Source organism: Phyllobates terribilis, unplaced genomic scaffold (genome assembly GCF_046119375.1).
Source record: "Phyllobates terribilis strain yellow unplaced genomic scaffold, ASM4611937v1 Scaffold_11__3_contigs__length_659146591, whole genome shotgun sequence".
In the NCBI taxonomy this organism is placed as follows: Eukaryota; Metazoa; Chordata; class Amphibia; order Anura; family Dendrobatidae; genus Phyllobates; species Phyllobates terribilis.
In genome coordinates this window covers 403,950,793-404,094,971 of record NW_027362771.1, presented here as the reverse complement: position 1 = coordinate 404,094,971, position 144,179 = coordinate 403,950,793, and positions in this window count along the sequence as shown.

Genomic DNA, 144,179 nt, shown 5'->3' with positions numbered 1-144,179 from the left:
CAAACTGAATATATTTTTTTCTGCATCTACCTCTGGAAAAATATTGGGCTTCTAGCTGTGTGTGGGACTTGTTCTATTAATCCATCTATACAGACCTCCATCAGGTTGCAAACTGAATATATTTTTTCTGCATCTACCTCTGAAAAAATAATGGGCTTCTAGCTGTGTGTGGGACTTGTTGTATTAGTCCATCTATACTGACCTCCATCAGGTTGCAAACTGAATATATTTTTTTCTGCATCTACCTCTGAAAAAATATTGGGCTTCTAGCTGTGTGTGGGACTTGTTGTATTAGTCCATCTATACTGACCTCCATCAGGTTGCAAACTGAATATATTTTTTTCTGCATCTACCTCTGAAAAAATATTGGGCTGCTAGCTGTGTGTGGGACTTGTTCTATTAATCCATCTATACAGACCTCCATCAGGTTGCAAACTGAATATATTTTTTTCTGCATCTACCTCTGAAAAAATATTGGGCTTCTAGATGTGTGTGGGACTTGTTCTATTAATCCATCTATACAGACCTCCATCAGGTTGCAAACTGAATATATTTTTTTCTGCATCTACCTCTGAAAAAATATTGGGCTTCTAGCTGTGTGTGGGACTTGTTCTATTAATCCATCTATACAGACCTCCATCAGGTTGCAAACTGAATATATTTTTTTCTGCATCTACCTCTGGAAAAATATTGGGCTTCTAGCTGTGTGTGGGACTTGTTCTATTAATCCATCTATACAGACCTCCATCAGGTTGCAAACTGAATATATTTTTTTCTGCATCTACCTCTGAAAAAATATTGGGCTTCTAGCTGTGTGTGGGACTTGTTGTATTAGTCCATCTATACTGACCTCCATCAGGTTGCAAACTGAATATATTTTTTTCTGCATCTACCTCTGAAAAAATATTGGGCTTCTAGCTGTGTGTGGGACTTGTTCTATTAATCCATCTATACAGACCTCCATCAGGTTGCAAACTGAATATATTTTTTTCTGCATCTACCTCTGAAAAAATATTGGGCTTCTAGATGTGTGTGGGACTTGTTCTATTAATCCATCTATACAGACCTCCATCAGGTTGCAAACTGAATATATTTTTTCTGCATCTACCTCTGAAAAAATAATGGGCTTCTAGCTGTGTGTGGGACTTGTTGTATTAGTCCATCTATACTGACCTCCATCAGGTTGCAAACTGAATATATTTTTTTCTGCATCTACCTCTGAAAAAATATTGGACTTCTAGCTGTGTGTGGGACTTGTTGTATTAGTCCATCTATACTGATCTCCATCAGGTTGCAAACTGAATATATTTTTTTCTGCATCTACCTCTGAAAAAATATTGGGCTTCTAGCTGTGTGTGGGACTTGTTCTATTAATCCATCTATACAGACCTCCATCAGGTTGCAAACTGAATATATTTTTTTCTGCATCTACCTCTGGAAAAATATTGGGCTTCTAGCTGTGTGTGGGACTTGTTGTATTAGTCCATCTATACTGACCTCCATCAGGTTGCAAACTGAATATATTTTTTTCTGCATCTACCTCTGAAAAAATATTGGGCTTCTAGCTGTGTGTGGGACTTGTTGTATTAGTCCATCTATACTGACCTCCATCAGGTTGCAAACTGAATATATTTTTTTCTGCATCTACCTCTGAAAAAATATTGGGCTTCTAGCTGTGTGTGGGACTTGTTCTATTAATCCATCTATACAGACCTCCATCAGGTTGCAAACTGAATATATTTTTTTCTACATCTACCTCTGAAAAAATATTGGGCTTCTAGCTGTGTGTGGGACTTGTTCTATTAATCCATCTATACAGATCTCCATCAGGTTGCAAACTGAATATATTTTTTTCTGCATCTACCTCTGAAAAATATTGGGCTTCTAGCTGTGTGTGGGACTTGTTCTATTAATCCATCTATACAGACCTCCATCAGGTTGCAAACTGAATATATTTTTTTCTGCATCTACCTCTGAAAAAATATTGGGCTTCTAGCTGTGTGTGGGACTTGTTCTATTAATCCATCTATACAGACCTCCATCAGGTTGCAAACTGAACATATTTTTTTCTGCATCTACCTCTGAAAAAATATTGGGCTTCTAGATGTGTGTGGGACTTGTTCTATTAATCCATCTATACAGACCTCCATCAGGTTGCAAACTGAATATATTTTTTTCTGCATCTACCTCTGAAAAAATATTGGGCTTCTAGCTGTGTGTGGGACTTGTTCTATTAATCCATCTATACAGACCTCCATCAGGTTGCAAACTGAATATATTTTTTTCTGCATCTACCTCTGAAAAAATATTGGGCTTCTAGCTGTGTGTGGAACTTGTTGTATTAGTCCATCTATACTGACCTCCATCAGGTTGCAAACTGAATATATTTTTTTCTGCATCTACCTCTGAAAAAATATTGGGCTTCTAGCTGTGTGTGGGACTTGTTGTATTAGTCCATCTATACTGACCTCCATCAGGTTGCAAACTGAATATATTTTTTTCTGCATCTACCTCTGAAAAAATATTGGGCTGCTAGCTGTGTGTGGGACTTGTTCTATTAATCCATCTATACAGACCTCCATCAGGTTGCAAACTGAATATATTTTTTTCTGCATCTACCTCTGAAAAAATATTGGGCTTCTAGATGTGTGTGGGACTTGTTCTATTAATCCATCTATACAGACCTCCATCAGGTTGCAAACTGAATATATTTTTTTCTGCATCTACCTCTGAAAAAATATTGGGCTTCTAGCTGTGTGTGGGACTTGTTCTATTAATCCATCTATACAGACCTCCATCAGGTTGCAAACTGAATATATTTTTTTCTGCATCTACCTCTGGAAAAATATTGGGCTTCTAGCTGTGTGTGGGACTTGTTCTATTAATCCATCTATACAGACCTCCATCAGGTTGCAAACTGAATATATTTTTTCTGCATCTACCTCTGAAAAAATAATGGGCTTCTAGCTGTGTGTGGGACTTGTTGTATTAGTCCATCTATACTGACCTCCATCAGGTTGCAAACTGAATATATTTTTTTCTGCATCTACCTCTGAAAAAATATTGGGCTTCTAGCTGTGTGTGGGACTTGTTGTATTAGTCCATCTATACTGACCTCCATCAGGTTGCAAACTGAATATATTTTTTTCTGCATCTACCTCTGAAAAAATATTGGGCTGCTAGCTGTGTGTGGGACTTGTTCTATTAATCCATCTATACAGACCTCCATCAGGTTGCAAACTGAATATATTTTTTTCTGCATCTACCTCTGAAAAAATATTGGGCTTCTAGATGTGTGTGGGACTTGTTCTATTAATCCATCTATACAGACCTCCATCAGGTTGCAAACTGAATATATTTTTTTCTGCATCTACCTCTGAAAAAATATTGGGCTTCTAGCTGTGTGTGGGACTTGTTCTATTAATCCATCTATACAGACCTCCATCAGGTTGCAAACTGAATATATTTTTTTCTGCATCTACCTCTGGAAAAATATTGGGCTTCTAGCTGTGTGTGGGACTTGTTCTATTAATCCATCTATACAGACCTCCATCAGGTTGCAAACTGAATATATTTTTTTCTGCATCTACCTCTGAAAAAATATTGGGCTTCTAGCTGTGTGTGGGACTTGTTGTATTAGTCCATCTATACTGACCTCCATCAGGTTGCAAACTGAATATATTTTTTTCTGCATCTACCTCTGAAAAAATATTGGGCTTCTAGCTGTGTGTGGGACTTGTTGTATTAGTCCATCTATACTGACCTCCATCAGGTTGCAAACTGAATATATTTTTTTCTGCATCTACCTCTGAAAAAATATTGGGCTTCTAGCTGTGTGTGGGACTTGTTCTATTAATCCATCTATTAATCCATCTATACAGACCTCCATCAGGTTGCAAACTGAATATATTTTTTTCTGCATCTACCTCTGAAAAAATATTGGGCTTCTAGCTGTGTGTGGGACTTGTTGTATTAGTCCATCTATACTGACCTCCATCAGGTTGCAAACTGAATATATTTTTTTCTGCATCTACCTCTGAAAAAATATTGGGCTTCTAGCTGTGTGTGGGACTTGTTGTATTAGTCCATCTATACTGACCTCCATCAGGTTGCAAACTGAATATATTTTTTTCTGCATCTACCTCTGAAAAAATATTGGGCTTCTAGCTGTGTGTGGGACTTGTTCTATTAATCCATCTATTAATCCATCTATACAGACCTCCATCAGGTTGCAAACTGAATATATTTTTTTCTGCATCTACCTCTGAAAAAATATTGGGCTTCTAGCTGTGTGTGGGACTTGTTGTATTAGTCCATCTATACTGACCTCCATCAGGTTGCAAACTGAATATATTTTTTTCTGCATCTACCTCTGAAAAAATATTGGGCTTCTAGCTGTGTGTGGGACTTGTTGTATTAGTCCATCTATACTGACCTCCATCAGGTTGCAAACTGAATATATTTTTTTCTGCATCTACCTCTGAAAAAATATTGGGCTTCTAGCTGTGTGTGGGACTTGTTCTATTAATCCATCTATACAGACCTCCATCAGGTTGCAAACTGAATATATTTTTTTCTGCATCTACCTCTGAAAAAATATTGGGCTTCTAGCTGTGTGTGGAACTTGTTGTATTAGTCCATCTATATAAAGAGCCCTGACACACATCACCATCAATGAGTTTAACTGACAAACAAACAAATTCTTCCCTTATCACTCCTAAACACTTTTTGCATAATAATTTGGAACGCAGTGTACATGTGCTTTTCCACAAAACACCAGTGGTTCACGTAGTGAATCTTACAGTTCTAACTTGCCAACCGTGGTCTGTATGGAGTTGTTCAATAAAGGGCCCAAAATTAAGATAACATAGATGGGAGAGGTCTCTATGAATAGGAATTCCTAAGTATTTGATACCCTGTGAGGGCCAGGCAAAGGGAAAGTTGGACTGGATGGAATCCTATATGGATTTGGGGAGGGAGACATCGAGGGCCTCAGACTTCGCTGCATTGATTTTAAAATTTGACCATGTAACAAAGTGATCTATTTCAGCCATAACAGCATGGATGGATATATGTGATTGAGTGATATATACTAGGACATCATCAGCAAATAGAGAGCACTTGTACTCGGTGCCTCCCACCTCAATCCACCTAATATTGGGGTTATGGCGAATTGATGAGAGCAGGTGCTCCGTCACTAGGATGTATAAGAGAGGGGACAGAGGACATCCCTGCCTTGTCCCATTGGTGATTGTGAAAGGTGATGAAAATGTTCTGATGCACCCCCTGGGCCTTGGGACACCCGGAGCCGGACCCTTTTTGGTGGATGCTGGTGGTTGTAGTCTTCGTGGCGGCGACCCGGTTCCGTGGCTCAGGGTGGTCAAACCAGTGGCGGAACTATTTATGTGGTTTTGATGTTTAAATGTCTGACTACGCCACCCGTGGATTGCGGTCAGAGTGAACCGCCGCTGCAGGGCAGACCGCTGAGGCTGGTGTTGTGGGTGCAGCAGAGCGTAGCATAACTCCCCACGGGAGGAGTATAGCCTCAGGGCAGTGTATGCGGAGGATGGGGGTGATGGTGCAGGGCAGCAGCAGTAGCGACACAGAGTCAGTGATGCAGTCCAGGGCCTTTACTCACAGTTCTTAATATCCAGACCACGTCTGCAGGTAACGGCTGCCCACGTCGTACTGTGCTCACCAGGTGAGGGGCTCAGACAACTCCCAGATAACTTTGGAGCGCTTCACAGGACCCCCTTTGTGTGTCCTTTGTCTGGCCTTTCTTACCAACCCTTCTGTCCGGCTGCCTCGGGCCTACTCTTGGTAAACTTGGCGCCAGTTTCCCTGACCCTATGTGGTGCCTTCCTAGCGGGTGTAGCGAGGGGCTGCGCCACATAAAATGTCACAGCCTCCGGTTTCTAGCTGAAGGTCGTTTCCTGCCTCCACTAGTTTCGGGGACCGGTCTCCCCCTTTGGCCTGACCCCTCCACGCAGGTGGATTCGGGCGTGCGGTGGCGACTCGCCCGTCCGCACCCCTGGGATCCCTTCATTCCTCGTTCCTGGAGCCTTCTCCGCTCCTCTTCCTTCCTTCTCCCTCTTCCAGGCCTGGGCCTCTGTTACTAGGCCCGCCTCCGGAGCAGAGCTCATGCAGAGCCCCTGCTCCCTGCCACTTCTGCTCAGACTTCTCTGCACTGAACTAAGATGGTGCCCACCTTTTATACTCCCTTCTCAATGCACCCAGGAACTGCTTCCTCCCTGCTCCTGCACTACAGGGTTCCCCTTCCTCAGTGTTCCCTCCCCCCACTCCAGCCAGGGACAGGGACTGTCGTGCCCATCTCAGAGGCATATTGGTCGCCCTGCCCCACGGCAATGTGGTGTAATGCATGCAGGTGTCGGGTCCTGATCCACACTCCATCCTTACCTGAGAGTGAGATATCACACCTCTGGGTGAGGTGCAATACCTGTGTAGCAACCGAGCCCTCAGGGTGCTACAGTTCCATTTATCTTCAGCCTAGGTGACGTATTGTGATACAGGGCCGTGATTTTGGCTATAAAAGGGTCCCCTAGACCCCTACCCCAAGCTTTTTAAGAGAATCATATATGGCGTGCCAGGAGACTCTATGGAATGCTTTCTCAGCATCCAACGAGAGTATCTAATTACAAATTTTAACTGCATCTAGCCCAGGAAATACTTTGTGCCTAGTAGCAGTGTCTGCTAGTCAGCGGATTATCCCGGCTGTTAAGCAAGCTACACCACCTGTAGTTTAGACACTTAATTTTTTCAAAGGAAATGCTTCGGGACCATGGGATACTCAGTGAAGAGCATCAGGAGGCACCCCAAGGCATAGGGGCTGGAACTGGCAGTAGGATGCCTTGCGGTGGACAGCCGAGCTCGATCCTTATAAAAGCTTTTTAACTGCAGCAGCTTTAGTGGATTCTACTGGAGCTGGAATTACGCGGCTGCTGGCATGAGACTTGCCCTCCAATAGATCCTTGTAAATGGATTTAAAGTGTATTCATTCAAATTAGAGAGACAATTTAAATTAAAAAGCTTAGAGCTGCCTCCACCACAGGGGGGCTCGCTCGACCCACCAGCGGACAGGCACCAGTATTGGGAGAGGGGGGCTGGCCATCAGGGTTCACCGCGGCTCTGGCACAAACCCGGCGACACGGAGGTGGCACGGGCAGGAGCGGACTGGCCGTCTCGGCTTCTCACTTTTTGGATTTTAGAAGGGCATGACATGCCTATATCTTTGTCTCCCCCTCCTTTTACTCCTCCACCTATTTTATTTTCGCATGACTATATGTACTTGTCAATTTTCCATGTGTTAGTTATGTCTTCTGAGCAGTTTGTCAGCTTTTGGACACCTTTGAAGGTGTTTTCTATGTGTTTCTATGTGTTTTTGTTTGCCTGCCATTGGTTTTAACGGTGTTCGAAGGTGTTCGACGAACAGTTCGGCGAACACACGGGTGTTCGACGAACCGAACCGAACTCGAACACTACGGGGGTGGCTCAACACTAGTGCTGAACACTCGACGGTCCCACGGTTGGCAAGTTGGAACTGTGAGATTCACTATGTGCACCACTAGTGTTTTGTGGAAAAGCACATGTAAGATTCTGCAACAGTCTCTGCTGTTACTCCTGCATGCGTTCATCTCTTTCTATGGCAGGAATAATTTCTGCAAATTTATTTTTGTACCAGGCATCTAAGAGTGTGGCAACCCAGTAGTCAGGATTATTTCTAATTCTCACAATTGGAGGGTCATGTTGCAGGTAGTGCAGCAAGAAGGCACTCATGTGTGTTGCGCATCCAGGAGCACCAAGTCCCTGTTGTGTTGGTGGCGAGGTATCAATCATGCTTCCTTCCTCTGCCCTCTCCCCCCAACCTCGCACAACAGAAATGTGATCAAGGTCTCCTTCATCTGATGAGTCTTCCATCAATTCGTCCTCCACTTCTTCCTGGGCTCCTGCATATTCCTCACTAGTTTGGCTGCTAATATGCGCCCTGGTAAAACCATCTCCCCCACCCTCACATGCCTGCCGCCTTGGTGCTGCTGACCGTCTGGACCTTGCAGATGTTAGCCCTTCCGCATACAACTCCTCCTCCTCCTCTACTTCCTCCACCTCCTCTTGTGCCACCACCTGACTCCGAATTCTGTTTAACATGTGCTCCAGCATGTAAATCACCGGAATAGTCATGCTGATAATGGCATCGTCAGCACTAAACATCTTTGTCGCCATTTCAAAACTGTGCAGAAGGGTGCATCTGTCCCTGATCTGAGACCACTCCTCCAGCGTGATTTGCCCCACCTCTGGATCTCGTTGGCCCAGGCTATACGTCAGAACATATTGCACCAGGGCTTGTCGGTGCTGCCACAGTGGCTGCAACATGTGCAGAGTTGAATTCCACCGGGAAGGCACATCGCATTTTAGCCGGTGAAGTGGCAGGCCCAACGACTTCTGCAGAGATGTAAGTCACTGAGCTGCGGGATGCCAACGGTGGAAGTGAGCACACAGCGATCGTGCCCTCTGCAGAAGGCCATCTAGTCCGGGATAGTGGGCTAAAAATTGCTGGACAACCAGGTTCAACACGTGAGCCATACAAATTACGTGTGTGACATTACCCCGGCGAAGGGCCGCACCCAGGTTTGCAGCATTGTCGCACACGGCCTTCCCTGGTTTCAGGTCCAGTGGAGACAACCATTCATGAAATTGGTTCTCCAGAGCTGACCACAACTCCTCAGCTGTGTGACTCACATTTCCCAGACATTTCAAAGTAAAAACCGCCTGATGACGCTGAGCCCTGCTGCCAGCATAGTAAGGAGGTGTGCAGGATCCCTTCTGCGCAGTTAGAAAGCTTGTGGCATGACCAGACAGGCTTTGGGTGCAGGTGGAGGAATGAGAGGAGGTTGAGGAGGCAGAAGCAGTGGTGGAACTTCGAGATAAAGAGAATTGACGCACATCTCGTGGGGACGCAAGACTTGGACAGCAGCCCCTTGTCCTGCTGTCACCATAGTTACCCAGTGCCCAGTCAGCGACATGTAACGCCCCTGTCCATGCCTGCTCGTCCAAGTGTCTGTGGTGAAATGCACCCTGTCACACACAGAGTTTCTCAAAGAAGCCGTGATGTTGTGTGCGACATGCTGGTGGAGCGCAGGCACACCTTTCTTTGACTGGGCATCTGGTACTGGGGTACTGCGACGGACATAAGGTCTCGAAAATCCTCTGTGTCCACCAGGCGAAAAGGAAGCATTTCTGTAGCCAAGAGCTTGCAGATGGTGAAATTAAACCTCTTAGCTTTCTCATGGCTAGGAGGAAATGGTCTTTTACTTGTCCACATCTGAGGGACCGAGGGCTGGCTGTAGTGCTTGGACGGGGTTGAGAAGGGTGTCCCCGGCAAACTGCCGGTCTGTGAGGAAGATGCAGGCGGACATGTTAGGTTGCCTTGCTCCAAAGGTGGTGCTATTGATGTTGGACAGCGCTGAACACCAGCTGGTGTTTCCACCTCCAAAGAAAATGATGACCTGCCAATCACGCTGGCTGTTGCAGGTAAAGAGGTGGCAGGTCTGCGTCCCAAAACAGGTGAGACTGCTGTCCCCCCAGTCACAGAGGATGAAGAGGCCGCGGATGCACAAGATGTGGCAGACGGTGGTTGGTCCGGCCAGCTAGGCCGCATTGTAGCACAGTGAGTTTCCCACTGCAACTTATGCTTCATATCCTTGTGCCGTTCATGCATGAACTACTCAAACTATGTATTTTTTGGCCTCTACTTAGCTTTTGTTGACAAATGTTACAGATAACACAAGTTGGGTCATCTTTATCGATCTGAAAAAATGCCCAGGCTATGCAAGGCTTAGCACCCATGCGACCTGAAGAGCCACCACGACTTGTGGTCAGAGGCAGAGTTGTGTTTGAGGATGCAGTTGTTGACGTGCTTCCAGTACTACGTCTCTGTCCAGGAAGGCGCAACCTGATCTCGTCGTCTCTAGCATCCTCCTCCACCTCCTCTGCTGACCTCATCGACTGGCTGACTGTGGGTTGACAGTAAGTGGGATCTCCAACCTCGTCATCATCACCCTGTGTGTTATCACACCCGTCGTCCTCAGAGCCAACCTCTTCCTGCCCTGACAAAAAACTAAAGTTGTCGCTCCAATCAGGTATTTGAGTCGCATCATCGTCTTCCTCATTGTCTCCACCAACAGGAGTTACAGTGTGGGAACGAGGGTCTACATTTATGGTCAGAACCTTCTGCGTCTGGTCCTGGATCTGACTCAAAAATTCTGGGCATCAGTGCAGATCATTTCCTCGTCTGGATTCACAGAAGCTCTGCAGCCGACCTCTGATTCCCAGGCTATAGTATGAGTAAACAGCTCTGCAGACTCAACCATCTGTTCTACCCCATACTCAGACAGGCAGCAGGAGACTTGGGAGCAGTGAGGAAGCAAGTGCGATTGGGGTGACACCTCTGAGGACTGGAGTATTTGTGATGTTGAAGTTGATGTGGAGGAGAGCCCACTTAAAGGAGCACTTGATATCCGTTGAAGCACCTGCTGTTTTTGTGCCTCATCTGGAATTTGTAGCGATTGGCGTGGCCGTAAGAAAGGGATCTTATCACATTGTACGCTAAAAGAAGTAGACATCTTAGTTTGGCTGGAAGATGGTCTTTCTTCTGCAGATGTTACTGTTGCTTTAACACCTACCCCATGGACACAACCTTTTTTTCCCTTCCCAACACGCCTATTCCCCTTTCCACCAGCAGCAGGCCTTTTTCCACTCATTTTGGTGGTTAACTAATTCACAACTCTTGAGTTGTTTGCACAAAAAACAATGGATGGGAACCGAGCAGAGCTGAGTGGCCAAACTGTGGTATTAGCCCAAAAGTATTGGCTGGGTTAGATGCAGATAAAAATTATAATGAATTTGCAACCTGGTGGAGGTTAGTATAGATGGACTAATAGAACAAGTCCCACACACTGCTACAAGCTGAAATATTTTTTCAGAGCTAGATGCAGATAAAAATTATTTTTAATTTGCAACCTGGTGGAGGTTAGTATAGATGGACTAATAGAATGATGCTATTGTATTCTATACACAGGTGGTGTAGCTTGCAACACAGATAGGCTACTCCACTGACTAACACACACTGCAAGAGGCCAAAAAGGATTTGCTTTGCTAGATTTAGCCAAATGCTGTGAAAAAACTTGCACAGCGCTAAAACAGACCTGCCTGGCAAAAAGTGATAGGAACTGATGTAACCTAGCCCTCAAAAGGACTGCAATTACAATTAATCTTTACTCCCAACCTATCTATTTAAGAGCACAGACCTGCCTGATAAAAGTGATTGGAAATTATGTAACCTAGTCCTTAAAAGGACTGCAATCACAACTATTCCCTACTCCCAAGATATCTGTAGATTTGTGCGAAAATTGGCTTGAAATTAACTAAGTATAGCGCACACAGCAACAGCGGTGCCGTCTAACAAGCAGCTGCAGCAGTGAGAAAATGGTGTCGACGGGGAAAATGACTGGGTCTTATAGGGCAAAGACATGTGACATACACTGCCAATGACACATGCCCTTGCTTGTGTGAAAAAAAGCAGTTCGCTCCATGTGTGCGCTGCTGATAGGCTGACAGATTGCACCTCCCCACTGTAAATGTGGGAAAGAGAAAAAAAAATGGAGATCTTTATTATTTCTGCAGAGATCCATCCCATGCCCCTCCCCCCGCCCCGCTGTACACTTAAACTGCGTATTAACATTAATTTTCAGCATTACTGAGAAAAAATCCAGTTATGATTTTGGTGCACGAACAGTTATCGAACATAACCTCGAACAGCCAAATTTTTTTCAAATTTTTCTTGTTCGCCGAATGGCTCGAACACCGCCCAAAACAGCTCGAATTTGAGATTGGCGAACAGTTCGAGTCGAACACCGCTCATCTCTACTTACAAATACTGAGAAAAAATACTATCCAAATACTGATAGTGTGACCATAGCCTAATAGAAAACACACAGCAGTCCTGAAAATCATTTCTTTGGACTGCTAATGAAAATGAAATGACCGATTCCAATTACTATTTCCCAGACTTCTAGAAACCGATACAGTTCAAGAAAAATTATTTCTTTGGAGTACTAATGGCAATAAGTTGGCAAATGCAAATTATTTATTTCTCAGACTACTTGAAAACACACAACACTCCAGAAATATTCTTTTTTGGGCCTTAAAATGGCAATAAGATGGAAGATGCCAATTTTTTTTACAGACTAATAAAAAACACACACCACTCCAGAAGTACACTGCTAAAAAAAATAAAGGGAGCACTTAAACAACAGAATATAACTCTAAGTAAATCAAACTTCTGTGAAATTAAATTGTCCACTTAGGAAGCAACACTGATTGACAATCAATTTCACATGCTGTTGTGCAAATGGAATAGACAATAGATGGAAATTATTGGCAATTATCAAGACACACTCAATAAAGGAGTGATTCTGCAGGTGGGGAACACAGACCACATCTCAGTACCAATGCTTTTTGGCTGATGTTTTGGTCACTTTTGAATGTTGGTTGTGCTTTCACACTCGTGGTAGCATGAGACAGACTCTACAACCCACAGACGTTGCTCAGGTAGTGCAGCTCATCCAGGATGGCATATCAATGCGAGCTGTAGCAAGAAGGTTTGCTGTGTCTGTCAGTGTAGTGTCCAGAGGCTGGAGGTGCTACAAGGAGACAGGCCAGTACACCAGGAAACATGGAGGGGGCCATAGGAGGGCAACAACCCAGCAGCAGGACCGCTACCTCCGCCTTTGTGCAAGGAGGAACAGGAGGAGCACTGCCAGAGCCCTGCAAAATGACCTCCAGCAGGCCACAAATGTGCATGTGTCTGCACAAACGGTTAAAAACCAACTCCATGAGGGTGGTATGAGGCCCCGATGTCCACAGATGGGGGTTGTGCTCACAGCCCAACACCATGCAGGATGCTTGGCATTTGCCACTGAACACAAGGATTGGCAAAGTCGCCACTGTGCCCAGGTTCACAATGAACACCTGTGACAGACGTGACAGAGTCTGGAGATGCCGTGGAGAACGATCTACTGCCTGCAACATCCTTCAGCATGACCGGTTTGGCAGTGGGTCAGTAATGGTGTGAGGTGGCATTTCTTTGGAGGGCCGCCATGTGCTCGCCAGAGGTAGCCTGACTGCCATTAGGTACCGAGATGAGATCCTCAGACCCTTTGTGAGACCATATGCTGATGCGGTTGGCCCTGGGTTCCTCCTAATGCAGGATAATGCCAGACCTCATGTGGCTGGAGTCTGTCAGCAGTTCCTGCAAGATGAAGGCATTGAAGCTATGGACTGGCCTGTTCCCCAGACCTGAATACAATTGAGCACATCTAGGACATCATGTCTCGCTCCATTCACCAACGTCACGTTCCACCACAGACTGTGCAGGAGTTGGCGGATGCTTTAGTCCAGGTCTGGGAGGAGTTCCACAGGAGACCATCCGCAACCTCATCACGAGCATGCCCAGGCATTGTAGGGAGGTCATACAGGCACGTGGAGGCCACACACAATACTGAGCCTCATTTTGACTTGTTTTAAGGATATTAAATCAAAGTTGGATCAGCCTGTAGTGTGTTTTTCCACTTTAATTTTGGGTTGACTCCAAATCCAGGCCTCCGTTGGTTAATAAATTTGATTTCCATTGATAATTTTTGTGTGATTTTGTTGTCAGCACATTCAACTTTGTATAGAACAAAGTATTCAATGAGAATATTTCATTCATTCAGATCTAGGATGTGTTATTTGAGTGTTCCCTTTATTTTTTTGAGCAGTGTATTTTTTTTGGGCCCTAGCAATGAGACAGATGATGCCAATTATTTATTTCCTTCACTAAAATGCTCAGGTACTTGTTGCTCGGGTCCAGCAAATTGGAATGCTTGAGTCCTCGATCTAAGTAACGAGCCCAATGTAAGTCTATGGGAAACTTGAGCATTTTTCTTGCGGCCCCCCTCGGCGGTCTGCAAAGGGCCTAAAAATTGCCCAATTCAATGGGAACAGTGCTCAAACCACATGGGAACAGCATGGGGACGACCCCTGGAAGCATTTCTGACTCCCAGGTCACTGCTGTCAACAATGTTGTCAGAGGTATTATGTTACTTTTACAGACTTACAATAAAACATACAAAAACTAAACCAAAATGGATTTTCCTGGGAAATATATTAAGGAACATCCTTTCCAGGGTAATGACTTGTATATAAGGTAAAATAAATAACCAAATACACAAAAGGTCTTCCACATCTTCGGCTATGTTCACACGTAGCGTTTTTGATGCGTTTTTGCACTTTTGCATTGCTTTCAACTGTGAAAAATGCATTCACCAAGAAATGTAATTTTAACATTTTACTACCTTATCTGGTCATGTGGTGTGTGATATGGGAACAGAATGGGGAAGACCCCTGGAAACATCTCTGACTCCCACGGCACTGCCTAAAGCTGTGGTCATCTTATCAGACGTGATCCTATATTACTGTGGTAATAATACAGACATTTTTGGCAACGTTACAAATATTAAACTCCATTTAAAATGGGCAAGCTGTGTTTCAAGGGATAGGGAATTGGACATTATGGTGATGGTAATAGTGCATGCAGAGGCCGTGGGCAATATGAAACTGTGCCTGCTGAGGGAGCACAACAAACACCCACGTCATGTCGAACTTCCTGTCCTTATTTCTAGGGGACTGTGGAACAACGCTATTGAAGCCAGAGCAGTGTGAAAAGGTTGTTGGTTGAATAGCAGATAAAGTTTCCAGTCAGTTTGCCACCACCACCACTCTGTGTTCCACATGGTCCAGTCTCAGTAGATGTGAGTCTGGATCACATTATAATTATTAGTTTATCGCCATTCATTCCATGGCGCTTTACATGTGAAAAAGGGGTATACAATGCAAAAACAATTGCAATAATCTTGAACAAAAATGTGACAGTGACTGCTACAGAAAAGGAGAGGAGAGGACCCTGCCCGTGAGGGCTCACAGTCTACAATGGATGGGTGAGGATACAGTAGGTGAGGAGAGAGCTGGTCGTGCAACGGTATGGTGGAGCGAGGGATACTACAGGGTGTACGCATGTCGCAAGAGGTGGGTCTTCAGGTGCTTTTTGAAGGTTTCAACAGTAGGCGAGTGTCAGAAATGGTGGGTTAGAGAGTTCCAGAGAAGGTAGGATCCACGGGAGAAATCTTGTATGCGATTGTGGGAAGAGGAGATAAGAGGGGAGTAGAAAAGAAGATCTTCTGAGGATCGGAGGTTGCGTGCAGATAAGTACTGGGAGACTAGGTCACAGATGTATGGAGGAGACAGGTTGTGGATGGCTTTGCATGCCAAGGTTAGGGTTTTGAATCAGAGTCTCTGGGCTATGGGGAGCCAGTGAAGGGATTGACAGAGAGGAGAGGCCAGGGAATAGCAAGGGGACAAGTGGATTAATCGGGCAACAGAGTTTAGGATAGATTGGAGGAATGCGACAGTATTAGAAGGGAGGCCACAGAGCAGGAGGTTGCAGTTGTCGAGAAGGTAGATGATGAGTGCGTGCACTAGTATTTTTGTAGATTCATGGTTGAAGAATGTGCGGATCCGGGAGATTTTTTTGCTTGGAGTCAGCATCTTCCTCACTCTGATCCTCCTTCTTCCCATCATTCCGAGTGCCCTGAGACAACTGATCCCATACTTGGCACTCCGAAGAGCTGTTTTGTTCATCTTTCCATTTATAGATTCTGGCCTCTCGCTCAAGTCCTCTCAGAATTGGAAAGAGCTTGGATATGTGATTTGAAGGAGAGATTAGAGTCCAGGATACCCCAAGAGCTGTTCACTTTTCCATCGATAAATGTGGGCCTCTCGACCAGCCAGCTTTGAGCAGGGCAACAGAAGATCGCATGTAGTGATTTGAGCAGCCATGGTCACCCAAACATGACGGTGGGAAAGTGTAATTACTGTCACAAGAGGTGGATAATGATGAGATACAATGTACAGAAAGTCAGGAGGAGGACCAGGGTGCGGAGGTGGAAAACGAAGCGGTGGACAATGAAGTCACTAACCCAACCTGGCAAGGGGACATGGAGAGTGAGGACAGCAGCACACAGGGGTAGGAAGGCATAGCACCACAACAGGCAGGAACAAATAGTGTAGTGGCCACAGACACAAGGGGGACAACCATTCCCCGGAACACCAACACGACAGAAGTTGCCAGTGCAACTGTTAGGTCTTCCCGAGTCTGGTTCTTTTTTAAAGACTGTTTAGATAAACCCAAAAAGGCAATTTGCAACATTTGCCAGGACAGCATCAGCAAGAGCACCAAAACTACCAGCTTGACCACCACCAGCAAGCTCAGGCACATGACAGCAAAGCACCCAACTAGCTGGGCCGAACACCAATGTCCAAAAACAGTGTCTGCGGGTGACACCACTGCCTCTTCCGCTGTTGTACGTGCACGCCAATCCCCTGTCCATGGCGCATGCCAAGATGTCTCCCGCCCTGCACCTGTCATTGCAGATTTGCAATCATCACTGTCCATGTCGTTGTCCTTTTGCAGCACTCAGTTGTCCCTTCCACAGTCCTTGGAATGCAAGCATAAGTATGCAGCCAGCCACCAACCCACAGGCCGCAATGCTAAACTGCCACATTTCTGGACTGCTTACACTTGAAATGTTGCTTTTTAGGCTCGTGGAGGCAGAAGATTTCCACAACCTCATGGCGGCGGCCAGGTGTCCATTCTCGGTCCCCAGCCACCACTCTCGGTATCATCTCCACCTTTCACAAGTGCGGGTCCCAAAACATTTCCAGTGACCTCCCCATTGCACTTACTGGAAAGGACTGCCTAACACAAACAAGTGGACAGGTGAATGTGGCTCTTATGATCTGCAACAAGTACTAAGGAAAGATAGGGGAAAGCTGTCCCTACAGTAAGACTCAGCTGAATCCCTACGATGTAGCAGGCTGACTGTTCCTAGCGAACAGACCCACCTTAGTCCTTGGCTAGTCTGAACCAAAACCTATAGCATAAGGGGAGGGGTCCCTAAAAGAACTAAGGTCTGGAGCAAAAATGGGACACGTCCTAAACAGAGAAGTTATTGCAGAACACAAAAAGACAAACTGACAAAATGGTTCTAGAGGTCCCAGAAGGACCAAGCAAACTGACAGAGAAAGGCACAGAAGCACCTGGCTAGAGAAACAGTCAAACACTGAAGTCCAGCACAGACAAAAGGGTGGAGCTGGAATATAAAGGCAGATGGTCACGTGACAGCAAAACACAAGATGGAAAAAGGAGGGTTCTAACAGTAGCCAGGAAAGGTACGGATCCAGTCCACAGTAAAAAAAAAACAGCCATAGAGTGTCCGGGAACCTTCCCACACACTTTTCTTAGCCAGGGCTTCTTCTTGTCAGGATTGGACTGGCCCACCAGAGGACCGGATAATCCTCCGGTGGGCCCTGGCTTATCCGTCAGTAGAGTTCATAGAGCAAACCTTTCAGATTGTGATGGTGATGAGGCCACCATCTCTTTAGTTTTCTGTTACTTGGAATGCAAGCGCAAGTATGCAGCCAGACACCCACCCACCCACAGGCCGCAATACTAAATTGCCAGATTTCTGGGCAGCTGCTTGCACTTGAAATGTGGCCTATTAGGCTTGTAGAGGCAGAATATTTCCACAACCTCATGACGGCGGCGGACGGATGTCCATATTCGATCCCCATCCGCCATTATTTCTCCTGGTATCGTCTCCTCCTTCCAGAAGAGTGGGTCCCAGAACATTACCCGTGCCCTCCGCAGTGCACTTACTGCGAAGGACCGCTTAACCACAAACACGTGGACAAGTGAATGTGGCCAGGGACGGTTCATCTCGCTGACGCATTGAACTGGTTTAATATTGTGAAAGCTGGGGCCCAGTGGGACCCTGGGGCGGAACACATCCTCCCGATGCAGAGGATTGCGGACCCCGGGTCAATCAGGGTTGCCCCTACATTCTACAGGTCCTGCACCACCTCCTCCTCCTCCTCTTAAGCTTCCATCTCCATGACTTGTTTCATTTTTTCAGGACATATTCCAGATTAATTACTTAAACTTTGTGTGTGCCAATAACAATAAGCAGGACTGTATGCTTAGGCGACAAACTGAACACCGTTGCATAGTTGTTGAAAGTTGAATCAGAGAACCTGGTGGCTAGTGTTGAGCCACCCCCGTAGTGTTCGAGTTCGGTTCGGTTCGTCGAACACCCGTGTGTTCGCCGAACTGTTCGTCGAACTGTTCGTCGAACACCTTCGAACACCGTTAAAACCAATGGCAGGCAAACAAAAACACATAGAAACACATAGGAAACACCTTCAAAGGTGTCCAAAAGCTGACAAACTGCTCTGAAGACACAATTAACACATGGAAAAGTGACAAGTACATATAGTCATGCGAAAAGAAAAGAGGTGGAGGAGTAAAAGGAGGGGGAGACACAGATATAATCATGTCATGCCCTTCTAAAATCCAAAAAGTGAGAAGCCGACACGTTCAGTCCGCTCCTGCCCGTGCCACCTCCGTGTCGCCGGGTTTGTGCCAGAGCCGCGGTGAACCCTGACGGCCAGCCCCCCTCTCCCAATACTGGTGCCTGTCCGCTGGTGGGTCGAGCGAGCCCCCCTGTGGTGGAGGCAGCTCTAAGCTTTTTAATTTAATTTGTCTCTCTAATTTGAATGAATACACTTTAAATCCATTTCCAAGGATCTATTGGAGGGCAAGTCTCATGCCAGCAGCCGCGTAATTCCAGCTCCAGTAGCGTCCACTAAAGCTGCTGCAGTTAAAAAGCTTTTATAAGGATCGAGCTCGGCTGTCCACCGCAAGGCATCCTACTGCCAGTCCCAGCCCTTATGCCTTGGGGTGCCTCCTGATGCTCTTCACTGAGTATCCCGTGGTCCCGAAGCATTTCCTTTGAAAAAATTAAGTGTCAAAACTACAGGTGGTGTAGCTTGCTTAACAGCCGGGATAATGCGCTGACTAGCAGACACTGCTACTAGGCACAAAGTATTTCCTGGGCTAGATGCAGTTAAAAATTTGTAATTAGATACTCTCGTTGGATGCTGAGAAAGCATTCCATAGAGTCTCCTGGCACGCCATATATGATTCTCTTAAAAAGCTTGGGGTAGGGGTCTAGGGGACCCTTTTATAGCCAAAATCACGGCCCTGTATCGCAATACGTCACCTAGGCTGAAGATAAATGGAACTGTATTACCCTGAGGGCTCGGTTGCTACAGAGGTATTGCACCTCACCCAGAGGTGTGATATCTCACTCTCAGGTAAGGATGGAGTGTGGATCAGGACCCGACACCTGCATGCATTACACCACATTGCCGTGGGGCAGGGCGACCAATATGCCCCTGAGATGGGCACGACAGTCCCTGTCCCTGGCTGGAGTGGGGGGAGGGAACACTGAGGAAGGGGAACCCTGTAGTGCAGGAGCAGGGAGGAAGCAGTTCCTGGGTGCATTGAGAAGGGAGTATAAAAGGTGGGCACCATCTTAGTTCAGTGCAGAGAAGTCTGAGCAGAAGTGGCAGGGAGCAGGGGCTCTGCATGAGCTCTGCTCCGGAGGCGGGCCTAGTAACAGAGGCCCAGGCCTGGAAGAGGGAGAAGGAAGGAAGAGGAGCGGAGAAGGCTCCAGGAACGAGGAACGAAGGGATCCCAGGGGTGCGGACGGGCGAGTCGCCATCGCACGCCCGAATCCACCTGCGTGGAGGGGTCAGGCCAAAGGGGGAGACCGGTCCCCGAAACTAGTGGAGGCAGGAAACGACCCTCAGCTAGAAACAGGAGGCTGTGACATTTTATGTGGCGCAGCCCCTCGCTACAACCGCTAGGAAGGCACCACATAGGGTCAGGGAAACTGGCGCCAAGTTTACCAAGAGGAGGCCCGAGGCAGCCGGACAGAAGGGTTGGTAAGAAAGGCCAGACAAAGGACACACAAAGGGGGTCCTGTGAAGCGCTCCAAAGTTATCTGGGAGTTGTCTGAGCCCCTCACCTGGTGAGCACAGTACGACGTGGGCAGCCGTTACCTGCAGACGTGGTCTGGATAATAAGAACTGTGAGTAAAGGCCCTGGACTGCATCACTGACTCCGTGTCGTTACTGCTGCTGCCCTGCACCATCACCCCCATCCTCCGCATACACTGCCCTGAGGCTATACTCCTCCCGTGGGGAGTTATGCTACGCTCTGCTGCACCTACAACACCAGCCTCAGCGGTCTGCCCTGGAGCAGCGGTTCACTCTGACCGCAATCCACGGGTGGCGTAGTCGGACATTTAAACATCAAAACCACATAAATAGTTCCGCCACTGGTTTGACCGCCCTGAGCCACGGAACCGGGTCGCCGCCACGGGGACTACAACCAAAAGTATCCACCAAAAAGGGTCCGGCTCCGGGTGTCCCAAGGCCCAGGGGGCGCGTCAGAACATTTTCATCACCTTTCACAATCACCAATGGGACAAGGCAGGGATGTTCTCTGTCCCCTTTCTTATACATCCTAGTGACAGAGCACCTGCTCTCATCAATTCGCCATAACCCCAATATTAGGTGGATTGAGGTGGGAGGCACCGAGTACAAGTGCTCTCTATTTGCTGATGATGTCCTAGTATATATCACTCAATCACATATATCCATCCATGCTGTTATGGCTGAAATAGATCACTTTGTTACATGGTCAAATTTTAAAATCAATGCAGCGAAGTCTGAGGCCCTCGATGTCTCCCTCCCCAAATCCATATAGGATTCCATCCAGTCCAACTTTCCCTTTGCCTGGCCCTCACAGGGTATCAAATACTTAGGAATTCCTATTCATAGAGACCTCTCCCATCTATGTTATCTTAATTTTGGGCCCTTTATTGAACAACTCCATACAGACCACGGTTGGCAAGTTAGAACTTTAAGATTCACTATGTGAACCACTGGTGTTTTATGGAAAAGCACATGTACACTGTGTTCCAAATTATTATGCAAAAAGTGTTTAGGAGTGATAAGCGAAGAATTTGTTTGTTTGTCAGTTAAACTCATTGATGGTGATGTGTGTCAGGGCTCTTTATATCACTGTAAGCAATTGCAGACACCTGTGCTAATTAGTTTGGCAGGTGTGTCCAATGAAAGGCAAGACTACTTAAGAAGGCTGTCTCACATTATTAAGCAGCCTACATTTTCTGCCAAAATGGGAAAGAAAAAGGATGTGTCGGCTGCTGAGAAGCAACAAATTGTGGAGTGTTTAGGTCAAGGCATGACTACAATCAACATTGTGCGATGATCAGGATGAAGTGTCTTGGCAATCAAGAAGTATGTAGCTGATTCACAGTACACACGTGTGCGTGCTGATAAGGGCAAATTGAGGACTCTTTCCTACAGGCAATTACGTCAGGTTAAAAGAGCAGTGTTAAAAAAGCTTTGTCATAGCAGCAGACAAGTTTTTGAAGCTGCTGGTGCCTCCAACGTCCCCCGAACAACAAGATGCAGGGTCCTTCAGAGGTTTGCAGCTGTGCATACGCCATCCTGTCGACCTCCTCTATCCACTTCAGACAAGCAGAAATGGCTCCAGTGGGCCAAACATTACATGAAGACTGATTTCAAAACTGTTTTGTTCACGGATGAGTGCCGTGTAGCGCTCGATGGTCCAGATGGATGGAGTGGAGGATGGCTGGTTGATGGACACCCCACGCAAACATGGCTACAGCGCCAACAAGGAGGAGGTGGAGTAATGTTTTGGGCTGGAATCATGGGGAGAGAGATTGTCGGCCCCTTTAGGATCCCTGAAGGCGCTAAAGATGAACTCCATAATGTATGTGGATTTTCTCAAACAGCACTTCCTGCCATGGTTCAAGAAGAAGAACCGTGTATTTCACAGCAAGATCATTTTTTTGCATGATAATGCACCATCTCATGCTGCACATAAAACATCTGCATCTCTGGCTGATATGGGCATAAAAGGGGACAAACTTATGGTGTGACCCCCATGCTCCCCTGACCTCTACCCCATTCAGAACCTCTGGAGCATCATCAAAAGGAGTGTCTATGATGGCGGGAGGCAGTTCACATCTAAGCAACAGCTCTGGGAGGGTATTCTGTCCTCATGCAAAACAATTGAAGCAGAAACCATCCAAAACCTGACAAATTCAATGGACGAGAGAGTTCAGAAGCTCCTTTCGAACAAGGGGTCCTATGTGAAAATGTAACATCACCTAGAATAAAGTTTTGAGTTGAAAACTGTTTGATTTCAGTTTCTAATAACCTGCTAATGCTTATAATTTCAAAAATGACCATTTTTTTGGTCTTTATTAAAATGAAAAGGTTGATCAAAAAGTTTGGGGGATCTAAGAGTGTGGCAACCCAGTAGTCATGATTACTTCGAATTCTGACAATATGAGGGTCATGTTGCAGGTATTGCAGCAAGAAGGCACTTATGTGTCTTGCGCATCTCGGAGCCCCAAAATTATTTTCCGGGCTAGATGCAGCTAAAAATTATTATTAATTTTAAATCTGGTGGAGCTTAGTATAGATGGCCTAATAGGATCAGTGCTGCACACTGCTACAAAGCCCAAATTATTTTCCAGCCAAGATACAGATAAACATGATTAGTAATTTTAAATCTGGTGGAGCTTATTATAGATGGCCTAATAGAATCAGTGCTGCACACTGCTACAAAGCCCAAATTATTTTCCAGCCAAGATACAGATAAACATGATTAGTAATTTGAAAGCTTAAAACGGTTGGTAGGGTGATTTTAACCAATCATCCATCTTTTACTCTCCCCAGGATGACACAGGGGTAGAAAAGTCGTTTCAGATCCATGATTTGTTCATCTTTATGAACGTGAGTCTATCTACATTATCAGTGGAGAGCAGCGTGCGCTTATCTGTCAGCACACCACCAGCAGCGCTGAACACACGTTCAGACAGAACGCTGGCTGCAGGGCATGACAAGATCTCCAAGGCGTAAGTGGCTAGCTCCGGCCATTTATCCAGATTGTAAGCCCAAAAAGAGCAAGGGTCCAGTGACACAGTCATGGCTTCAATGTTTACTTGGAGATACTCCTGTACCATCGTCTCTAGGCGTTGACTATGTGTCAGACTTCTTGTCTCCTGTGGCCTTGTAAAGGATGGGCTAAAAAAGTGGTGAAATGATTGCGCAAAATTGATGTTACCAGCAGATACTGTGGTTCTGTTATGGTTTGAGTGCTGAACACTTGACGGTCCCACGGTTGGCAAGTTGGAACTGTGAGATTCACTACGTGCACCACTGGTGTTTTGTGGAAAAGCACATGTAAGATTCTGCAACAGTCTCTGCTGATACTCCTGCATGCGTGCATCCCTTTCTATGGCAGGAATAATTTCTGCAAATTTACTTTTGTACCGGGGATCTAACAGTGTGGCAACCCAGTGGTCAGGATTATTTCTAATTCTCACAATTCGAGGGTCATGTTGCAGGTAGTGCAGCAAGAAGGCACTCATGTGTGTTGCGCATCCAGGAGCACCAAGTCCCTGTTGTGTTGGTGGCGAGGTAACAATCATGCTTCCTTCCTCTGTCCTCTCCCCCCAACCTCGCACAACAGAAATGTGATCAAGGTCTCCCTCATCTGATGAGTCTTCCATCAGTTCGTCCTCCACTTATTCCTGGGCTCCTGCACCTTCCTCACTAGTTTGGCTGCTACCATGCGCCCTAGTAAAACCATCTCCCCCATCCTCACATGCCTGCCGCCTTGGTGCTGCCGATCGTCTGGACCTTGCAGATGTTAGCCCTTCCGCATACAACTCCTCCTTCTCTACTTCCTCCACCTCCTCTTGTGCCACCACCTGACTCCGAATTCTGTTTAACATGTGCTCCAGCATGTAAATCACCGGAATAGTCATGCTGATAATGGCATCGTCAGCACTAAACATCTTCGTCGCCATTTCAAAACTGTGCAGAAGGGTGCATAGGTCCCTGATCTGAGACCACTCCTCCAGCGTGATTTGCCCCACGTCTGGATCTCGTTGGCCCAGGCTATACGTCAGAACGTATTGCACCAGGGCTTGTCGGTGCTGCCACAGTCGCTGCAACATGTGCAGAGTTGAATTCCACCGGGTAGGCACATCGCATTTTAGCCGGTGAAGTGGCAGGCCCAACGATTTCTGTAGAGATGTAAGTCGCTGAGCTGCGGGATGCGAACGGCGGAAGTGAGCACACAGCGACCGTGCCCTCTGCAGAAGGCCATCTAGTCTGGGATAGTGGGCTAAAAATTGCTGGACAACCAGGTTCAACACGTGAGCCATACAAGGCACGTGTGTGACATTGCCCCGGCGAAGGGCCGCACCCAGGTTTGCAGCATTGTCGCACACGGCCTTCCCTGGTTTCAGGTCCAGTGGAGACAACCATTCATGAAATTGGTTCTCCAGAGCTGACCACAACTCCTCAGCTGTGTGACTCACATTTCCCAGACATTTCAAAGTAAAAACCGCCTGATGACGTTGAGCCCTACTGCCAGCATAGTAAGGAGGTGTGCAGGATCCCTTCTGCGTAGTTAGAAAGCTTGTGGCATGACCAGACAGGCTTTGGGTGCAGGTGGAAGACCGAGAGGAGGTTGAGGAGGCAGAAGCAGTGGAGGAACTTTGACATAAAGAGGATTGACGCACAACTCGTGGGGACGGCAAGACTTGGACAGCAGCCCCTTGTCCTCCTGTCACCATAGTTACCCAGTGCCCAGTCAGCGACATGTAACGCCACTGTCCATGCCTACTCGTCCAAGTGTCTGTGGTGAAATGCACCCGGTCACACACAGAGTTTCTCAAAGAAGCGGTGATGTTGTGTGCGACATGCTGGTGGAGCGCAGGCACACCTTTCTTTGAGAAGTAGTGCCGACTGGGCATCTGGTACTGGGGCACTGCGACGGACATAAGGTCTCGAGAATCCTCTGTGTCCACCAGGTGGAAAGGCAGCATTTCTGTAGCCAAGAGCTTGCAGATGGTGAAATTCAACCTCTTAGCTTTCTCATGGCTAGGAGGAAATGGTCTTTTACTTGTCCACATCTGAGGGACCGAGGGCTGGCTATTGTGCTTAGACGGGGTTGATAAGGGTGTCCCCGGCAAACTGCCGGTCTGTGAGGAAGATGCAGGCGGACATTTTGGGTTGCCTTGATCCAAAGGTGGTGCTATCGATGTTGGACAGCGCTCAACACCAGCTGGTGTTACCACCTCCAAAGAAAATGATGACCTGCCAATCACGCTGGCTGTTGCGGGTAAAGAGGTGGCAGGTCTGCGCCCCAAAACAGGTGTGACTGCTGTCCCCCCAGTCACAGAGGATGAAGAGGCCGCGGATGCACAAGATATGGCAGACGGTGGTTGGCCCGGCCGGCTAGGCCGCATTGTAGCACACTGAGCTTCCCACTGCAACTTATGCTTCATGTCCATGTGCCGGTTCATGCATGAAGTACTCAAACTATGTATTTTTTGGCCTCTACTTAGCTTTTGCTGACAAATGTTACAGATAACACGAGTTGGGTCATCTTTATCGATCTGAAAAAATGCCCAGGCTATGCAAGGCTTAGCACCCATGCGACCTGAAGAGCCACCACGACTTGTGGTGAGAGGCAGAGTTGTGTTTGAGGATGCAGTTGTTGACATACTTCCAGTACTACGTCTCTGTCCAGGAAGGCGCAACCTGACCTCGTCGTCACTAGCATCTTCCTCCACCTCCTCTGCTGACCTCATCTCTTGGCTGACTGTGGGTTGACAGTAAGTGGGATCTCCAACCTCATCATCATCACCCTGTGCGTTATCACACCCGTCGTCCTCAGAGCCAACCTCTTCCTGCCCTGACAAAAAACTAAAGTTGTCGCTCCAATCAGGTATTTGAGTCTCATCATCGTCTTCCTCATTGTCTCCACCAACAGGAGTTAGAGTTTGGGAATGAGGGTCTACATTATGGTCAGAACCTTCTGCGTCTGGTCCTGGATCCGACTCATAAAGATTCTGGGCATCAGTGCAGATCATTTCCTCGTCTGGATTCACAGAAGCGCTGGAGTCGACCTCTGATTCCCAGGCTATAGTATGAGTAAACAACTCTGCAGACTCAACCATCTGTTCTACCTCATACTCAGACGGGCAGCTGGAGATTTGGGAGCTGTGAGGAAGCAAGTGCGATTGGGGTGACACCTTTGAGGACTGGAGTATTTGTGATGTTGAAGTTGATGTGGAGGAGAGCCCACTTAAAGGAGCACTTGATATCCGTTGAAGCACCTGCTGTTTTTGTGCCTCATCTGGAATTTGTAGCGATTGGCGTGGCCGTAAGAAAGGGATCTTATCACATTGTCCGCTAAAAGAAGTAGACATTTTAGTTTGGCTGGAAGATGGTCTTTCTTCTGCAGATGTTACTGTTGCTTTAACACCTACCCCACGGACACAACCTTTTTTCCCCTTCCCAACACGCCTATTCCCCTTTCCACCAGCAGCAGGCCTTTTTCTACTCATTTTGGTGGTTAACTAATTCACAACTCTGGAGTTGTTTGCACAAAAAAACAATGGATGGAAACCGAGCAGAGCTGAGTGGCCAAACTGTGGTATTAGGCCAAAACTATTGGCTGGGTTAGATGCAGAAAAAAATTATATTCAATTTGCAACCTGATGGAGGTCAGTATAGATGGACTAATAGAACAAGTCCCACACACAGCTAGAAGCCCAAATATTTTTTCAGAGGTAGATGCAGAAAAAAATATATTCAGTTTGCAACCTGATGGAAGTCAGTATAGATGGACTAATAGAGAAAGTCCCACACACTGATAGAAGGCCAAATATTTTTTCAGAGCTAGATGCAGACAAAAAATTATTTTGAATTTGCAACCTGATGGAGGTCAGTATAGGTGGACTAATAGAACAAGTCCCACACACTGCTAGAAGGCCAAATATTTTTTCAGAGCTAGATGCAGAAAAAAATTATATTCAGTTTGCAACCTGATGGAGGTCAGTATAGATGGACTAATAGAGAAAGTCCCACACACTGCTAGAAGGCCAAATATTTTTTCAGAGGTAGATGAAGAAAAAAATTATATTCAGTTTGCAACCTGATGGAGGTCTGTATAGATGGATTAATAGAACAAGTCCCACACACAGCTAGAAGCCCAATATTTTTCAGAGGTAGATGCAGAAAAAAATTTATTCAGTTTGCAACCTGATGGAGGTCAGTATAGATGGACTAATACAACAAGTCCCACACACAGCTAGAAGCCCAATATTTTTTCAGAGCTAGATGCAGAAAAAAATTATATTCAATTTGCAACCTGATGGAGGTCAGTATAGATGGAGTAATAGAACAAGTCCCACACACAGCTAGAAGCCCAAATATTTTTTCAGAGGTAGATGCAGAAAAAAATTATATTCAGTTGGCAACCTGATGGAGGTTTGTATAGATGGATTAATAGAACAAGTCCCACACACAGCTACAAGCCCAATATTTTTTCAGAGGTAGATGCAGAAAAAAATATATTCAGTTTGCAACCTGATGGAGGTCAGTATAGATGGACTAATAGAGAAAGTCCCACACACTGCTAGAAGGCCAAATATTTTTTCAGAGCTAGAAGCAGAAAAAAATTATATTCAATTTGCAACCTGATGGAGGTCAGTATAGCTGGACTAATAGAATGATGCTATGCCCAAAAGATTTTACTTCACTAGGTGCAGTAAAAAAATTGGTATTCTTTACACAGGTGGTATATCTTGCAACACAGATAGGCTACTCCACTGACTAACACACTCTGCAATAGGCCAAAAAGGATTAGCTTTGCTAGATTCAGCCAAATGCTGTGAAAAAAACTTGCACAGCACTGGCACAGACCTGCCTGGCAAAAACTGATAGGAACTGATGTAACCTAGTCCTGAAAAGGACTCCAATTACAATTAGTCTTTACTCCCACAACCTATCTATTTAAGAGCACAGACCTGCCTGATAAAAGTCGTACGAAATGCTGTAACCTAGTCCTTAAAAGGACTGCAATCACAACTATTCCCTACTCCCAAGCTATCTGTAGATTTGTGCGAAAATTGGCTTGAAATTAACAAGGTATAGCGCACACAGCAACAGCGGTGCCGTCTAACACGCAGCTGCAGCAGTGAGAAAATGGTGGCGACGGGGAAAATGGCTTGGTCTTATAGGGCAAGGACATGTGACATACACTGCCAATGACACATGCCCTTGCTTGTGTGAAAAAAAGCACTTCGCTCCGTGTGTGCGCTGCTGATAGGCTGACAGATTGCACCTCCCCACTGTAAATGCGGGAAAGAGAAAAAAAAATGGAGATCTTCATTATTCCTGCAGAGATCCATCCCCTGCCCCTCCCCCCACCCCGCTGTACATTCAAACTGCGTATTAACATTAATTTTCATCATTACTGAGAAAAAATCCAGTTATGATTTTGGTGCACGAACAGTTATCGAACATAACCTCGAACAGCCGAATTTTTCTCAAATCGTTCGTGTTCGCCAACGGCTCGAACACCGCTCAAAACAGCTCGAATTTGAGATTGGCGAACAGTTCGATTAGAACAACGCTCATCTCTACTGGTGGCGGCTCTGAAGCTAGTCAAGCTCGCACATGTACCCTGCCTGGCCCATGTGCTTAACGTAGTGGTTCTGCAGTTTCTCAAAATCTACACGGATCTACCAGAGCAGCTTGTGAAAGTACGCCACATGTGTGCCCATTTCAGAAAGTCAGCTACAGCTTCCGCCACCCTGGCAGGTCTTTAGCAGCGTTTTTAGCTTCCAGATCACCGACTGGTGTGCGATGTGACTACGCGTTGGAAATCAACATTGCGATGTTTGGAATGATTTTAAGCAGCAGAGAGCAGTTGTTCAGTACCAGCTTCAACACGTCCGTCGGCATAAAGGTCAGCCTTCGTACATAAGAGCTGATCAGTGGGCATGGATGTCTGACATCAGTGCCCTCCTCCTAAACTTTGAGGACTCCACCAAGATGGTGAGAGGCAATGATGCCACAATTAGCGTCACCCTCCCGCTTCTCTGTCTACTGAAGCCCTTGATGTTCACAATAAAAGAGGAGGTATTGCAGATGGAGCAAGGAACTATACATGGTACCCAGCGAAGCCTCATCTCATCTCAATGCAGATTGTGTGATAATGAGGAGGCAGAAGAGGAAGAGAACATAGACAGTCATACTCTTGGTGAGAACAGGGTCTTCATTGCTGTTGGCAGTCTGGTGTGGCACCCAGGGGTCTGGTTTCCACAGTAACAGCAATGTTATGTCTGAGAGCAGGTGGGAGGTCTCTTGGTCAGGAATCCTATGCATGCCACACCTCCTGCCCAGTCCTGGAAGGGGAAGAACTTCCCCTATATAAACCTGGGGCTGAGGCAGGGTTAGAGAGTTCAGGGGGAGAGTTCAGCCAGGAGGGCTGACAGGGAGCTGTGGCTCCGGCTGGGCCCAGCTCCTGGGCCATGCCAGAAGTAGAGACAGAGAAGAGAAGCAGCTATGGGAAGAAACAACAGGAGCTCTGTGGGAGCAGTGTTACAAGGAGTCAGGGGCTGGCAGCTGCAGAGCTCGCCCTGACTGAGAAGATTTCTTACCGGACCCGGAGTCCGAGGCTGTGGGGACTAACTCCTACCCAGCAGCAGAATCCGTCAGGCAGGGGATTCCAGGTCCTCTGGCCAAGAAACCTGAAGGCACGGTCACACGCATGGGACCAGCACCGCCGTCGTGGAGCGGAAGCTACTAGAAGGCCCCGAGTCACCGGCCATACGGGTGAGCACCACACGGTACACTCAGGGACGTGGGCTACTTATACCCGCTTCTAGCAAGGTAGCCAGAAGAGTACAGTCAGTTTGGGAGGCCTACAACTCCGCATGGCCAGGGGAGATCCCATCTGCTCAAGGACTGACCAGGCCCCAATCGCTAGCCAGTACTCCGGCAGGGTCTATCGTTGTCACCAGTAAAGACCCTGAACTACACCGTACCGTCTCCGAGTGGTTCCTGCTACCCCATCATCCACGTCGGCTGCCCTGAGGCCATACCCCTCCCGTTGGGGGTTATACTATCACGCTGCACAATCCTACCACCGGCCTCAGCGGTCTGCCCTGCAGCAGCAGCTCCTTAGCTGTACTCAACGGGTGGCGTAGTCGTCCAACATCTACCGCTGATACAGCGCCACTTAGTCTGACTCCCTGGGCACGGACCGGATCACCGCCACGAGACTACAACCCTCAACAAATCCGGCTCCGGGTAAGCTCCCGCGTGCGCAACGCTGCGCGACACAGGCCCAGGGGCGCGTCACTGGCACACAAGGCCGACTTTATATTCCACTGCCTTTACCATGACCATCGCGTTGTACGCATTTTGGGTATTGCAGAAAACTGGCACAGCACAAAAGAATTCTTGGAGATGGAGGTGTGAGGTTCTGATTCAGAAGGATGTCAGTCTTAGATCAGTTGCAGAACGGAGGGCACAGGAGGGGTGATACACAGAAATGAGGGAAGAAATATAGGCCGGTGCAGAACTGTGGACCGCGTGGTGGGTGAGAGAGATGAGTTGGTTTTGTATTCTGTAGTGATTGTTTAACCTAACCAGTGCAATGACTGGCACAGGGTAGAGGCATCGTTGAAGCGGCTTGATAGAAAAACGACCCTGGCTGCTGCATTCAGAAGGGATTGAAGAGGAGGTAGTTTGTTTAGAGGGAGACCGATTAGAAGAGAGTTGCACTAGTAAATAAGAGCAACAGTAAGAGTTTTTTCAGTATCAAAGGTGAGAAAATATAGACTTCTGGAGAAGTTTTTACGGTGCAGGTAACATTAGCGAGTGAGTGATTTTCCACGTTGAATAAAGAAAGTTGTGTGTCAAATATGACTCCAAGATATCAGGCGTGCAGAGTGGGTGTTATGGAGGCAGCACCTAAAGGAAATTGCAAAGTCAGGTATAGGTAGGTTAGTAGAGGGATGAAACCGAAGGAGTTCAGCTTTGGAGATATTAAGTTCAGGCTCTTGTTGAAGAATTATAACAGAAAAAAAAATTCCCATCTTACAACGCTGGTGACAGAGGTCACAGTCAGACAGTTCATTGGATAACCAAGAGTACAAGCGAGGGAGACACAAACCATATGGGGCAGAGGCAGGAGAAAGCTGTCAAAGGTCTGGGACAGTTTTCTCAGACCCTCCCAGCACCCAGGCCCTGATACACGGGGTACTCTGAAAAGGAGGGAAACATTTTGGAAGATGCAAGCTGGACACATGGCATGAACTGTCTTTCTATGCCTTGGAGGTCCTGGCCACTAGCGTTTTGTCAGAGATGGTTTTTAGTGCAACCGGGGGCATTATAACTGATAAAACTGATAGGCACATCCGCCTCTCAACTGAAAATGCTGACAGGCTGACTCTTATAAAAATGAACAAGGGCTGGATTGGGCCAGACTTCTCAACACCACCAGATGGTGGTGATTTGAACATAAACTCAAATCCAGTGGTTATTTTTTTGCACCCCTTCTTACCCAGACATGGGTATACCCTTCAGGAATTGTTCTATTTTATGTTGTTCTCCTCGTTCTCCTCATCCTCCACCACCATATCACCAGGGAGACCGTGATGCAAGACCCACATAAGTTTTTTAAGGGTGTTTCTGATTAGGGACTAGTGAATATTTCAATATTCGTTTAGGATTACAATCGCAGTTTTTGCAATATTCAACAATGTAATTGTCGAATATTCGCTGAACATTGCCGAACGCCATTGGATTCAATTGATGCTAAAACTAAACATATACACAACACTTTCAAACGGGACCAAAAGCTGCCAAAACATATCAATTTAGGGGCAGTCATCAGGAAAATGTCATCAATTGACCCAGAGTACAAGTATTATTATTATTATTTATTATTATAGTGCCATTTATTCCTTTGCGCTTTACATGTGAAAATAGGTCACTGACTAGTAGAAGAGCAGAGAGGACCCTGCCCATGAGGGCGCACAAACAGTCTATAAGGGATGGGGGAGGATACAGTAGGTGAGGGTACAGCTTATCGTGCAGTAGTATGGTGGAGCGAGGGTTACTGCAGGTTGTAGGCTTGGTTGTAGTGCCGAGGTGAGGTTGTGATGATGATAGAGGCCACCATCTCCTTAGTTTTCTGCTGGTACTTTTCTATGGGAATCAGCTGGCTCCAACCAGCCTGGAATATTTCCAGTGAACTATGGCATGACGCCATGGTATTAGCAGTGCCCCCAGTACCCCAGTACCATTAGCAAAGCCATCCACAATTTCCTTCTCAGAAATTTTAATTGGTAGATTGAGTGGCTGCCCAAGGTGCAAGTTTATCCAGCATGTTAGATATTGGATGGAGAACAGAGAGGGCAGCACAATGGCTCAGTTGTTAGCACTGAAGCCTTGCAGCACTTGAGTCCTGGGTTCAAATCCCACCAAGGACAACATCTGCAAGGATTTTGTATGTTCTCCCCGTGTTTGCATGGGTTTCCCCCTCAGTAAAAAAGCAGCCATAGAGTGTACGGGAACCTTCCCACTGACTTTTAATATCCAGGGCTGCTTCTCGGCAGGGTTGGACAGGCCCATCAGAGAATCCCCGGGTGGGCCCTGGCTTCTCCATCAGGAGAGTTCATGACAGCGCAAACTTTGCAGCTGCTATGGGCTCTTGAGTGGGGGAGAAAGGTAGGCTCTCAGAATCAAATTCTCTGGTGGGCCAATGTTTTTCAGTCTGACTCTGCTTCTTGGTGAGAGTTGCGTTTCACCACAGCCATATTCTTTAGCTCGGTGAAAGGACTGGCATAGAGGGAATCTGTATCTACTCCAGCTGTCATTTCTCTGCCAACAGATCTGCCCATTGTCTCTCATGACCATGCCTGGCTGTATGTTCAGCAGTGAGAGACACAGATCAGGCTGCTGTGTTACAGCTTTCATCAACTCAGCAGCGGTTGGCGGTTTGTCACCAAAGCATTAAGCATATTATCTTCAGAACAGCCTGTTGCCGCTTGGCCAAGGCAGTGCTGCAGTGCTTCCGGCTTGTGACTGATGTGATCATTTCGGAGATGGAGGCCAAACTGGAGAAGGAGGAGGTGCAGAAGCTGAACAATGTGATTACATTGAGGTTACATTGGCGAGTTTGGTTTTTATGCTAAAAAAAATCCAACTGCGTTTTTATTTTTTTATTTTATTTTGTTTACGTCTCTTCAAATGTGTATTGGAGTTCATCCTAATTATTGGCAGCCCTTGAAATTGTTGCATATGCAATAACAGAATAGGAGACACACTCCTTAATAATGGGAATAACAATTTAAATAGATTCTATATTCTAGAATATTAACTGTCTTATCTGAAATTCTTTTATTGGTGAGGTATCACAGTATGGATAACGTATTACAACGAACCAGCCAGATATTATTACCTTATACTGCATGCTGCTGATGCCCAAAAAAAAATTAAAATCTATTTCATATCGATAACACTGTTAGATGAATTTACAATAGGGACAGGTGCTGCTAGATGGTATCATCACCACCTACAGATGAGTGTTCATTCTGGTTGCATAAATGTCTTCCACAGTTCATAACTTTATTTTTCTTATTTCTTTTGCCTTATATACAAGTCATTACCCTGGAAAGAATGTTTCTTAACATTTTTTCCATTTTAGGCTATGTGCCCACGATGCAAAAATGCTCAGGATTTTTTCCTGAGCGTTTCTGCATCTCCAAGGCAGAAAAAACGCATGCGGATTGTACATGCGTTTTTCCTGCCAGGGACAAGCGGATGTGATGCGTTCTTCACATGCATTTCCGCATGCAGGTTGACAAGCGCTTTCCAAGCAATTTTAGCATCACTTGGAAAGTGCTTGTCAACTTGGTCGCACTATATAAATCCATGCAAACGGCATGGATTTATATACTGTGACCTTAAAGAATGTTTAAAAATAAAAAAATACATCTATACTTACCTTCCAATGGCCCCCGGAGTCTTTATTCGCTCTGTCCTGGCTTGCCGGCAGCTCGGGGTACACTACACTGAATGACCTGCCGTCACATGACTATGACGTCAGCGCAGGTCCTTCAGTCCACCGTGAGCTGCCGGCAAGAGAAGACAAGGAGACCGGGGCCATCAGAAAGTAAATATAATATTCATTTTTTATTATATTCTTTTTTTTTACACGTTCTATGGTACCCGGGTCAGGAGGAGAGTCTCCTGTCCTCCAGACCCGGGTACCATCCGCACATTGAAACATTTGGATTCCGCATGTACAGATCCAGTGATGCGGAATCCAAGCGTTCCAATGAAAGTCAATGGCGGTGAAAACGCAGCGCTTCCGCAAAATAATTGGTAGTGATGAGTTTTTTTTCCGCAATGATAACCCGCAGCGGAAATTTCCGCAGCATGTGCACAGCACATACGGATTATCATTGGGGAACATGGCAGGCCTTCTTCCATGCATTTTTTAAGCGTTTCTGCAGCATTTTTGCCGCTCTGGAAATGCTTAAAAAACAGATTGTGGGTGTTAGGGGGAGCGGTTGCAGACAACTTTATTTAATGGAACGCAACCGACCCCGGGGTCCGCGATGCAGCCTAGAGGACTGCTGCCGAACACTTCCCGGGTGGAAAGGCAAACGACAACTAAAAGATAAACCCTTCCGTGTTAACTACATACCGGACAGGGTATAGCGGTACGCTCTATCTCTGTTTACTGCACGGAGGAGAGAGCAACCGGCGACGCACCTAACAAATATCTTAGCCCTTAGTGTTAACGCACACGGAAGGGAAAGACGGTACGCACAATCTCCAAAAACCGCAGGGAGACGTGTGTCCGTGGGAACAGCAGTAGCCCTGTCTTTGATACAGGCGCTACGCTAAAGCGGTTCACACAATCTCCAAGAACCGCAGGGAGACGTGTGACCGGACTATGAGCAGTAGCCCTGTCTTCGGTACAGGTGCTACGCTATAGTAGACAACGTGATTCCCGCCGGGTAATCGAGCACTCAGCCGGCGTGCTACCGGACTGAGCAAACCCGCTCTATTTAGCTCACAGGCGGCTCGGGGTGTAAGGCGAACCCCCTGGTTAGAGCCAGTCAGTGAGGCGAAGCTACCTGCCTACTAAAGCTATGGCTCTTTGAGCCCGGCCTGCCTAACTAAAACTATGGCTCTTTGAGCCCAGAGTAAGTGTGCACACCAAACAGCTAGCTCAAATGATCTGAGCGCACCGCCATGTTTGTGGGCGGACCTTTTAAAGACTAAGCCCTGCCCAGCGACGTGTTATTGGTGACGTTACCCGTGAACCAATCAGGGAGTGCCAGGTCACCGAGTCAGGTGGGTGCCAACCCACCAATCATGATCCGTCATGTCACGGACATGCTCAGTGCGGCGAATCCTGGACTTAGACTCCACGAGCCAAGTCTCTCTCTGCAGCCTATGCTTAACACTGCTGGGCAGAAACGCTTGGGAGACAATCTGCAGGGCTCGTGGAACAGCTAGGCGTTGGGAGTGATAACAATGCTGAGCAGTATCAGCCCTGGCTGGCCTGGAATGAGAGACCATAGAAGATCCTGGACCCATTTCTAATCCAGCCCCAGACCGACATCTAACAGTGGGCACACAGCCTTAGCTTGTTTTTTGCATGGTTTTTTTAATGTCAGTCTGCAAAAGTGGCGTAATACTCTGACAACATTGTTCACAGATATGTTATTTGCCAGCGGCCAACTGTGAATAGGTTTGAACCCACAACTGCAATACTTTAAATGGAGTGTAATATTTGACACAATAATTGCTGGACTATTAGGGCAGTCATATGGGATAACGTTTGATGGCCACGGTTTCAGGCAGTCGCCTGATAGTATGGTATTTGTCAGCTACCATGTGTCAATTGGTTCAACAAAACACAGGTGACTGACTTTAAATGGAGTGGAATATTTGCCACGCTCCATAAAATTTCTGTATTATTAGGTTGAGTTCACAGCTGCGTAAATGCCGCGGAAACGCATTTAAAACGCATGGTAGAAGGGCAGCAATGTTCCCCAATTGAAATCCGCATGTGCTGTGCCCATGATGCGGATTTTTCGCAGCGCTCAAAAATCCGCAGCATGTCAATTAATTTTGCGTAAACGCGGTGTTTTGGCCGCCATTGACTTGCATTAGAACGCGCCAATTCCGCAAGACTGCATCTGTACTTGCGGAATTGGCGCGTTCTAATGTGCGGATGGTACCTGGGTGTAGATGAGAGGAGAGTCTCCTCCACACCCAGGTACCATTAAAAAATCTGTAAAAAAAGAATAAAATAAAAAATAAATGTATATTTACCTTCTGTCGGCCCGCGCAGCGCTCCTGCTTGGTTCCCGGCACTTTGCGGTGAGTTGAAGGACCTGCGCTGACGTCAGAGTCATGTGACGGGTCACGTGACGCTGACGTCGGCAGGTCTTTCAATTCAAAGTTGACGGCGAGGGAGAACGTAGTGAGCAGGACAGCGCGGGCCATCAGAGGGTAAAGTATACATTCTTTTTTATTTTTACCACTCTCTCGGGTCACACTATATAAATCCATGCCGGTTGCATGGATTTATATAGTGTGACCTAGTTGTCAAGCACTTTCCAGGTGATGCTAAAATCGCCTGGAAAGCGCTTGTCAATCCACATGCGGAAACGCATGTGAATCCGCATGTATTCCGCAGGAAAAACCCATGCACAATCTGCATGCGTTTTTTCTGCCAGGGAGATGCAGAAATGATGCAGAAATTTTCTGCTTCATTTCTGCATCGTGTGCACATACCCTTAAGGCAGTCATATGGATCACGTGCGTCTTATCATTGAAAAAAGTTCCTTTGCTTCCACAATACAGTAATATGAATAAAACTAAAAAAAATCTGACTGTATTCTGCAAGAGACGTAGAGGTCAGATGGTCTCCTGAAAACAATGTTCCCATTATTAGGAAGTGTGTCTCCCATACTGTTTGCCTATGCAGTGAAGCAACAGCTGGTAAAAATTTGGAGGAACTCCAATGCCCCTTGCATGAGACGTAGAGGTCGGAAGGCCTCCTGAAAACAATGTTCCCAATATTAGGAAGTGTGTCTCCCATACTGTTTGCCTATGCAGTGAAGCAACGGCTGCAAAAAATTTGGAGGAACTACAATGCCCCTAGCAAGAGACGTAGAGGTCGGAGGGCCTCCTGAAAACAATGTTCCCATTATTAGGAAGTGTGTCTCCCATACTGTTTGCCTATGCACTGAAGCAATGGCTGCCAAAAGTTTGGAGGAAATCCAATGCCCTTTGCAAGAGACGTAGAGGTCGGAGTGCCTCCTAAAAACAATGTTCCCATTATTAGGAAGTGTGTTTCTTATACAGTTTGCCTTTACAGTGAAGCAATGGCTGCCAAAATTTTGGAGGCACTCCAATGTCCCTTACAAGAGACGTAGAGGTCGGAGGGCCTCCTGAAAACAATGTACCCATTATTAAGAAGTGTGTCTTCCATACTGTTTGCCTATGCAGTGAAGCAACGGCTGCCAAAAATTTGGAGGAACTCCAATGCCCCTTGCAAGGGACGGAGAGGTCCAAGGACCTCCTGAAAACAATATCCCCATTAATAGGAAGTGGGCTCCTATACTGTTTGCCTATGCAGTAAAGCAACGGCTGCCAAAAATTTGGAAGAACTCCAATGTCCCTTGCAAGAGACGTAGATATGGTGAATTGGTACATATGATGGTGTTTTAGTGATGAGGATGAGAATGTGGAGAAGGACGAGGACAAGAGCAAATAGACAAAATCAGGAAACGTATACCCATGTCTGGGTGTAAAGACAGAGGTGCATGGGAAAAGAATTAGACCTCCCAAAAAAAGACACTGTATTTGAATTTGTTACGCTACTATTATTCGGTGATTTTGAGAAGTATGGCCCAATCCAAACCTTGCTCATTTTTAAAAGAGTCAGCCTTTCAGCATTTTCAGCTGACAGGCGGATGCGCCTATCGGTTATAATTCAACTGGCGGCACTAAAAACCCGCTCCGACAAAACGCTAGTGGCAGGGAAGGCCAGGACCTCCAAGGCGTAGAGAGCCAATTCATGCCACATGTCCAGCTTGGATACCCAACAATTATAAGGCACAGAGGAATCACGGATGACGTTGATATGGTCGGCAAGGTACTCCCTCAGCATCTTCCACAACTTTTCCCTCCTTGGGAGAGTACCTCCTTGGGAGAATTTTGACAGTGTTCCCCTGCCTCTGCTGGATTAAAGTTGTGCCTCTCTGCGCTTGCATTCCAAGGACTGGGGTAGGGACATCTGAATGCTGCGCTGGGACAAGGATGTGGATGTGCTTGCTGATGGTGCTACTTGAGAGTGTTAAATGACAGGTGCAGGGTGGGAGGCATCTTGGCATGCGTCGTGGACAGGAGATTGGCGTGCACGCACAACAGCGGAACAAGCAGTGGTGTCACTCGCAGACACTGTTGCTGCACCCTGGGGTACAGCCTGACTTTCTGGCAATTGTGTCTCATCATCATCATCCATCTCTTGCGACAGTAATTGCACTTTCCCACCGTCGCCTTCGTGTGACCATGGCTGCTCCAATATTTGGGCATCGCTACACGCATAATTCTCTTGACTTGCTTGAAGCTGGCCGGGCATGAGGCCCGAATCTACAAATGGAAAAGTGAACAGCTTTTCTGAGTGTTCAAGGGTGGGATCAGTTGTCTCTGGGCACTTGGCATGGTGGGAGGAAGGAGGATCAGGGTGAGGAATATGCGGTTCAGACTCATGGCTACTGAGACTTGATCGTGCGGAAGACAGGGTGCTGGTGGTGATGGCAAAGTGACTGGAAGCATTATCTGCTATCCCACCAACAACCTTTTGACACTGCTCTGTGTTCAATAGTGGTGTTCTGCCGTTCCCTAGTAATTGAGACAGGAAGGTCGAGCGACAAGATGTAGGTGTTTGTTTTGCCACAATTTCAGCATGCCCACGGCCACGTCCTCGGCCTCTTCATGCACCATCACCATCACGTCCCTTGCATCGCACCTTGCCTATTTTTAATGGAGGACAATATTTTCCACGTTTACGAGAAATCGACAATTTTGAAACAAAATGAAAATGGAAGAAATGTATGATTTTGGAACAATCTTATAGGTGATATGTGTGACAGAGAACCACGGTTTTAAATAGCAGGCCTGTAATTTACTAATATTATTCTACACAAAGACCTAGTGTGAATAGCTTCACCGACACACTGCAACAAAATGAAAATGGAAGAAATGTCTGATTTTGGAACACTCTTATAGGTGTTATGTCTCACAGAGAATCACGGTTTTAAATAGCAGGCCTGTAATATACTAATACTATTCTTCACAGTCACCTAGTGTGAATAGCTTGACCGACACACTGCAAAAGAATGGAAAGGTAGGCCAATATTTTCCAAGTTCAGTTTAAATTCCTGGATTTTTATCGCTTAAAAATGGAACAGATCTGGCTTTATTCTGCAGTGAGAACAAGCCAATGGAGCAGAAAAAATGGTGTACTCTGGATTGCTTTTTTTAGCAAATAACCAGGATTAAGATAAAAATAAATTCCTGGCCCCTGATATCTGGGGTTATGTCTAAAAGTATCTGTAATTATTACAGCAGCAGACAGGACGTTGTTCAATGGACCCTCTTGTGCTGTATGATACACTGCAGTCTGCCACATACACTGCCTGCCTAGCACTCATTATATGCAGCTGGATTAGTCTTTATAAGGACTGTTAGGCTAATGGCCCACGATGCAGAAATGCTCCGGATTTTTCCTGAGCGTTTCTGCATCTCTCTGGCAGAAAAATCGGATGCAGATTTTACATGCATTTTTTCAGCCAGGGACAAGCGTTTGTCAACGTATTTTTTTTATTTTAAATTCTTTTTTTTACAGGTACTATGGTACCCGGGTTTGGATGAGAGTCTCCTCTTCTCCAGACCCGGGTACCATCTGCACAGTGAATCACTTAATATCCACATGTGCACATGTAGTCATGCAGATATTAAGCGATTCAATGCAAGTCAATGGCGGTGAAAATGCTGCGATTACGCAAAATTAATGGCAGTGCTGCGGATTTTTCCACAATGATAATCCACAGCGGCAATTTCCGCATCTTGTGCACAGCACATGCGGATTATCAATGGAGAACGCTCTACCAAGCGTTTTTTAAGTGTTTTCGAGGCGGAATTGCCGCTGCGGAAACACTTAAAAAACGCATAGTGGGCACGCAGTCTTAGTTCAGATGGATATATATATATACAGTATATATATATGTTGTGGAATACCTATACTAACAGAACGTTCAATGGACCCTCTTATGCAGTATCATGCACTGCAGCCTGCCACACACACTGCCTGCCTGCCTTACTCCTAACTCCAATTATTGATTTCTCAGACTAATAGAAAACACAAAGAGCCTTAAATTAACAGTACTCCCGCAGGAGGAGGGGGAAGAGTATATAGAGGCTCAAAGGACAGTACTCCCACAGGTGGAGGGGGTAGACTACACACAGAGGCTCAAAGGAACAGTATTCCCACAGGCAGAGTACACTCAGCAGCTTTTACTACACAAATAGCACATATAGGGGTTGCAGAGTACACACAGTGTTGTGTTTGCAGAGTGCAACGTCAGAATCTGTCCCTCACTTCAGCTGCATCCTTTCCCTACACTAACGACAGCATAATGGCGGTGGCATTCGTGATCCGTCCTTTATGCAAGCCTGGTCACGTGCTGCACTGGTCAATCACAGCTATGCCAATATTTGGCATTGCTGTGGTGGCTCCAGAAGTGCCCACAGTCTAAAAGCTTGTTGCTTGCTTACGCTGCAGCCTTTCAACAAGCTTTATTAGACTGGAGAAACCCGAACAGGAAACCGGACATACAGTCAAATGTCCATGTTATGGGTTCAGTACCAGACACTAGGTGCCCAATACGAACCCCGAACTTTTCGGTTCGTGTTCACTCATCCATACTACCCGGCCCTTAGTCTAGGACCACATTTTGAATATAAAGCTCAGTTTTTGATTCCAAATTGTTAAGGAGATCTAGGAGAGTTAGAAAGGAATCAAAGGGGATTTTGAGGCAAGATTACCAAATGGAATTGAAGTTCTTCCTTTCCTACAATGGGGAACACAAAATATTAGAATTGTTTTACTTGGAAAAAAGATGTCTCTTTGATGACCTTATCAATATGTAGGAAAAATGTTTAGTCAATACCTTTAACTAAGTAAAATATCAGTAACATTCCGTAAATATAGAAGAAATATATTGCAGACTTCAATATAGAAAAGGGTCCTTTATAGCCATTTACCATTTAGTTTAACCCTTTAAAGTCCCATGTATTTTGCACCTTTGAAATGCAGCTGTATGACAGCTTGGTTTTTGCAGACAAGTTGATGTTTTTATAGGTATCATTCTTGACTGCGTACTTTTTTTTAAAGCCTTTTATTCCATTCTTTATGAGATCGGGTAAGTAGAAATTTTGCCATTGTGTTTTGTTTTTTTTTTAATGGAGTTCATTTTGCAAGTTAAATAGTACAACTAGTTTATTGCTTATATCATTTCAGACACAGCAATACCAATTATAAGTCTTTTTTTTACTTACTATTTTTTACGTAGCAAAGCAATTTATATAGGGGAAAATTTCTGGGGAAGCTGCTTCAGGAAAAATACAAAAAGACAGCAGGTGCTTTCCTTAACTGGCTTCACCTAGTAAAACTCAGTGTCTCTGCCACTGTAAAGAAGATGTCATATGCACATACCCAAGCTACTTCTTCTGCATAATCCAGAGGCAGCAATGGTTACAAGTGGCAGTACATTACTTCCATTATATGTTACATAAGTCCGGCAAACCATTACGTGAAGCTCCATCTTCCATTGTGGGTACTGATCAGATCGAGGTGTGTCACTGCGGCCCCTCACAGCTAGTCTCAATGGCAATTTGATTTATGAGGACTTCACTGGCTGAGCGACGTTGGTACGGCTCCTCATTACTACTCTGCTACTACTCTCCGAGTTAAATTGATGAGAGCCACATGATTCTTGCTGTGTCACTGCAAATTCAATTGTCCATAGGAGAATTTGTGGGCTAACTCGGCCATCTTCTCCTAGATGGGCCTCAGGCTTAGCTACACTCTTGATTCTTATCTAGTATAGATAATTGTTTGCTTAAGACCCTCTTGCCTGGGATAAGGAATCCTTCCTTCAGCTTAGTCCTTTTCTTAGTCCTCCTGGTCTGAGATGAGGAACTGGTCCTCTTCTTAGACCTTGCTAGGCTCCCTTGCCTGAGATCTGGAATCCATGTGCGATGTAACCCTTGCTTTCCTTCAGAACATGCTATCCGACACAGTCTACCTTCTTGGCACACAGCTGTTTCCATGCAGGTCTTCAAGCAGCAAAATGATAGGTCAATTTGTAACACGGGTACTTTAGATGCAGTGACACAGAAGCACAGAGCAGCCAATACAGGGTTAATAAACAGGGAAAGTTTATGGTAACAACATGTATCTCCACACAGGGAGTAACAGGGGAAATTATGGGGAAATAGCAGGTATTAGTCTGTAACTGACAGTTTACAGTTTAGCTAGATGTAGCAGAGTCAAACCGGTAACAAACGACAGTTTTTTCACTTAGCTGACTTGAATCCTATACAAGGCAGTTGCCAGCTGGTGCTGGTTATGCTGTCTTCAGGATTCCCCGCCCAAACAATGCTCCGTCTTCTGGCGGCAGCGGGCGGTCTCCGGTTTTACCCGCTGAGCCCCTAGTCCATAACACGGCACCTCACGTGCTCAGCTCCACGGACCCTGCGTCTCTTCTCCCTACAGACAGCTTGACTCCTCCGGTCCACCGCAGTCGGATCCCTTGCTCCAAGTCCTGTAGCCATGACCCTGGACCCTCTCACACTGCTCTGCTCTGCAGGACTCAGCTCCCCTTTCCTGCACAAAAGTCCTCGTCTCTCCCTCTCTCTCGTCACACCAGGAGTCCCTCTGTCACCTGACCTCCCAGCTCTCTCTCTCGACACACCCCCTGCTTCCCTGTCACATGACTCCTCTGCTTGCAGTCTGTCTTCCCCCTGCAACAAGAGGTATGGCCCCGGCAGTTCCGGGTCCCTTGCTCTGAAAGTACTTACACCCCGGTCTTCCCCCTTACACTCCCACTCTCCTTTAACTCGCCATTCCACGGGCGAGAGTTCCTTCATCAAACGTTCACATTCTTGGACTTCCTGGACGATACGGTATCATATGAATTGATCTTGTTCGTAACGGTGAGGAGGCGCTCCTGCTGTTGTCCGTTCTGACCGGCGTAACTCAGTTTGACCGATGGGGGGTGCAGGGTCACTCTGATTTCCAATCTCCGCCTGCCCGGTGGCTTCAACCGATGTTGTTACCTCGCTGCATGCACTGGGGACTGCAGGAAAACGAGTATTGGTGCTCGGAGGTAGAATCAACAGCTCTTCTTCGTCCACATCGTGGCTTTGGGCAACTGTGACAGGTCCCTCTCTAGAAGCAGGTGATTCTTCTCCACCCTCGTTATCTTTAGACAGACAGGGTCGCAGCATACTACGATGAACCACTCTGGTAGGCGCTCCTTCGGCCCCCTCGGGTTGAACTTCATACACAGGTCCTTCAGTGCCAATCCTGTGCTTTACTCGATGCGGGGTCCGTTCCCACCACCTACTCAACTTGTCCCGGGGCCGCCTGTCCCGATCCAACACCCGCTCCATGGGCCACAGAGCTGTCCCGCGAAGAGGCAATGTCTCATGATGTTTGAGCTCCTCAAACTTTTGTTGTACCAACCGTCGGAAGTTCTGCAGTCGATGCCGATGTTCTCGGACCCAGGACAACACCACCGACCGTGGGTAGTCCTCCTCGGGGTCCAGCTCTAAATCGGTGATCTCTCGCCCCTTTCATCCGAACAGCAAGGTATAAGGAGTGAACCCCGTCGTACTATTCACTCGGTTGTTGTAGACCCACACCAGCTCGGCCACAACCTCAGGCCATCGTACCTTCCGATCTTCCTCCAACCTGCCGAGCATTATGATCAGTGTCTGATTAAAGCGATCACAGGCCCACTTCCTTGAGGGTGGTAATGAGTATTCCGTGACTTCTCAATCTTGTACAACCGGTGCAGCTCTTCCATCACCTGGCCTTGGAAGCAGGCGCCTTGATCGGAATGAATCCTCTTTGGGCAGCTGTACACCAGAATGAAGTCTCGGCAGATGGCCTGCGCAGCAGACTCAGCGGTCTGGTCTTTGGTCGGGGTCACTACCGCAAACTTGATGTCATTACCAGGCAATGTTCATACATGAGATGCGCCGGTCCAACAGTCAAATAGTCGATCATCAGCACCTCAAAGGGGGCAGAAGTCACAATAGTTTGTATGGGTACCCGCTGCTCCGGGGGCTTTACCAGCTCACAGCTTCGACATCTTCTACTAGTGTCTTCTATTGTTGCTTGCAGTCGGGGATGATACACCAGCCTCTGCAACCACTGAAACGTCTTCTCTGGTCCGAAGTGAGCCCCTCGTTCGTGAGCCTCCTTAGCCACTACTCCGACCAACTTCTCTGTGATCACCACTTGTCAGGTGGTCCCGAACTCTCGCAGTAGCTGCACCCGTCGGTACAGCAGCCAGTCTTGCAAACACAGTCTCTCCCATTGTCCCAGCATTTTCAGTGCTCCCGAGGACAGGGTACTCCTCTCTTCTCGACTGGGGACTTTCCGCAAAGTAACCCATTGACGTAATTGAGCAACTTCTCTGTCAGTCTGTTGAAGTCGGATCCAGTCATCTGTTGGCCGTCCTAGCACTTGTTCTTCCAACGTCTCTCCGATCTGTCCCTGCGCCGCAGCCAGCGGTCCCACGAAACTTTGGAAGCTAGGGGTCTCATCCGCCTCCAAATCTTCATCGCGGTAATGATCAGGCCGTTCATATGTCACTCTGTGTTATGGGTCCGGGAGTAGTGTTGAGCCACCCCCGTAGTGTTCGAGTTCGGTTCGGTTCATCGAACACCCTTATGTTCGCCGAACTGTTCGTCGAACACCTTCGAACACCATTAAAACCAATGGCAGGCAAACAAAAACACATAGAAACACATAGAAAACACCTTCAAAGGTGTCCAAAAGCTGACAAACTGCTCAGAAGACACAACAAACACATGGAAAAGTGACAAGTACATATAGTCATGCGAAAAGAAAAGAGGTGGAGGAGTAAAAGGAGGGGGAGACACAGATATAGGCATGTCATGCCCTTCTAAAACCAAAAAAGTGCGAAGCCAACACGGCCAGTCCGCTCCTGGCCGTGCGACCTCCGTGTCGCCGGGTTTGTGCCAGAGCTGCGGTGGACCCTGACAGCCAGCCCCCCTCTCCCAATACTGGTGCCTTTCAGCTGGTGGGTCGAGCAAGCCCTCCTGCGGTGGAGGCAGGTCTAATCTTTTTAATTTAAGTTGTCTCTCTATTTTGAATGAGTACACTTTAAATCCTTTTACAAGGATCTATTGGAGGGCAAGTCTCATGCCAGCAGCCACGGTAATTCAAGCTCCAGTTGCGTCCACTAAAGCTGCTGCACTTAAAAAGCTTTTATAAAGATCGAGCTTGGCGGTCCACCGCAAGGCGTCATACCGCCAGTCCCAGACCCTGTGCCTTGGGGTGCCTCCCCGATGCTCTTCACTGAGTGTCCCGGGGGCCCGAACCATTTCCTTTGAAAAAATTAAGTGTCCAAACTACAGGTGGTGTAGCTTGCTTAACAACTGGGATAATCCGCTGACTAGCAGACACTGCTACTAGGCACAAAGTATTTCCTGGGCTAGATGCAGTTAAAAATTTGTAATTAGATACTCTCGTTGGATGCTGAGAAAGCATTCCATAGAGTCTCCTGGCACGCCATATATGATTCTCTTAAAAAGCTTGGGGTAGGGGTCTAGGGGATCCTTTTATAGGCAAAATCAAGGCCCTGTATCGCAATACGTCACCTAGGCTGAAGATAAATGGAACATTTTCATCACCTTTCATAATCACCAATGGGACAAGGCTGGGATGTCCTCTGTCCCCTCTCTTATACATCCTAGTGATGGAGCACCTGCTCTCATCGATTCGCCATAACCCAAAAATTAGGTGGATTGAGGTGGGAGGCACCGAGTACAAGTTCTCTGCATTTGCTGATGATGTCCTAGTATATATCACTCAATCACATATATCCATCCATGCTGTTATGGCTGAAATAGATCACTTTGTTACATGGTCAAATTGTAAAATCAATGCAGCGAAGTCTGAGGCCCTCGATGTCTCCCTTCCCAAATCCATACAGGATTCCATCCAGTCCAACTTTCCCTTTGCCTGGCCCTCACAGGGTATCAAATACTTAGGAATTCGTATTCAAAGAGACCTCTCCAGTCTATTTTATCTTAATTTTGGGCCCTTTGTTGAACAACTCCATAAAGACCACGGTTGGCAAGTTAGAACTGTAAGATTCACTACGTGAACCACTGGTGTTTTGTGGAAAAGCACATGTACACTGTGTTCCAAATTATTATGCAAAAAGTGTTTAGGAGTGATAAGGTAAGAATTTTTTTGTTTGTCAGTTAAACTCATTGATGGTGATGTGTGTCAGGGCTCTTTATATCACTGTAAGCAATTGCAGACACCTGTGCTAATTAGTTTTGCAGGTGTGTCCAATGAAAGGCAAGACTACTGAAGAAGGCTGCCCCACATTATTAAGCAGCCTACATTTTCTGCCAAAATGGGAAAGAAAAAGGATGTGTCGGCTGCTGAGAAGCAACAAATTGTGGAGTGTTTAGGTCAAGGCATGACTACAATCAACATTGCCAAGACACTTCATCCTGATCATCGCACAATCAAGAAGTATGTAGCTGATTCACAGTACACACGTGTGCGTGCTGATAAGGGAAAATTGAGGACTCTTTCCTACAGGCAATTACGTCAGGTTAAAAGAGCAGCGGCAAAAAAGCCTTGTCATAGCAGCAGACAAGTTTTTGAAGCTGCTGGTGCCTCCAACGTCCCCCGAACAACAAGATGCAGGGTCCTTCAGAGGTTTGCAGCTGTGCGTAAGCCATCCTGTAGATCTCCACTATCCACTGTACACAAGCAGAAACGGCTCCAGTGGGCCAAACAATACATGAAGACTGACTTCAAAACTGTTTTGTTCACCGATGAGTGCCATGCAACGCTCGATGGTCCAGATGGATGGAGTGGAGGATGGCTGTTTGATGGACACCCCATGCAAACACGGCTACAGCGCCAACAAGGAGGAGGTGGAGTAATGTTTTTGGCTGGAATCATGGGGAGAGAGATTGTTGGCCCCTTTAGGATCCCTGAAGGGGTAAAGATTAACTCCATAATGTATGTGGAGTTTCTCAAACAGCTCTTCCTGCCATGGTTCAAGAAGAGGAACCGCAGCAAGATCATTTTCATGCATGATAATGCACCGTCTCATGCTGCACATAACACATCTGCATCTCTGGCTGATATGGGCATAAAAGGGGACAAACTTATGGTGTGACCCCCATGCTCCCCTGACCTCAACCCCATTGAGAACCTCTGGAGCATCATCAAAAGGAGTGTCTATGATGGCGAGGGGCAGTTCACATCTAAGCAACACCTCTGGGAGGGTATTCTGTCCTCATGCAAAACAATTGAAGCAGAAACCATCCAAAACCTGACAAATTCAATGGACGAGAGAGTTCAGAAGCTCCTTTTGAACCAGGGGTGCTATGTGCAAATGTAACATCACCTAGAATATAGTTTTGAGTTGAAAACTGTTTCATTTCAGTTTCTAATAACCTGCTAATGCTTATAATTTCAAAAATGACCATTTTTTTGTTCTTTATTAAAATGAAAAGGTTGATCGAAGAGTGTGGGGGATCTAAGAGTGTGGCAACCCAGCAGTCAGGATTATTTTGAATTCCGACAATCTGAGGGTCATGTTGCAGGTAGTGCAGCAAGAAGGCACTCATGTGTCTTGCGCATCTAGGAGCCCCAAAATTATTTTACGGGCTAGATGCAGCTAAAAATTATTATTGATTTGAAAGCTGGTGGAGATTAGTATAGATGGCCTAATAGAATCAGTACTGCAAACTGGTACAAGGCCCAAATTATTTTCCAGCCAAGATACAGATAAACATGATTAGTAACTTTAAATCTGGTGGAGTTTAGTATAGATGGCCTAATAGAATCAGTACTGCAAACTGCTACAAAGCCCAAATTATTTTCCAGCCAAGATACAGATAAACATGATTAGTAATTTTAAATCTGGTGGAGTTTAGTAAAGATGGCCTAATAGAATCAGTACTGCACACTGCTACAAGGCCCAAATTATTTTCCAGCCAAGATACAGATAAATATGATTAGTAATTTTAAATCTGGTGGAGTTTAGTAAAGATGGCCTAATAGAATCAGTACTGCACACTGCTACAAGGCCCAAATTATTTTCCAGCCAAGATACAGATAAACATGATTAGTAATTGAAAGCTTAAAACGGTTGGTGAGGTGATTTTAACAAATCATCAAGCTTTTACTCTCCCCAGGATGACACAGGGGTAGAAAAGTCGTTTTGGATACATGATTTGTTCATCTTTATGAACGTGAGTCTGTCTACATTATCAGTGGATAGCCGCGTGCGCTTATCTGTCAGCACACCACCAGCAGCGCTGAACACACGTTCAGACAGAACGCTGGCTGCGGGGCATGACAAGATCTCCAAAGCGTAAATGGCGAGCTCCAACCATTTATCCAGGTTGGAAGCCCAAAAAGAGCAAGGGTCCAGTAACACAGTCATGGCTTCAATGTTTACTTGGAGATACTCCTGTACCATCGTCTCTAGGCGTTGACTATGTGTCATACTTCTTGTCTCCTGTGGCCTTGCAAAGGATGGGCTAAAAAAGTGGTGAAATGATTCCGCAAAATTGATGTTACCAGCAGATAGTATGTTTCTGTTACGTTTTGAGTGCTGAACACTCGACGGTCCCACGGTTGGCAAGTTGGAACTGTGAGATTCACTATGTGCACCATTAGTGTTTTGTGGAGAAGCACATGTAAGATTCTGCAACAGTCTATGCTGATACTCCTGCATGCGTGCATCTCTTTCTATTGCAGGAATAATTTCTGCAAATTTACTTTTGTACCGTGGATCTAAGAGTGTGGCAACCCAGTAGGCAGGATTATTTCTAATTCTCACAATTCGAGGGTCATGTTGCAGGTAGTGCAGCAAGAAGGCTCTCATGTGTCTTGCGCAACCAGGAGCACCAAGTCCCTGTTGTGTTGGTGGCGAGGTAACAATCATGATTCCTTCCTCTGCCCTCTCCCCCCAACCTCGCACAACAGAAATGTGATCAAGGTCTACCTCATCTGATGAGTCTTCCATCAGTTCGTCCTCCACTTCTTCCTGGGCTCCTGCACCTTCCTCACTAGTTTGGCTGCTACCATGCGCCCTGGTAAAACCATCTCCCAGACCCTTACATGCCTGCCGCCTTGGTGCTGCCGATCGTATGGACCTTGCAGATTTTAGCCCTTCCGCATACAACTCCTCCTCCTCTACTTCCTCCACCTCCTCTTGTGCCACCACCTGACTCCGAATTCTGTTTAACATGTGCTCCAGCATGTAAATCACCGGAATAGTCATGCTGATAATGGCATCGTCAGCACTAAACATCTTCGTCGCCATTTCAAAACTGTGCAGAAGGGTGCATAGGTCTCTGATCTGAGACCACTCCTCCAGCGTGATTTGCCCCACCTCTGGATCTCGTTGGCCCAGGCTATACGTCAGAACGTATTGCACCAGGGCTTTTCGGTGCTGCCACAGTCGCTGCAACATGTGCAGAGTTGAATTCCACCGGGTAGGCACATCGCATTTTAGCCGGTGAAGTGGCAGGCCCAACGACTTCTATAGAGATGTAAGTCGCTGAACTGCGGGATGCTAACAGCGGAAGTGAGCACACAGCGACCGTGCCCTCTGCAGAAGGCCATCTAGTCCGGGAGAGTGGGCTAAAAATTGCTGGACAACCAGGTTCAACACGTGAGCCATACAAGGCACATGTGTGACATTGCCCCGGCGAAGGGCCTCACCCAGGTTTGCAGCATTGTCGCACACGGCCTTCCCTGGTTTCAGGTCCAGTGGAGACAACCATTCATGAATCTTTTTCTCCAGAGCTGACCACAACTCCTCAGCTGTGTGACTCACATTTCCCAGACATTTCAAAGTAAAAACCGCCTGATGACGTTGAGCCCTGCTGCCAGCATAGTAAGGAGGTGTGCAGGATCCCTTCTGCGCAGTTAGACAGCTTGTGGCATGACCAGACAGGCTTTGGGTGCAGGTGGAGGACCGAAAGGAGGTTGAGGAGGCAGAAGCAGTGGAGGAACTTCGAGATAAAGAGGACTGACGCACAACTCGTGGGGACGGCAATACTTGGACAGCAGCCCCTTGTCCTGCTGTCACCATAGTTACCCAGTGCCCAGTCAGCGACATGTAACGCCCCTGTCCATGCCTACTCGTCCAAGTGTCTGTGGTGAAATGCACCCTGTCACACACAGAGTTTCTCAAAGAAGCGGTGATGTTGTGTGCGACACGCTGGTGGAGCGCAGGCACACCTTTCTTTGAGAAGTAGTGCTGACTGGGCATCTGGTACTGGGGCACTGCGACGGACATAAGATCTCGAAAATCCTCTGTCTCCACCAGGCGGAAAGGCAGCATTTCTGTAGCCAAGAACTTGCAGATGGTGAAATTCAACCTCTTAGCTTTCTCATGGCTAGGAGGAATTGGTCTTTTACTTGTCCACATCTGAGGGACCGAGGGCTTACTGTTGTGCTTAGACGGGGTTGAGAAGGGTGTCCCCAGCAAACTGCCGATCTGTGAGGAAGATGCAGGCGGACATGTTAGGTTGCCTTGATCCAAAGGTGGTGCTATCGACGTTGGACAGCGCTGAACACCAGCTGGTGTTTCCACCTCCAAAGAAAATGATGACCTGCCAATCACGCTGGCTGTTGCGGGTAAAGAGGTGGCAGGTCTGCATCCCAAAACAGGTGTGACTGCTGTCACAGAGGATGAAGAGGCCGCGGATGCACAAGATGTGGCAAACGGTGGTTGGCCCGGCCGGCTAGGCCGCATTGTAGCACAGTGAGCTTCCAACTGCAACTTATGCTTCATATCCATGTGCCGGTTCATGCATGAAGTACTCAAACTATGTATTTTTTGTCCTCTACTTAGCTTTTGTTGACAAATGTTACCGATTACACGAGTTGGGTCATCCTTATCGATCTGAAAAAATGCCCAGGCTATGCAAGGCTTAACAGCCATGCGACCTGAAGAGCCACCACGACTTGTGGTCAGAGGCAGAGTTGTGTTTGAGGATGCAGTTGTAGACGTGCTTCCAGTACAAAGTCTCTGTCCAGGATGGCGCAACCTGACCTCGTCGTCACTAGCATCCTCCTCCACCGCCTTTGCTGACCTCATCGACTGGCTGACTGTGGGTTGACAGTAAGTGGGATCTCCAACCTCGTCATCATCACCCTGTGTGTTATTGCACCCGTCGTCCTCAGAGCCAACCTCTTCCTGCCCTGACAAAAAACTAAAGTTGTCGCTCCAATCAGGTATTTGAGTCTCATCATCGTCTTCCTCATTGTCTCCACCAACAGGAGTTACAATTTGAGAACGAGGGTCTACTTTATGGTCAGAACCTTCTGTGTCTGGTCCTGGATCCGACTCATAAAGATTCTGGGCATCAGTGCAGATCATTTCCTCGTCTGGATTCACAGAAGCTCTGGAGCCGACCTCTGATTCCCAGGCTATAGTATGAGTAAATAGCTCTGCAGACTCAACCATCTGTTCTACCCCATACTCAGACGAGCAGCTGGAGACTTGGGAGCTGTGAGGAAGCAAGTGCGATTGGGGTGACACCTTGGAGGACTGGAGAATTTGTGATGTTGAAGTTGAGGGGGAGGAGAGCCCACTTAAAGGAGCACTTGATATCTGTTGAAGCACCTGCTGTTTTTGTGCCTCATCTGGAATTTGTAGCGATTGGCGTGGCCGTAAGAAAGGGATCTTATCACATTGTCCGCTAAAAGAGGTAGACATCTTAGTTTGGCTGGAAGATGGTCTATCTTCTGCAGATGTTAATGTTACTTTAACACCTACCCCACGGACACAACCATTTTTTCCCTTCCCAACACGCCTATTCCCCTTTCCACCAGCAGCAGGCCTTTTTCCACTCATTTTGGTGGTTAACTAATTGAAAACTCTGGAGTTGTTTGCACAAAAAACAATGGATGGGAACAGAGCAGAGCTGAGTGGCCAAACTGTGGTATTATCCCAAAAGTATTGGCTGGGCTAGATGCAGATAAAAATAATTTTGAATTTGCAACCTGGTGGAGGTTAGTATAGATGGACTAATAGAACAAGTCCCACACATTGCTACAAGCCGAAGCCAAAATATTTTTTCAGAGCTAGATGCAGATAAAAATTATTTTGATTTTCCAACCTGGTGGAAATTAGTATAGATTGACTAATAGAACAAGTCCCACACACTGCTACAAGCCAAAGCCAAAATATTTTTTCAGAGCTGGATGCAGATAAAAATTATTTTGAATTTGCAACCTGGTGGAGGTTAGTATAGATGGACTAATAGAACAAGTCCCACACACTGCTACAAGCCGAAGCCAAAATATTTTTTCAGAGCTAGATGCAGATAAAAATTATTTTGAATTTGCAACCTGGTGGAGGTTAGTATAGATGTACTAATAGAACAAGTCCAACACACTGCTACAAGCCAAAGCCAAAATATTTTTTCAGAGTTAGATGCAGATAAAAATTATTCTGAATTTGCAACCTGGTGGAGGTTAGTATAGATGGACTAATAGAACGAGTCCCACACACTGCTATAAGCCAAAGCCAAAATATTTTTTCAGAGCTAGATACAGATAAAAATTATTTTGAATTTCCAACCTGGTGGTTGTTAGTATAGATGAACTAATAGAACAAGTCCCACACACTGCTACAAGCCGAAGCCAAAATATTTTTTCAGAGCTAGATGCAGATAAAAATTATTTTGAATTTGCAACCTGGTGGAGGTTAGTATAGATGGACTAATAGATCAAGTCCCACACACTGCTAAAAGCCCAAGCCCAAATATTTTTTCAGAGCTAGATGCAGATAAAAATTATTTTGAATTTGCAACCTGGTGGAGGTTAGTATAGATGGACTAATAGAACAAGTCACACACACTGCTACAAGCCCAAGCCCAAATATTTTTTCAGAGCTAGATGCAGATAAAAATTATATTGAATTTGCAACCTGGTGGAGGTTAGTATAGATGGACTAATAGAACAAGTCCTACACACTGCTACAAGCCGAAGCCAAAATATTTTTTCAGAGCTAGATGCAGATAAAAATTATTTTGAATTTGCAACCTGGTGGAGGTTAGTATAGATGGACTAATAGAACAAGTCCCACACACTGCTACAAGCCGAAGCCAAAATATTTTTTCAGAGCTTGATGCAGATAAAAATTATTTTGAATTTGCAACCCGGTGGAGGTTAGTATAGATGGACTAATAGAATGATGCTATGCCCAAAAGGTTTTACTTCACTAGGTGCAGTAAAAAAAATTGTATTCTATACACAGGTGGTGTAGCTTGCAACACAGATAGGCTACTCCACTGACTAACACAGACTGCAAGAGGCCAAAAAGGATTTGCTTTGCTAGATTTAGCCAAATGCTGTGAAAAAAACTTGCACAGCACTGGCACAGACCTGCCTGGCAAAAAGTGATAGGAACTGATGTAACCTAGCCCTCAAAAGGACTGCAATGACAATTAGTCTTTACTCCCAACCTATCTATTTAAGAGCACAGACCTGCCTGACAAAAGTCGTAGGAAATGATGTAACCTAGTCATCAAAAGGACTGCAATCACAACTATTCCCTACTCCCAAGCTATCTGGAGATTTGTGCGAAAATTGGCTTGAAATTAAAACTGAAAGCATAGCGCACACATCAACAGCGGTGCCGTCAAACACGCAGCTGCAGCAGTGAGAAAATGGTGGCGACGGGGAAAATGGCTGGGTCTTATAGGGCAAGGACATGTGACATACACTGCCAATGACACATGCCCTTGCTTGTGTGAAAAAATCACTTTGCTCCGTGTGTGCGCTGCTGATAGGCTCACAGACTGCACCTCCCCACTGTAAATGCGGGAAAGAGAAAAAAAAATGGAGATCTTCATGATTTATGCAGAGATCCATCCCCTGCCCCTCCCCCCGCCCCGCTGTACACTCAAACTGCGTATTAACATTAATTTTCAGCATTACTGGGAAAAAATCCAGTTATGATTTTGGTGCACGAACAGTTATCGAACATAACCTCGAACAGCTGAATTTTTTTCAAATTGTTCGTGTTCGCCGAACGGCTCGAACACCGCCCAAAACAGCTAGAATTTGAGATTGGCGAACAGTTCGAGTCGAACACCGCTCATCTCTATCCGGGAGGTGGAACTCTATGCTACGGTGCAAGGAGGGACCTAGAGGGGCGTAACTAAGTATCAACTCGGACTGACCCTGGTCGTACGGCGGCTAACGAGGGGACCAAGCAGAGGGACCATGTGCTACTCTGGGGACGACCTTGTAAGGGAGCAGGTGACTCCCATGGTACTGATGGCCGGGACTGAACGGAATAGCAGGTAGGCACAGCAGGCAGGCTGGCGAGCAGAAGCCTCCAGGTAGGCTATCAGGTAGACACGGCAAGTGACGGCAGGAGTCTCTAGGTGGGCTGGCAGTTGGTCACGGCAAGTGACGGCAGGAGTCTCTAGGTGGGCTGGCAGGTGGTCACGGCAAGTGACGGCAGGAGCCTCCGGGTAGGCACGGCAGGTAACAAGCGGGTAACAGGCAGGTCACAGGCGAGTGCTCCCAGGTGAGCGGGCTGGCAGGCACGGCAGGTAACAGGCAGACAACAGGTAAGTGCTCCCAGGTGAGCGGGCTGGCAGGCACGGCAGGTAACAGGCAGGCAACAGGCAAGTGCTCCCAGGTGAGCGGGTTGGCAGGCACGGCAGGTAACAGGCAGGTAACAGGCTGGTGGGCAGGACTGGTAGTCAGGCTAGCAGCGGGACCTGAGGGCTGAAGCAGAGGTAAGAAACACTGTGCAACAACTTTTGCTCGGGCACCTCCATTTTGGAGGAGGTGCCTTATATATGGAAGGACCCTCGGCTATTGGCCGGGGACTCCTTAGGACGGCGCGCTCGGCCCCTTTAAGAGGGAGGGAGCGCGCACCCTAAGCACAGTGCCCGGGGAGCTGCGCACGCCGGCAGCAGGAAGAGGAGCGCTGGAGAACGCAGAGCGGGGAGCGAGGAGGTGAGCGGGACGGCGTCTCTGCCCGGCAGGAGGCAGAGACGCCGATGCTACAGTACCCCCCTCTTTACGCCCCCTCTTTTTTAGGCCAGAAAGGAATTTTTCAAGCAGAAGCGGGGCATGAATGTTCTCCCTGGGTGCCCAAGTTCTCTCCTCTGGGCCAAGCCCCTTCCAATCCACCAGAAAAAAGGTTTTTCCTCTTACCCTCTTAGTGGCCAGAATGTTCTCTACCTCAAAAATGTCCTCAGCTGAAACTGGAGCAGGGGGAGTACCTGGATTGTTGGAAAAAGAGTTAAACACAACTGGTTTGAGGAGAGATACATGGAAGGAGTTGGGAATCCGTAAGGTGGCCGGGAGTTTTAACTTGTAGGCCACTGGGTTGATTTGTTTGAGAACTTCAAATGGACCAATGAACCGAGGACCCAACTTATAGGAGGGTATTTTGAGTCGGACATGTTTGGAAGAGAGCCAGACTTTATCTCCCGGGCAGAATTGAGGCGGATCCAGACATCTCTTGTCAGCATGTTTCTTAATCCGCTCGGAGGACTGAAGAAGTGCGGACCCAGTATTCTCCTAAATGGTGGAGAATTCGCAGACAAGAGCCTCCGCGGCAGGGTTGTCCACCGAGGCGGAGATGAGAAACGGAATCCGAGGAAGTTGACCGTAGACCACAGAGAACGGGGATTTAGAAGTAGATTCGCTCTCATGGTTGTTGTAGGAGAATTCGGCCCATGGTAGGAGCTCCACCCAATCGGTATGGTGAGCGTTAACAAAGTGCCGGAGGTAGCTGGTAAGGATTTGGTTGATACGCTCCACTTGGCCATTGGACTGTGGATGATAAGCAGAGGAGAATTCCAGGGTGACATCCAGTAGCTTACAGGTAGCTCTCCAGAAACGTCAGGAGAACTGAACCCCTCGATCCGACACAATGTGGAGGGGTAGGCCATGGAGACGGAAGATACGACGGAAGAAATCCTTGGCCAGCTCCGATGCAGACGGGAGACCAGGCAGAGGGATAAAATGGGCCATCTTAGAGAAGCTGTCGGCGACCACCCAAATGACTGAACAACCGGCAGAAACAGGGAGATCAGTAATAAAGTCCATGGCAATGTGCTGCCACGGGGCAGCAGGTACGGGAAGAGGAAGGAGGCGACTGGCTGGAAGATGTCTGGGAACTTTGTTGCGGGCACAGGACGAACAGGCCGAGACAAAGTCTACCACATCCTTGCGCAGGGTAGGCCACCAGTAATGCCGGGTAATGAGTAGGAAGGTCTTCTTTTGGCCAGCATGGCCGGCTAATTTAGATGAATGACCCCAGTGAAGAACCTTCTAATGATCTGGTACCGCTACAAACATCTTACCGGGTGGAAGACGAGTCAGATCCAAGGGGGCCACATTCATCACTTTGGAGGGGTCGATGATGTGTATATGCTCCTCCTCTTGACCGGAGGACAGGAAGGATCGGGACAAGGCATCGGCTTTGACATTCTTGTCCACCGGGCGGAAATGTAGGACGAAGTCGAAGCGGGTGAAGAATAAAGACCACCGGGCCTGACGTGGATTGAGTCTTTGGGCAATCTGGAGATATGTCAGGTTTTTGTGATCCGTATAGATGATCACCGGGTATAGAGCCACTTCAAGCAGGTAACGCCACTCCTCCAGCGCCAATTTAACGGCTAACAGTTCTCGGTTTCCTATAGAGTAGTTGTGCTCAGACGAGGAGAAGAGTTTGGAGAAGAAGCCGCAGGTTACCATTCTCCCGGATGAAGACTTTTGGGTGAGCACCGCTCCGGCTCCGGAGAAGGAAGCATCAACCTCCAGGTAGAACTGTTTGTTGCAGTCTGTATGGTGCAGCACTGGGGCAGAGGAGAAGGCTTGCTTTAAGGAAAGGAAGGCCTCCTCAGCTTCGGGCGACCATTCCTTGGGATTTGCTCCCTTACGGGTGAGCGCAGATATGGGAGCAGTCCGGGAAGAGAAGTGCAGGATGAAGAGACGATAGTAGTTGGCGAAGCCCAGGAATCGCTAAATTGCCTTCAACCCCTCCGGACGGGGCCACTTTAGGACAGCAGAGAGCTTCTCGGGATCCATTCGTAGGCCTGTCTGGCAGATAACATAGCCCAGGAATGGAGGAGAGGTCTGCTTAAAGAGGCACTTCTCGAATTTTGCATAGAGGTGATTCTGCCTGAGCCTAAGCAGGACCTGATGAACATCCCTCCGGTGTGTGGGAAGATCCGGAGAGAAGACCAAGATATCGTCCAGGTACACCACCACACAAGAGTAAAGAAAATCACGGAAGATGTCGTTGACCAATTCTTGGAAGACGGCAGGAGCATTGCAGAGGCCAAAGGGCATCACACGGTATTCATAGTGACCGTCCCGGGTATTGAATGCCGTCTTCCACTCGTCTCCTTGATGGATCCGGACCAGGTTATATGCCCCGCGTAGATCTAGCTTGGTAAAGATCCTAGCTCTCTTAAGATGGTCAAACAACTCGGAGATGAGCGGCAGGGGGTATTTGTTTTTTATCGTGATTTGGTTGAGTCTTCTATAATCAATACAGGGGTGTAATGAACCATCTTTCTTCTTGACGAAGAAGAATACGGCTCCAGCCGGGGAGGTAGATTTCCAGATGAATCCCCTGGCCAGATTCTCCTCGATGTACTCCGATATGGCCCGGGTTTCGGCCGACGACAACGGGTAAATACGCCCACAGAGTGAAGTGGCGCCGGGTACCAGGTCGATCGGGCAATCATATGGCCAATGTGGTGGCACTGTCTCTGCTTTCTTTTTACCAAAGACATCTGCATAGGACCAGCAAGGTGCCGGTAGACCAGGTAAATTAGCCGGGGTAGGTGGAGGACGAGCCGGGCGAACCGGAGCAAGGCAGGTCCTATGGCAATCCTGCTCCCACCGGAGTACTTCACCGAATTGCCAGTTCAGCACGGGTTCATGTGTCTGGAGCCAGGGTAGACCTAGCAATAGGGAGTGAGAGAGTCCGGACAGCACATAGAAGGAGATCTTCTCAGAGTGCAGCATTCCTACCAACAGGGTTATGGGTTCAGTGACGAGTAGGATGGTCACCGGAAGGAGTCTTCCATCCACGGAGGCGACTGACAATGGTTCAGCCAGAGGTTTGGTGGGAATCCGGTATCTCTCTACCAGGGACTGAGAAATGAGGTTTCCAGCAGCTCCAGAATCCAGGTGAGCAATTTCAAAGTGACGGTTCTCTCCCCAGGAGATAGAGACAGACAAAGTCAGGAACGGAGAGGGCTTACTTTTGCCTAGGACGACCTCTCCGAGCGGTCCTAGACACTGGCGTTTCCCGGCTTCTCTGGGCAAGAAGTGCTCCTTACTGCCACAATAGAAACAGCTCCCCTTGGCTCGGCATGACTCTTGGTAAGATTTGACCATCGTGGTCTGGTCGATCTGCATAGGTTCGGCGAGTGCGCCTGGGCAGTGACTTGTTGAGAGGCAGGTCTCTGGAAAGTAGGAGCAAGGTGAGGAAACTTTTTCTCCCGGGTAGTCTCTTTGGTACGTTCTTGGAAACGGATGTCAATCTGGGTAGCTAGTGACACGAAGTCATCCAGGGTGGTAGGAATGTCCCGACCGGCTAACTCGTCCTTAATCCGACCGGAAAGACCCTCCCAGAAGACGGACACCAAAGCCTCGTTGTCCCAGGCAAGCTCAGAAGCGAGGGTATGGAACCGTATGGCATATTGGCCCATGGTGAGACTCTCTTGGCGGAGACGTAGCAGAGAGGAGGCTGAAGAAGATTTTCATCCTGGTTCATCGAAGACTTTTCGGAAAGCAGCGAGGAAAGATGATAGGTCGGACACCAGGGAATCCCCTCTCTCCCACAGGGGATTTAGCCATGCCAGTGCTTCCCCAGTGAGATGGGACATGATGAATGCCACCTTGGCCCGGTCGGAGATGAACTGATGTGCCAAGAGTTCAAAGTGCAGGGTGCACTGGTTTATGAAACCTCGAGCTAAGGCGGGGTTGCCAGCAAAACATGGAGGTGCCGAGAGCCGGACGCCATAATAGGACTAGGTTGTGGTGCCGCGGAAGCAGGCGCTGCTTGACCTAAGCACAGTGCCCGGGGAGCTGCGCACGCCGGCAGCAGGAAGAGGAGCGCTGGAGAACTCAGAGCGGGGATCTCGGGGAGCGAGGAGGTGAGTGGGACGGCGTCTCTGCCTAGCAGTGGGCAGAGACTCCGATGCTACTCTCTGGAGAGGGCGTCGGCGTGAGTATTCTCTGCCTTAGGCCGGTAGGCGATCTTATACCGGTACCTGGCCATGCGGGCCACCCAACGCTGCTCCAGGGCCCCCAATTTCGCATTCTCCAGGTTGGCCAGTGGGTTGTTATCTGTCCTCACCAGTACTTTGGACCCGGACAAATACTCCGCAAACTTCTCGTTCATTGCCCAAACCAGAGCCAGCAACTCTAATTTGAAAGAGCTATAATTATCTGGGTTCCTCTCGGAGTCGTGAAGGGAGCGGCTGGCATACGCAATCACGCGCTCTTTCCCCTCCTGTACTTGGGATAACATGGCTCCCAGACCATGTAGGCTCCCATCAGTGTGGAGTATGAAGGGTTGGGAGAAATCCTCATAGGCAAGTATTAGGGCCTCGGTCAGGGCCATTTTTAGGGCATGGAAGGCCTCTTCCTGGCTGCTTCCCCACCGAATCGCCTGATTCAAGGAGCCCGCCGGCACTCCCTTAAGTAGCTCCAGCAATGGGTTGGCTATGCGGGTGAAGTTCTTCACGAATCTTCGGTAGTACCCGGCAAGTCCCAGGAAGGCCCGAACGTCCTTCACTGTCTTCGGGGTAGGCCACTCCTGTACGGCGGCCACCTTTTCCTGGGTGGGCCTGACTCCTTCACCATACACAGTATGACCGAGATATTCGATCTTTCTTCCGGACCGGGACAATCGGGGCTGCCCACGGACTCTGACTCTCCCATATCACACCATTCTGTAACATATGGGCTAGCATCTCCTTAACCTCTTTATACATCTGGGGAGGTATCTGCCGGTATCTCTCCCGCACTGAGGCAGCGCTCCCAGTAGGAATCTCGTGGGTAATGGCTTCGGTGCAACCAAAATCATCCTCATGGCGAGCAAAGACTTCCTGGTACCGCTCCAGCACATCCTCAACCTGCTGCACCTGTCGAGGTGTAAGTCCCGTCAATTCAGCCCGCATTCGTTCTAGGATTCTTCATCCACCCTTCGCACTAGCCCGGTGGGGTTCCGGCGGCACGGTGACCACCAGAGTCCAGGGGGTCTCCTCGTACAGCGGACAGCTGTACCACATCAGGTCGCGCCAACTTCTCTGGCATTCCCAGAATCTGGGCTATCTCCGCCCTGGGAGGGAGTGTGAGATCATCTTCGCCCAGATTAACTCACCGCACTATAATATTGCCACCCTGGACGGTGGCCAGTGTCTGATCCACCAAGAGTCCAGGGGGTACTTTGTCCATCAATGTTGGTTCTATCTGAACTTCGACCCCCTCAAGAGCTGTGCAGGCCAGTGCGGGTAATGTGAGTACAGTTTGTCCGGGCGGTAAGGTGAGCGCTGTAGCTGCTGGCACTATTATTTTCCCCAGGATCCTCCCCTCACTCGACGTCTCCTGAGCCCAGGCAGCTCGGATTAGTTGTTGAAAGACCCTCCTTTGGGGAGTTCGCGGGTCCCACTGGTCTAGAGGAATCTCCTTTGGCTCACTAAGCAGGATTTGCCCGATCTCTTTCAGCACATTCATTCCGAGGGTCACCGGGGGTCCACTTCCTGTTCCCCTTGCGACCAGGACGACTCCTTTTTTTCCCACATCTTTTCCGCACACTCGTATCTTCATCCACACCACCCCTGCGACCAGGTTGGGTAATTGATTAGCTACCGTGAGTCTAATTACTGGTCCCCATTCAGGCCGCGCTATCTCTGGAAATTGCTGTTGGATGTAGGCTTCTGTCATCGTAGTCACCTGGGATCCCGGGTCAACCAGGCAGTGAACAGCCCGACCGCTTATTTTGGCCTAGACAGTTGGGTTGCTGGAAACTAGGTCCTTGGGACTTCCTTTTTTTCTATCCCCTTCCTCAGGCTTCGTGCTGTGTCCCCCGAACATGAAGCCTGCTAGTTTAACGGCTGTCGCGACAGGGGCCGCCCTCGGCTAGCACAGCCCATGGCGTAATGTCCTGCGCCTCCACACTTCCAGCAGGTCGAGTCTCTGTCTGTGTAGGGCTGCCTCCCTCCTCTATAGAACTCTCCTGCAGGGGGTGTCCTGAATTCAATTCTTTCCATAACTGGGGCAATCGATGTGGGTATCTCTGGTGTCGGGGCAGGGGTCTTCTTGAGACTGGACCATTAATCTCGCATCTCCTGTATCTCCTTCCGCATCTCTTGAGCCCATTCCAGTTCAGCTGCTGGCGGGGTGGATACCTCATTACTCCGGACCATCCCTGCAAGGGCTGTCACCCCCATCTCCTGCTCTCTCACACGTGCCTCCGCCCCCACTTCTAGAAAAGTCATACGTGGGTTGGCGCGCAGGCGCTCCTGCAAGGCCTGCTTCATCTGCACATCCCTGAGGCCTGCCACAAACTGGTCCCTTAAGATCTCATCAGGGGGGCCCATTCCAAAATTCCCCATGTTGTATTTTCTAGTGATATAGGCATGCACCCTCTGTAAGGCATTAACATACTGCGTCACAGTCTCCCCCTCCTGCTGCACTTGGTGAACCAGTCGTATCCTCAGCTCTCCTACATTGGTGGGATCCCCTTGCATTTCCTCCAGAATCCGCATCACTTTTTCTACAGTATCCCGGTCACGGGGAGGGCGGTACATCACGGACAGTCGGGCCTCGCTGTCCAGGGCCAGTAAGGCTTTTTCGGCTTGCATAGCTGGGGTCATCGGGTGCATATGTAACATACTCCTAACTCTCTCAATCCAGTCCCACAGCATCATATTGTCCCCGGTGAACTTTGGGAGATTGCTGAGCATGGCCCCCAGCGGCAAGCTAGATTTAGGGGCTCCCAGGATGGACTGCTCTGCAGTGTCTGTGTCTAACGACTGCATCCTGCCGACTATGTAACACAGGTACTTTAGATGCAGTGACACAGAAGCACAGAGCAGCCAATACAGGGTTAATAAACAGGGAAAGTTTATGGTAACAAGATGAATCTCCACGCAGGGAGTAACAGTGGAAAATATGGGGAAATAGCAGGTATTAGTCTGTAACTGACAGTTTACAGTTTAGCTAGATGTAGCAGAGTCAAACCGGTAACAAACGACAGTTTTTTCACTTAGCTGACTTGAATCCTATACAAGGCAGTTGCCAGCTGGTGCTGGTGACGCTGTCTTCAGGCTTCCCCGCCCAAACAATGCTCCGTCTTCTGGCGGCAGCGGGCGGTCTCTGGTTTTACCTGCTGAGCCCCTAGTCCATAACACAGCACCTCACGTGCTCAGCTCCACGGACCCTGCGTCTCTTCTCCCTACAGTCAGCTTGATTCCTCTGGTCCACTGCACTCGGATCCCTGCTCCAATTCCTGTAGCCAGGAGCCTGGACCCTCTCACACTGCTCTGCGCCGCAGGACTCAGCTCCACTTTCCTGCGCAAACGTCCTCATCTCTCCCTCTCTCTCATCACACCAGGAGTCCCTCTGTCACCAGACCCCCCAGCTCTCTCTCTCAACACACCCCCTGCTTTTCTGTCACATGACTCCTGTGCTTGCAGTCTGTCTTCCCCCTGCAACAAGAGGTACGGCCACGGCAGTTCCGTGTGCCTTGCTCTGAAAGTACTTACACCCTGGTCTTCCCCCTTACAAATTCGCTTCTCAATACTTTCCCAAAATATGTAATAACAGGAAGACTGCATTCTCTTGTGATCACTTAGCTCCTTCCATCCTGGGCTTGTCCCAATAGTTAACCCTGACCAGCAGCACACGAACCAGATAAAACAACTTTCAAATCATTATAATTAGTGTTGAGCGAGCATGCTCGACACTGTTCGGTACTTGCCCGAGCATCTCACTACTCGGGATGTTCGGCGAGCACCGAGCATTTCTGGGTTACTCGGGCGGGAGCTCGGGTCTCCGCCCTGCACGTTTGGCGCTCGTTACAGAGCCAATGAACATGCAGGGATTGCCAGCCAGTCACTGTAATGCCGCAGCCATGTTGTTTGTGGGCATTACACTGATTGGCTGGCCCACAGCGTCACCTCGAGTATTTAAAACCGGGCGCCGCCATCTTGGACACAGTCGCTCCGGATCAGCCAGAGTAGGGTGAGTGCTGCTGAGCTAGGGGGAGATTTATACTCCGAAATAGTTAGTGTAGGGTCTCTAAAGCCTGCCAAATCAAACAAACATTTCTTCTCAGGACCAATATCCATCCCAGATATCAGGCAGGCAGGCAGGCAGGCTGTATAGGAGACGCAGTGGTTATACCAGCAAATGCTGCATTACAGTCCTGTCTGCTCTAGTGTTGAGCCACCCCCGTAGTGTTCGAGTTCGGTTCGGTTCGTCGAACACCCGTGTGTTCGCCGAACTGTTCGTCGAACTGTTCGTCGAACACCTTCGAACACCGTTAAAACCAATGGCAGGCAAACAAAAACACATAGAAACACATAGAAAACACCTTCAAAGGTGTCCAAAAGCTGACAAACTGCTCAGAAGACACAACTAACACATGGAAAAGTGACAAGTACATATAGTCATGCGAAAAGAAAAGAGGTGGAGGAGTAAAAGGAGGGGGAGACACAGATATAGGCATGTCATGCCCTTCTAAAATCCAAAAAGTGAGAAGCCGAGACGGCCAGTCCGCTCCTGCCCGTGCCACCTCCGTGTCGCCGGGTTTGTGCCAGAGCCGCGGTGAACCCTGACGGCCAGCCCCCCTCTCCCAATACTGGTGCCGGTCCGCTGGTGGGTCGAGAGAGCCCCCCTGTGGTGGAGGCAGCTCTAAGCTTTTTAATTTAAATTGTCCCTCTAATTTGAATGAATTCACTTTAAATCCATTTACAAGGATCTATTGGAGGGCAAGTCTCATGCCAGCAGCCGCGTAATTCCAGCTCCAGTAGCGTCCACTAAAGCTGCTGCAGTTAAAAAGCTTTTATAAGGATCGAGCTCGGCTGTCCACCGCAAGGCATCCTAGTGCCAGTCCCAGCCCCTATGCCTTGAGGTGCCTCCTGATGCTCTTCACTAAGTATCCCGTGGTCCCGAAGCATTTCCTTTGAAAAAATTAAGTGTCCAAACTACAGGTGGTGTAGCTTGCTTAACAGCCGGGATAATCCGCTGACTAGCAGACACTGCTACTAGGCACAAAGTATTTCCTGGGCTAGATGCAGTTAAAAATTTGTAAGTAGATACTCTCGTTGGATGCTGAGAAAGCATTCCATAGAGTCTCCTGGCACGCCATATATGATTCTCTTAAAAAGCTTGGGGTAGGGGTCTAGGGGACCCTTTTATAGCCAAAATCACGGCCCTGTATCACAATACGTCACCTAGGCTGAAGATAAATGGAACTGTAGCACCGAGGGCTCGGTTGCTACAGACGTATTGCACCTCACCCAGAGGTGTGATATCTCACTCTCAGATAAGGATGGAGTGTGGATCAGGACCCGACACCTGCATGCATTACACCACATTGCCGTGGGGCAGGGCGACCAATATGCCCCTGAGATGGGCACGACAGTCCCTATCCCTGGCTGGAGTGGGGGGAGGGAACACTGAGGAAGGGGAACCCTGCAGTGCAGGAGCAGGGAGGAAGCAGTTCCTGGGTGCATTGAGAAGGGAGTATAAAAGGTGGGCACCATCTTAGTTCAGTGCAGAGAAGTCTGAGCAGAAGTGGCAGGGAGCAGGGGCTCTGCATGAGCTCTGCTCCGGAGGCGGGCCTAGTAACAGAGGCCCAGGCCTGCAAGAGGGAGAAGGAAGGAAGAGGAGCGGAGAAGGCTCCAGGAACGAGGAATGAAGGGATCCCAGGGGTGCGGACGGGCGAGTCGCCACCGCACGCCCGAATCCACCTGCGTGGAGGGGTCAGGCCAAAGGGGGAGACCGGTCCCCGAACTAGTGGAGGCAGGAAACGACCCTCAGCTAGAAACCGGAGGCTCTGACATTTTATGTGGCGCAGCCCCTTGCTCCACCCGCTAGGAAGGCACCACATAGGGTCAGGGAAACTGGCGCCAAGTTTACCAAGAGGAGGCCCGAGGCAGCCGGACAGAAGTGTTGGTAAGAAAGGCCAGACAAAGGACACACAAAGGGGGTCCTGTGAAGCGCTCCAAAGTTATCTGGGAGTTGTCTGAGCCCCTCACCTGGTGAGCACAGTACGACGTGGGCAGCCGTTACCTGCAGACGTGGTCTGGATAATAAGAACTGTGAGTAAAGGCCCTGAACTGCATCACTGACTCCGTGTCGTTACTGCTGCTGCCCTGCACCATCACCCCCATCCTCCTCATACACTGCCCTGAGGCTATACTCCTCCCGTGGGGAGTTATGCTGCGCTCTGCTGCACCCACAACACCAGCCTTAGCGGTCTGCCCTGTAGCGGCGGTTCACTCTGACCGCAATCCACGGGTGGCGTAGTCGGACATTTAAACATCAAAACCACATAAATAGTTCCGCCACTGGTTTGACCGCCCTGAGCCACGGAACCGGATCGCCGCCACGAAGACTACAACCACCAGCATCCACCAAAAAGGGTCCGGCTCCGGGTGTCCCAAGGCCCAGGGGGTGCGTCAGAACATTTTCATCACCTTTCACAATCACCAATGGGACAAGGCAGGGATGTCCTCTGTCCCCTCTCTTATACATCCTAGTGACTTATACATCACCTGCTCTCATCAATTCGCCATAACCCCAATATTAGGTGGATTGAGGTGGGAGGCACCGAGTACAAGTGCTCTCTATTTGCTGATGATGTCCTATTATATATCACTCAATCACATATATCCATCCCTGCTGTTATGGCTGAAATAGATCACTTTGTTACATGGTAAAATTTTAAAATCAATGCAGCGAAGTCTGAGGCCCTCGATGTCTCCCTCCCTAAATCCATATAGGATTCCATCCAGTCCAACTTTCCCTTTGCCTGGCCCTCACAGGGTATCAAATACTTAGGAATTTCTATTCATAGAGACCTCTCCCATCTATGTTATCTTAATTTTGGGCCCTTTATAGAACAATTCCATACAGACCACGGTTGGCAAGTTAGAACTGTAAGATTCACTACGTGAACCACTGGTGTTTTGTGGAAAAGCACATGTACACCGCGTTCCAAATTATTATGCAAAAAGTGTTTAGGAGTGATAAGGGAAGAATTTGTTTGTTTGTCAGTTAAACTCATTGATGGTGATGTGTGTCAGGGCTCTTTATATCACTGTAAGCAATTGCAGACACCTGTGCTAATTAGTTTGGCAGGTGTGTCCAATGAAAGGCAAGACTACTTAAGAAGGCTCTCTCACATTATTAAGCAGCCTACATTTTCTGCCAAAATGGGAACGAAAAAGGATGTGTCGGCTGCTGAGAAGCAACAAATTGTGGAGTGTTTAGGTCAAGGCATGACTACAATCAACATTGTGCGATGATCAGGATGAAGTGTCTTGGCAATCAAGAAGTATGTAGCTGATTCACAGTACACACGTGTGCGTGCTGATAAGGGCAAATTGAGGACTCTTTCCTACAGGAAATTACGTCAGGTTGAAAGAGCAGTGGCAAAAAAGCCTTGTCATAGCAGCAGACAAGTTTTTGAAGCTGCTTGTGCCTCCAACGTCCCCCGAACAACAAGATGCAGTGTCCTTCAGAGGTTTGCAGCTGTGCATACGCCATCCTGTCGACCTCCTCTATCCACTTCACACAAGCAGAAACGGCTCCAGTGGGCCAAACATTACATGAAGACTGATTTCAAAACTGTTTTGTTCACGGATGAGTGCCGTGCAGCGCTCGATGGTCCAGATGAATGGAGTGGAGGATGGCTGGTTGATGGACACCCCACGCAAACACGGCTACAGCGCCAACAAGGAGGAGGTGGAGTAATGTTTTGGGCTGGAATCATGGGGAGAGAGATTGTCGGCCCCTTTAGGATCCCTGAAGGCGCTAAAGATGAACTCCATAATGTATGTGGATTTTCTCAAACAGCACTTCCTGCCATGGTTCAAGAAGAAGAACCGTGTATTTCACAGCAAGATCATTTTTCTGCATGATAATGCACCATCTCATGCTGCACATAAAACATCTGCATCTCTGGCTGATATGGGCATAAAAGGGGACAAACTTATGGTGTGACCCCCATGCTCCCCTGACCTCTACCCCATTCAGAACCTTTGGAGCATCATTAAAAGGAGTGTCTATGATGGCGGGAGGCAGTTCACATCTAAGCAACAGCTCTGGGAGGGTATTCTGTCCTCATGCAAAACAATTGAAGCAGAAACCATCCAAAACCTGACAAATTCAATGGACGAGAGAGTTCAGAAGCTCCTTTCGAACAAGGGGTCCTATGTGAAAATGTAACATCACCTAGAATAAAGTTTTGAGTTGAAAACTGTTTGATTTCAGTTTCTAACAACCTGCTAATGCTTATAATTTCAAAAATGACCATTTTTTTGGTCTTTATTAAAATGAAAAGGTTGATCGAAAAGTTTGGGGGATCTAAGAGTGTGGCAACCCAGTAGTCATGATTACTTCGAATTCTGACAATATGAGGGTCATGCTGCAGGTATTGCAGCAAGAAGGCACTTATGTGTCTTGCGCATCTCGGAGCCCCAAAATTATTTTCCGGGCTAGATGCAGCTAAAAATTATTTTTAATTTTAAATCTGGTGAAGCTTATTATAGATGGCCTAATAGGATCAGTGCTGCACACTGCTACAAAGCCCAAATTATTTTCCAGTCAAGATACAGATAAACATGATTAGTAATTTGAAAGCTTAAAACAGTTGGTAGGGTGATTTTAACCAATCATCAAGCTTTTACTCTCCCCAGGATGACACAGGGGTAGAAAAGTCGTTTCGGATCCATGATTTGTTCATCTTTATGAACGTGAGTCTGTCTACATTATCAGTGGAGAGCCGCGTGCGCTTATCTGTCAGCACACCACCAGCAGCGCTGAACACACGTTCAGACAGAACGCTGGCTGCGGGGCATGACAAGATCTCCAAGGCGTAAGTGGCTAGCTCCGGCCATTTATCCAGATTGGAAGCCCAAAAAGAGCAAGGGTCCAGTGACACAGTCGTGGCTTCAATGTTTACTTGGAGATACTCCTGTACCATCGTCTCTAGGCGTTGACTATGTGTCAGACTTCTTGTCTCCTGTGGCCTTGCAAAGGATGGGCTAAAAAAGTGGTGAAATGATTCCGCAAAATTGATGTTACCAGCAGATACTGTGGTTCTGTTACGGTTTGAGTGCTGAACACTTGACGGTCCCACGGTTGGCAAGTTGGAACTGTGAGATTCACTACGTGCACCACTGGTATTTTGTGGAAAAGCACATGTAAGATTCTGCAACAGTCTCTGCTGATACTCCTGCATGCGTGCATCCCTTTCTATGGCAGGAATAATTTCTGCAAATTTACTTTTGTACCGGGAATCTAACAGTGTGGCAACCCAGTAGTCAGGATTATTTCTAATTCTCACAATTCGAGGGTCATGTTGCAGGTAGTGCAGCAAGAAGGCACTCATGTGTGTTGCGCATCCAGGAGCACCAAGTCCCTGTTGTGTTGGTGGCGAGGTAACAATCATGCTTCCTTCCTCTGTCCTCTCCCCCCAACCTCGCACAACAGAAATGTGATCAAGGTCTCCCTCATCTGATGAGTCTTCCATCAGTTCGTCCTCCACTTCTTCCTGGGCTCCTGCACCTTCCTCACTAGTTTGGCTGCTACCATGCGCCCTGGTTAAACCATCTCCCCCACCCTCACATGCCTGCCGCCTTGGTGCTGCCGACCGTCTGGACCTTGCAGATGTTAGCCCTTCCGCATACAACTCCTCCTCCTCTACTTCCTCCACCTCCTCTTGTGCCACCACCTGACTCCGAATTCTGTTTAACATGTGCTCCAGCATGTAAATCACCGGAATAGTCATGCTGATAATGGCATCGTCAGCACTAAACATCTTCGTCGCCATTTCAAAACTGTGCAGAAGGGTGCATAGGTCCCTGATCTGAGACCACTCCTCCAGCGTGATTTGCCCCACCTCTGAATCTCGTTGGCCCAGGCTATACGTCAGAACGTATTGCACCAGGGCTTGTCGGTGCTGCCACAGTCGCTGCAACATTTGCAGAGTTGAATTCCACCGGGTAGGCACATCGCATTTTAGCCGGTGAAGTGGCAGGCCCAACGACTTCTGTAGAGATGTAAGTCGCTGAGCTGCGGGATGCGAACGGCGGAAGTGAGCACACAGCGACCGTGCCCTCTGCAGAAGGCCATCTAGTCTGGGATAGTGGGCTAAAAATTGCTGGACAACCAGGTTCAACACGTGAGCCATACAAGGCACGTGTGTGACATTGCCCCGGCGAAGGGCCGCACCCAGGTTTGCAGCATTGTCGCACACGGCCTTCCCTGGTTTCAGGTCCAGTGGAGACAACCATTCATGAAATTGGTTCTCCAGAGCTGACCACAACTCCTCAGCTGTGTGACTCACATTTCCCAGACATTTCAATGTAAAAACCGCCTGATGACGTTGAGCCCTACTGCCAGCATAATAAGGAGGTGTGCAGGATCCCTTCTGCGCAGTTAGAAAGCTTGTGGCATGACCAGACAGGCTTTGGGTGCAGGTGGAAGACCGAAAGGAGGTTGAGGAGGCAGAAGCAGTGGAGGAAAAATGACATAAAGAGGATTGACGCACAACTCGTGGGGACGGCAAGACTTGGACAGCAGCCCCTTGTCCTGCTGTCCCCATAGTTACCCAGTGCCCAGTCAGCGACATGTAACGCCCCTGTCCATGCCTACTCGTCCAAGTGTCTGTGGTGAAATGCACCCTGTCACACACAGAGTTTCTCAAAGAAGCGGTGATGTTCTGTGCGACATGCTGGTGGAGCGCAGGCACACCTTTCTTTGAGAAGTAGTGCCGACTGGGCATCTGGTACTGGGGCACTGCGACGGACATAAGGTCTCGAAAATCCTCTGTGTCCACCAGGCGGAAAGGCAGCATTTCTGTAGCCAAGAGCTTGCAGATGGTGAAATTCAACCTCTTAGCTTTCTCATGGCTAGGAGGAAATGGTCTTTTACTTGTCCACATCTGAGGGACCGAGGGCTGGCTATTGTGCTTAGACGGGGTTGATAAGGGTGTCCCCGGCAAACTGCCGGTCTGTGAGGAAGATGCAGGCGGACATGTTAGGTTGCCTTGATCCAAAGGTGGTGCTATCGATGTCGGACAGCGCTCAAGACCAGCTGGTGTTACCACCTCCAAAGAAAATGATGACCTGCCAATCACGCTGGCTGTTGCGGGTAAAGAGGTGGCAGGTCTGCGCCCCAAAACAGGTGTGACTGCTGTCCCCCCAGTCACAGAGGATGAAGAGGCCGCGGATGCACAAGATATGGCAGACGGTGGTTGGCCCGGCCGGCTAGACCGCATTGTAGCACACTGAGCTTCCCACTGCAACTTATGCTTCATGTCCATGTGCCGGTTCATGCATGAAGTACTCAAACTATGTATTTTTTGGCCTCTACTTAGCTTTTGCTGACAAATGTTACAGATAACACGAGTTGGGTCATCTTTATCGATCTGAAAAAATGCCCAGGCTATGCAAGGCTTAGCACCCATGCGACCTGAAGAGCCACCACGACTTGTGGTGAGAGGCAGAGTTGTGTTTGAGGATGCAGTTGTTGACGTGCTTCCAGTACTACGTCTCTGTCCAGGAAGGCGCAACCTGACCTCGTCGTCTCTAGCATCTTCCTCCACCTCCTCTGCTGACCTCATCTCTTGGCTGACTGTGGGTTGACAGTAAGTGGGATCTCCGACCTCATCATCATCACCCTGTGCGTTATCACACCCGTCGTCCTCAGAGCCAACCTGTTCCTGCCCTGACAAAAAACTAAAGTTGTCGCTCCAATCAGGAATTTGAGTCTTATCATCGTCTTCCTCATTGTCTCCACCAACAGGAGTTACAGTTTGGGAATGAGGGTCTACATTATGGTCAGAACCTTCTGCGTCTGGTCCTGGATCCGACTCATAAAGATTCTGGGCATCAGTGCAGATCATTTCCTCGTCTGGATTCACAGAAGCGCTGGAGTCGACCTCTGATTCCCAGGCTATAGTATGAGTAAACAGCTCTGCAGACTCAACCATCTGTTCTACCTCATACTCAGACGGGCAGCTGGAGATTTGGGAGCTGTGAGGAAGCAAGTGCGATTTGGGTGACACCTTTGAGGACTGGAGTATTTGTGATGTTGAAGTTGATGTGGAGGAGAGCCCACTTAAAGGAGCACTTGATATCCGTTGAAGCACCTGCTTGCTGTTTTTGTGCCTCATCTGGAATTTGTAGCGATTGGCGTGGCCGTAAGAAAGGGATCTTATCACATTGTCCGCTAAAAGAAGTAGACATTTTAGTTTGGCTGGAAGATGGTCTTTCTTCTGCACCTACCCCACGGACACAACCTTTTTTCCCCTTCCCAACACGCCTATTCCCCTTTCCACCAGCAGCAGGCCTTTTTCCACTCATTTTGGTGGTTAACTAATTCACAACTCTGGAGTTGTTTGCACAAAAAAACAATGGATGGTAACCGAGCAGAGCTGAGTGGCCAAACTGTGGTATTAGGCCAAAACTATTGGCTGGGTTAGATGCAGAAAAAAATTATTTTTAATTTGCAACCTGATGGAGGTCAGTATAGATGGACTAATAGACCAAGTCCCACACACTGCTAGAAGCCCAAATATTTTTTCAGAGCTAGATGCAGAAAAAAATTATTTTTAATTTGCAACCTGATGGAGGTCAGTATAGATGGACTAATAGACCAAGTCCCACACACCGCTAGAAGCCCAAATATTTTTTCAGAGCTAGATGCAGAAAATTTTTTTATTCAATTTGCAACCTGATGGAGGTCAGTATAGATGGACTAATAGACCAAGTCCCACACACTGCTAGAAGCCCAAATATTTTTTCAGAGCTAGATGCAGAAAAAAATTATTTTTAATTTGCAACCTGATGGAGGTCAGTATAGATGGACTAATAGACCAAGTCCCACACACTGCTAGAAGCCCAAATATTTTTTCAGAGCTAGATGCAGAAAAAAATTATTTTTAATTTGCAACCTGATGGAGGTCAGTATAGATGGACTAATAGACCAAGTCCCACACACCGCTAGAAGCCCAAATATTTTTTCAGAGCTAGATGCAGAAAAAAATTATATTCAATTTGCAACCTGCTGGACGTCAGTATAGAAGGACTAATAGAACAAGTCCCACACACTGCTAGAAGCCCAAATATTTTTTCAGAGCTAAATGAAGAAAAAAATTATTTTTAATTTGCAACCTGATGGAGGTCAGTATAGATGGACTAATAGACCAAGTCCCACACACTGCTAGAAGCCCAAATATTTTTTCAGAGCTAGATGCAGAAAAAAATTATTTTTAATTTGCAACCTGATGGAGGTCAGTATAGATGGACTAATAGACCAAGTCCCACACACCGCTAGAAGCCCAAATATTTTTTCAGAGCTAGATGCAGAAAATTTTTTTATTCAATTTGCAACCTGATGGAGGTCAGTATAGATGGACTAATAGACCAAGTCCCACACACTGCTAGAAGCCCAAATATTTTTTCAGAGCTAGATGCAGAAAAAAATTATTTTTAATTTGCAACCTGATGGAGGTCAGTATAGATGGACTAATAGACCAAGTCCCACACACTGCTAGAAGCCCAAATATTTTTTCAGAGCTAGATGCAGAAAAAAATTATTTTTAATTTGCAACCTGATGGAGGTCAGTATAGATGGACTAATAGACCAAGTCCCACACACTGCTAGAAGCCCAAATATTTTTTCAGAGCTAGATGCAGAAAAAAATTATTTTTAATTTGCAACCTGATGGAGGTCAGTATAGATGGACTAATAGACCAAGTCCCACACACTGCTAGAAGCCCAAATATTTTTTCAGAGCTAGATGCAGAAAAAAATTATTTTTAATTTGCAACCTGATGGAGGTCAGTATAGATGGACTAATAGAACAAGTCCCACACGCTGCTAGAAGCCCAAATATTTTTTCAGAGATAAATGAAGAAAAAAATTATTTTTAATTTGCAACCTGATGGAGGTCAGTATAGATGGACTAATAGACCAAGTCCCACACACTGCTAGAAGCCCAAATATTTTTTCAGAGCTAGATGCAGAAAAAAAATATTTTTAATTTGCAACCTGATGGAGGTCAGTATAGATGGACTAATAGACCAAGTCCCACACACCGCTAGAAGCCCAAATATTTTTTCAGAGCTAGATGCAGAAAAAAATTATATTCAGTTTGCAACCTGATGGAGGTCAGTATAGATGGACTAATAGAATGATGCTATGCCCAAAAGATTTTACTTCACTAGGTGCAGTAAAAAAATTGGTATTCTATACACAGGTGGTATATCTTGCAACACAGATAGGCTACTCCACTGACTAACACACTCTGCAATAGGCCAAAAAGGATTAGCTTTGCTAGATTCAGCCAAATGCTGTGAAAAAAACTTGCACAGCACTGGCACAGACCTGCCTGGCAAAAACTGATAGGAACTGATGTAACCTAGTCCTGAAAAGGACTCCAATTACAATTAGTCTTTACTCCCACAATCTATCTATTTAAGAGCACAGACCTGCCTGATAAAAGTCGTAGGAAATGCTGTAACCTAGTCCTTAAAAGGACTGCAATCACAACTATTCCCTACTCCCAAGCTATCTGTATATTTGTGCGAAAATTGGCTTGAAATTAACAAGGTATAGCGCACACAGCAACAGCGGTGCCGTCTAACACGCAGCTGCAGCAGTGAGAAAATGGTGGCGACGGGGAAAATGGCTTGGTCTTATAGGGCAAGGACATGTGACATACACTGCCAATCACACATGCACTTGCTTGTGTGAAAAAAAGCACTTCGCTCCGTGTGTGCGCTGCTGATAGGCTGACAGATTGCACCTCCCCACTGCAAATGCGGGAAAGAGAAAAAAAAATGGAGATCTTCATTGTTCCTGCAGAGATCCACCCCCTGCCCCTCCCCCCGCCCCGCTGTACACTCAAACTGCGTATTAACATTAATTTTCATCATTACTGAGAAAAAATCCAGTTATGATTTTGGTGCACGAACAGTTATCGAACATAACCTCGAACAGCCGAATTTTTCTCAAATTGTTTGTGTTCGCCGACCGGCTCGAACACCGCCCAAAACAGCTCGAATTTGAGATTGGCGAACAGTTCGAGTAGAACAACGCTCATCTCTAGTCTGCTCCTGCTGGTCAATTTGCTAGACTTATTATCCGGTCTCAGGGGCCAGGAAAAATCCTTTTTTTTTTCATCTAAATCCTGTATTTTTTTTTTCCTTAGTCAGACTGTACAAATATGCATCTTAATAACCTTTTGGTATTCCCCCCCCCCCCAAAAAAAAAATGAGTGTGTCTGTGACTGTTCAGACACCAATATATCTGTTTAAAAGAGTCTGGTGTAGGCCAGATAACTAGAACTGTGGTTTTGCAGTTCCACGGTTCAAATCTCTGTGTTATACTGCTTTTGGCATTTTTTCCGTAAAAAAAAACAGTAATAGTGTCTCCCTGATTGTTCAGACACAAATATTTCTGTTTAAAAGAGTCTGGTGTAGGCCAGAGAAATAGAACTGTGGTTTTCCTCTTCCACGGTTCAAATCTCTGTATTATCCTTCTTTTGGCATTTTTTCTGTAAAAAAAAACAGTAAGAGTGTCTCCCTGACTGTTCAGACACAAATATATTTGTTTAAAAGAGTCTGGTGTAGGCCAGAGAAATAGAACTGTGGTTTTCCTCTTCCACGGTTCAAATCTCTGTATTATCCTGCTTTTGGCATTTTTCCTGTAAAAAAAAAACAATAATAGTGTCTCCCTGACTATTCAGACACAAATATATCTGTTTAAAAGAGTCTGGTGAAGGCCAGAGAAATACAACTGTGGTTTTGCAGTTCCACGGTTCAAATCTCTGTATTATCCTGCTTTTGGCATTTTTTCCGTAAAAAAACAGTAATAGTGCCTCACTGACTGTTCAGTCACAAATATATCTGTTTAAAAGAGTCTGGTGTAGGCCAGAGAAATAGAACTTTGATTTTGCAGTTCCACGGTTCAAATCTCTGTATTATCCTGCTTTTGGCATTTTTTCCATAAAAAAACAGTAATAGTGTCTCCCTGACTGTTCAGACACAAAAATATCTGTTTAAAAGAATCTGGTGTAGGCCAGAGAATTAGAACTGTGGTTTTCCTCTTCCACGGTTGCATTACAGTCCTGTCTGCTCCAGCTGGTCAATTTGCTAGACTTATTCCCCGGTCTCAGGGGCCAGGAAAAATCCTTTTTTTTTCCATCTAAATCCTGTTTTTTTTTCCCTCAGTCAGACTGTACAAATATGCGTCTTATTAACCTTTTGGTATTTCACCCCCTCCCAAAAAAAATTGAGTGTGTCATGACTGTTCAGACACCAATATATCTGTTTAAAAGAGTCTGGTGTAGGCCAGAGAAATAGAACTGTGGTTTTGCAGTTCCACGGTTCAAATCTCTGTATTATCCTGCTTTTGGCATTTTTTCCGTAAAAAAAACAGTAATAGTGTCTCCCTGACTGTTCAGTCACAAATATATCTGTTTAAAAGAGTCTTGTGTAGGCCAGAGAAATAGAACTGTGGTTTTGCAGTTCCGCGGTTCAAATCTCTGTATTATCCTGCTTTTGGCATTTTTTTCCTTAAAAAAAAACAGTAATAGTGTCTCCCTGACTGTTCAGATGCAAATAAATCTGTTTAAAAGCGTCTGGTGTAGGCCAGAGAACTAGAACTGTGGTTTTCCTCTTCCACGGTTCAAATGTCTGTATTATCCTGCTTTTGGCATTTTTTCCGTAAAAAAAAAACAGTAATAATGTCTCCCTGACTGTTCAGACACAAATATATTTGTTTAAAAGAGTCTGGTGTAGGCCAGAGAGCTAGTACTGTGGTTTTCCTCTTCCACGGTTCAAATCTCTGTATTATCCTGCTTTTGGCATTTTTTCCTTAAAAAAACAGTAATAGTGTCTCCCTGACTGTTCAGACACAAATATTTCTGTTTAAAAGAGTCTGGTGTAGGCTAGAGAAATAGAACTTTGGTTTTGCAGTTCCACGGTTCAAATCTCTGTATTATCCTGCTTTTGGCATTTTTTCCATAAAAAAACAGTAATAGTGTCTCCCTAACTGTTCAGACACAAATATATCTGTTTAAAAGAATCTGGTGTAGGCCAGAGAATTAGAACTGTGGTTTTCCTATTCCACGGTTGCATTACAGTCCTGTCTGCTCCAGCTGGTCAATTTGCTAGACTTATTCCCCGGTCTCAGGGGCCAGGAAAAATCCTTTTTTTTTCCATCTAAATCCTGTATTTTTTTTCCCTCAGTCAGACTGTACAAATATGCGTCTTATTAACCTTTTGGTATTTCCCCCCCTCCCAAAAAAAAATTAAGTGTGTCATGACTGTTCAGACACCAAAATATCTGTTTAAAAGAGTCTGGTGTAGGCCAGAGAAATAGAACTGTGGTTTTGCAGTTCCACGGTTCAAATCTCTGTATTATCCTGCTTTTGGCATTTTTTCCGTAAAAAAACAGTAATAGTGTCTCCCTGACTGTTCAGTCACAAATATATCTGTTTAAAAGAGTCTGGTGTAGGCCAGAGAAATAGAACTGTGGTTTTGCAGTTCCGCGTTTCAAATCTCTGTATTATCCTGCTTTTGGCATTTTTTTCCTTAAAAAAAAATAGTAATAGTGTCTCCCTGACTGTTCAGATGCAAATATATCTGTTTAAAAGAGTCTGGTGTAGGCCAGAGAACTAGAACTGTGGTTTTCCTCTTCCACGGTTCAAATGTCTGTATTATCCTGCTTTTGGCATTTTTTCCGTAAAAAAAAACAGTAATAATGTCTCCCTGACAGTTCAGACACAAATATATTTGTTTAAAAGAGTCTGGTGTAGGCCAGAGAGCTAGTACTGTGGTTTTCCTCTTCCACGGTTCAAATCTCTTTATTTTTGGCATTTTTTCCTTAAAAAAACAGTAATAGTGTCTCCCTGACTGTTCAGACACAAATATATCTGTTTAAAAGAATCTTGTGTAGGCCAGAGAATTAGAACTGTTGTTTTCCTCTTCCAGGGTTCTAATCTCCTTTTTATTACCCTTTTTCCATTGGTAGTGTGAGTGTAAGCTATTTTACTTCATTTAGGCGCGTGGCAAGGGACGTGGAACTGGACGTTCTGGTGATGGTGCGTGCAGAGGACGAGGCCATGGCCAAGGTGAAAATTTGCCACAACCAACAGCCACATCTTCTCGCTCCCACTTCTTGACCAAATTACTAGGGAACCACACTACAACACCATTTTTGCGAACTGATCAGTGTGAACACGTTATTAATTGGATAGCAGATAATACTTCCAGTTACCTCGGCACCACCACCTCCAGTCTGTCTTCCACATGGTCAAGTTTTAGTAGCCGTGAGTCTCGACCGCATACTCCTCCTCACTCTGATGCTCCTTCCTCCCACCATGCCGAGTGTCGTCAGACAGCAACTGATCCCTCACTTGGACACTCTGAAGAGCTGTTCACTGGTCCATTTCCATATTTCTGCCCCTCGCCTGCTCCGCTTGAAGTGGTGGAAGAGGAGATCACATGTAGCGATGCCCAAATACTTAAACAGCCACGGCCAGAGGAAGTCTACGCTGGCAAATTGTCACAAGAGGTGGACGATGACGAGACACAACTGCCACGAAGTGAGGAGGAGGATTGTTGTGCCCAAGTGGAAGAGGAGGAGGTGGTGGATGATCTATTAACTGACCCAACGTGGCAGGAGGACACGCAGAGCGAGGCCAGTAGCACACAGGGGGAGGGAGGCAGAGTACCCCAACAGGCAGGAAGAAGCAGTGTGGTGGCTGCACACAGAAGGCGGGCAACAGTTCCCTGTAACACCAACACAAAGGACGTTGCTAGTACAACCGGTAGGTCTTCCAGGGTCTGGAATTTTTTTAAAGACTCTGCTGATAACCCCAAAAAGGCCATTTTTACCACCTGCAATGCCAGCATCAGCAGGGGTGACAAAACTACCAGCCTGACCACCACCAGCATGATCAGGCACATGTCAGCAAAGCACCCGACTTTGTGGGGCGAACCCCAGGATCCACGACCAGTGTCAGCGGGTGTCACCACTGCTTCTTCTGCTGTTGTGCGTGTAAGAGAACCCCCTGTTGTGCGTGCAAGGCAATCCCCTGTCCATACTGCTGCATGTAAAGATGCCCCCTCCTCTCAGTGTTCACTTGTTCTGGCAGTTTCTCAAGAAACAGCATCAACGTCCACGTCCATGTCCCACCGCAGCATTCAATTGTCCATATCCCAGACCTTTGAACGAAAGCGCAAATTTGCAGCCAACGCCCCACAGGACACAGTCCAAATTCGCACATTTCACGACTGCTTGCGTTGGAAATGCTGCCTTTTAGGCTGGTGGAGACGGAATCCTTCCGCAACCTTATGGCGGTGGCCGTCCCTTGGTACTCAGTCCCCAGCCGACACTATTTTGCCCAGTGTGCGATCCCCGCACTACACAAGCACATGTCCAAAAACATCTGCCGTGCGCTCAACAACGCACTTATTGGGAGAGTCAACCTGACAACGGACACGTGGACAAGTGTTTGTGGCCAGGGACGGTACATCTCCCTGACGGCACACTGGGTAAACATAGTGGAAGCCGGGACCCAGTCGGACCTTGGGACGGAACACATCCTCCCCACACCAAGGATTGCGGGCCCTAAGTCAGTCAGAGTTGCCCCCACAGTGTACAGCTCCTGCGCATCCTCCTCCTCCTCCTACTCATGTTCAGCCTCCATCTTAGATATCACCACATCACTTACAAGCTGGAAGCACTGCAGTACAGCCTCAGCCAAGCGGCAACAGGCTGTGCTGAAACTCATAAGCTTAGGTGATAAACCTCACACTGTTTGTGAGTTGTGGAGAGCTGTGAAAGAGCATGCAGATCTGTGGCTGAGACCGCTGAACCTACATCCAGGCATGGTAGTGTGTGACAATGGCCGTTACCTGGTGGCGGCTCTGAGGCAAGGCGAGATCACACACGTACCATGCCTGGGTCATGTTCTTAACCTCGTGGAACAGTGGTTTCTTAAATCGTACCCCGAGTTGCCAGATCTGCTCGTCAAAGTACGCCGCCTGTCAGACTCCACACATAAGACCTCAGGAGTGGACCTAGATGTCTGATATATGTACCATAATGACAAACTTTAACTAGACCACCAAGATGATGTCTTTTGCAACGCTCTCTGCAGAGAATTAAAGAGGAGGCATAGCAGCCAGAGTATGATGAGATGGATCAGGAAGCCGTAACGGGCGAATACACACAGCCCAGCTTCATCTCATCCCAACGTGCATTGGGGGACAATGAGGGAGAGGAGGAGGAGGAGGAGGAAGAACAGGAGCTGGCATCATGCACTGTAGACGGTAGTACCTGTACAACTGTCATACCGTCGGTTCAGCGTGGGTGGTCTGAGGAGAGCTGGAAGGAGGAGGAGGAGAGCATGGTCAGTCGTCATCTTGGTGAGGACACGGAAGTCTTACCCGTTACCAGTCTGGCACGCATGGCTGACTTTATGTTACGCTGCCTTAACCGTGACCCTCGAGTTGTCAAAATGTTGGGTGACAGTCATTACTGGTTGGTGACATTTTTAGACCCCCGCTACAAGGAGAACTTTCACTCTCTTATTACTGAGGTGGAGAGGTCTACAAAAATGGGCCAGTACCAGAAGGCCCTTGCTGCAGAACTGTTAAAAAAATTCCCATCTGAACACGCTAGCGGCTGAGGTCACAGTTCGTTGCCCAACCAAGGCGTACAGGTGAGAGAGACGCAACTCCAATCCAGCAGAGTCAGGGGAGCACTGTCAACGTTCTGGGACAGTTTTCTGAGACCCGCCCAGCTTACAGGCCCTGAGGCGCGGGGTACTCTCACAAGGAGTGGAAAGTTTCAAAAGATGGTGAGGGAGTACCTTGCCGACCGTACCAGCGTCCTCCGTGATCCTCCGTGCCTTTTAATTATTGGGTATCCAAGCTGGACACTTGGAATGAATTCACTCTATACGCCTTGGAGGTCCTGGCCTGCCCTGCCGCAAGCGTGTCATCGAAGCGTGTTTTTAGTGCCACTGGGGGAATTATAACTGATAACCGCACTCGCCTGTCAACTGACAATGCTGACAAGCTGACCCTTATCAAAATGAACAAGGGCTGGATTGGGCAAGACTTCTCATCACCACCAAATGACAGCAGAGTAACATAAAGTCAAATCCACTGTGTTATTTTGGGAGGTGTATTCCCACCACTTCACACCCACACATGGGTATACGCTTCCTCATTTCGGCTGTATTTTGCTCTTCTCCTTATCCTCAGCCTCCACCACCACTATACCACCAGGGTGACTGTGGTCCGTGTTGCCAGCATTGCAAGTTCCTCCATCTTAAATTTTGGCAGCTTTTGTTTGGAAGGCATAGGCAAAGACTAAGGGAAACCCACTCCCCAATAATGGGAATAATGTTTTGAATATGCTGTACTGCATGGCTCTTGTTTGCTAGCATTGCAAGCTCCTCCATCCTAATTTTTGGCAGCTTTTGCTTGGAAGGCATAGGCAAAGACTATGGGAGACCCACTCCCCAATAATGGGAATAATGTTTTGAATATGCAGTACTGCATGCCTCTTGTTTGCCACCATTGCAAGTTCCTCCGTCCTAATTTTTGGCAGCTTTTGCTTGGAAGGCATTGGCAAAGACTATGAGAGACCCACTCCCCAATAATGGGAATAATGTTTTGAATATGCTGTACTGCATGGCTCTTGTTTGCCAGCATTGCAAGTTCCTCGGTCCTAATTTTTGGCAACTTTTGCTTGGAAGGCATTGGCAAAGACTATGGGAGACCCACTCCTCAATAATGGGAATAATGTTTTGAATATGCTGTACTGCATTGCTCTTGTAAGGGGCATTAAAATAGTCTTGTTAAGCTACTGTGACCTCCACCACTCTTCCAAGGGGCATTGATATTGTCTTTTTAATCCACTGTGACCTCCACGTCTCTTCCAAGGGGCTTTAAAACCGTCTTGATAAGCTACTGTGACCTCCACCACTCTTCCAAGGGGCATTAAAAGCATCTCATTAAACCACTCTGACTTCCATGTCTCTTCCAAGGGGTATTAAAACCATCCTGTTAAACCACTCTGACATCCAGGTCTCTTCCAAGGGGCATTAAAACCGTCTTGTTAAGCTACTGCGACCTGCACCACTCCTCCAAGGGGCATTGATATTGTCTTTTTATTCCACTGTGACCTCCAAGTTTCTTCCAGGGGGCTTTAAAACTGTTTTGTTAAGCTAAAGTGAACTCCACCACTCTTCCAAGGGGCATTAAAAGCGTCTTGTTAAACCAGTCTATACTCCACGACTTTTTCAAGGGGCATTAAAACTGTCTTGTTAAACCACTCTGACCTCCATGTCTCTTCCAAGGGGCATTAAAACCGTCTTGTTAAACGACTCTGAATTCCACGTCTCTTTCAAGGGGCATTAAAACCGTCTTGTTATAATACTCTGACCTTCACGTCTCTTCCAATGGGCATTAATACCGTCTTGTTAAACCACTCTGAACTCCACGTCTCTTCCAAGGGGCATTAAAACCGTCTTGATAAGCTACTGCGACCTCCACCACTCTTCCAAGGGGCATTAAAACCGTCTTGTTAAACCTCTCTGAACTCCACGTCTCTTCCAAGGGGCATTAAAACTGTCTTTTTAAACCACTCTGACATCCACGTCTCTTCCAAGGGGCATTAAAACCGTCTTGTTAAACCACTCTGGACTCCACGTCTCTTCCAAGGGGCATTAAAACCGTCTTGTTAAACCACTCTGACCTCCACGTCTCTTCCAAGGGGCATTAAAACCATCTTGTTAAACCACTCTGACCTCCACGTCTCTTCCAAGGGGCATTAAAACCGTCTTGTTAAACCACTCCGAACTCCACATATCTTCCAAGGGGCATTAAAACTGTCTTTTTAAGCTACTGTGACCTCCACGTCTCTTCCAAGGGGCATCAAAATTGTCTTGTTAAACCACTCTGAACTCCAAGTCTCTTCCAAGGGGCATTAAAACCGTCTTGCTAAACCACTCTGACCTCAACGTCTCTTCCAAGGGGCATTAAAAACGTCTTGTCAAACCACTCTGAACTCGACGTCTCTACCAAGGGGCATTAAAACCGTCTTGTTAAGCTACTGCGACCTGCACCACTCTTCCAAGGGGCATTGATATTGTTTTTTTAATCCACTGTGACCTCCACATCTCTTACAAGGGGCTTTAAAACTGTCTTGTTAAGCTACTGTGACCTCCACCACTCTTATTAAACCACTCTGAACTCCACGTCTCTTCCAAGGGGCATTAATACCGTCTTGATAAACCACTCTGACCTCCACGTCTCTTCCAAGGGGCATTAAAACCGTCTTGTTAAGCTACTGCAAGCTCCACTACTCTTCCAAGGGGCATTGATATTGTCTTTTTATTCCTCTGTGACCTCCACGTCTCTTCCAAGGGGCATTAAAAGCGTCTTGTTAAACCACTCTGAACTCCACGTCTCTTCCATGGGGCAATAAAACCGTCTTGTTAAACCACTCTGACCTCCAAGTCTCTTCCAAGGGGCATTAAAACCATCTTGTTAAACCACTCTGAACTCCACGTCTCTTGCAAGGAACATTAAAACCGTCTTGTTAAGCTACTGTGATCTCCACCACTCTTCCAATGGACATTAAATGCGTCTTGTTAAACCACTCTAAACTCCACGTCTCTTCTAAGGGGCATTAAAACCATCTTGTTAAACCACTCTGACCTTCCCGTCTCTTCCAAGGAGCATTAAAACAATCTTGTTATGCTACTGTGACCTACACCACTCTTCCAAGGGGCATTAAAACTGTCTTGTTAAGCTACTGTGACGTCCACCACTCTTCTAAGTGGCATTAAAACAGTCTTGTTAAGCTACTGCGACCTCAACCACTTTTCCAAGGGGCATTAAAACCATCTTGTTAAGCTACTGCGACCTCCACCACTCTTCCAAGGGGAATTGTTATTTTCTTTTTATTCCACTGTGACCTCCACGTCTCTTCCAAGGGGCTTAAAACCGTCTTGTTAAGCTACTGTGACCTCCACCACTATGCCAAGGGGCATTAAAAGCGTCTAGTTAGACTACTCTGAACTCCACGTCTCTTCCAAGGGGCAATAAAACCGTCTTGTTAAACCACTCTGACCTCCACGTCTCTTCTAAGGGGCATTAAAAGCGTCTTGTTAAACCACTCTGAACTCCACGTCTCTTCCTAGGGACATTAAAACTGTCTTGTTAAGCTACTGCGACCTCCACCACTCTTCCAAGGGGCATTAAAACCGTCTTGTTAAGCTACTGCGACCTCCACCACTCTTCCAAGGTGCATTGATATTGTCAATTTATTCCACTGTGACCTCCACATCTCTTCCAAGGGGCTTTAAAACCATCTTGTTAAGCTACTGTGATCTCCACCACTCTTCCAAGGGACATTAAATGAGTCTTGTTAAACCACTCTGAACTCCACGACTCTTCCAGCGGGCATTGCATTTCCTCCTAATTTTAGTCAGCTTTTGCTTTTCAATGCATAGGCGAACACTAAGGGAGACCCACTCCCCAATAATGGGTAGAAGGTTTTTAGTACGCTGTAATCCACGTCTGTTTCAAGGGGCATTGCAGTTCCTCTTAATTTTTGGAAAGCCTTCCATTCACTGCTTAGGCCAACAGTGTACAGGAGACCTAGTTGCTATAAATGGAAAAAACGGTTTAGTTAAGGCCCTTTGACCTCCATGTCACTTCCAAGGGGCATTGAAGTGCCTTGAAATTTTTGGTAGGCATTGCACTCACTGTATGCCCTATAACTGTGTAGCCGAACCGCTCCTTTTGGTACAGAAACATATCCTACAAGACATGTGTGGTTGACTGGCCTGATATTGATGTGAATGGTTCCTGTTCCTCCTGCTCTTTCTCATTTTCCACCACCTCATCCATCATTCATCACCTGAAGCTTTGTTTTAATGGAAGTCATGGAACTGGGATAGTAGCAGGAAAACATCCAGCCATCCTCGGAGGAGGTAGGATATGCGCCAAAACGCTGACCATCTCAGGCCTAGCCGCTACTACATACAAGCGCTTGCATTCCAAGGAACAAAAAGCTAAGGAGATGGATGGCCTCATGATCATGAATAATTTACTCGTTGTGTAGGAGGCCGACCACTGCTGCTGTCTACCTTCTGAACTTTGTGTGGAAGCCTGATTGACTCAGGAACCGCAATTGTCTATGTCTGGAGGACGCGTTGCATCCCAGTGTCCAACTGTATCCCGGCTTCCACAATATTAACCTAGTGTGACGGTGTCAGTCAGATGGACAATCCCTGGCCACATTCACTTGTCCACGTGTTTCTGGTTAGGCTGTCCTTCAAATAGGGGCGGCTGGGGACCGTTTATGGACACCCAGCTGCCCCCAGGCTGCTGGGGACCGTGTAAGGGCACCCGGCCAGGGGGCAGCTGGGGACCAAGCGTGGACACCCGGCTGCCGGGCGTCTGGGGACTGAGTATGGATATCAGGCATGGTGGCTGTCGTCTGCCTCCACATGTCTAAACGGCCCAATTTCAAGTGCAAGCAATCTAGCAGTATGGTATTGCAGCCTGGGGGTGGGTGGCAGGTTGCACACTTACGCTTGCATTCCATGAAAACAAAGCAGATGCTAACTTCTATCATCATCATCATGCTCCTCACCTTGGCACTCTCAACTCCCCTGATGGAGAAGCCATTGCCCACCGGAGGAGTCTTGTTCTCTGGTGGGCTCGTCCAATGCTGCCCTTAAGGAGGCCAGGCTACGAAAAGTGTGGGGGAAGTTCCCAGGAGAAATAGGGGCGACTGGGGACCGGTTATTGACACCCGGCCGCCCCCAGGCTGCTGGGGACAATGTGTGGGCATCCGGCGGCCGGGCGGCTGGGGACTGAGTATGGATACCAGGCCGCCGAAGCAGCCATGACATGGTAGCCGGCGTCTGCCTCCACATGTCTAAAAGGCCCAATTTCAAGTGCAAGCAAGCTAGCAGTATGGTATTGCATCCTGGGGGTGGGTGGGTGGCAGCCTGCATACTTGCGCTTGCATTGTAAGGAATGGGGAGGTACAATTGAACACTGCCCTGGGACAAGGACTTGCACGGGGATAGTTGCAAGTCTGCATCTTCTGATGCAGCAAGGATCACTTCTGATGGCCATACTTTTAGGCAGTGACCTGGGTGTCAGATATGCTTCCAGGGGTCTTCTCCATGCTGTTCCCATGTCTTTTCAGCACTGTATGCAAGTGTCACACAGCACATGGCCAGATAAGATTGTAAAATGTTAAAATGACATTTCCCGGTGAATGCATTTGTCGATACAAAAGTGCAAAAACGCATAAAAAATGCTACTTGTGAACATAGCCCAAGGTGTGGAGGAGTATTTTTGTTTTGGTTATTTATTTTACCTTATACACAAGTCATTACCCTGGAAAGGATGTTCCTTAACATATTTCACAGGAAAACCATTTCAGTTTTGTTTTTGAACGTTTTATTGTGAGCCCGGAAAAGTGGCTTAATACCTCTGACCACCTTGTTGACAGCAGTGACCTGGGGGTCAGAAATGCTTCCTGGGGCAATGCCCATGCTGTCCCCATGTCTTTTGAGCACTGTCACTATAGTTTTGGGCACTTGTTAGGCTTTCTACAGACTGCCGGGGGTGCCGCCGCAAATATGCTCTGGTCTCCCATAGACTAACATTGGGCTCATTGCTCGGGTCGAGCACCCGAGTATCACGGTGAGCTCAGCCCGAGCACCCGAGTATCACGGTGAGCTCAGCCCGAGCTTCGAGCACCCGAGCATTTTAGTGCTCGCTCAACACTAATTATAATGCATTATATAATGCATATAACCAAGACGTTCTTCAAAAGGTGTGTGGACTGCATCTCCACTGCTTTACACTGGAAGTTTGTGTTTTTTTGTACATAGCAGTATATCAGATGTACGCCAAAAAATCAAGGTGTGAATGGAACTTTACAACATACATGTTCACTGCTGTAATTGTGTTTTTTAAAAAGCAAAAAACCTGTCCCATTTTTGCATCGATTTTCAAAATATCTTCAAAAATCTCCTTGGGGTTTAACTAGAAAGTAAAAAAAATCCATATCGAAACAAGCAGAAATAAGTTAATGGCTGCATAATATTCATTTATGAATCTGGTGCTACAATTAAATCTAATCACAGGTATTTTATATTTCTAATAACAATAATATCAGATTTACAGCTTAATATTTGATGCTTACCATGCAGCAGGTTATGTAGAAAAATAAAATATGATTAAATTACATGTGCCTGCTAGAAAATAGAGTGAGTTGCCGTACGTGATGCAAGTAAAATAAAATATGAAGAAGGATCTATTCATCGGTCCTGTGGAGACTCCATTCATTGATGCTATCTGCAGCTGTTTAGATGGTATTCTCTCAGGAGTACATGCATAGAAAACTAACAGAAAGCACAAATTTGCTGGCCTGCATATAATTAGTAGAAACAATATTATGTTGACAAGGAAGTTACAGTTGTAAAAATATGAACTGATCCTGCTTTGCTTTATATACTTAGTCAGCGCTTAAATTATAGCAAGTATTCAGACTTGTCAAATGTCCCTTTATTAGTGTTGTATAATGTATCATTTTACTTTATGCAACATTTAGCTCAAAAAATAACACATGCCCTTTTGTATTAGTGTTCATTTCATTTCGTTCTGCTGTGTTGGAATGTATATGAAGCACTCTTATTACAATTTTCAGTAAATAGAGGCAATTATGAAGGTTGCTAGTAGCTATGAAATAATTTATTATACATTAACTATCCTGTTTAAAGGGGTATTCTCTACTTTTGTATTTAACATCTCACAATTCGGTAGTCTTCTTATTTCCAGGTTTATTGGGGATAGATAATCCTCCTTCAGGCTGTGTGCCCACTATGTGTTTTTTAAGCGTTTCTGCAGCTGCAATTCCGCTTCAGAAGCGCTTAAAAAATGCTTGGTAGAAGGTCTGCCATGTTCCCCAATGATAATCCGCATCTGCTGTACACATGCTGCAGAAAAATACGCAGCGCTAACAATTATTTTGCGGTATCGCAGCGTTTTCGCCGCCATTGACTTGCATTGAATCTCATAATATCCACATGACTACTTGTGCACATGCGGATATTAAGCGATTCAATGTGCAGATGGTACCCGGGTTTGGAGAAGAGGAGACTCTCCTCTAGACCCAGGTACCATAGTACCTGTAAAAAAAAAGAATTAAAATAAAAAAAATACATTATACTTACCTTCTGATGGCCCCCGGTATCCTCAGCGATCCGTCCTGGCTTCCCGGCAGCTCACGATGGTCTAAAAGGACCTGCCATGACATCATTTAGTCATGTGATGGATAACTCGACCGCTGATGTCGGCGGTCGCGTGACCTGTCACATGACTAAATGACGTCATGGCAGGTCCTTTTACACAACCGCGAGACACCGGGGAGACCGGACGCATCGGATAAGGACACCGGGGCCCATCAGAAGGTAAGTATAATATTTACTTTTTATTTTCTACCATTCTTTTACGGTCACACTATATAAATCCATGCCGGTTGCATGGATTTATATAGTGTGACCAAGTTGTCAAGCACTTTCCAACTTGCTTGGAAAGCGCTTGACAACCCGCATGCGAAATCGCATGTACACAACGCTTCAATTACGCTTGTCCCTGGCAGGAAAAATGCATGTAAAATCCGCATGTGTTTTTTCTGCCAGGGAGATGCACAAATGCTCAGGAAAAATCTGGAGCATTTCTGCATCGTAATAGCCTTAGTGACAATTCTGGCCAGTAGCAGAAATGTAGAAGTAGGAGAACTTGTCTTGAGATTCATAGTTCAAGTATAACAAATTCATCTATCAGTGGTTTGCGCTGAAATGTACACTGTCATCAATATATTTACACATAGCGCATTTGCACAAGCACATGACTGAGGAAAGTGAGAACCATGATTATGAGAACAGCCTATTGTGGCGGCTGGTGATTTTGCAAGATTTATAACAGAAGTTTATCAAAAGCTGAGAGGGAGGGCAAAAATGGTGAGCATATAGCTGCTGTATTAAAATCATTGGTCTTGAGAGAGGTGGCTGAGAGCGTAGAAGTTAAAGGGAATTTTTCATCAGGTTTTTGTTATGTAATCTGAAGACAGCAGGAGAGAAGAGTCTGAAACACAAAATTCAGGGATGTGTCACTTGTCAAAGTGCTGCTGTTGTTCACTAACTGTGAAGAATTTATCACTAAGAGATTAACATTGTGGACTAAACTAGTCCGGCGTGCATGCCCTGAGGGGATTCATAAGTCTGCAGTCACAGAGAGTGACTACAGACTTATTGATTTAGACTGGACAACCCCTTTAACATTTTGTGCACTAACATGTAGTATATTGAAGTACCGCTTCTATTAAGATGGGTGAATTGATGGCCTCTGATGCATGTCTCCAGCAAGCCCCCTACTGTGATAAGCACCTCACTGTCTGTGGATGTTGTACATGGAGACCCTGGTGTGGGTGGGGGCAGCTTCCTCAGCTCTGCTTCATTCTAAATCTAAAAGCTCTGATTGTGTCAGACTGTTGCACCCAGTAACCTAAGTGATACATACATGGATTCAGCTTCTCCTTGCCTACATAATGCTGCTCTCAGATAAGGTAGCAAAATTCTGCTGACAGATTTCCTTTAACTTCTCTCCTGGAATGTAACCACTACACATTCTAGGCCAGGGTCTGGTAGCCAAGTTCCTTGTCAACATTCTAATAATAATAATAATTTTTATTTTTATAGCGCTAACATATACCGCAGCACTTTTTTTTTGGGGGGGGGCTTGAACAGACATTACCAAATAAGCATAACTTAGATATTAAAAGGAGTGAGGGCCCTGCTCGCAAGCTTACAGATTATCTATACACTATGCAGAAATTGCCAGAATCATGCACAAGATTAGGGACAAGTCTTGCGGCGATGGCGTTACTGATGTCATCGTCCGTGAGACATGACCATGAGTGACCAATGGAGAACACATCAGGGACATGGCGTCTGTTACTGATTCTAGCAAATATTGCATTCAAAAAGTCAAAGGGTGCTCCTTCCCTTCTGAGCCCTGCTGTGAGCACCTACATATTAGCTATTGGTGTACTCAGGAGAAATTGTTCAACAAATTAGACAGTGCATTTTCTCCTGTTACGCTTGTGAAAATGCTCACTTTGAGGTTGAAGAACATTTTTGTGGGAAAAATGTGATTTTTTTATTTTCACGGCTCTACGTTACAAAAATTCTGGGAAGCACCCAGGGGTTCAATGTGCTTACCATACAATCTAGATACATTCCTCGAGGGGTATAGTTTCCAAAATGGGGTCACTTGTGGGGGATTTCCACTGTCTAGGCACATCAGGGGCTCCCTAAATGCGACATGGCTCATGCTAAAGATTAAAAAAATCAAATGGCACTCCTCCCCTTCTAAGCCCTGCTGTGCACCCAAACAGTAGTATTCATCCACATATAGGATATCAGCGTACTCAGAAGATTGCACAACAAATGTTGGGGTCCATTTTCTCCTGATACTCTTATTAAAATAAAAATTGGCGGCTAAAGTAAAAGTTTTGCGAAAAAAAAGTAAAATGTTCATTTTTTCCTTCTACATTGCAATAATTCCTGTGAAGCACCTGAAGGGTTAATAAACTTCTTGAATGTAATTTTGAGGACTTTGAGGAATGCAGTTTGCAATGTCATTGCCTGTGAAACATGACTGTGAGTGACCTAAGGAGCCTCAAAAAAATAGGGGGGACCGCATGTCATTTGTTGAGGTCATTTTTATTTATCAGCAAAAGCAAAACAAACATCTGGAGGCTGATATTAACCTCTTCACCCTTCAAGCCAGTTTTTACCTTTATGACCAGGTAAAATTTTACAATTCTGACCAGTGTCAATTGATGTGGTAACTCTGGAATATTTTAACAGATCCCATTGATTTTGAGATTGTTTTTTCATGACGTATTGTACTTCATGATAGTGATAACATTTGTTCCATATAACTTGCATTTATTTGTGAAAATAGCAGAAATTTGGAAAAGATTTGAAAATTTTTGCAATCTTCAAACTTTTAATTTTTAAGCCCTTAAACCAGAGAGTTATGTCACACAAATAGTTAATAAATAACATTTCCCAAGTGTCTACTTTAAATCTGCATAATTTTTTAAACATATTTTTTTTTCTCAGGAAGTTAAAAGGGTTAAAAGATGATCAACAATTTCTCATTTTTCCAACAAAATTTACACAATCACTTTTTTAGGACCACATAACTTTTGAAGTCACTTTGGGGGGCCTATATGATAATAGATACCCAAAAGTTATACCATTCTAAAAACTTCACCCCTCAAATTCCCCTCAAAACCACATTCAAGAAGTTTATTAACCCTTCAGGTGCTTCACAGGAAATAATGCAATGTGGAAGGAAAAAATTAACATTTTACTTTTTTCACAAAAAATTTACTTCGATGCCAGTTTTTTTATTTTCACATGGGTAACAGGACCCCAAATTTTGTTGTGCAATTTCTCCTGCGTACACTGATACCCTATATGTGGTCAAAAACTACTTTTGAGGCATAGTGCAAAGCTCAGAAGGGAAGAAGCGCCATATTGAAGTTCAGATTTTGCTGGAATGGTTTAAGGGTGCCATGTCACATTGGCAGAGCTCCTGACGTGCCAGAACAGTGGAAACCCTCCATAAGTGACAACATTTTACAAACTACACCTTTCAATGAATTATCCTAGGGGTGCAGTGAGCATGTTGACACCACATGTGCCTTTAAGAACTTCATACCATTCGGCATTGAATAACGAATAATTACATATATACCGCTAAAATGTTGTGTTAGCCCCAAATTTTTAATTTTTATAAAGGCCAATAGGAAAAAATGCACCTCTTAGTTTATTGTGCAATTTCTCCTGAACACACCAATATTTTACATGTAATCAGGAACTACTTTTGAGGCACAGTGCAAAACTCAGACGGGAAGGAGCGCCATAATTTAATGCAGATTTTACTGTTATGGTTTATGTGCCATGATCCACTGGGAAAGCACCTGAGGTGCCAGAACAGCAGAGCCCTCCATAACTGACCCCATTTCACAAATGACAACTCTCAATTAATTAATCTAAGGGTGCAGTGTTCATATTGACACCATGGGTGTGTTACAGAACATTATACCATTGGTCAGTGAAGAAAAAATAATAATTTTAAACAAAAAAACTTGTTTTAGCCCCAGATTTTACATTTTTATAAGGGGAAATGGGTAAAAATGTCACCAAAATGTGTCACACAATTTCTGCTGAATGTGGAAATACCCCACATGTGGCTGTACGGTACTGTTTATCCACATTGCAAGACTTGAGAGGGAGTACTATTTGCCTCCTGGAGCGCAGATTTTCCTAGAATAGTTTGCAGACTCCATATACTGAACCCCTGAGTGCTAGAATAGCAGAATACCACCCTCACATGACACCATTTTGGAATTTATACCCCTTTGGGAATCTATCTACAAATAAATAAGACTCCATGGGTGTTTTCCAGAAACAAGCAGCAGTGGATGTTGCTAAGTGAAAATTGCAAATCTGCTATTGTAGTAACCAGTACATTGTACTGCCCATTACATTGTAGTGTCCATACATTATGCCCAGCTTGTGCTTGTGGAGACATGCACCCGTAAAGTAAGCAGGCTTTCATTGCTACAGAAATGCCAAACATGTGGATGCTAAATGTGGTTTAGGCACACTGTGGGGCTCAGAAGGGAGGAGGGCATTTGGATTCGGGAGTGCAGAATTTGCTGGATTTCTTTTGGTGGGTGAGGAGCCAAAGCTCTTTTCCAAATCCTTTGCGCTACCAGTAACGTGAAATCCCCCTATATTTCCATTAACAGATGACAGACCTGAGTGGAGCATTTTACATAAGGTTTGGGATCACATTTATCTGGTGTTCTACGCTGAGCACTTACTTTGTAGTTTCCATCTAAATTTCAGAATGATGTGATTCAGATGAAACCCCCAAGGGATCCATTCACTATAATGAGGAAACAGAGTTATTCTGGACTCCATCTGGCTTCTGTTCAGTTGTGTTCTTCTTTTCAGAGGTGCACAAAACTGTGGCCGACGATACTTTTATGCACGCCTGAAAAGACAGACATCGCCGAATCATATGCCAGATGGCGTCCACAGTTTCTCCCACTGCGTCATTATAGGGAAACCTCTGTCATGGGTTCAGTCTGAATCAAGTATTTCAGAGATTTACACTGAAACCCTAGTGGAGGCGCTCAGAGTAGAACACAGGATAAATGTGAGCTGATCCTTACTGTGATCTTTGGGAGGCAGAATGAACAAATCAACAGCAAGTCAAGAATTGGTTTTATTTATTTTTTATGCCATTCCTCGTGCAGTATAAGTGATTAGACGACTTTATTCTTTGGGTCGTCACGATTACAGCGATACCAGATCCATATAGTTTTTTCTATGTTTGACTGCTGTCACACACCAAAAAAGGCTTTTTTTTGTAAAAACTAGGATTTTGCATCAACATATTTTGAGAGCTATAATTTTTCCATGTTTATGCCGAAAGAGTCATGTGAGGGCTTGATTTTTGTGGCATGAGTTGACGTTTTTAATGGTCCCATACTCAGTCACATGACATTTTTTGATCACTTTCTATTTTGAATTTTGAGTGACAGAATGAACAAAAACCAACAATTCAGGAATCGTTTTTTGTTTTTGCCTTTCCGCGTGTGACGAAATTGATAAGACTTTATTCTTTGGGTCAGTACGATTATAGCAATACCACATTTATATAACTTTTTTATGTTTGGTGCTTTTACATTATAAAAACTATTTTATAAAAAAATATATATGTTTGCATTGCTTTATTCTGAGAGCTATAACTTTTTTATTTTTATGCTGATGGAGCTGTGTGGTGGCTTGCTTTTTACGGTACAAGATGAAGTTTTCAGTGATACTATTTTCATTTACATTTATCTTTTTGATCACGTTATTTATTCTACTTTTTGTTTGCCAATATTATGCAAAAGCATCATTTCTGCTTCATTTTTTTTACAGTGTTCACTGAAGGGGTTAACTAGTGGCACAGTTTTATAGGTTGGGTTGTTCTAAATGAGGTGATACAAAATATGTGTACTTTTTTTTCCCATAAAAATACTTATTTATGGGTACAATGTATATATACACATATATACATATATATCTATATATATATATATATATATGCAGTACAGACCAAAAGTTTGGACACACCTTCTCATTTAAAGATTTTTCTGTATTTTCATGACTATGAAAATTGTACATTCACACTGAAGGCATCAAAACTATGAATTAACACATGTGGAATTATATACGTAACAAAAAAGTGTGAAACAACTGAAAATATGTCTTATATTCTAGGTTCTTCAAAGTAGCCACCTTTTGCTTTGATGACTGCTTTGCACACTCTTGGCATTCTATTGATGAGCTTCAAGAGGTAGTCACTGGAAATGGTTTTCACTTCACAGGTGTGCCCTGTCAGGTTTAATAAGTGGGATTTCTTGCCTTATAAATGGGGTTGGGACCATCAGTTGTGTTGTACAGAAGTCTGGTGGATACACAGCTGATAGTCCGAATGAATAGACTGTTAGAATTTGTATTATGGCAAGAAAAAAGCAGCTAAGTAAAGAAAAACGATTGCCCATCATTACTTTAAGAAATGAAGGTCAGTCAGTGCAAAAAATTGGGAAAACTTTGAAAGTGTCCCCAAGTGTAGTTGCAAATACCATCAAGCCCTACAAAGAAACTGGCTCACATGAGGACCGATCCAGGAAAGGTAGACCAAGAGTCACCTCTGCTTCTGAGGATAAGTTTATCTGAGTCACCAGCCTCAGAAATCGCTGGTTAACAGCAGCTCAGATTAGAGACCAGGTCAATGCCACACAGAGTTCTAGCAGCAGACACATCTCTTCAACAACTGTTAAGAGGAGACTTTGTGCAGCAGGCCTTCATGGTAAAATAGCTGCTGGGAAACCACTGCTAAGGACAGGCAACAAGCAGAAGAGACTTGTTTGGGCTAAAGAACACAAGGAATGGACATTAGACCAGTGGAAATCTGTGCTTTGGTCTGATGAGTCCAAATTTGAGATCTTTGGTTCCAACCACCGTGTTTTTGTGCGACGCAGAAATGGTGAACGGATGGACTCTACTTGCCTGGTTCCCACCATGAAGCATGGAGGAGGAGGTGTGATGGTGTGGGGGTGCTTTGCTGGTGACACTGTTGGGGATTTATTCAAAGTTGAAGGAATACTGAACCAGCATGGCTACCACAGCATCTTACAGCGGCATGCTATTCCCTCCGGTTTGCGTTTAGTTGGACCATCATTTATTTTTCAACAGGACAATGACCCAAAACACACCTCCAGGCTGTGTAAGGGCTATTTGACCAAGAAAGAGAGTAATGGGGTGCTACGCCAGATGACCTGGCCTCCACAGTCACCAGACCTGAACCCAATCGAGATGGTTTGGGGTAAGCTGGACCGCAGAGTGAAGGCAAAAGGGCCAACAAGTTCTAAGCATCTCTGGGAACTCCTTCAAGATAGTTGGAAGACTACCTCTTGAAGCTCATCAAGAGAATGCCAAGAGTGTGCAAAGCAGTCATCAAAGCAAAAGGTGGCTACTTTGAAGAACCTAGAATATAAGACATATTTTCCGTTGCTTCACACTTTTTTGTTAAGTATATAATTCCACATGTGTTAATTCATAGTTTTGATGCCTTCAGTGTGAATGTACAATTTTCATAGTCATGAAAATACAGAAAAATCTTTAAATGAGAAGGTGTGTCCAAACTTTTGGTCTATACTGTATATGTATATATACTGAATATATATATATATATATATATATACATACTAGCTATTGAACCCGTTCTACGCCCGGGTGGCGAGCATTTTTATTGGTATATGGTCTCCCATTCTGGTGTGTGCTGCCCCCTCCTGGTATTTGTGCTGCCCCCATCCTGGTATTTGTGCTACCCCCATCCTGTCCCCACATCCTATCCAGGTTTGCATGGCACCCCACATCCCCATCCTGGTATGCATGGCACCCTTCATCCCCAATCCTTGTATGCAAGGCACCCTTCACTCACAATCCTGGTATGCATGGCAATCCTCACTCCGAATCCTGGTATGCATGGCACCCCTCATCCCTCATCCTGGTATGCATGGCTCCCTCATACCCAATCATGGTAAGCATGGCCCCCTCAGCATTATCCTGGTATGCATGGGCCCCTCACCCCCATCCTGGTATGCATGACACTCCTCATCCCTATCCTGGTATGCATGGTACCCCATCCCTCATCCCTATCCTGGTATGTATGGTACCACTCATTATGGTGTGGATGGTACCCCTCATCCCTATCCTGATATGTATGACACCCCATCCCTTATCCTGATATGCATGGTACCCCTCATCCCTATCCTGGTATACATGGTACCCCTCATCCCTATACTGGTATGCATGGCCCCTCATCCGAATCCAGGTATGCATAGTCCTCCCACATCCCTCATAGAATCATAGAATCATAGAATGGTAGAGTTGGAAGGGACCTCCTGGGTCATCTGGTCCAACCCCCTGCTCAAAGCAGGATTCACTAGATCATCTCAGACAGATGTCTGTCCAGCCTCTGTTTGAAGACGTCCCTCATCCCTATCCTGGTATGCATGGTACCCCTTATCCCTATCCTGGTATGCATGACCCCCTTATCCCTAATCCTGGTATTCATGGCACCCCTCATCCTGGATCCTGGTATACATGGCACCCCTCATACCCAATCCTGATATGCATGGCACCCCTCATCCACAATCCTGGTATGCATGGCACCCCTCGTCCCCAATCCGGGTAGGCATGGCACCCCTCATCCTCAATCCTGCTATGCATGGCACCCCTCACCTTCAATCCTGGTATGCATGGCACCCCTAATTCCAAATCTGGTATACATTGCACCCCTGAGCCCAATCCTGGTATGCATAGCACCCTATCTCTCATCCTGATATGCATGGTCCACTTATCCCAAATTTGGTATACATGGCACTTCTCACCCCTATCCTGGTATGTATGGCACCTCTCACCCCCCAATCCTGGTATGTATGGTACCTAATTAGTGATGAGAGAGCACTAAAATGCTTGGGTACTCGTTGCTCGGGTCGAGCAAATTGGAATACTCGGGTGCTCAATCCGAGCAATGAGCCCAATGTAAGTCTATGGGAAACTTGAGTATTTTTCAGGCGGCTCCCCCCAGCGGTTTGCAGAAGGCCTAAAAATTGCCCAAATCGACGGGAACAGTGCTTAAGTGACATGGGAACAGTATGGGGAAGACCCCTGGAAGCATTTCTGACTCCCAGGTCACTACTGTCAACAACGTTGTCAGAGGTATTACGTCACTTTTACGGACTTACAATAAAACATACAAAAACGAAACCAAAATGGATTTTCCTGGGAAATATGTTTAGGAACATCCTTTACAGGGTAATGACATGTATATAAGGCAAAATAAATAACCAATAACCAAAAACAAAAAATACTCCTACACACCTTGGGCTATGTTCACACGTAGTGTTTTTGATGCGTTTTTGCACTTTTGCATTGCTTGCAACCAAGACAAATGCATTCACTGGGAAACGTCATTTTAACATTTTACAATCTTATCTGGCCATGTGGTGTGTGACACACCATCAAACACATGCATACAGTGCTCTAAAGACATGGGAACAGCATGGAGAATACCACTGGAAGCATCTCTGACTCCCAGGTCACTGCCTAAAAGTGTGACCATCATAAGTGATCCTTGGCGCATGCGAAGATGCCTCCCGCCATGCACCTGTCATTGCAGACTTGCAACAATCACCGTCCACGTCTTTGTCCCAGTGCAGCATTCAGTTGTCCCTACCCCATTCCTTTGATTGCAAGGGCAAGTATTCAGCCAACTACCCACCCACCCACAGGCTGCAATACTATACTGCCAAATTTTTGACAGCTGCTTGCACTTGAATTGTGGCCTTTTAGGCTCGTGGAGGTGGAAGCTTTTGCATAACCTCATGCCGGAGGCGGCCGGGTGTCCCCAGCTGCCACTATTTCTCCCGGTTTTGTCTCCGCCTTCCACAAGCACGGGTCCCACAACATTACCCTTCCCTCCCCAGTGCACTTACTGGGAAGGACCGCCTAACCACAAACACGTGGACAGGTGAATGTGGCCAGGGACAGTATGGAGCCAGTCCACAGGTTTTTTTGCTGAGAGTTGTATTTAGCTCGGTGAAAGGACTGGCATAGAGGGAAAGCGTATCTACTCTGGCTGTCATTTCTCCCAGGAAGTCCTCTAATGCAGCTTGTTGCAGAAGCAATGGCAGCCCGTCCAACATCAACTTTCACTTGTCAGTGGTGCTTTGACACCCAACATCTTTCTTTGCGCATTTAGTTTCATGACTACAGAGTTGGGCAATGGCCTGATCTGCAATGCGGTTTGAGACATAACATGCATAAGCACGTCCGATCCACATTAAAAAAGCAGCCATAGAGTGTCCGGGAACCTTCCCCCACACTTTTCTTTGCCAGGGCTGCTTCTCAGGAGGGATGGACGGACCCAACAGAAAACCAGAGACTCCTCCGGATGGCCCTGGCTTCTTCTTCAGGAGAGTTCATAGTGCAGAGGTGAGGCCATGATGACGATAGAGACCACCATCTGCTTAGTGTTCTATTAATTGGAATGCAAGCTCAAGTATGCAGCCAGCCACCCACCCACCCACAAGTCGCAATACTAAACTGCCAGATTTCTGGGCAGCTGCTTTTACTTGAAATTTGGCTTTTTAGGCTCATGGAGGAGGAAGCTTTACATTACTGCTGGTACTTTTCTCTTGGAATTTGCTTGCCTCCTACCAGCCTGGAATATTTCCAGTAAACTATGGTACGGTGCCATGGTATTAGCACTGCCCCCAGTACCAGTAGCGAAGCCATCCCCAATTTACTTCTCAGGAATTTTATTTGGTAGACTGAGTAGCTGCCCAAATACATTAGTTTCTCACAAAGGAGCTGAAAATAGAGTGGCAGTAGGTGAAAGTTTCTCCAGCCTGTTAGATATTAGAGGGTGAACGGCAGCACATTGGATCAGTGGTTAACACTGAAGCCTTGCAGCGCTGGGATCCTGGGTTCAAATCCAAGGAAGGACAACATCTGCAAGGACTTTGTATGTTCTCCCCATGTTGGCGTATGTTTCCTCCTCAGTACAAAAGCAGCCCTAGTGTGTCCAGGAACCTTCCCACACACTTTTCTTAGCCAGGACTGCTTCTCGGCAGGGTTGGACGGTCCCACCACAGAATCCTCTGGTGTGCCCTGACTACTACCTCAGGAGAGTTCATGAAAGCGCTAACTTTGCAGCTGCTATGGGGCTCTTGAGCTGGGGAGAAAGTTGAGCCCTCAGAATCAAATCCTCTGGTGGGCTCAATGTTTTTAATCTGAAACAGCTTCTCAATTGGAGTTGTATTTCACCACAGCCATATTCTTTAGCTCGGTGAAAAGACTGGCATAGAGGGAAACCGTATCTACTCTGGCGGTCATTTCTCCATCACCAGGTTCCACCCATTGTCACACACGACCTTGCTTGTCTGTATGTTCAATTGTGAGAGCCACAGATCAGGTTGCTGTGTTACAGCTTTCAACAACTCTGCAGCATTGGGCGGTTTGTCACCTAAGCATTAAGCATGTTATCTTCAGCACAGCCTGTTGCCGCTTGGCCAAGGCAGTGCAGTCAGCTTGTGACTGATGTGGTCATTTTGGATATGGAGAAGGAGGTGCAGGAGCTGAACAATGTGATTACATTGAGGTTAAATTGGCGACGCTATTTTTTATACTAAAGAAAGATCCTATTGTTTTGGGGTTTTTTACCTTTTTTTTAACACAAATGCATTCACCGGGAAATGTCATTTTAACATTTTAAAACATTATCTGGCAATGTGGTGTGTGACACATCATCAGGCAATCCTGTTTCATTTATGATGGAGGGACTCTGAAAGTCATAAAGCCTCTTTTTATAGGGCCATCAGACAGCCCTTACTATTTTTAAAAGGCCAGCAGTCGGCCCTCGCTATTGTTAGAGAGCCATCAGCCGACTATGCTTTTTAGTTCCCATTATTAACAAGTGGAACTCCTATACTGTTATTGCGTATGCAGTGACTGCAAGGGCGGCCAAAAATTGGGAGGCAACCCAATACACCTTTGAAGAGACATAGAGGAGGGTCTCAGTAAAAAAAATGTTCCTATTATAAAGGATCGGGTCTCCTATTGTGGTAATGCATATGCTGTGACTGCAAGGGCTACCAAAATTTGGGAAAAACCCCACTAAGAATTTAAAGACACATAGAGCAGGGCCACAGTAACGACAAATTCTCATTAGAAAAGAGAGAATCAGCTCTACAGTTATAGGGTATGCAGTGAGTCCAACGGCTGACCAAATATATTAAAAACCCCACTAAGAATTTAAAGACACATAGACCTGGGCCACAGTAACAACAAATTCCCATTAGAAAGGAGTGAGTCTGCTATACAGTAACAGTGTATGCAGTGAGTCCAGCGTCTGACCAAATTTAGGAAAAACCCCACTAAGAATATAAAGACACATAGAGCAGGGCCTAACACCACCGAAGTGGCATCAATTTCACTAGAGTATAAGTATTGCAAAGGAGGCCTAAAATAGTTACACTACAGCCAACCCAATAGATGGGAAGCCCAATCAGGATTCCCCACATTTAAAAAAATTAGTTGCAGACGCCAGCAAAGTGGCATCAATTTCACTACTGTACAAATAGTGTAAATAAGACCCTCACCACTTCCACTACAGCCAACCCAATAGATGGAGATCTAACCAGGAGTGTTCACATTGCCCTAAATGAGGGCCTTACACTAGGCATGAGCGAACATTTCAATGTTCGGTTCGGAAAAGTTTACCGAACAAATTGATATTCGCCGAATTTATTCTCCGAATGTTCGTCTCATATTTCTGAATTCCATAGGAGTCAATGGGGGAACCAAAAAAATGCATATACAACACCTAGAAACAGGACCAAAAGCTGCCAACACATATCAAATTAGGTATAGACACCAGGGAAGTGCCATAAATTGACCCAGAGTACAAGTACTATAATTATTACTCCTTTGACAGCGACATTTATTCAGTTGCGCTTTACATGTCAAAAGCGGTCACTGACTGGTACAACAGGAGAGAGGACCCTGCCTGCGAGGGTGCACTGTCACAGACGTGGTTTGTGGAACCGCTGTGCCAGAGACCACGGAGAGCATAGAGGGGCATGACTAAGCGAGCACCGGACTGATCACTAGAGCCTCTGATGGTAAGGTTAGATTTGGCTCCGGATAAACACCAGGTGCCACTCCAAGACAGACCAACGGATCTGCGGCAACTGGATCCAGTAGGATAGACTAGATGGTGTAGCAGGCAGGGACTGTATCAAAGTGCAGCAGGCTCAGTCTGTATCAGAGTGCAGCAGGCAGAGTCTGTATCAGAGTGCAGCAGGCAGAGTCTGTATTAGAAGTTCAGCAGGCAGAGTCTGTATCAAGGTGCAGCAGGCAGAGTCTGTATCAGAGTGCAGCAGGCAGAGTCTGTATCAGAGTGCAGCAGGCAGAGTCTGTATTAGAAGTTCAGCAGGCAGAGTCTGTATCAAGGTGCAGCAGGCAGAGTCTGTATCAGAGTGCAGTAGGCAGAGTCTGTATCAGAGTGCAGTAGGCAGAGTCTGTAACAGAGTGCAGCAGGCAGAGTCTGTATTAGGAGTGCAGCAGGCAGAGTCTGTGTCAGAGTGCAGCAGGCAGAGTCTGAATTAGAGTGCAGTAGGCAGAGTCAGTATCAGAGTGCAGCAGGCAGAGTCTGTATCAGAGTGTAGCAGGCAGAGTCTGTATCAGGAGTGCAGCAGGCAGAGTCTGTATCAGAGTGCAGCAGGCAGAGTCTGTATTAGGAGTGCAGCAGGCAGAGTCTGTGTCAGAGTGCAGCAGGCAGAGTCTGAATCAGAGTGCAGCAGGCAGAGTCAGTATCAGAGTGCAGCAGGCAGAGTCTGTATCAGAGTGTAGCAGGCTGAGTCTGTATCAGAGTGCAGCAGGCAGAGTCTGTATCAGAGTGCAGCAGGCGGATTCTGTGTCAGGAGTGCATCAGGCAGAGTCTGTATCAGAGTGCAGCAGGCAGAGTCTGTATCAGAGTGCAGCAGGCAGAGTCTGCACTAGCATGCAGCAGGCAGAGTCTGTACTACAGTGCAGCAGGCAGAGTCAGTATCAGAGTGCAGCAGACAGAGTCTGTATCAGGAATGCAGCAGGCAGAGTCTGTATCAGAGTGCAGCAGACAGAGTCTGTATCAGGCAGAGTCTGTATCCGGAGTGCAGCAGGCAGAGTCTGTGTCCGAGTGCAGCAGGCAGAGTCTGTATCAGGAGTGCAGCAAGGACTGGTACGCAACCTTACATAACTTAGACTGCAGAACAGGAAGATTCCACTACAGACAACCCAATAGATGGAGACCCAATCAGGATTCCCCACATTTAAAAAAATTAGTGGAAGACGCCAGCAAATTGGCATCAATCTCACTTATGTACAAATAGTGTAAATAAGACCCACACCTCTTCCATTACAGCCAACCAAGGAGATGGAGACCTAACCAGGAGTGTTCACACTGTGCTAAATGTGGGCCTAACACTACAGTAGGCATGAGCGAACATTTCAATGGTCGGGTCGGAAAAGTTCTCCAAACAAATTGATATTCGCTGAATGTTGGTCGAACATTTCCAAATCCCATAGGAGTCGATGGAGGGACTAAAAAAATGCATATACAACATCTAGAAATGGGACCAAAAGCTGCAAAACACATCAAATTAGGTATACACACCAGGGAAGTGCTATCAATTGACCCAGAGTACAAGAACTATAATTACTATTACTGTGACAACGACATTTATTCAGGTGTGCTTTACATGTCAAAAGGGGTTAGCGACTGGTACAACAGGAGATAGAGCCCTGCCTGCGAGGGCGCACTGTCACAGACGTGGTTTGTGGAAACACTGTTCCAGGGACCGTGGAGAGCATAGAGGGGCATGACTAAACGAGCACCGGACTGATCACTAGAGCCTCTGATGGTGAGGTTAGATTTGATTCCCGATGAACGCCAGGTGCCACTCCAAGACAGACCAACGGATGAGCAGCAACTGGACCCAGTAGAACAAACTATATGGTGCAGCAGGCAGAGATTGTATCTGATTGCAGCAGGCAGAGTCTTTATCAGAGTGCAGCAGGCAGAGTATGTATCAAATTGAAGCAAGCAAAGTCTGTATCAGAGTGCAACAGGCAGAGTCTGTATCAGCAGTGCAGCAGGAAGAGTATGTATCAGAGTGCAGCAGGCAAAGTCTGTATCAGAGTGCAGCAGTAAGAGTCTGCATCACGGTGCAGCAGGCAGAATTTGTAACAGAGTGCAGCAGACAGAGTCTGTATCAGTGTGCATCAGACAGAGTTTGTATCAGGAGTGCAGCAGGCAGAGTCTGTATCAGAGTGCAGCAGGCAGAGTCTGTATCAGGAGTGCAGCAGGCAGAGTCTGTATCAGGAGTGCAGCAGGCAGAGTTTGTATCAGAGTGCAGCAGGCAGAGACTGTATCAGATTGCAGCAGGCAGAGTCTGTATCAGAGTGCAGCATGCAGAGTCTATATCAAAGTGAAGTAAGCAGAGTCTGTATCAGAGTGCAGCAGGCAGAGTCTGTATCAGCAGTGCAGCAGGAAGAGTATGTATCAGCAGTGCAGCAGGAAGAGTATGTATCAGAGTGCAGCAGGCAGAGTCTGTATCAGAGTGTTACAGGCAGAGTCTGTATCAGGAGTGCAGCAGGCAGAGTCTGTATCAGAAGTGCAGCAGGCAGAGTCTGTATCAGGAGTGCAGCAGGCAGAGTCTGTATCAGAAGTGCAGCAGGCAGAGTCTGTTTCAGGAGTGCAGCAGGCAGAGTCTGTATCAGAGTGCAGCAGGCAGAGTCTGTATCAGAAGTGCAGCAGGCAGAGTCTGTTTCAGGAGTGCCGCAGGCAGAGTCTGTATCAGGAGTGCAGCAAGGACTGGTATGCAATCTTACACAACTTAGACTGCAGAACAGGAAGGTTCCACTACAGCCAACCCAATAGATGGAGGCCCAATCAGGATTCCCCACATTTAAAAGAATGAATGGCAGATGCCAGCAAAGTGGCATCAATTTCACTACTGTAGATATAGTGGAAATAAGACTCACACCACTTCCAGTACAGCCCACACAGGAGATGGAGACCTAACCAGGAGTGTACACATTGCCCTTTATGAGGGCCTAACACCACCAAAGTGACATCAATGTCATCAGACTACAAGTAGTTTAACGCAGACCCATACCTGTCTGACTACAGCCAACCCAGGAGATGTAGACTCAATCGGAAGTGTTTACATTTAAAAAAGTAGGGCCTAAGACCATTATTTCCGTGGCAAAAAGATTGGAGATGGTGGAATTCAACCTCTTAGCTTTGTCATCTGTAGGATGAAACAATCTTTTACGTGACCACTAAAGTGGGATTGATGGCTGGCTGCAGTGCTGAGAGAGGGCAGAGTATGGTGAAACGGACAAACCGATAGACCATGAGTGAGGTGCAAGAGGAGATAATACAGTGAATTGAGAAACGTGTGGTGTGCTCAGAGAATCAGAGAAACGAACACAGCAAGCATGTCCGCTTCACTTACAGCTGACGGGCTGTCACTCAGTCTAACTGCAGCGGGTTTACAGCTGGTTCTGTTAGACACCTGCGTGACACAACTTGGCACAGTAACAGAAGAGGAGGTAGAAGCAGCAGAGGTGTTTGATGGGGCGGCTGATGATTGTTTATTGAAAATCAATTTAGAGTTTATCATGATTGTGTACCCATTTGGGGAGAATAATATCTGCACCAAATGTTCAATTTCACTACAGTATAACTATAGAAATGCCTGGAGACCAAAACCTCTTCCACTACAGTCAACCCAATGGATGGAGACCCATTCAGAATTCCCCACATTTCCAAAAATTAGCGGCAGACGCCAGCAAAGTGTAATCAATTTCACTACAGTAGAAATAGTGTAAATGAAACCCACATCTCTTCCAGTACAGACAACCCAAGAGATGGAGACTTAACCATGAGTGTTCTAATAGCCCTAAATGAGGGCCTAACAAACACCACCGAAGTGGCATCAATTTCACTAGAGTTTAAGTATTGCAAAGGAGGGCAAAACCAGTTTCTCTACAGTCAACCCAATAGATGGAGACCCAATAATGATTCTCCACATTTCAAAAAATTAGTGGCAGACACTATCAATGTCTAATTAATTTCACTACAGTAGAAATAGTGTAAATAAGACCCACACCTGTTCCAGTACAGCCAACCCAGGAGATGGAGACCTTACCAGGAATGTTCACATTCCCCTAAATGAGGGCCTAACACTACCGAAGTCACATCAGACTACAAGTCGTTTAACGCAGACCCAAACCTGTCCCACTACAGCCATCCCCATGGATGGAGAAACAATCAGAATTCTCCACATTTCCCCAAATTAGGGCCTAAAACCTGCAGCAGCAGCAAAAGCTGGCACAGAAGCCATATCACAGACTGCAATTTCAAGAGATCAATGCAGCACACTCAAAACGACAAAATCGCCTACTCTGTACAGTCTGCAATTGGGGTGCAAAAGTCCTTGTAGATCCATGATTTGTTCATCTTGATGAAAGCTAGGCAGTCTACACTTTCAGGGGACAGCCGGGTGCGCTTATCCGTCAAGACACTACCAGCAGCGCTGAAAACACGTTCAGAGAGAACACTGGCTGCCATGCATGATAAAACTTCTAAGGCGTGAGAGGCAAGCTCAGGCCATTCACCCATTTTTGAAGACCAAAATGTAAAAGGGTCCAAACCCTGCCTGAAGGTATTGATATTGAACTCTAGATACTCCTGCACCATCCTCTCCAGTCGTTCACTACGTGTCAGACTTGTACTCTGTTGTGCTGGTGCACGAGCTGGTGCAAAAAATGTGTGAAAGGACTCCCAGAAATTGCTTCTGCCACTTACTCTGCTGCTGCTAATGTTTTGGCGTTGAAGAACTGATGTGCCAGAGGTATAAAGACTACAGCTGCGATGCACACTGTGTGCCTCACTGTTATCTTGGGGAAAACCTCTATTAAGGTTGCTTAAAAGCTTGTTTCCATACTCCAACATAAGCGGGTCTCTTTCCAGGGTGAGAAGCATCTGGCAAAATTGACTCTTATAACGCGGATCTAACAGAGTGGCAACCCAGTAGTCAGCATTATTTCGAATCCTAACTATACGGGGATCATGTTGCAGATAGTGCATCAAGAAGGCACTCATATGTCGGCCTCTTTCAGGAGGTCCAAAGCCAGGCTGTATTGTGGGCTGCATAACACTTATCCTTGTTTCCTCCATCCCCTCCTGCCAACCACGTTCAAACGAGAGGGGATGAGTATCCTCTTCATCCTCTGACAGCTGCTCGCCCATCACCTCTTCCTCCTCCATTAGTTCCTCGGCTCTTGCACCTTCACTAACCTTTTCCGATTTTAAGAAAATTTGCTCGCCTTTGTAATCGCGAATCCGAATGTGCCATATTCGTGTCAAATTTGAAACTTTCAAACATTCGCCGAGCAAATTCGCTCAACACTAGCCGCGCCGCCACGTTCCTCCAAGGGTAAACCAGGACTGTGTTACAGTGGGTCAAAATTCCATGTGCGTGATAGTTTGTACAGGCCATGCACCCTGAGGATCTCAAGACCGCTTCCCCCTCGGCATTGTACCAAGAGTTGATCCATCAGCGAGATCAACAGAAATTTTTTTTATCCTATTTGTGGACTGTGAATACCCAGTTGGATGCCCTGACTATGGCTGTGTCATTCACTCCAGCTCAATTTTCAGCAACCTCGGTAGTGAGTACTAGTGAGTAGTGAGCCTGCAACTTGTGTACATGGAGCTAATCCTCATCTGTGTGCTCCAACACATATTGACTGGGATCCTAAGCAGTGCCATAGGTTCCTGAATCAGTGAACTGTGCACTATGAAATGTTGACCCATCAGTTTCCCTCTCATCTGGCTAAAGTGGGATTCCTGATGTCCCACCTAGTAGCATGGTATTCCTGAATTCCTCTGCATCATGGGATTTCTGATGTCCCACCTAGTAGCATAGCATGGCATAACCCCTTGTGGGAACGGGACCCTGTGACCTCAGATTTTTAGGCCTTTCTGGTGGCCTTCTGAAAGATTTTTCCTGAGTTGGGTCATGTATCTTCTGCTGCATCTTCCCTTCTCAGACTACATCACGGTGATCTGTCTTTAAGCCAGTATGCCGTCCGGTTCCACACCCTGTCTTCTGAACTAGGCTGGAATGACGAGACTCTGGTAGCCGCCTTCTGGGATGGATTCTTCAGAAGGATTATGGATGAACTGGATGGTGGAGACATCCCTGATTTCCCTGGCAATCACGATAGATCTCAGGTTCCAGGAATGGTGCAGAGAGGGGATGCGTGAGAGGAAACCGTCGCGCCTGGCTCCGTCCTTCCAGAGACCGCTTGTTCCCCAGCCTTCTGAGACAGCTGTCTTCTCTGAACATATGCAAGTCGACCTTTTTCTGGTGGTCTGGAGATAATTTGCCTTGAAAAGAATTCAAGGTCCATTGGCCTATTTCCGGTATGCTCAACCCCTCAAGGATTTATCATTTTGGACACCGAATTGAAGATGGACCCAGAGAAGGAATCTTCAATTCTTTTCATTAAACAGGTTCTCTCTTCTCCCTATGTGCTCCTGAGGCCCGAAGTGGTCAGGATAGGATTTGGAGTTGAAGAGAGATTGTGGGAATCCAAAAAGAATATTTGTGCCCCACTTCTTCTGCAGAGATTTCTTGCGGGCTAGAAGAACAGGGGGTACTGTAACGCTAATGCTGGTATCTCTGCAAGCTCCCCCTCTTTCCTCCTGGCAGGGACGCCGACATCCTCACTGCCCTGGCCACTCGACGGTGTCCCCGTTCCCTGCTACTGCTTCTTGGTTCCCTGGGCCTGTGCACATCGCACAGTTCTCCTGGCAGTGCACCCCGATTCTTAAAGGGGCAGCGCTTGTACTGTGAATCTAGGGAAAACCAGGTGGCCTCTTAGCCATGCCCCTCCAAGGGTAAACCTGGACCATGTTGCAGTAGGTCCACAATCCACGTTCGTGACATACACTTTGCCACTTTAGTTGATGAGGTAGTGTCTGTATATTCTTAATTTATTTTTGAATGGTTCTAATTATGTTTTACATATGTAAATTAATCTATGATAGATAGTCCTATGTAAAGGACTTAATTGCACTGTTTCTTTTTACTTGAGAATAGCTCCGTGTTAGATGCAAAACTTTGTATATCTTGAGCATGGAATAAAGATTATATATATAACTATATATGTCTGTGCAATTTGAATCAGTGTAAGGGAACCTATTGTTTTGAAACTCTAGTTTTTGGGTTCAATTTATTCTAATTGAATCCATATCAAGTGCCCTTCCCTGAAGCAGAAATAAAGCAGGAAACCTGTTTTAGATGACTGTACATCAATTAGCATGGCCACTGTACAAATTTTGCTAAGTGAAGAGCAGCAATTTAACATGAGACAGGCTTTTCAGTAATCTCCAATGTACATCAAGTTAATGCTATTTTTAAGCAAACATCTGCACCCTGTTATAAGCAAAGTGTTCATGAACTTTTCATGGGTCTTTGGAGGCAGACATATTCTAATATGTGCACAAAATGTGCATCTTGTTAATTCCGCCCTTGTAAATCCTCTGCATGTTAACAGACTGTGCTTCTTCCCACTAATATGCAAAATAATTCCAAAGTCTACTGAGTTTTATGACGCCCTTCAATTTTTTCTACTTCTGAAGAAACCTCTAATGAGATCATTAAATACAATGCAATTATGTTTGCATTTATGATGCTCCATAATTGTAACAGCATGACATTGTTCTGATGATAATGTTCATTGATCATTCATAACGCAGTGGGCTCATGCCGTTAATCATGAATCAATCATGTCGACTGTTTTGCAGTTTAAAATTTTCCACAGAGAACAAAATCTGCATTTTTTTTCCTAAATAATACATGATTAATGAAAGACTTATAAGAAACCGATGTCATCAGCCGCGTGACAACACTCCAGAATTATGGCACATTGGCTTCTTTGCACCATCCTCAAGTGCATGAATAGTTTCTTGACAAGTTGCACTGATAAACTGCATTGTTAAGAATTTTATCTTGAATATGCATGCAATACGAACTATACATCTTTATCTAAATTCATATGGCGGTGGATATTTATTTCCAATGAGAACACTAAAATGGTCCCTGTCTTCTTAACAAACATTGCATAAATCAATAGAATAAACAAATAAAAAATTGCTAAGTAGCTAGTAGTAGATAGTAGTAGATAGAATAAACTTTCTAAGTAAAAAGGAGCAAAAAACAATTCGGTCATCTGTACAATCTGGACAAGGGCAGTATTCACTATACTGTTAGGAATCCTCTGCACAGCATTCTGAGCACCTTTACCTGTTACTATGCCTCATGGGTAGTGTGACACATGAGCCAAAACAAAGACATTTAGCCCCTTACCACCTTGGGTTTTCCATTTTTGCATTTTTGTTTTTTGCTCATCTTCTTCCCAGAGCCATAACTTTTTTTTATTTTTCCATCAATATGGCTATGTAAAGGCTTATTTTTTGAGGGATGAGTTGTATTTTGAATGACACCATTGGTTTTTCCATATCATGTACTGGAAAATGGGAAAAAAATTCCGCAATTGTTTTTTCTTTGTTTTTTTTTTTACTAGTGATGAGCGAACGTGCTCGCCACTGCTCAGTACTCGCCCGAACTTCTCCTGCTCGAGATGCTCGGTGCTCTGCGAGTATTTCCTGGCTGTTCGGGCGGGAGCTTGTGTAGCGCCCCGAGGGTTCGGTTGCAACAGGGGTATTGCACCTCAACCAGAGGTGTGATATTCCACTCCCAGGTAAGGATGGAGTGTGGACCAGGGCTCAGTTAGCTGCATACACACACTCACCCCATTTCCGGGGGACAGCTTGACAGTGCTCCCATTTATGCAGGCACAACTGACTATGTCCCTGGCTTGAGTGGGGAGGGGATGTAAGAGCAGAAGGGGACGGTTTCTGGGGCATAGTATGGAGCTCATTGGGTGCAGGTCACCTGAGCTCAGACACAGAGAAGGAGATAAAAGGTGGGAGCCATCTTAGGAGGGAGTTCAGTCAGTCAGAGTAGAAGGGAGAGAGAGCTGACAGGGAGCTGCGGTTCAGCCTGAGCTCAGCTCCACGAGGCAGGCTTAGAGAGAAGTCCGGGGCCAGAGAGGAGAAAAGAAGAAGGAGAAGGAAGGAAAGAGGAGAGACAGAGGAGTAGAAAGGCTCCAGAAACAAGAAGGCAGAAGGGACCCTAAAAGAGCAGAACGGACAGCAACCGTTGCAAACCCACGTTATATCGGGTGAAGGGTAAGGCTGTGGAAGGGTACCGGATTCCCAAGTTGGTGGAGGTAAATCATCCCTCAGCCAAGAACCGGAGGTCGTGATCATTTATTGGTGCGACCCCCCGCTAAACCTGCTGTTATGCACACGCCCGGGCTAAGCGGCGTGTGCGTGTGATTGGTAGTGATTCCACTGGACCGTGCCGGAGAGTGAATGCCTGGAGGGGCGTGACTAGGTATTCACCCGATCCGACCAGGGTCGCACGACGGCATACGACGCCAGTGCACCAAGGAGGAACCGAGCAGAGGGACCAGGTGCTACTCCAGGACAGACCCCGGACACGGCTGTTGACCCACACAGGGGAATACAGGAACAGGCTGGTAGGCTGGCACACAGACTGGTGGGTATAGGCAGGCACGACTGGTATGCAGGCAGGCGGGTATGCAGGCAGGGGGGTAAAGACAAGCACAGCTAGAGTGCAGACAGGGAGGCACTAGCAGGTAGGAACACAGGCGGGATAGGACCCAGTACACACCGGGACTCAGGAACAATACAGGCAGAGGGTTACAGGCAAGCACAGCTAGAGTGCAGACAAGGCTGAGCAGGGAGGACAGGGCTCTGTTCACACGGAACAGACAGGAAGGGAAAGACAGAGCCAGATACTCACACAGTACTTGCAGAGACAACAAGCAGGAGTTAGGTACGAGTTCAGACTCTGCAGAAAAAGGAAGGGAACGGACATAGAGGCAAAACAGGTAAAGGACAGGAGAGAGTTCAGACTGGAACTGAGTGTACGGAGGAGACCGACACTGCAGAGGGATACAGGAGCGGGTCTGGGAATACGGCCCCCAGAGAGGCGGAACGAACAGGCAAGGAGCGTGTTCAGACAGGACAGACCAGACACAGGAGCGGGTCTAGGAAATCGGCCACTAGAAGGCGGAACGAACAGGCAAGGAGCGTGTTCAGACAGGACAGACCAGACACAGGAGCGGGTCTAGGAAATCGGCCACTAGAAGGCGAGAGGAACAGGCTAGGAGCGTGTTCAGACAGGACAGACAAGAGAACACAGAAAGGAGTCAGTTCAGACACGGGAGCTGAAACCGCAAAGCAGGAGACATACAGGACTCAGTTCAGACACGGGAGCTGATACCGCAAAAGACATACAGGACACAGTTCAGACACGGGAGCTGATACCGCAAAGCAGGAGACATACAGGACTCAGTTCAGACACGGGAGCTGATACCGCAAAGCAGGAGACATACAGGACACAGTTCAGACACGGGAGCTGATACCGCAAAGCAGGAGACATACAGGACTCAGTTCAGACACGGGAACTGATACAAAAAGCAGGAGACAAGAGACGGGACCTGGCACCTTCAGAGTGCAAGCACACACTGAAGGAAACACTATGCTCAGGCAGGGATAGAAGGTAGCTGCTGAGCTATATACCAAGTGACAGACAGCAATAGGCTGAGGACGCACAAGGGGTGTGACCCACAGCAGGTACAAAAGGCAGGAAGTGATCGGGCGCCGCCCTTAAGCAGCAGAAACAGACACAAACAGACAGCATGGAGGGAAGCCAGAGAGACATTCTGGACAGGAGATCAAGTGCGCCCTCTTGCACAGTGGGAGATGGACCACCATGCAAGGACGCCGCCAGGTATGTTACAGTACCTCCCCCCTTACGCCCCCTCTTCTTCAGGCCTGCCAGAATCTTCCGCAGGGAATTCGAGGACCAGTCGTTCACTGGGTTGGAGGGGGACAGAGACTTGAGGGTAATCTCTGCTTCGAGGTACATCTTGTCAAGCTCACAGGAAAAAATAGACGGGTTATCAGGTACATAATGAGGAAAAGTCACTGTCTCTTTGTTATCTGGTGGTATCCCGGAGGATTCAGGAAACAACTGGAGGTCCTCCGCCGGGTCAGAAGAGTGCAGAGGCTCAGAGAAAACAACTGCTTCAGAGTACACTAGGTCAGACTCACTGGAGGAAGCAGGCGAGGTATCGGGTACCGAGTATAGGAAAGTCTCTGTCCATTCACCACCAGGTGGCACCCCGAAGGGTTCTGAACACAACTGGAGGTCCTCCGCCTGGTCGGAGGGGTGTAGAGACTCGGGAGTAACCTCTGCTTCGGAGTACACTAGGTCGGACTCACTGGACGAAGCGAGCGAGGTATCAGGTACAGGATATAGGAAAGTCTCTGTCCATTCACCACCAGGTGGCACCCCGAAGGATTCTGAACACAACTGGAGGTCCTCCGCCTGGTCGGAGGGGTGTAGAGACTCAGGAGTAACCTCTGCTTCGGAGTACACTAGGTTGGACTCACTGGACGAAGCGAGCGAGGTATCAGGTACAGAGTATAGGAAAGTCTCTGTCCATTCACCACCAGGTGGCACCCCGAAGGATTCTGAACACAACTGGAGGTCCTCCGCCTGGTCGGAGGGGTGTAGAAACTCAGGAGTAACCTCTGCTTCGGAGTACACTAGGTTGGACTCACTGGACGAAGCGAGCGAGGTATCAGGTACAGAGTATAGGAGAGTCTCTGTCCTTTCGCTACCAGGTAGCACCCCGAAGGGTTCAGGAGACAACTGGAGATCCTCCGCCTGGTCGGAGGGGTGTAGAGACTCGGAGGTAACTACCACTTTGGGGTACCCATTGTCAGGCTCACAGGACGAAGCGGACAAAGTATTGTGTACCGGGTGTAGAGAAGTCTCTCTCCATTTGTCATCGAGTGGTATCCCGGAGGGTTCAGGAGGCAACAGGGGATCCTCCGCCAGGTAGTAGAGGTGCACAGACTCTGAGGTAACCACAGCTTTGGAGCATCCTTGGACATGCACACCGGTTAAAGAGAGAGAAGCATCTGATGCCGGGTGCAGGAAGTTCTCCTGTGTGGAGTCTGGATGGGCAGAAGTCTCTTCAGCCAGGAGAACTGGTGCACTACCCACGCACATTACCCATTGGGGTTTCTCCGGGATACAGGGAGATGAAGCTTCAGTAGGGACTTCAAGGTTGGGGTCAGGAGGTCTCAGGGAGGACAGACCCTGGCGTGACGGCTTGCCTCTAAGTCTAGCACGTCTGGACTGCCTCTTGAGGTTGAGAGAAGTATTCCGGAAAGCGTAGTCACCCTGTGAGGATTCTGGGTGGGCAGTAGTCTCATTGGGCTGGAGGACTATTGCGCTACCCACACACATTACCCGTCGGGGCTGCTCCGGGATATTGGGAAGTGAAGCTTCAGCAGGGGCTTCAGAGTTAGGGTCCTCGAAGACCATACGAAAGGCCACCAGGAAGGCCTGCAGGTCAAGGATGACAGGATCCCATGCTTCCCATAGGGGGGTGACCCATTTCAAGGCATCACCCGCTAGGTAGTCAATCATAAAGGCCACTTTAGCCCAATCGGAAGGAAAATAGAGAGGGTAGGCCTTAAAGTGTAGCATGCATTGCTCCACAAATGCACGACACTGTCTTGGATCCCCATAGTAACGTGGCGGATCCGCAGGAACGAGAGCTGATAGATCCATCTGGACGGGTGCGTAATTCGCCTGGAACTCAGCTAAAGGGGGAAAAAAATTTATTTATTTATTTTAATGCATGTATTCGCTGGAAAAACTTCTCAAAGAGCGAAGGCCGTGGGGCTCAACGGGAACCATGGCCTGAGCATGCTGTTATGCACACGCCCGGGCTAAGCGGCGTGTGCGTGTGATTGGTAGTGATTCCACTGGACCGTGCCGGAGAGTGAATGCCTGGAGGGGCGTGACTAGGTATTCACCCGATCCGACCAGGGTCGCACGACGGCATACGACGCCAGTGCACCAAGGAGGAACCGAGCAGAGGGACCAGGTGCTACTCCAGGACAGACCCCGGACACGGCTGTTGACCCACACAGGGGAATACAGGAACAGGCTGGTAGGCTGGCACACAGACTGGTGGGTATAGGCAGGCACGACTGGTATGCAGGCAGGCGGGTATGCAGGCAGGGGGGTAAAGACAAGCACAGCTAGAGTGCAGACAGGGAGGCACTAGCAGGTAGGAACACAGGCGGGATAGGACCCAGTACACACCGGGACTCAGGAACAATACAGGCAGAGGGTTACAGGCAAGCACAGCTAGAGTGCAGACAAGGCTGAGCAGGGAGGACAGGGCTCTGTTCACACGGAACAGACAGGAAGGGAAAGACAGAGCCAGATACTCACACAGTACTTGCAGAGACAACAAGCAGGAGTTAGGTACGAGTTCAGACTCTGCAGAAAAAGGAAGGGAACGGACATAGAGGCAAAACAGGTAAAGGACAGGAGAGAGTTCAGACTGGAACTGAGTGTACGGAGGAGACCGACACTGCAGAGGGATACAGGAGCGGGTCTGGGAATACGGCCCCCAGAGAGGCGGAACGAACAGGCAAGGAGCGTGTTCAGACAGGACAGACCAGACACAGGAGCGGGTCTAGGAAATCGGCCACTAGAAGGCGGAACGAACAGGCAAGGAGCGTGTTCAGACAGGACAGACCAGACACAGGAGCGGGTCTAGGAAATCGGCCACTAGAAGGCGAGAGGAACAGGCTAGGAGCGTGTTCAGACAGGACAGACAAGAGAACACAGAAAGGAGTCAGTTCAGACACGGGAGCTGAAACCGCAAAGCAGGAGACATACAGGACTCAGTTCAGACACGGGAGCTGATACCGCAAAAGACATACAGGACACAGTTCAGACACGGGAGCTGATACCGCAAAGCAGGAGACATACAGGACTCAGTTCAGACACGGGAGCTGATACCGCAAAGCAGGAGACATACAGGACACAGTTCAGACACGGGAGCTGATACCGCAAAGCAGGAGACATACAGGACTCAGTTCAGACACGGGAACTGATACAAAAAGCAGGAGACAAGAGACGGGACCTGGCACCTTCAGAGTGCAAGCACACACTGAAGGAAACACTATGCTCAGGCAGGGATAGAAGGGAGCTGCTGAGCTATATACCAAGTGACAGACAGCAATAGGCTGAGGACGCACAAGGGGTGTGACCCACAGCAGGTACAAAAGGCAGGAAGTGATCGGGCGCCGCCCTTAAGCAGCAGAAACAGACACAAACAGACAGCATGGAGGGAAGCCAGAGAGACATTCTGGACAGGAGATCAAGTGCGCCCTCTTGCACAGTGGGAGATGGACCACCATGCAAGGACGCCGCCAGGTATGTTACACCTGCTAGGAAGGCACCATATAGGATAGCGCGAAGCGGAGGCCAACGCTTACCCGACACGGTCCGCGGTAGCTGGACAGAAGTTTGGTCACTGGTGGGGCACGAGACGCCAGAGAAATGACAGAAGGGGGTCCTGTGCCATACTCCTTAATTGCCTGGGGGTTGACCGAGCTCCTCACCTGGTGGACGCAGCATGGCTTGGGCAGTCATTGCTGACAGAAGTGACATGGATAACAACTGTGAGTAAAAACCCTGGACTGCACCATTGAACTCAGTGTGATCTTTGCTGCGCCTGCACCATCACCCCCAGCATCCACCTACACTGCCCTGAGGCTACACTCTTCCCATGGGGAGTTATCCTATCCCTGTGCTGCACACCAACACAAGCCTCAGCGGTCTGCCTCACAGCGGCGGTTATCCCTGACCGCAATCCACGGGTGTCGTAGTCGGACATTCAAAACACTGATAAATAGACTGCCACAACATTTGGTCTGACCACCCTGAGCCACGGGATTGGGTTGCCACTACTACCCCCATCAGTACCGTACACCAGAAGGCCCGGTTCCGGGTACCCCACGGCCCAGGGGGTGAGTCAGCTTTGGCGTAGTTGGCAGGATTGTGACCAACCAGCCACAAACGGGTATTGCGTGCCTGAAAGAGACTGTTTCACTGTATTGAAAATGGCGCCCGCCCCGGCAGAACGGATGCCATAATGTGCGCGCCAAAAGATAACAGGAAGCCACCTCCCATCGTGGGCCAGGTCCCAGAATGGCACCGAAGAAGGAGCCCACCCCTAACAGCCATGAGTGCGGCTGTAGAGATGTCCATTAAGGTGGGGGGCGGCCCCTGAAAGTGATTGTCAGCAGATTGCCGCGGGACCACCCCCAACAGGGGTGGAAGGAGAAGAAAACCGAGGGGCAGGGTGTGGTTTGGATCAGTCTCGCCAGATCACACCCGTAGATGGAGAGGAGCACCAACTTCAGCACCCTGGCAAGCGGCCAGCTGCAGGCCGAGGCGTCCTCGTGCAGCCTCACGGAGCTGATGGCTCAGCTCCCCGCAGAAGACCCTGAGTTCCTGTGGACTGCGCTGGAGGAGCTGGATCGGAGGATGGTCCGAGCGCAGAGGGAAGTCATCGCCGGATGGAGGGAGGAGATAGCCCGGCGGGTCGCGACCCGGCAGCAAGAGACGCTGCCAGCACCCGGCAGTGCACCTGCCCCCGAGGATAGAGAGAGGAGACCGGAGGCCGAGAACAGCGCTGCCGCCGAGGCAGGTAAGGAAGACACCCCTGCCCCGGGTCCTGACACCGAAAGCTTACCCCTGGATCCCGCCGCGGACCCAGAAGTCCTGGGAGCCGCTGCAGTTTCCACGCTACCGCCGCATACACCTGGGCCTCAAGCCGCGAACACCGCCGCTGAACCACGCCCCACGTCGTGCCCTGTGACCCCGGGTGCGGTCGGAAGCGGCCCAGTCCATGCCCGGTCACAAGGCCTGGCCTTCCCAGGCGCCCCCCAACCGCGTGCGCCCCCGGTCCCGAAGCCACCACCCCTTGGGACTGACCTGTACAGCCAGCTCGCCGGACCCGATGGAGAGCCGGTCCCTGTACCAGAGGGGTGGGTCCACCCTTGTCTCCGGGTGGGCCTGTCCGCAGAGGATGGAGCCCTGCTTCGTCCACTCCTGCCTGCTCCACAGCCCGTTAATGTCCCCCAGCTCCCGATCGAAGAGGTCCAGTACGAGTGGGACCAGGCCGGGGAGGACCTCATGGGGTTCTCGCAGGAGACGCGGGCGGCTGCAGCCGGCAGGCGGGAATTCTGTCACTGACAGGTGGCGCAGTTGGAGAAGGAGAGGCGGGTGCGGCGCAAGTGGCATGAGCAGCTGCAGGCCTGGAGCGCGGAACAGAAAATGCGCGCCCGGCGAGATCCCCCAAACCGCACACAGTCCCATAATCGTAGGGACCGTGGTGAAATTCCAACAAGTGGAGGGGTGGGGTTTCATCAGAGACCCGACGACGGACATGGATGTGTTTGTTACCCGGAATGACGTAGAGAGCCACCTGCCAGAAAGTCACCAGGGGCGGAATCTGTTCCCGGGAGATCGGGTGTCCTACACCAGACACAGAGGTCTGCGGGGGTGGTACGCCCTTAACATCCGGAGGGTAGAAGAGGAGCAACACTACCCCGACCCCGGCCATTCAGAGGACCCGGACAGGTCTGAAGAATATTTCGAGGAGGAAGAAGGTGTGCGAGGAGGACACCGCTACTGAGGAGCGGCAGCGTGCAGTGTATATAGTTACCCGTTAGGGTAAAAGAGACTGTTACATAGAGTTACCCGGCATCGGGTCAGTTAAAACCGGCTGAGGACTGGGAGCAGCCAACTTAGTGAACTATCCGGCCGAGGACTGGGAGCGGTCAACTTTGTATATATTTGCACTTCACAAAGTGCCCCCTACTGGTTTTATAAGAAACTACAACAACTGACCTCAGAACAAAAACCCGTTAGAGGTGGCCGAAGATGAGGTCCAGCAGCTGGATCAGCTATGCCCTGCCGCCACCCCAGGGCCTACGTTGAGGGTTTAGGAACGGGTCCCTCCTGTTAAAAATTTTGCCAAGTTTGCATTTTATGGAAAAATTAACACCTGGTCGCAAGTTGCACAGTGGCCAGTGAAGAAGAGAATTTACTTAAAAAAAATGTTTTACCTGAAAAAGTTTTATATATAGAATTGTTATATATGCTGCTAGGAGAGTTACATGATATTGAAAATGTTTTGCATGATGGCTGATAAAAGAGTTTCGGTGATATTAAAAATGCAGTATAATGTTTGGTAAAGAAAAGTGGCTAACCGTGTTGAAAAAGAGAAAGTTTTTCCCATAAAGGGAATTCAATAATGTCAGCCATTTTCTAACGTTAAAAAAAAAACAAAAAAACTTTAATTCTGCATGTCTTGTAAATCAAATGTTTTTACTCTTTTCCAGCCCGAGGACGTGCTGTGGTTTACCAGGGGGGAATGTAGCGCCCCGAGGGTTCAGTTGCTACAGGGGTATTGCACCTCAACCAGAGGTGTGATATTCCAATCCCAGATAAGGATGGAGTGTGGACCAGGGCTCAGTTAGCTGCATACACACACTCATCCCATTTCCGGGGGACAGCTCGATGGTGCTCCCATTTATGCAGGCGCAACTGACCATGTCCCTGGCTGGAGTGGGGAGGGGGGAGAGAACCCAGTGATGTAGAAGCAGAAGGGGACGGTTTCTGGAGCATAGTAAGGAGCTCATTGGGTGCAGGTCACCTGAGCTCAGACACAGAGAAGCAGATAAAAGGTGGGAGCCATCTTAGGAGGGAGTTCAGTCAGTCAGAGTAGAAGGTAGAGAGAGCTGACAGGGAGCTGCGGTTCAGCCTGAGCTCAGCTCCACGAGGCAGGCTTAGAGAGAAGGCCGGGGCCAGAGAGGAGAAGAGAAGAAGGAGAAGCAAGGAAAGAGGAGAGACGGAGGAGTAGAAAGGCTCCAGAAACAAGAAGGCAGAAGGGACCCTAAGAGAGCTTAACGGACAGCTACCGTTGCAAACCCGCGTTATATCGGGTGAAGGGTCAGGCTGTGGAAGGGTACCGGATTCCCAAGTTGGTGGAGGTAAATCATCCCTCAGCCAAGAACCGGAGGTCGTGATCATTTATTGGTGCGACCCCCCACCAAACCTGCTAGGAAGGCACCATATAGGATAACGCAAAGCGGAGGCCAACGCTTACCCGACACGGTCCGCGGTAGCTGGACAGAAGTTTGGTCACTGGTGGGGCACGAGAGGCAAGAGAAAGGACAGAAGGGGGTCCTGTGCCATACTCCTGAATTGCCTGGGGGTTGACCGAGCTCCTCACCTGGTGGACGCAGCACGGCTTGGGCAGTCATTGCTGACAGAAGTGACATGGATAACAACTGTGAGTAAAAACCCTGGACTGCACCATTGGACTCAGTGTGATCTTTGCTGCGCCTGCACCATCACCCCCAGCATCAACCTACACTGCCCTGAGGCTACACTCTTCCCGTGGGGAGTTATCCTATCCCTGTGCTGCACACCAACACCAGCCTCAGCGGTCTGCCTCGCAGCGGTGGTTATCCCTGACCGCAATCCACGGGTGTCGTAGTCGAACATTCAAAACACTGATAAATAGACTGCCACAACATTTGGTCTGACCACCCTGAGCCACGGGATCGGGTTGCCACTACTACTCCCATCAGCACCGTACACCAGAAGGCCCGGTTCCAGGTACCACACGGCCCAGGGGGCGAGTCACTTGGGTCCCCTCCCTGCATGTTTGGTGCTCTTTAGAGAGCCAATGAACATGCAGGCATAGCCTGCCACACACTGTAGTGCCATAGCCATGTTGTTTGTGGCATTACAGTGATTGGCTGGCCGCACAGCATCATCAGGTGTATATAAGACTGGGCGCCACCATGCTCGTCACAGTCTACCCCTGAATCAGGCAGAGTAGGGAGAGGTGCTGCTGCGTCAGGGAGAGATTTGTTTGTTTATAGTTAGTATAGGTATTCCACAACATACAGGGTGGTCCAAAAGTAGGTGGACAGAAATTTTTTTGCACAAGTCTCTTTGGGTATTAACTTCTTGAAATGCATCTCTAATGTAATTTTTCAAATCACTGACACTTTTTTGTTTTTTCGACTATAAACTTTGTCCTTGAGTACTCCCCAAAAGAAAAAAATCCATTGGGGTCAAGTCTGGTGAACGTGCCGGCCAATCAAGTGGGCCTCTTCGGCCAATCCATTTATTAGGAAATGTTTCATCAAGATACTCGCGGACTACTCTTGAATAATGCGGAGGGGCCCCAACTTGTTGGAAATAAAGGTCATTTGAATTAGGCTGTTGCTGTAACTGGGGAACAACTTGATTCATTAGAATTTCGAGATACTTATCTCCTGTGACTGTTCCATCAAAAAATATTGGTCCTAAAACACCAAAACTTGAAATACCACCCCAAACATTGACACCAGGCTCATTTAGTTGTTGCTCTAATGTTAAGTGCATGTTCTCATTATACCAGAAAATACAATTATGTCTGTTAATATGGCCGGATAATTTGAAAGAAGCTTCATCACTCCACAAAATCACTTTACACCATGTTTGATAAATCTCCCCCTTCATAACCTTATTACACTTTCTGTCCACCTACTTTTAGACCACCCTGTATATCTATACTATCCATCTGAAATAACAGTCCTTCTGAGGACTAATCCAGCTGCATATAATCAGTGGTGATAGCAGGAATTAGGCAGGCAAGCAGTGTATGTGGCAGACTGCAGTGCATATAGCAAGAGTGTCCATTGAACATCCTGTTAGTCTTGGTATTTCACAACATATGAATTAACACATTCAAAACTATGAATTAACACATGTTGAATTATATACTTAACAAAAAAGTGTGAAACAACTGAAAATATGTCTTATATTCTAGGTTCTTTAAAGTAGCCACCTTTTGCTTTGATGACTGCTTTGCACACTCTTGGCATTCTCTTGATGAGCTTCAAGAAGTAGTCACCGGAAATGGTCTTCCAACAATCTTGAAGGAGTTCCAAGAGATGCTTAGCACTTGTTGGCCCTTTTGCCTTCACTCTGCAGTCCAGCTCACCCCAAACCATCTCGATTGGGTTCAGGTCTGGTGACTGTGTAGGTCAGATCATCTGGCGTAGCACCCCATCACTCTCCTTCTTGGTCAAATAGCCCTTACACAGCCTGGAGGTGTGTTTGGGGTCATTGTCCTGTTGAAAAATAAATGATGGTCCAAGTAAACGCAAACCAGATGGAATAGCATGCCGCTGCAATATGCTGTGGTAGCCATGCTGGTTCAGTATGCCTTCAATTTTGAATAAATACCCAACAGTGTCACAAGCAAAGCACCCCCACACCATCACACCTCCTCCTCCATACTTCTCAGTGGGATCCAGGCATGTAGAGTCCATCTGTTCACCTTTTCTGGGTCGCACAAAGACACGGTGGTTGGAACCAAAGATCTCAAATTTGGACTCATCAGACCAAAGCACAGATTTCCACTGGTCTAATGTCCATTCATTGTGTTCTTTAGCCCAAACAAGTCTCTTCTGCTTGTTGCCTGTTCTTATCAGTGGTTTCCTAGCAGCTATTTTACCATGAAGGCATGCTGCACAAAGTTTCCTCTTAACAGTTGTTGTAGAGATGTGTCTGCTGCTAGAACTCTGTGTGGCATTGACCTGATCTCTAATCTGAGCTGCTGTTAACCTGCGATTTCTGAGGCTGGTGACTTGGATAAACTTATCCTCAGAAGCAGAGGTGACTCTTGGTCTTCCTTTCCTGGAGTGTTCCTCATGTGAGCCACTTTCTTTGTAGCGCTTGATGGTTTTTGCAACTGCACTTTGGGACACATTCAAAGTTTGCCCAATTTTTCGGACTGACTGACCTTCATTTCTTAAAGTAATGATGGCCACTCGTTTTTCTTTACTTAGCTGCTTTTTTCTTGATATAATACAAATTCTAACAGTCTATTCAGTAGGACTATCAGCTGTGCATCCACCTGACTTCTGCACAACACAACTGATGGTCCCAACCCCATTTATAAGGCAAGAAATCCCACTTATTAAACCTGACAGGGCACACCTGTGAGGTAAAAACCATTTCCGGTGACTCCCTCTTGAAGCTCATCAAGAGAATGCCAAGAGTGTGCAAAGCAGTCTTCAAAGCTAAAGGTGGCTATTTTGAAGAACCTAGAATATGACATATTTTCAGTTGTCTCACACTTTTTTGTTAAGTATATAATTCCACATGTGTTAATTCATAGTTTTGATGCCTTCATTGTGAATGTACAATTTTCAAAGTCATGAAAATGCAGAAAAATCTTTAAACGAGAAGGTGTGTCCAAACTTTTGGTCTGTACTGTATATATATATATGAGCTAGGCAGGCAGTGGTAGACTGCAGTGTATAATACAGCACAAGAGGCTCCATTCCAGTTCTGTCTGCTGCTGCTGTTACAGATATTTCTACAAATAGCCCCAGGTATCAGGGGCCAGGGATAATTATTTTTATGATCTTAATCCTGATTATTTGGTTAAAAAGCAATCCAGAGGACACAGTTTTTCTTTTCCATTGGCTTATTGTCACAGTAGAATACATCCAGATTCTTTACATATTACAGTGATAAAAATCCAGAAATTTGTAGTGAACGTGGAAAATATTGGCCTCCATTTAAATTTTGTTGCTGTGTGTCAGTAAAGTTATTGACACCAGGTCGCTGTGAAAAATAGTAACCTAAAGGCCAGCTATTTAAAACTGTGGTTTTCTGTCACATGTATCACATATAAGTTCGCTCCAAATTCAGCCATTTCTGGCCTCCATTTAAATTTATTGCAGCGTGTCAGTGAGTTATTGACACCAGGTCGCTGTGAAAAATAGTAATTTACAGGCCAGCCATTTAAAATTGTGGTTTTCCGTCACACGTATCACATATCACTGCGGTTCAAATCCAGCCATTTGTAGTAAAAGAGGAAAATATTGTCCTTCATTAAAAATGGGCAAGGCGCGTTGAAAGGGACGCAAAAGTGGACGTGATGGTGATGATGGTGCATGCAGAGGACGAGGCCTTGGGTAAGCTGAAATTGTGCCACAACAAACACCCACATCTTCTCGTTCGACCTTCCTGTCCCAATTAATAGGGGACCGCAGAACACCACTATTGAACACAGAGCAGTGTGAAAAGGTTATTGGTTGGATAGCAGATAATGCTTAAAGTCACTTAGCCACCATCACCGCCACCGTGTTTTCCACACGGTCAAGTGTCAGTAGCCATGAGTCTGGACCGCATATTCCTCACTCTGTTCCTCCTTCCTCCCACCATGCCGAGTGCCCAGAGACAACTGATCCCACACTTGGATACTCCGAAGAGCTGTTCACTTTTCCATTTATATATTCGGGCCTCTCACCCAGTCCACTTGAAGCGGGGCAAGAAGAGATCGTATGTAGCGATTCACAAATATTCATGCACAAAGGCGACGGTGAGAAACTGTCCCAAGAGGTGGATGATGATGAGACACAATTGCCAGAAAGTCAGGAGGAGGACCAGGGTACGGAGGTGGAAGATGAGGTGGTGGACGATGAAGTCACTGACCCAACCTGGCAAGGTGACATGCAGAGCGAGGAGAGCAGCACACAGGGGGAGGGAGGCATAGCACCACAACAGGCAAGAATAAACAGTGTGGTGGCCACAGAGACAAGGCAGGCAACCACTCCCCGTACCATCAACACGACGGAAGTTGCCAGTACAACTGTTAGGTCTTCCTGTGTCTGGTTGTTTTTTAAAGACTCTAGAGATAATCCTAGAAAAGCCATTTGCACCACCAGCCAGGCAAGCATCAGCACGGGTAGCAAAACTAGCAACCTGACCACTACCAGCATGATCAGTCACATGGCAGCAAAGCCCCTGACTAAGTCGGCCGAACCCCAGGGTCTAGCAACAGTGTCTGCGGGTGACTCCACTGCTTGTTCCTCTGTTGCGCATGCACGCTAATCCCCTGTCCATGGCGCATGTCAAGATGCCTCCCACTCTGCACCTGACATTGAACACTCTCAACTAGCGCCATCAGCAAGCATGTACACATCCATGTCCCAAAGCAACGTTCAGTTATCCCTACCCCAGTCCTTGGAACGCAAGCGCAAATACGCAGCTAATGACCCACAGGCCACACTACTAAATTCACAAATTTCCCAAATGCTTGTGCTTGAAATGTTGCCTTTTAGACTGAAGACTGAAGCTTTCCGCAACCTGATGGTGGCAGCCATCCCTCCGTACTCAATCCCCAGCCGCCACTATTTCTCCCGGTGTGATGTCCCTGCTTTACACGAGCTTGTGTCCCACAACATTAGCCGTGCCCTCAACAACACAGTTACTGGGAAAGTCCACCTAATCACGGACACGTGGACAAGTGCTTGTGGGCAGGGACGGTACATCTCGTTGACAGCACATTGGGTTAACATAGTGGAAGCCGGGACCCAGTCGGACCTTGGGATGGAACACGTCCTCCCGACGCCGAGGATTGCGGGCCCTGGGTCAATCAGGGTTGCCCCTACATTCTACAGCTACTGCAGCTCCTCCTCCTCTTCCTCTTCAACATCCATAAGCGAAACGACCACATCAGTCACAAGCTGGAAGCACTGCAGCACTGCCTCGGCCAAGCGGCAACAGGCTGTGCTGAAGCTAATATGCTTAGGTGACAAACCACACAACGCTGAAGAGTTGTGGACAGCTCTGAAAGAGCAGGCAGATCTGTGGCTGACACCGGTGAACCTACAGCCAGGCATGGTCGTGTGTGACAATGGCTGGAACCTGGTGGCAGCTCTGAGGCGAGGCAAGCTCACACATGTACAATGCCTGGCCCATGTGTTTAACCTTGTGGTTCTGCGGTTTATCAAAACCTACCCGGATCTGTCGGTTCTGCTTGTCAAAGTACGCCGCCTGTGTGCCCATTTTAGAAAGTCAGCTACAGCTTCCGCTGCTCTTGCTGTGCTTCAGCAGCGTTTGCAGCTTCCAGTTCACAGATTGGTGTGTGATGTCCCCACGCGTTGGAACTCGACATTGCAGATGTTGGGAAGAATTTGTGATCAGAAGAGGGCAATTGTTGACTACCTGCGTCAACAAAGCCGTCGATATTCAGGTCAGACTCCACACATAAAACCTCAGGAGTGGACATGGATGTCAAACATATGTACCATCAACCAAAACTTTGAGGATTCCACCAAGATGGTGAGCGGCGATGATGCCATAATTAGCGTCACCACTCCCCTTCTCTGTCTTCTGAAACGCTCTGTGCTCTCAATTAAAGAGGATGCATTGCAAGCGGAGCACGATGAGATGGAGCAAGGAACCATACAAGGAGATTACACATAGCCAAGCCTCATCTTATCCCAACATGGATTGGGTGACAATGAGGAAGAGGAGGAGGAGGAGGAAGAACAGGAGCTAGTGTCATGTGCTATAGACGGTACTACTTGCACAACTGTCATACCGTCTGTTCAGCGTGGATGGCCTGAGGACAGGGAGGAGGAGGAAGAGGAGGATGAGGAGGAGAGCATGGTCAGTCATCATCTTGGTGAGGACACGGAAGTCTTGCACACATGGCTGAGTTTATGTTACTTTGAGGACTCCACCAAGATGGTGAGCGGTAATGACGCCATAATTAGTGTCACCATCCTGCTTCACTGTCTTCTGAAACGCTCTCTGCTCACAATTAAAGAGGATGCATTGCAGGCGGAGCATGATGAAATGGAGCAAGTAACCATACAGGGTGATTACATACAGCCCAGCCTCATCTCATCCCAACGTCGATTGGGGGACAATGAGGAAGAGGAGGAGGAGGCAAAACAGGAGCTAGATCCTGCGCTATAGACACTACTAGCTGTACAACTGTCATACCGTCTGTTCAGCGTGAATGGCCTGAGGACAGGGAGGAGGAGGAAGAGGACGAGAAGGAAGATGAGTAGGAGAGCATGGTCAGTCGTCCTCTTGGTGAGGACACAGAAGTCTTACCTCTTGAGTTTATGTTACGCTGCCTTTCTCGTGACCCTCGCGTTGTCCAAATTTTGGGTGACAGTCATTTCTGGTTGGTGATGATTGTAGACCCACGCTACAGAGAGAATGTACCATATCAACATATCTACGTCTCCTGCAAGAGGCATTGGAGTTCCTCCAAATTTTTGGCAGCCCTTGCAGTCACTGCATACGCAATAACCGTATAGGAGACTCACTCGTTAATAATGGGAACAACAAAGCATAGCCGGCTGATGGCTCTCTAACAATAGCAATGGCCAACTGCTGGTACTTTAAGAATAGTAAGGACCGCCTGATGGCCGTATAAAAATAGGCTTTGTGACTTTCAGAGTTCATCCATCATAAATGAAACAGGATGTGTCTGATGATGTGTCACACACCACATGGTCAGATAAGGTTGTAAAATGTTAAAATTACATTTCCCAGTGAATGCATTTGTCTTAAGAAATAACGTAAAAAAAAAAAAACTGTAGAATCTTTCTTTAGTATAAAAACCAGAGTGACCAATGTAACCTCAATGTAATCACTTTGTTCAGCTCCTGCACCTTCTCTTACAGTTGGGCCTCCATTTCCGAAAGACCACATCAGTCACAAGCTGAAAGCACTGCAGCACTACCTTGGCTAAGCGGCAGCAGGCTGTGCTGAAGATAACATGCTTAATTCTTAGGTGACAATCCGCCTACCGCTGCAGAGTTGATGAAAGCTGTAACACAGCAGCCTGATCTGTGGCTCTCACCGCTGAACATACAGCCAGGCATGGTTGTTTGTGACAATGAGCATAACCTGGTGATGGAGAAATGACAGCCGGAGTAGATACGGTTTCCCAAAAGTTAGTCCTTTCACCGAGCTAAAAAATATGGCTGTGGTGAAATACAACTCACTGACAAGCTGTAAACTGGCTCCATACCGTCCCTGGCCACATTCACTTGACCACGTGTTTGTGGTTAGGCAGTCCTTCCCAGTAAGTGCACTGGGGAGGGCACAGGTAATGTTGTGGGACCCGTGCTTATGGAAGATGGAGACGACACCGGGAGAAATAGTGGCGGCTCGGGACTGAGTATGGACACCTGGCCGCCGCCGACTTGATTTTGTGAAAAGCTTGCGCCTCCACGAGCCTAAAAGGCCACATTTCAAGTGCAATCAGCTTTAGAAGACTTCCTGGCAGAAATGACAGCTGGAGTAGATACGGTTTACCAAGTCCTTTTACCAAGCTAAAGAAAATGGCTGTGGTGACATACAACTCTCATAAAAAAAGCTGTGGACTGGCTCTGTACCATCCCTGGCCACATTCACTTGACCACGTGTTTGTGGTTAGGCAGTCCTTCCCAGTAAGTGCACTGGGGAAGGCACGGGTAATGTTATGGGACTCGTGCTTGTGGAAGGCGGGAACGACAACGGGACAAATAGTGGCGGCTGGGGACAGAGTATGGACACCCGGCCACCGCCATGAGGTTGTGGACAGCTTCTGCCTCCAAAAGCGTAAAAGGCCACATTTCAAGTGCAAGCAGGTTTAGAGGACTTCCTGGGAGAAATGACAGCTGGAGTACATACAGTTTCCCAAATCCTTTCACCAAGCTAAAGAGTATGGCTGTGGTGACATACAACTCTCAGAAAAAAGCTGTGGACTGGCTCCGTGCCGTCCCTGGCCACATTCACGTGTTCATGGTTAGGCGGTCCTTCCCAGTAAGTGCAATGGGAAGGGCAAGGGTAATGTTGTGGGACCCATGCTTGTGGAAGGCGGAGATGACACCGGGAGAAATAGTGGCGGCTGGGGACCGAGTATGGACACCCAGCCTCTGCCACCATGAGGTCGTGAACAGCTTCCACCTCCACGAGCCAAAAAGGCCACATTTCAAGTGCAATCAGCTTTAGAGGACTTCCTGGGAGAAATGACAGCTGGAGTAGATACGGTTTCCAAAGTCCATTCACCAAGGTAAAGAATACGGCTGTGGTGAAATACAACTCTCAGAAAAAAATCTGTGGACTGGCTCCATTACCATCCCTGACCACATTCACTTGACCACGTGTGTGTGGTTAGGCTGTCCTTCCCAGTAAGTGCACTGGGGAAGGCACGGGTAATGTTGTGGGACCCGTGCTTGTGGAAGGCGGAAACGACACCGGGAGAAATAGTGGCGGCTGGGGACTGAGTATGGAGACCCGGCCACCGCCGGCTTGAGGTTGTGAAAAGCTTCTGCCTCCATGAGCCTAAAAGGCCACATTTCAAGTGCAAGCAGCTTTAGAGGACTTCCTGGCAGAAATGACAGCTGGAGTAGATACAGATTCCCAAGTCCTTTCAGCAAGCTAAAGAATATGGCTGTGGTGACATAGAACTCTCAGAAAAAAAGCTGTGGACTGGCTCCGTACCATCCCTGGCCACATTCACTTGACCACGTGTTTGTGGTTAGGTGGTCCATCCCAGTAAGTGAACTGGGGAGGAAACGGGTAATGTTATGAGACCCGTGATTATGGAAGGCAAAGATGACACCAGGAGAAGTAGTGGTGGCTGGGGACCGAGTATGGACACCCGGCCACCACCACCATGAGGTTGTGGACAGCTTCCGCCTCCACGAGCCAAAAAGGCCACATTTCAAGTGCAAGCAGCTGTCAAAATTTTGGCAGGTTAGTATTGCAGCCTGTTGGTGTGTGGCTGGCTGCATACTTGTGATTGCATTCCAAGGAATGGGGTAGGGACAACTGAACGCTGCGCTGGGCAAGGACGTGGACGGTGATTGCTACAAGTCTGCAACAACATGTACATGATGGGAGGCATTGTCACATGCACAAAGGATCACTTATAATGGCCACACTTTTAGGAAGTGACCTGGGAGTCAGATATGCATGCAGGGGTCTTCCCCATGCTGTTCCCATGTCTTTTCAGCACTGTAAGCATGTGCAGAAAGAAAGGAGGACAAAAGAGCAATGTGGCAAGAAGACAAAAAATCTTTATTCGTATTAAATTACCATAGTGTTAAAAACCATACAGAGGTAATATAACAAGGGGATGAGTGGAGGTGCCAAACACAAGGCATGTCCTGGGAGTCATATATTGGGAAAACCCACCCTAAAGGGTATTGTACACAAAAGATAGAGAATTTAGACATGGGCACATATATAGGTCCCTAAGGACCATCCAATAGCAGGGGAAACGCCCCATTAAAAAACAGAGAGTCACAGCAGTCAATATAGAAGTATATCAAATATAATAAAGTAATCAATGACCAAAGGGGACCTCAATTCAACAAGTAAAAATGCGCCCATGCCAATCTTCAACTTGTAATAAGTTGCAGTGTCAAAAATACATATAAAGTAAAATGTGTATAACTCACCCAGATGTAGGGAGGAGGGGAGAACCTCAGTAGGGAAGAGCCCACCAGGCACCAGGAGAGCCTCAGAAAGTGCAAACAGTGACAGACGCGCCCTGACGCGTGTTTCGCTTCTTCTTTATCAAGAGGCGCTATCTTGACCAGCTGTCATGCCCCCGGAAAGGTGCAGGCTCATTGCCAGAGTCAAAAAGGGGGGTGCGAACTTGGACGTACTCATACATGAGGTTAAAAATGCTTAAAAAGCACAAATAGCCATAGTAATATGTCAGACCATTGTGGACTATAGTGTTGGAGTCTAACCCACCTGTCTGTGAGATGGTACATTTTTCATACATATAAGAAACATGTAAAAAATATACACTGCATTGCAAAACATACTGTATAGTAATGAGCGAGCACTAAAATGCTCGGGTACTCGTTGCTCGGGTCGAGTAAATTGGAGAGGTCGGTCCCAGTAATGGGCCAAATATAAGTCTATAGGAAACTCAAGCATTTTTCCGGTGGTCTGCAGACGGCATAAAAATTGCCCAAATCGATGGGAACAGTGCTCAAATGACATGTGCACAGCATGGGGAAGACCCCTGGAAGCATTGCTGACTCCCAGGTTAATGCTGTCAACAATGTGGTCAGAGGTATTATGTCACTTTTACGGACTCACAATAAAACATACAAAAACAAAACCAAAATGGATTTTCCTGAAAAATATGTTAAGGAACATCCTTTATAGATTAATGACTTGTATATAAGGCTAAATAAATAACCAAAAACAAAAATACTCCTCCACACCTTGGGCTATGTTCACACGTAGCGTTTTTCATGTGTTTTTGCACTTTTGTATTGCTTTCAACTGTGACAAATGCATTCACCGGGAAATGTCATTTTAACATTTTACAACCGTAACTGGCCATGTGGTAGGTGAAACATCATCAGCCATATCCTGTTTCATTTATGAAGGAGGGATTGTGAAAGTCACAAACTCTATTTTTACAGCCTTACTATTCTTAAAGGGCCAGCAGTCAGTTATGCTTTGTTTTTCCCATTATTAAAAAGTGGGTCTCCTATACTGTTATTGCGTATGCAATGACTACAAGGGCTGCTAAAAATTTGGACGCACCCCAATACCCTTTGAAGAGACATAGAGGAGGGACTCAGTTAAAAATATGTTCCCATTATAAAGGAGTGTGTCTCCTATAGTGGTAATGCCCATGCTGTGACTGCAAGGGCTGCCATTATTAGGAAAAACCCCAATAACAATTTAAAGACAGATAGAGCTGGGCCACAGTAACAAGTACGACATGTTCCCATTAGAAACAAGAGGGACTGCTATACAGTTATAGGGTATGCAGTGAGTCCAACAGCTGCCCAAATTTTGCAAAAACTCCACTAACAATATAAAGACACATAGAGCTGGGCCACAGTAACAACATGTTCTCATTTGAAAGGAGAGGGTCTGCTATACAGTTATAGGGTATGCAGTGAGTCCAAAGGCTGCCAAAATTTAGGAAAAACCCCACTAACAAATTAAAGACACATAGAGCTGGGCCACAGTAACGACACGTTCCCATTAGAAAGGAAAGGGTCTGCTATACAGTTATAGGGTATGCAGTGAGTCCAACGGCTGACAAAATTTAGGAAAAAATACCCACTAACAGTATAAAGACACATAGAGCTGGTCCACAGTAGTGACATGTTCCCATTAGAAAGGAGAGGGTCTGCTATACAGTTATAGGGTATGCAGTGAGTCCAACGGCTGCCAAAATTTAGGAAAAACCCCACTAACAATTTAAAGACACATAGAGCTGGGCCACAGTAACAACATGTTCCCATTAGAAAGGAGAGGGTCTGCTTTACAGTTATAGCATATGCAGTGAGTTCAACGGCTGACCAATTTTAGGAAAAACCCCACTAACAATTTAAAGACATATGGAGCTGGGCCACAGTAATGAATATGACATGTTCCCATTAAAAAGGAGTGGGTCTCCCATACTGTTTGCCTATGGAGTGAATATACTGGCTGCTAAAAATTTGAAGGTACTCCAATGCCCCTTGCAAAAGATGCAGGGGTCAGAGGGACTTCTTAAAACAATGTTCCCATTACTAGTAATTGGGTCTCCGATACTGTTTGCCTATGCAGTGAATGCAATGGCTGCCAAAAATTTGGAGGCACTCCAATGCCCCTTGCAAGAGACGTCGAGGTCAGAGGGCCTCCTGAAAACAATGTTCCCATTATTAGGAAGTGGGTCTCCCATACTATTTGCCTATGCAGTGAATGCAACGGCTGCCAAAAATTTGGAGGAACTCCAATGTCCCTTGCAAGAGATGTAGATATAGTGATATGGTAGATATGGTGGTGATATGGAGGAGGATGTGGAGGATGAGGAGGACAAGAGCAAATAGACAAAATCAGGAAGCATATACTCATGTCTGGGTGTGAAGACAGAGGTGCATGGGAATAGAGTTAGACCTCCCAAAAAAACACTGTATTTGATTTTATGTTACGCTGCTATCATTCGGTGGTGTAGAGAAGTCTGGCCCAATTCAGCCCTAATTCAGCCTGTCAACACTTTCAGTTGACAGGCGGATATGCCTATCGGTTATAATTCCACCGGTGGCACTAAAAACCCGCTCTGACAAAGCGCTAGCGGCAGGGCAGGACAGGACCCCCAAGGCGTAGAGAGCCAATTCATGCCACGTGTCCAGCTTGGATACCCAATAATTAAAAGGCACAAAGGAATCACGGAGGACGTTGGTACAGTCGGCAAGGTACTCCCTCACCATCTTCTGAAACTTTTCCCTCCTTGGGAGAGTACCCCGAGCCTCAGGGCCTGTACAATGGGAGGGTCTGAGAAAAACTGTCCCATAATAGAACTTTGACAGTCTTCCCGTGCCTCTGCTGAACAGCATTTGTGTCTCTTGCCTGTACTTCTTGTTTGTCCAACGAACTGTGACATCAACCAACAGTGTTTTCAGATGGGAATTTTTTCAAAAATTCCGCAACAAGGGCCTTCTCGTACTGCCCCATTTTATTAGGCCTGCTCTGCATGGGAATAAGAGACAGAAAGTTCTCCTTGCAGTGTGGGTCTATAAGTGTCACCAGGTAGTAATGACTGTCACCCAAAATTTGAACAATGCGAGAGTCACGGGAAAGGCAGCGTAACATAAACTCAAGAGGTAAGACTTCTGTGTCCTCACCAAGAGGACGACTGACCATGCTCTCCTACTCATCTTCCTTCTCGTCCTCTTCCTCCTCCTCCCTGTCCTCAGGCCATTCACGCTGAACAGACGGTATGACAGTTGTACAGCTAGTAGTGTCTATAGCGCAGGAAACTAGCTCCTGTATTGCCTCCTCCTCCTCTTCCTCATTGTCCCCCAATCGACGTTGGGATGAGATGAGGCTGGGCTGTATGTAATCACCCTGTATGGTTACTTGCTCCATTTCATCATGCTCCGCCTGCAATGCATCCTCTTTAATTGTGAGCAGAGAGCGTTTCAGAAGACAGAGAAGCAGGATGGTGACACTAATTATGGCGTCATTACCGCTCACCATCTTGGTGGAGTCCTCAAAGTTTTGGAGGATGGTACTGAAGTCTGACATCCATGTCCACTCCTGAGGTTTTATGTGTGGAGTCTGAAGTGAATACTGATGGCATTGTTGATGCTGGTAATCAACAATTGCCCTCTTCTGCTCACAAATCCTTCCCAACATCTGCACTATAGAGTTCCAATGCATGGGGACAATGCATAGCAGTCGGTGAGCTGGAAGCTGCAAACGCAGCTGAAGCACGGCAAGGGTGATGGAAGCTGTAGCTGACTTTCTAAAATGGGCATACAGGCGGCGTCTATTGACAAGCAGATCCGTCAGATCCGGGTAGGTTTTGAGGACCCGATGAATCACGAAGTTAAGCACATGGGCCAGGCATGGTACTTGTGTGAGCTTGCTTCGCCTCAGAGCCGCCACCAGGTTCCGGCCATTGTCACGCACGACCATGCCTGGCTGTAGGGTCAGCAGTGTCACCCACACATCTGCCTGCTCTTTCAGAGCTGTCTACAACTCTTCAGCATTGTGTGGTTTGTCACCTAAGCATATTAGCTTCAGCACAGCCTGTTACCGCTTGGCCGAAGCAGTGCTTCCAGCTTGCGAATGATGGGGTCATTTCAGAGATGGAGGCTGAAGAGGAGGAGGAGGTGCAGGAGTTGTAGAATGTGAGCGCAATCCTGATTGACCCAGGGCCCGCAATCCTCAGCGTCGGGAGGATGTGTTTCTTCCCAAGGTCCAACTGTGTCCCCACTTCCACTGTATTAAACCAGTGTGCTGTCAGCGAGATATACCGTCCTTGCCCTCAAGCACTTGTCCACATGTCCATGGTTAGGTGGACTTTCCCAGTAACTGCACTGTTGAGGGCACGGCTAATGTTGTGGGACACGTGCTTTTGTAATGCGCGGATGGCACACCGGGAGAAATAGTGTCTACTGGGGCTCGAGTACCCAGGGACGGATGGCACCATCAGGTTGTTGAAAGCCTCTGTCTCCACGAGCCTAAAAGGCAACATTTCGTGTGCTGATGCTGCTAGCTGAGAGTGTACAATGACAGGTGCAGGGTGGGAGGCATCTTGGCATGTGCCATAGACAGGGGATTGGAGTTCATGCACCACAGTGGAAGAAGCAGTGGTGTGACCTGCAGATACTGTTTCTGGACCCTGGGGTTCGGCCAACTTCGTCGGGGGCTTTGCTGCCATGTGTCTGATCATGCTGGTAGTGGTCAGGCTGCTAGTTTTGCTACCCCTGCTGATGCTGGCCTGGCAGGTGGTGCAAATGGCCTTTATAGGGTTTCTACAGAGTCTTTAAAAAACAACCAGACTCAGGAAGACCTAACAGTTGTATTGGCAACTTCCATCGTGCTGGCATTACAAGAAACGCTTTCCCACCTTATGTCTGTGACCACTACACTGCTTATTCCTGCCTGTTGTGGTGCTACGCCTTCCCCCACTGTGTGCTGCTGTCCTCACTCTGTATTTCCACCTGCCAGGTTGGGTCAGTTACGATATAATCCCCCACCTCGTCTTCCACTTCCGCACCCTGGTCCTCCTCCTGACTTTCTGGCAGTTGTGTCTCATCATCATCATCCACCTCTTGCAACAGAAAATTGCACTTTCCCACTGTTGATTTTGTGTGTCCGTGGCTTCTCCATTATTTGGGCCTCGCTACACGCGTTCTCCTCTTGACTCGTTTGAAGCTGGCCGGGCGAGAGGCCAGAAACTACAAATGGAAAAATGAACAGCTTTTCTGAGTGTCCAAGTGTGGAATCAGTTGTCTCTGGGCACTCTGCATGTTGTGAGGAAGGATGATCAGGGTTAGGAATATGCGGTCCAGACTCTCGGCTACTGAGACTTGACCGTGTGAAAGACTGGGTTGTGGTGGCAAACTGACTGGAAGCATTATCTGCTATCCAACCAACAACCTTTTGACACTGCTCTGGGTTCAATTGTGGTGTACTGCAGTTCCCTAGTAATTGGTACAGGAAGTTCGAGCGACAAGATGTGGGTGTTTGTTGTGGCACAATTTTAGCTTGCCCACTGCCACGTCCTCGGTCTCTGCATGCACCATCACATCCACTTTCCCGTCCCTTGCCACGCACCTTGCACATTTTAAATATTTTCCACGTTCACGAATAATGGCTGATTTTGGAACTCAGCTACATGTGATATGTCTGACAGAGAACCACGGTTTTAAATAGCAGGCCTGTAATTTACTAATATGATTCTACACAGAGACCTAGTGTGAATAGCTTGACCAACACGCTGCAACAAAATGGAAGGCGGAAATGGCTGATTTTGGAACACAGTTATAGGTGATATGTCTGACAGAGAACCACGGTTTTAAATCCTGTAATTTACTAATGTTATTCTACACAGAGACCTAGTGTGAATAGCTTGACTGACACACTGCAACGTACTGGTAATGGAAGGAATGGCTGATTTTGGAACACTGTTATAGGTGATATGTCTGACAAAGAACCACGGTTTTAAATAGCAGGCCTGTATTTACTAATATTATTCTACACAGATACATAGTATGAATAGCTTGATCAACACACTGCAATGAAATTAAATTGAAAGAAATGGCTGATTTTGGAACACTGTTATATATCACATGTCTGACAGAGAACCATGGTTTTAAATAGCAGGCCTGTAATTTACTAATATTATTCTACACAGAGACCTAGTGTGAATAGCTTGACTTACACACTGCAACAAAATGGAAAAGGAGGCCAATATTTTCCACGTTCAGTTCAAATTTTTGGATTTTTATTGCCGAAATATGGAACAGATCTGGCTGTATTCTGCAGTGCTAACAAGCAAATGGAGCAGAAAAATGGTGTACTCTGGATTGCTTTTTCAACCCTGCTGTTCTGATCGCATTTACTATACACTTGTACAGTCATGGCCAAAAGTTTTGAGAATGACACCAAAATTATATTTTCACATGATCTGCTGGCCTCTGGTTTTTATTAGTGTTTGTCTGATGTTTATATCACATACAGAAATATAATTGCAATCATATTATGAGTACCAATAGGTTATATTGACAGTTAGAATGAGTTAATGCAGCAAGTCAATATTTGCAGTGTTGCCCCTTAGAATCATAGAATGGTAGAGTTGGAAGGGACCTCCTGGGTCATCTGGTCCAACCCCCTGCTCAAAGCAGGATTCACTAAATCATCTCAGAAAGATGTCTGTCCAGCCTCTGTTTGAAGACGTCCATTGAAGGGGAACTCACCACCTCTCGTGGCAGCCTGTTCCACTCATTGATCACCCTAACTGTCAAAAAGTTTTTTCTAATATCTAATCTGTGTCTCCTCCCATTTAGTTTCATCCCATTGCTTCTAGTCTTTCCTTGTGCAAATGAGAATAAAGATGATCCTTCTACAATGTGACAGCCCTTGACATATTTGTAGACAGCTATTAAGTCTCCTCTCAGTCTTCTTTTTTGCAAGCTAAACATTCCCAAATCCTGCAACCGTTCCTCATAGGACATGGTTTGCAGACCAGTCACCATTCTGGTCGCTCTTCTCTGAACTTGCTCCAGTTTGTCTATGTATTTTTTAAAATGTGGTGCCCAAAACTGTACACAGTATTCCAGATGAGGTCTGACCAAAGAGGAGTAAAGACCGATAATGACTTCACGTGATCTAGACTGTATGCTTCTGTTAATACATCCCAGAATTGTATTTGCCTTTTTTGCTGCTGCATCACATTGTTGACTCATGTTCAGTCTATGATCTATTAGCATACCTAATTCTTTTTCACATGTACTGTTGCTTAGCTCTATTCCTCCCATTCTGTATATGCTTTTTTCATTTTTATTGCCCAGATGTAGTACTTTGCATTTTTCCCTGTTAAAAACCATTCTGTTGGTTGCTGCCCACTGCTCCAGTTTATTTAGGTCTTTTTGAATCCTCTCTCTCTCTTCTCTAGTATTAGCTATCCCTCCTAGCTTTGTGTCATCAGCAAATTTAATCAGTTTACCCTCAATTCCTTCATCTAAATCATTGATAAAGATGTTGAACAATACAGGTCCCAGGACAGAGCCCTGTGGTACCCCACTTGAGACATTCATCCAGCTGGATGTGAAGCCATTTACAACCACCCTTTGAGTCCGATCACTAAGCCAGTTATGAATCCACCTAACAGTAGCCTGGTCCATTGCATACTTGGTCATTTTTTCAATAAGGATGGTGTGAGATACTTTGTCAAATGCTTTGCTGAAGTCAAGATATACTATATCTACAGAATTTCCCTGATCCACCCAGTCAGTGATTCTGTCATAGAAGGAAATTAAGTTAGTCTGACATGACTTGTTAGTTACAAACCCATGCTGACTCTGGTTAATCACTTCATTCTTATCCATGTACTTACATATATGTTGTGTAATAATTTGTTCAAAGATCTTTCCTGGTATAGAAGTCAGACTCACCGGCCTATAGTTCCCTGGGTCCACCTTCTTCCCCTTTTTGAAGATAGGAACAACATTTGCTCTTCTCCAGTCTTCTGGGACTTCTCCTGTTCTCCAAGAATTTTCAAAGATTATGGAGAGTGGTTCTAAAATTTCTTCTACGATCTCCTTCAGTACTCTGGGGTGTAATTCATCTGGACCTGGAGACTTGAACTCATTTATGTTAGCTAAATATTCCCTCACAATCTTTCTGTTTACAGATAACTTGGATTCCTCTATTCCTTTAAAAGGACAGTGAAGATCAGTTGATGTTACATTTTCTTTCTGAGAGAAAACAGATGCAAAATAGGAGTTAAAAAGTTCGGCCTTCTCAACATCCTCTCTTACCATTTCTCCATTTTCATCCTGTAAAAATCCTATAGCATCTTTGACTTTTCTTTTACTTTTGACATACCCCCAAAATCCTTTTTTATTGCTTTTGACATCTCTTGCAAGCCTTAATTCATTGTCAGCTTTAGCTAACCTGATACGTGCCCTGCAGGATCTGCAGACTGCATTATAATCTTCTTTAGATATGCCTCCCTCTTTCCATTTAATAAACATTTCTTTCTTTCTTTTTAGCATGTGTTTAAGTTCTGTGTTCATCCATCCTGGTTTCCTTAAATGCTTCCCATTCTTCCTACTTTTCGGGATTGTTAACGATTGTGCTTTGAGAATCTCATTTTTAAAAATTTCCCATCCTTCCTGGACATTTTTGTCCTTAAGGACATCCAGCCATTGGATCCCTCCTATTCTCTTTCTGAGTCTATTAAAATCTGCCTTTCTAAAATCTAACCTTGAAGTTTGAGTCTTCACATGTCTTCCTCCTCTAGTTATCCAAAATTCTATAATAGCATGATCGCTGCCTCCTAGGGTCCCAGCCACCTTTACCTCCTCAACCATTTCCTCCCTGTTTATAAGGATTAGATCCAAAGTAGCAGATCCCCTTGTTTTCTCCCCTACCTTTTGGAAGATAAAGTTGTCAGCAAGAGAGGATAAGAATTTGCTTGACCTGTTAGTTTTACTTGAGAGAGATTCCCAACAAATGTCTGGATAGTTGAAATCTCCCATGACCACTACGTCATATTTTTTGGAGAACTTGGTCATTTGATACATAAAGAGTTCATCCATATCTTCAGCTTGCCCAGGTGGCCTGTAGTAAATGCCTACAATGGTGTCCTTTCTGTTGTTCTCTCCTTGTATTCTTACCCAAACAGTTTCCACAGAACTCCCAGTCTCTGAAGCTTCAATCTCTGTGCAGATATACGCTTTTCTAAAATACAATGCGACACCTCCTCCTCGTTTATCAAGTCTGTTTCTTGTAAATAAGTTGTATCCTTTTAGCCTTTTATTCCAATCATGTGTATCGTCCCACCAAGTTTCAGTGATTCCAATGACATCATATTTCTTTTCCTGAATTAGTAGTTCCAATTCTCCTTGTTTGTTGCCCATGCTTTGTGCATTTGTATAAAAACATTTTAGTTTGTGATTGGTTTCTCTTCCTCCCATATTTTTATTATTTAAATTGTTTTGTCTTTGTTCTTCCTTTCCACTTCCAGTAGCAGAGATCTCAATAGTATTTGTCAGCTGTATGGCTTTTTCTGGCCTTTTGCTTCCCTTCCTACATTGTTCTAGTTTAAAGCTCTCATGATGAGTGTAGCAAGGCGACTTCCAAATACATGTTTTCCAGTCTTCGTAAGGTGCACCCCATCTCTAGCAAGTAGTCCATCGTATAGGTAATTCATTCCGTGATCCAGAAATCCAAATCCTTGTTGACGGCACCATCGACGTAGCCAGTTGTTCACCTGTAGAATCTTATTCCACCTCATTGTTCCATGGCCATCCACTGGGAGGATGGATGAGAAGACCACCTGCGCTCCCAATTCTTTCACTTTCTTGCCTAAGTCTTCAAAGTCACTGCTGATGGTTTCCAGGTCCTTTCTTGCGGTGTCATTTGTCCCCACATGTATTAGCAGGAATGGGTAGTGATCTGTAGGTCTGAAGAGTCTTGATATCCTGTCAGACACATCTTTAATTTTTGCTCCTGGAAGACAGCACATTTCTCTTGAGGTTATGTCTGGTCTGCAGATAGCGGCCTCTGTTCCTCTTAACAGGGAATCCTCCATGACCACCACTCTCCGGTTTTTATTCACAACATTCTTCTTTTTCCTTCCAGGAGGATTCTGAGGGCTTACAAGGTTATTCATTGCTGGCAAAGTCTTATTTTGCTGTATTTCCTTCTTCTTCAAGACCTCTGTAATTCTCCCTGGCATGATCTCAATCAACTTTTGGACCAAATCCTGACTGATAGCAGTCCATTCTTGCATAATCAATGCTTGCATTTTGCCAGAATTTGTTGGTTTTTGTTTGTCCACCCGTCTCTTGATGATTGACCACAAGTTCTCAATGGGATTAAGATCTGGGGAGTTTCCAGGCCATGGACCCAAAATCTCTATGTTTTGTTCCATGAGCCATTTAGTTATCACCTTTGCTTTATGGCAAGGTGCTCCATCATGCTGGAAAAGGCATTGTTGGGCGCCAAACTGCTCTTGGACGGTTGGGAGAAGTTGTTCTTGGAGGATATTCTGGTATCATTCTTTATTCATGGCTGTGTTTTTAGGCAAGACTGTGAGTGAGCCGATTCCCTTGGCTGCGAAGCAACCCCACACATGAATGGTTTCAGGATGCTTTACAGTTGGCATGAGACAAGACTGGTAGTAGCGCTCACCTCTTCTTCTCCGAATAAGCTGTTTTCCAGATGTCCCAAACAATCGAAAAGGGGATTCTTCAGAGAAAATGACTTTGCCCCAGTCCTCAGCAGTCCACTCCCTGTACCTTTTGCAGAATATCAGTCGGTCCCTGATGTTTTTTCTGGAGAGAAGTGGCTTCTTTGCTGACCTCCTTGAAACCAGCCCTTGCTCAAAGAGTCTCCGCGTCACAGTGCGTGCAGAAGCACTCACACCAACCTGCTGCCATTCCTGAGCAAGCTCGGGCCTGCTGGTAGTCCGATCCCGCAGCTGAAACAGTTTTAAGATACGGTCCTGGCACTTGCTGGTCTTTCTTGGGCGCCCTGGAGCCTTTTTGACAACAATGGAAGCTCTCTCCTTGAAGTTCTTGATGATTCGATAGATTGTTGACTGAGGTGCAATCTTTGTAGCTGCGATACTCTTCCCTGTTAGGCCATTTTTGTGCAGTGCAATGATGGCTGCACGTGTTTCTTTAGAGATAACCATGGTTAACTGAAGAGAAACAATGATACCAAGAACCAGCCTCCTTTTAAACTGTCCAGTGATGTCATTCTTACTTAATCATGACTGATTGATTGCCAGCCCTGTCCTCATCAACACCCACACCTGTGTTAATGGATCAATCACTAAAACGATGTTAGCTGCTCCTTTTAAGGAGTCCTTTTAAGGCAGGACTGCAATGATGTTGAAATGTGTTTTGGGGGTTAAAGTTCATTTTCTGGGCAAATATTGACTTTGCAAGTACAGAAATTGCTGTTAAGCTGATCACTCTTTGACATTCAGGCTTTATAATATGCAATCTAAAGAACAGAATTGAATAATTTGAGAAGAAAAGCATAGTTTATATGCTACACACCTGTAAAGACGTGTATTCACAGCTCAGTGTCCTCTCATTGAATTGAAAGAAAAATGACTGGATGCTCACTGATAAGAACAGTGAAACCTTCACCCTTTTGAATAATGAGATGATGTACGCAGGAAAACAAATACATTTTGCAGGCATAAATAATTAGTCACCTGTTGAACAGTATAAAATGTTATCCGGTCATATTGACCCGAACAGTACAAGTGTAATAAACAGCGTGTAGCAAAAGGAAAAAAAAAAAAAACTCATAGTGAGAACCCCTCAAATGATGGTCTCAAATTTCATTTGGGGTCATATGGACCCAAACAGAACAGCAGGGTTAAGCAAATAACCAGGATTAAGATAAAAAAAAAAATTGCCCTGGCCCCTGATATCTGGGGCTATGTCTACAAATATCTGTAATTGTTACAGCAGCAGCAGACAGGATGTTCAATGGACCCTCTTGCGCTATATGCCCTGCAGTCTACCACATACACTGCCTGCCTGCCTAACACTGATTATATGCAGCGGGATTAGTCCTCAGAAGGACTGTTAGTTCAGATGGATATATATATATATATATACATATATATATATATATATATATATATATGTTGTGGAATACCTATACTAACAGGAATTCAAGGGACCCTCTAGCACAATATGCACTGCATTCTGCCACATACCCTGCCTCCTCAGAAGGACTAATAGTTCAGTTGGATATATATATATATATATATATATGTACAGTGCTGGCCAAAAGTATTGGCACCCCTGCTATTCTGTCAGATAATACTCAGTTTCTTCCTGAAAATGATTGCAATCACAAATTCTTTGGTATTATTATCTTCATTTAATTTGCTTGCAAGGAAAAAACACAAAAGAGAATGAAGCAAAAATCAAATCATTGATCATTTCACACAAAACTCCAAAAAAGGGCCGGACAAAAGTATTGGCAACCTCAGCCTAATACTTGGTTGCACAACCTTTAGCCAAAATAACTGCGAACAACCGCTTCTGGTAACCATCAATGAGTTTCTTACAATGCTCTGCTGGAATTGTAGACCATTCTTCTTTGGCAAACTGCTCCAGGTCCCTGATATTTGAAGGGTGCCTTCTCCAAACTGCCATTTTGAGATCTCTCCACAGGTGTTCTATGGGATTCAGGTCTGGACTCATTGCTGGCCACCTTAGAAGTCTCCAGTGCTTTCTCTAAAACCATTATATAGTGCTTTTGGAAGCGTGTTTTGGGTCATTGTCCTGCTGAAAGACCCATGACTTCTGAGGGAGACCCAGCTTTCTCACACTGGGCCCTACATTATGCTGCAAAATTTGTTGGTAGTCTTCAGACTTCATAATGCCATCCACACGGTCAAGCAGTCTAGTGCCAAAGGCAGCAAAGCAACCCCAAAACATCAGGGAACCTCTGCCATGTTTGACTGTAGGGACCGTGTTCTTTTCTTTGAATGCCTCTTTTTTTATCCTGTACACTCTATGTTGATGCTTTTTCCAAAAAAGCTCTACTTTTGTCTCATCTGACCAGAGAACATTCTTCCAAAACGTTTTAGGCTTTCTCAGGTAAGTTTTGGCAAACTCCAGCCTGGCTTTTTTATGTCTCGGGGTAAGAAGTGGGGTCTTCCTGGGTATCCTACCATACAGTCCCTTTTCATTCAGACGCCGACGGATAGTGCGGGTTGACACTGTTGTACCCTCGGACTGTAGGGCAGCTTGAACTTGTTTGGATGTTAGTCGAGGTTCTTTATCCACCATCCACACAATCTCGCGTTGAAATCTCTCGTCAATTTTTCTTTTCCGTCCACATCTAGGGAGGTTGGTCACAGTGCCATGGGCTTTAAACTTCTTGATGACACTGCGCACGGAAGACACAGGAACATTCAGGTCTTTGGAGATGGACTTGTAGCCTTGAGATTGCTCATGCTTCCTCACAATTTGGTTTCTCAAGTCCTCAGACAGTTCTTTGGTCTTCTTTCTTTTCTCCATGCTCAATGTGGTACACACAAGGACACAGGACAGAGGTTGAGTAAACTTTAATCCTTGTTAAGTGGTGGCAAGTGTGATTTAGTTATTGCCAACACCTGTTAGGTGCCACAGGTAAGTTACAGGTGCTGTTAATTACACGAATTAGAGAAGCATCACATGATTTTTCAAAGGGTGCCAATACTTTTGTCCACCCCCTTTTTTAGGTTTGGTGTGGAATTATATCCAATTTGGCTTTAGGACAATTCTTTTTGTGTTTTTTTCATTGAAGACAAATTAAATGAAGAGAATAATACCAAAGAATGTGTGATTGCAATCATTTTCAGGAAGAAACTGAGTATTATCTGACAGAGTTGCAGGGGTGCCAATACTTTCGGCCAGCACTGTATATATGTTGTGGAATACCTATACTAACTATAAACAAGCAAATCTCTCCCTGACTCAGCAACACTTCTCTCTATTCTGCCTGATTCTCGGGTAGTCTGTGATGAGCATAGCGGCGCCAGGTCTTATATAAACCTGATAACCCTATATGGCCAGCCAAATCACTGTAATGCCACAAGCAACATGGCTAAGGCATTACATTGCGTGGCAGGCAATCCTTTCATGTTCATTGGCTCTCTAAAGAGCACCAAATATGCAGGGAGGGGACATGAGATCCCGCCTGATCAACCCGTAAATACTCGTCGAGCGCCGAGCTTGTCGAGCACCGTGATGCTCAGGCGAGTACAGAACAGGGGCGAGAACGTTTGCTCATCACTAATACTATAATATACAGTAAAACCTATTTTGTGTACATGCTAAAATCTGGAGAAATTATTAAATAAATTAATTAAAACCAACAGCAATCCTGTATAAAAAATCCTAGATAATATCTTAAATAATTTGTAGTTGCAATGCATAGGCTATTGGGAGTGAGTGTGGATAATTTAAAAATCCAATAAGATTCTCTGTTAATGAGTTTTTGCTATCGATTAAGGATGTTTTCTGATATCTGTTGTGTTTTAATTAGTTTTAAACCAATGAGATCTTTTTGATGTTCTGTTAGAAAATGTCTTGAAAGACTATTATTGGTTATCCCATTCTGAATATTGTTTCTGTGTTTATTTATGCTGCTATGCGTTGCTTGAATAGTCCTACCCACATATTATACATTACATTTGCATTGTAATCAATATGTTACGTAATTTGAATTGCAATTAAAATATTGAGTTATATGTTAACTATTGTCTGTGATTACAGACCTTAATTCCTTACATTTTGGTTCTAATATCCTGCAGCATAAACATTTTGCTCCCCCA